The sequence below is a fragment of the Schistocerca nitens genome, chromosome 5, assembly GCF_023898315.1.
Source record: "Schistocerca nitens isolate TAMUIC-IGC-003100 chromosome 5, iqSchNite1.1, whole genome shotgun sequence".
NCBI classification, from domain to species: Eukaryota; Metazoa; Arthropoda; class Insecta; order Orthoptera; family Acrididae; genus Schistocerca; species Schistocerca nitens.
The window spans coordinates 121,975,799-122,119,977 of record NC_064618.1 but is presented as its reverse complement, the minus strand read 5'-3'; positions in this window follow the sequence as shown (position 1 = coordinate 122,119,977).

Below are 144,179 nucleotides of genomic sequence, written 5' to 3'. Positions count from 1 at the left end.
GGCCTTGACCTTAAGGGTCTCCACTTTTTTCGGCAGTATATTCAAGTTCAGTGAATTTAATTCTTTTATTGCGCCGCATTCGTTCCAACGCTCACTCACCCCTCTTTACATTCTGTACGCTATAATCTGTAACCCACCTTGCACGTGGAAGTGCATAGTTCTGAAACCGATATCTTTTTCATTCTATCCTGCTCCATTTACGAATTATGCATAAGCAAACTGTCAAAAAGCCAGTTCATGAGCTCTGTTTTCTCTGGTTTTCCCACTGTACTCATTTCGCGGAACATATTTGGGAGAAAGCAATGTGTTTTCTGTTTTCAGAAATTTGAACACTAAATCTGCCTGTCAAGCAAATCACTTGTCTTGTAAAGTTTACCACTATAGCTTCATGAGCATCAAGTAACAGTCTGACGCATACTAAACTAAACTGTGACAAAACTTATTGCCCCTCTTTGACTTTTCTATATACTCCTGTGGATATTATCCCAAAACATCGGCAGAATCAGCAACGATCAGCGGGCATGAGCAAGAAGAAGGCCATGAAAATGATGATCTGTCCATTGGCAAAATATTCCGGATTTGGCCCCACATTCGGGTCCCCAGGAGGTGCTGCCGAGTGGGCGGTGATCATGAGAAAGAGATGGAATAACCAATGAAAGGGTGACACTGTACGAGCCGGAGTGTGAAATGTCGGAAGTTTGAACGTCGTAGGAAAGCTAGGAAATCTGAAACGGGGAAATGCAAATGTTCAGTCCAGATATAGAGCAGATCAGTGCACTGAAATGGAAAGGATTGCGGGTCAGACGATCAAAGGGTAATATTAACAGTAACAAAGGATCGTATAACGGGAGTACGATTTGTTATGAATGGGAAAACATGAGAGAGAATGAGTTACTGTAAAGAAATCAGTGATCGGGTTTGTGTCACCATATGCGACAGCAAATCAAAGCGGACAACGATTGTTCAGGTGCAAATGACGACACCGAAAGCACAAGATGAAGAGATACAGAAAGTATATCAGAATACGGCTATTCATCATGTGAAGGGAAATAAAAATCTGATAATCATGAGGAATTAGCACGCGAATGTATGGAACGGAACAGGAGAAAGAGCTCCTGGAGAATGTAGGATAGGTCGCAGAAGTGAGAGAGGGGAAAGACAAGTTGAGTCCTGCAAGAAATTTCAGATGGTGCTAGCGAATACTCCGTTCAAGAGTCAGAAGACGAAAAGGTGCTCTAAGAAAAGAGCCAGAAACACGGGAAGATTCCACGGTCAGACACAGATTCGTAATTCAGGTATTGGATTGTAAGGCGTAAGGTTGCGCGATATTTCTGTAGCGGAGAATGATACGACGCTTTTGGAGATCGCTAATGGTGGGGAACTCCTGTAAAGAATGTCCCACTAGGCAATTCAATTGAAAAGGATTGGACATCGCTAAGAAGGGCAGTCGCAGATGTTAGACTGTCGGACATGGATACAAGGTAGGTGACTCCGAAGAAACCCTGGGTTACAGAAGAAATATTGTAACTGAGGAGGAAGTTCATAAATGTTCATGGAGAAACAGTAGAACAGCAATATAAATAATTTGATAATGGAATAAAGAGAAAGTGCACGGCAGCCAAGGCAAAATGGTGACAGGAAAAATCTGAAGGAGCCGTAAAAGAAATTACCGTCAGAAGGACTGACTCAGCATATAGAAAAGTCAAAATAACTTCCTTGTAATGAAAAGCAAGGATTCAACGGGAATTCCTTTGTTAGAAGCAGATAAAACAGCGAATAGGTGGAAAGAGCGCACTGAACGCCTATATTAGGGGGGACTGCTCTTCTGACTTGATAAAATACGGAAGTCGGTAATTGACACGTAAAAATTTCGGCATTAGAATCAGAATTTAAACCAGCTCTGGAAGACTTGAGATCAAATAAAGTAGATGGGATATAAAACATTCCCTCGTAATTTCTAAAATCATTGTGGGAAATGGCGACGAAACGACTATTCAGGTGAGTGTGTAGACTCCATGACACTGGCGATATACCATCAGACTTTCTGAAAAATGTCGTCCACGCATTGTCTAAGATAGGAAGGGCAAATGGATGCGAAAACTATCGCACAATCAAGTTAACATTGCGTGCATTCAAGCCGCTGACGTGGGTAATGTACTGAAGAACGGAAAAGAAAACTGAGGCTATATTAGATGACGATCTGTATGGCTATAAGAAAGGTACAGATAACAAAACGGCAGTTTTGACTTCGCGCTTTATATGAGAAGCAAGACAGAAGAAAAATCAGGATATGCCCATAGGATTTATGGAAGAAGCGTTCGAAGATGTGAAATGGTGAAAGTTCCGAGAATAATAGATGTAAGTTACAAGGAATTACGGGCTTGTATACAATATTCATAAGGACCAGGAGGGAGAAAAAGATAGGAAGACCATAAACAAAATACTCGGATACGAAAGGGTGTAAGGCAGGTATTCAGTATTTCGCTCCTACTGATCGATTTATACTTCGAAGAAGCAATGACGGAAGGTTCAAGAGTGCCATTAAAATTTAGGGCGAAGGGATAGCAGTGACGAAATTCGCTGATGACATCATTATTCTCAGTGAAAGCGAAGAAGAATTACAGGATCAGTTGAATCGAATGAATAATGATAACAGACTGTGGTTTGAGGATAAATGAAAATAAGACAACGAAATGACATGCAGCAAAAATGTGAATAGTGAGAAATTCAACATGAAACTGACGGTCACGAAGTAGGCGAAGTTAAGTAGTTCTGCATAAAATTCTGACTAGCACAGACAAAGGTGGTATTTCTATCCAAGAGCATTCTATTGGTATCAAACGTATGCTTTAATCTGAGTTAGTATTTTCTGATAATATATGTTTGGAACATGGCATCGTGTCGTAGTGAATCATGGACAGTGGGAAAACTGGAACAGAAGGCAATCGAATCGCTTGATATGTGATGGTACAGATGAACGATGTATATCAGATGGACTCAGTGTGTCTGACTCCGTGGGTGCTCTAATGTTCGCCGACCGCACGTCACCCGCTCCCCTACCCCTCCCCCCCCCCCCACCGTCAAAATTTTATTGTAGTAAGCAGTCTCTGACCTCTCCCCCCCCCATTCCTAATCGAAATGTTTCAGGTTCGCAGTACAAACACAACGTGGGCAACATAAATGAAACAGAATAGATGAAAAACAGAGTAAGTAGAGAAAACTGAAAGCTGTCAGTTCTGCTGTCGCGTTGGTACTTGCAAGTAAGGGGCTGCGGTTTTCCGTCCTCAGGGAACGTATAACAAGTGCTTAGCAGGATAATGATTTCAGCCGCCTGATTTGCGTCGATGGATATTCACTCACTCAGCGCCGGCCGAAGTGGCCGTGCGGTTAAAGGCGCTGCAGTCTGGAACCGCAAGACCGCTACGGTCGCAGGTTCGAATCCTGCCTCGGGCATGGATGTTTGTGATGTCCTTAGGTTAGTTAGGTTTAACTAGTTCTAAGTTCTAGGGGACTAATGACCTCAGCAGTTGAGTCCCATAGTGCTCAGAGCCATTTGAACCACTCACTCAGCAACGTTCTTAGTGGAGTAGTATGTTTTAGTTTATTTTTTATTGCGTAATACAGACTCAATATAATTGTTAACTGTCACCATTTATTTTGTTTATTTCTTTGTTGTAGTCAATTTTTGTAATGCATTAAGTCTTTGTTCGCTCATCAGTGAATAAAAGTGATTCGGCTGTGACATTTCCTGGCAGTGGTTGAGATGGCTCCGATCCAGCTGCTTTATCGAATGAAAAAATGAAAACTGGTCACATTGGTGGAGGCCGTTCTTTCAAAAGACTTCGGAAACACGGAGATAAGTGAATGCTGTATGACAAAAAGTGTGGCAAATTGTTTTACTCTGTGTGCGATTAAATGAGTTCCTTTTGCGAAGAAAACCAAAGTCAACGAAAATACGATAAAAGCATTCGATCACGTCGAGTTTTGTTTTGGAACAAAGATTAGAGGGGCGTACTTGTCATGAAAAGTTGTAATTATCATATGTCCTGCAATATTTAGTCTCAGAGGGTAAGGTGGGAAAATGAAAGTCTGCAAGAGCAGCTCTGTTGAGTGTTATCTACACTGCTTTGTGTCACAGTGCATCGGTTAGTAATGTCTCGTGTAGTTGAAAATGTAATTATAATGCATTGTTAGTGTTAGTTTTTGAACATAACTACAATTTGTCCTCTTGGCCGCGGTGTTTATAGTACAAATGGCTATCGGCAAATATGTCAGACGAAGTAAGTCGTGTTGTGGCTCACGATCTATGTAGTTTCAAAAAGGTTGTAATATGTTGACAATACTATTCGATAATTGTGGATGAAAATATTCATGTACGTCGACACGAGAAAGTCCACAATAAAAAGTGGAATATCAAATATTCATGGCATTTATACTTTTGGTTCTCATTCACCTAGTTTTTCCATACATGTCCTGTGTTTCATTTGTGACTTTTGGCTATTTTCCTTAGTTATAATGTAATCGTAAGCATTAATCTAGTTTAACTTCTTGTTCTTGAAACCGGTCGCCAATTTTAGTAACTCAATTTTAATAAGTATTATGTTTCAGTTAAAGTGATTTGTACAAAATTTACTGTCTTCAGAGTATTAGTAATGTTATTAGAGTATTAGTAATGTTACCAGCTACAAGCAACACCTGCTGTTATTGTATAATTTATCGTTAATTGTCAATTTTATTTGTAAAACGAGTCCCAACATTCGAAATGATGTGTCGGCAGCTGGGCCAACACCTTGTAGATAGAGGTGGCTTAATGCACGCTAGACTAACGCAGACGGGCGTGAAGTACTGGAACAGGATACGTAATTAATGCTATGAAGAAAAGTACGTAGCTGGTATAATACTTATCTTTTAATGAATCATTGTGGTACATCGCACAAAGGAGACTTTAATTACAATCACTGTAAGGCTAATGGCGCCTTGCTAGTTCGTGGCCATTAACTTAGCTGAAGGCTATTCTGTCTCTCGGCTAATGAGAGAGAAAGGCTTCGTACGTCTAGTCGCTAGCTCTGTCGTCCGTACAACTGGGCTGAGTTCGAGTCAGTCTCTCGAGACCTGCCTTGTGGTGGCGCTAGGTTTGCGATCACACAGTGGCGACACGCGGGTCCGACATGTACTACAGGACCGCGGCCGATTTAAGCTACCGCCTAGGACGTGTGGTGTCTGGCTGTGACACCACATTCCTCCCCCGCAAATCGGCGAACGGTCGTGAGATAAGGCTTCCGCCCGCCGTGGGGAGGACCCCATGTTGACGTATGCGATGAGGTGGGGAGCCTAACAACAGGCGAGGCTGTGCCACCCGCACCCGGCCATTCGGTCCGAGGGGAGCTAGGAAACGCCTGAAAACCTAGTCCAGGGTGCACGTCAACATGCGGTGTATGCGCCCGTAAAGAGACAGGAGGGGCCGAAGGGTCGACCTCCATGTGGTCGGAGAATCCGACGCGCGATGACGACATTTGGTCCGGAGCGGGCAAGAGTTCCATGGCGGAGGACAGCTGGTCACGGGAAGCGATCGGCGGCGCGTGACCCAGGGAGGCGCGTGGCGGCTGCAGCGAAGCGTCCACTGCGGGCGGCGCCGGAGGCGGCTGCGGCGGCTGCGGCGGCTGCGGCGGCGGCGCGACGCCATGAGGCATAATGGAAGGCAGCGTCGGTAACACCTGGGGATGAGGCGAGCCAGTAGATGGGTCCCCAGGGTGCTGACCTGACGGCGCCGTCGCTGGAAGCAGACGGGGAGCGGCAGAACCCGGGCGACGACAGAGGCGCAGCTGATTGAGATGCCGACGCACCTCACCAGAGGCCCCCAAAACCAAATACATCGCGCGGCCGAGGCAGCGAAGAATGCGCCCTGCGAGCCAACGCCGTGAACCATGATAGGTGCGATAGAAGACAACGTCGCCAGGAGCAAAAGCAGGAGTCTGCCGCTGCACAGGAACCTGATGCGGCGGATGCAGCAAAGACATCAAGGTTTGATGAGAACGACCATGGAGCAACTCAGCCGGCGAGCGACCATCGCGGGGCTGAGAGCGATACGAGGACAAAAGGTGCAATAATGCGTCCTCCCGAGAATGCGACTCTTTCAATTTCAACATCTGTGACTTGAAAGTGCGGACCAATCGTTCCGCGGCACCGTTTGACTGAGGCGAAAACGGCGCGGACGTCAGATGTTGAATACCATTGGCCTTGCAGAAGGACTGAAATTCTGCGGACATGAATTGTGGGCCATTGTCGGAAACAATAGTCTGTGGAAGACCTTCAATGCAAAAGATAGCAGACACGGCTTGGATTGTGGCAGAAGACGTCGTGGAAGACATCCGGACAACAAAAGGAAAATTACTGAAAGCATCGACCAGAACCAACCAACGAGCATTCCAGAATGGACCAGCAAAATCGATGTGCAAGCGTTGCCATGGGGAAGTGGCTTTCGGCCATGCAAAGAATTTCCGCGGCGGTGCGGATTGTTGTTCGGCACACGCCACGCAAGAGGAGCACATATTCGTAATCGCAGCATCGATTCCGAACCAAGTACAGTGCTGACGAGCAAGTTGTTTCGTATGCACTATACCCCAATGTCCGTGGTGAAGAAGCCGTAAGACAGAGGACTGTAACGAACGTGGGACCACGACTCGGGACTGATCATTATCAGAACGCAACAACAAAACACCACGTCGTACAAAAAGTCTCTCCTTGTGAGCAAAAAATCGGCGAACCAGCGGATCCTCGATCCGTGACTTGGACAAGGGCCATTGCGTAGCAACAAAACGCAAAACGGGAGCAAGGACAGGGTCAGCAGCTGTGGCTGTAGCGACACGACGAAAATCAATCGGAAACGATGCGACCACGTCATCGGTTTCCGCATCAATGAACATGCAAGCAAGTTCGGAAGAATCGAATGCTTTATCCGCAGCAACAGCCAAACGGGACAACGCATCAGCGTTTCCGTGCTGAGCAGTGGACCGATACAAGATATCGTAGCGGTACTGCGAGAGGAAAAGAGACCAGCGAATGAATTTCTGCGCCGTACGCGGAGGTACCGGCTTGTTCGGATGAAAAAGCGATGTCAAAGGTTTGTGGTCCGTGATGATGGTAAAGTGACGACCATACAAGAAATCATGAAACTCTGTAACACCAAACACGAGAGCTAAAGCCTCTTTCTCTATCTGTGAATAATTTCTTTGCGCAGATGAGAGCAATTTTGACGCAAAGGCAATAGGGCGATCATGCGATCCATCTTTGTGCGCAAGCACAGCACCGATCCCGAATTCCGATGCATCGACCATCAACAAAAGGGGTTTCTGGGGATCGAATGGCGTAAGGCAAGTATTGGAAAGTAACGCCGATTTCAACTTGCGAAAGGCGCGTTCGCATTCCGTCGTCCAGACGAACGGAACACCTTTACGGCGTAAGCGATGAAGCGGAGCTGAAATGGAAGAAGCATTGCGCAAAAATTTATGATAATAATTTATTTTACCCAGCACACTCTGCAGCTGTTTCAAGTTCTGCGGTGACGGCAAATCCTGTATGGCACGGAGGTGCTCGGGACTCGGATGTATTCCTTGGGCATTGAGGACATGGCCCAGGTAGGGTAAATCCCGAGCAAAAAACACACATTTGTCCTTCCTCAAGCGAAGACCATTTTGTCGCAAGACCTGAAATAACGTTCGGAGATTTTGCAAATGTTCGGCTTCTGTCTTTCCGGAGATCACAATATCGTCCAGATAGTTCGCAGCAGTTGGGACCGACGCACAAACAGTTTGTAAATATTGCTGAAACAATGCAGGTGCGGATGCACACCCCAAAGGAAGTCTTTTGAAGCGATACAAGCCAATATGCGTGTTTACCACCAAGACGCGCTGGGATTCTTCGTCCACCGGTATTTGCAAGTACGCATCTGCTAGGTCCAACTTTGAAAAATATGTTCCCGGGCACAGTTTGTCAAAAAGATCTTCCGGGCGGGGCAAAGGAAAAGTAGCAGTCACAAGTTGTGGATTCACAGTTGCCTTGAAGTCCACACAAAGCCTCAATTTTCCGGAAGGTTTTGGCAAAATTACTAAGGGAGAGGCCCAGAGAGAAGCCTGCACACGTTCAATTACACCTTGAGATTCTAAATCGAGCAATGTTCTTGCGACCTCATCACGCAATGCGTGGGGAACATTTTCGGTTGCGCGTTCTCTTTCAGTTCCAAATGTGCTGCATAGTTCTTAGCGCAACCAAGGCCCGGAGCAAAAATGTCTGCAAATTCTTCACATAGACTAGAAACACTGGCGGAAGGCACAGTCTGAATCACTGAGAGGACCTGATTTACTATAGACAAATTAAACAACTGAAATAAATCGAAACCAAACAAGTTCACTGCAGTAGAAGAACGAAGAACGTAGAATGACACAAGTTTTGTTTGTCCCTTGTATGTTACAAGAAGGCTGCACTGACCTAACACTGGTATTTTCTGGCCTGAGTAACTATTGAGCTGAACATTTGCGGCACGCAACGGAGGTTTGCCCAGTTGGTTGTACGTGTCGTGATTGAGCAATGAAATTGCAGCTCCGGTATCGAGCTGGAATGGTATCACTTTGCCTGCAAAGTCTAAGTCTACAAAAAGTTTATTGTCCTGCTGACGACAAAAGCGACTGTGTTGTGCAATGGGAACAGACACTGGGACAGAATCACGTGCGACGTGACGGGACTTCCGTCGACGGCGACGCACACTTGTTGTGGAATGAACACTGTCACCGGACGGGGTGGAATGAACTACATGAATATCCTTGGGCGAAGGTTCACCGGCCTGAGTTACCTTGGTTCGATACCGGCGCGAAGCAAAGGGCCTGGTATTGGTGTGAGTGTCTGATCTGAGCTTTTTCTGGCAAACACATTGGACATGTCCTTTCTTATGACAGTAAAAGCAAATAGCTTGGCGTGACGGGCAATTTTCACGCGAATGTCTAGTTGCACACCACGGGCATGATTTCACTGCATTAGCTTGCTTACGCGGCGCACGTGTTTGCGAGCTAGGCTGCCGCTGCGCTGACGGGCGCGAGGGCTGCCTAGCGTCCCGTGCAGCGGGCCCGGCGGGCCGGTTAATGTGACACACTGCCGGCGAAGTTGCAAATGATTCCTGAGCAAAGTCAAGTGTGTCTTGCCTATCCAATATGTCTATCACTTGTTGAAGGGAGGGATTAACTAGTTTCAAAATCTGTTCCCGTATGCGAACATCAGAAACGTTCTGTGCTATTGCATCACGCACCATAGTATCTGAATAAGGAAGTCCACATTCGCATTCAAACGCACACTCCCTAGTAAGTCCTTGCAATGTCGCAACCCACTCCCTATTAGTCTGACCGGCCGTACGTTTTGTACGAAAGAACGTATACCTTTTTGCAACGACATTTACTGTTTCCTTGAAATAGGCATCTAAAGCAGACAAAAGTTCTTCGTAGAACAGAGTTGCTACGTCGCGCCGGGGAAACAACTTCACTATCACTCGGTAGGCGGACACACCGACACAAGAAAGCAAAAACGGCTGCCACTCATTACCTTGAATTCTGTAGGCGGCTAGATGAAAGCTGAACTGGCGGGACTACTCCTTCCAGCACTCTTGGGTGGCGTCAAAGGGTCTGAATTGAGGTGCAACAGCATGTTGTGGCGGCGGTAGCGATGAAGCGGCGGCGGCCGCATCGGTGTGCAGCGCACGTTGACCCTGGACGAGCTGTCCAAGAGCATCCAATAACGCCTGCGTCTGCTGATTCTGCAAGCGATAAAATTCGGACAGTACATCTGGAGATTGAGGCGAAGCCATGACACAAAGAAATTAGGGCAAAGTAAAACACAAGAGCCGTTGTAGACTCGTCGCCATGTGATGTGCCGGCAGCTGGGCCAACACCTTGTAGATAGAGGTTGCTTAATGCATGCTAGACTAACGCAGACGGGCGTGAAGTACTGGAACAGGATACGTAATTAATGCTATGAAGAAAAGTACGTAGCTGGTATAATACTTATCTTTTAATGAATCATTGTGGTACATCGCACAAAGGAGACTTTAATTACAATCACTGTAAGGCTAATGGCGCCTTGCTAGTTCGTGGCCATTAACTTAGCTGAAGGCTATTCTGTCTCTCGGCTAATGAGAGAGAAAGGCTTCGTACGTCTAGTCGCTAGCTCTGTCGTCCGTACAACTGGGCTGAGTTCAAGTCAGTCTCTCGAGACCTGCCTTGTGGTGGCGCTAGGTTTGCGATCACACAGTGGCGACACGCGGGTCCGACATGTACTACAGGACCGCGGCCGATTTAAGCTACCACCTAGGACGTGTGGTGTCTGGCTGTGACACCACACGAAAAATATGGATAACGATCTTATACAATTATTCTCATGCTCACTATTGCCTACTACAAGCATTGAAGTGGCAGGTGTGGACCACTGGCGGCGTCAGTTACCGCTATGATTCACTAGCTGCTGCGCCTCCACAAGACGTCGTAATGTTTTCATCCCAGCCGAGACAGCTGTTTTTCTACATACTATCAGGAGTTCAACATTTGTAAGTTGCTACTATACTATACTTACGAAACTCTGATACCGCAGTTTCGAGTTCTTTGGCTTATCCAGATTATTTTTCAGGTTCAAATAATATACCTCTCAGTGATGACTCATAATTATCTAAGATTAATGATACAGCTTTGGATATCCATTTCGTTTGATATCACATGATAATGGCCTTTTACAACTTTGGGAAATAATATTGGTTTAAGGGATGAAAATAATCCAGTAATGTGAATACTTTCTGTCTCCTTCATAGTAGTCCTCTTAGTTTATTAACGACCTCTCCTTCCTACGTATTTTGCATTATATTAACCTGAAGATGCGATTTAATATCGAGAAACCAGTCACAGTTTGACCTCACAACAAATGAGAATTCACAGCTACAAGAAGACTCTTCAATTTTTCAGAAGACTTTACCACAACATTTTTAAAAATATTTTTGAAGTTTCGATTTGCTTTCGGTCTATCAGTGGTCATAATTTTTCTATTAATAAATTATTTTCTTACTACTATGGCCTGTTTGATGAACTTTGTGGCCATTCCATGAACCACTCCACTAGAACTCCCACCAACTAAAAAATCTGAAAATATAAAAAAGATATTCTGGAAGATTTAAATTAGAAATTCGATATCATGAAATTCTTGATCATTATTTTTAACCTTCTTCATCACTTTATATCTCAGTTTAATAACCAATCTTCAAAAAATTGAAAATCCTAACCATTAAGTAATTTCAAGTATCTGTTTGGCAAAATAATTTTCAATTTATTATAAGGCACCATGCAAATTTTTCACCATATGTAGTTTTGAAATATTTACAGCCATAAATGCAATATAAATTTTTTACTTCTAACTCAATATTTTTAAAAAAAATTTTAACTCATTTAATTACTGAGCTTCTTCCATAGATCCTCCATTTATGTAGATTCAAATTTTATTAAGATTAAAAGTTGTCACTCAAAATTCTGTGTTGAGGACCATGTGTAAAATTTTTTAATACCATACAAGCGTACGATTCCGAATTTTATCACTGAATCTGGGACATGGCTTTGTTGTTGTTTTCTCTGTACTTAATACATACATTCTCACACAACATGTTTATGACATAGCTAATGTGGACTCTATGAGTAAAAGGCAGTGTCCTGACTGACCATCTCATCATCACCCAGCCCAAACTGCTGAAGATAGAAACTTGAAGGTTGGAGACAATGTCGACATTATACTGTAGACGTCATTGTAGAAGACGTTTATCCAAATTTCAATAATAAAGGGGAGAAATAAGTGTTGAAGTTTTTTCCAGGAATGTCGCTATTAATGTAATTTTTAAGCTAGACCTTCGAAAATTGGTATTTGGTTTCTCAGTCGGAGATAAAGAAATACACATTTCAGCTTTTTCTTTAAATTTGACCCTATAGGGGTGAAATAGTGAGTGAAACCTTTTTTTGCGAATACATTATTGTTAAAGAACAATTTAAGCATTTTAAAGCTGTATTTATGAACACAGGTATTTGACTTACATGTTACAATTAAAAAAATATGTTTCTGTGTTCTCAGAAACTGAACCCCTAAAGGAGTGTAATAGGAGATGATATTTTTCATGAAAATATTTTATTATGAATGAATTTCTAATGCTATGTATATGAAAATTTAAATTTGGCTTATGACTTAGAAATTAAAAAAATGTGTATCAGTTCTTTGGAAATTCAACCCCTTGAGGGTGAAATCAGAGACGAAATTTTTCATGGAAATATTTTATCGTGCCAGCATTTTTTAACATAAATTTACAGAAATTTGTATTTGGTTTATGTGTTAAAAATAGAGCATATCCATCTGACTCTTCTTGGAAATTCAAACCCTAAGGGAGTGAAATAGGTGGTGAATAGTTTTATGAAAATATTTCATTGCAAAAGCATTTTTAAAGCTAAGTCTTGGAAAACTGGTATTTGGCTTATCGGTTGGAGATGAAAAATTATGTGTTTCAGTGATTTTGGAAATTCAGCCGCCAAGGAGGTGAAAGAGGGACAGACTGATTCACTGATTCATTATCACTGAGTCCAAACTGCTATGGATAGAAACTTGAGGCTTGGAGAGAGTGTGGGACCTATAGTATAGTTATCATTTAAGAAGGGACTGTCTGAAATGCCATTCCTAAGTGGGTGAAATAGATGATGAATAGGTTTTTGGAAGTATGTCGCTGTTAATGGAATTTGTGTCGCTATTAAGGGAATTTTGAAGCTAGAACTATGAAAGCTGGTTTTTACTTTCTCAATCAGAAAATAGATAATGCACGTTCCAGAATTTTTGTAAAGTCAACTACTAAGGGGGTAAAGTAGTGGGTGAATGTTTTTTGAAAATATATATCTGCTAAAGAACTACTAAATGATTTTTAAGTTTACATCTAAGACACATGATATTTGACATCACAGTTAGAAAAAAATACATGTTACAATGTTTCTGGGAATTCAGCATCTAAGAGTGTGCAGTAGGGGATAAATATTATCAATGAAATACTTTGTAACTTTAAAAAAATCTAAAATTATGAAAAAAGCTAAATTTATGAAAACTGGCATAACTCCTCCGTTAGATGTAAAGAAACGTTTTTATGGGGTCAATGTTGCTATATAAATATCCCCACAACAACGAAAAAAGCCATGATCAATAAAAACTTTCGACTTTCGCTACCAGAATCGTTTTTTGGTCAGAAGAACATGCAAAATATATCATGATTATATAGTCTTAGTGAATGTGAAAAACTTAGAAGCTGTTGCAATTTGTGGAAAACATCAAAATTAGTCTAAGGAAAAGAAATCTCTGTAGACCATATAGCATGTCAGCAAAGCATCAGTCACTAACCCAGTTTTAAACAAGATGGAAGGGTCTTATATTGACAACACTGTCTGATTGTGGACTCTCTTTAGAAATGCAGCATACGCTCCCAGATAATTATTTTGTGGACCTAAATTCTAAATTTACAGAGGAGAAACTTCATATCTTCCATTCTTCATAGAGATATTCTGTAATTTGGTGTGATCGACCAAGGAAGAGTCAACTGATTAGTTCTGCTTCCTGTCCAAAAAGAAACTGAACTGAAGTAAGGCATATCGAAATCTGCAGAATTTTAGTAATTTGCGATATCTAGTTCAAAACTGTTCTTTCCATTGAATTCCACTATCTCTATGGTTTGTGGTTATAATATTTGTATGGGACTCTTAAAGTTTTTTGGTCCTCCTTATGCTAGCTAGAGTGATTTTTCTGGTTCTTATCTAACCACAGGAACATGAATTTCTATTTATTCCACATATATTTGTCTTCCTTGGGAAGTGTTGTCACATGTTGAACACCAGCATCATTACAGTCAGACCATCAAAAAATGGCATTTCCAGCATTTCAGGCTCATTTAAAAATTACAGTTAAATCTACTTCTCAAAAATTTTTTTTGTAGTCTCTCAAAAATCCGCGAAATATTTCGAAACAATAATGTGTTTAATTTCTCTTATTTTTCGTCTTCCTGTCATTAAATATATGACTCTTCGTGGGTTATTCATTGAATGCCAATGAAGTCAATTGCCTAAGGACAGATGAAGAAATAAAACGATGTTACTTTCTAGATAGAATATTGTTTAGATTCTCTATAGTGAAAACCTCACAGAGCTTTGTCACATAGTTGTCAATCAATTTATTGTTGGATTTTCCGTCTTATGTTGGATAATCTGTACCACAATGTGCTGAATATTATTAGCAGGAAAAAATTAATTTGTTTTGACAATGTATTCTTATCCATTAACCACAACTAATGTATTGCTTTTCTCTGACTTTACAAATATGGACTGGTTATTTTTCAGTTTATTATTTATAGATTTTAGATATTTGTCATACTTTATTGTATATTGGAGCTAGGAATATAAGTTTCTCACTGAAAATGATCAGTAAGCTTTACAAATGTCAACTAAGTTAAAATTTTTATGAGTTGATTCAAGTTGAATAAATTGAAGCACATCGTTAACAACATTTTTTATTAGCATCAGTAGCTTGACCACTAAATTCAAGCACACCTCCAATATAATCTTTTACATCTATATATATATATAATTCAGTATTGCTCTCAATAATAACTGTATTTAAAATTTCATCTGAAACACTGTGAACATTAAGCTTTCAAAGATAATTTTTTTTCTAAACTGTTTAGACTATATTGACCTACAGAAATTTCTATTTTCATATAATTTCATATAATTTTTTCATATAATTTCTCTAACTTGAAAGTTTGTGTAGAAACCAAGTAGTCTAACATTATTAAAACTGAAATTTCCTAGCAGATTAAAACTCTGTGATGGACCGAGCCTTGAACTAAGGACCTTTGCCCTCTGTGGTCAAGTGCTCTATCAACTGAGCTACCCAAGCATGACTCACTCCCTGTCCTCACAGCTTTACTGCTGCCAGCACCTTATCTCCTACCTTCCAAACTTCACAGAAGCTCACCTGCAATCCTTGCAGAACCAGCACTCCTGGTAGAAAAGATATGTCAGAGACATGGCTTAGCTACAGCCTGGGGGATATATCCAGAACGAGTTCGAGTCTCGGTCTGGCACCTACTTCTAATCTGCCAGGAAGTTTCGTGTCAGTGAACCATCAACTCCAAAGTGAATATATCATTCATTACTATAACTGTCTCACAGGTAAAGACAATCTATTTTTGAAAAAAAAAGATTGTGTACCTCTCAACTGAAATTTTAACTTATCTAATATTAATAAGTATTTATAAAATTAAATCGAAATTGATAGGGATCCTAGGACAAATATTGCAAAAAATCTATCAAAAAATAAAGTTGTTGGTTTTCAACGAATTCTTTTTGATGTGTATTAATAGTACCAAGAGATTGTGGAAAAACAACATTAACCGCTGACAATTGTTTTAACTTGATAGTGGCTCAACTGGAACAAAATGATGCACTTTAAATTTATTAAAAATGATTGGATCGACCTAAATGTTCGGAGTTGATGAGAATATGTAAAAATATTGAAGGCAAAAATAATAAAAAAAGCTACTTTCTTTGAAAAGAATAATGAAATTTTACAACTGGATGAATATGAGGGTAAACCAATTCTTACGTTTGATGAGTTCATTCGTGACATCAGGGTGTAGTGAGAGAATAATTTACTAGTTGTAGTTAAAGGAAATAAACTGTTTTGATTTAGCTGTGACAAATTCAAAACGACAAAACAATTAATAAGGCTTATCTACATCTTTCAAATATTATTACACAAGATGATGCAAATTTAATTCACAGGTATCATAGTTTTTTTAGTGGCGATTTAAAATCAGAAGATTTTAAAGACAAACATAGTAAATGTTGGCATGAGGACCAGTTCTTTTTTTTTTAATAAACAAGACTAGGAAGCCTAAAAAAGAAAAGTTCAGATATAAATTAATAAATTTCTAAATTAATAAAAATTACTTCTATTAATGTTCTTATCTATAATAAATATTGACAAATTATGGCCAATATGTTGTTAAAAAAGCTATATGCAGTTAAAAAACAAAGGAAGAATGTAAAGAAAAATTTAAAAACTGGTAGACAAACCTAAAACACAGTATGAATCATATAAAAACTAGATCAATGTCTTATTGACACTCTGTAAGGAATAGGAGATAATGTCTTGAAAGTTGTTGAAGATGAGAGAGGATGAATTACAAATTCTGCCTTATCGACACCACCACCACTATTCTGATGAATCTGACAACGTACCACCCATGAAACACTACAGAAGTGCACAGGATCGCACTATGATAAGTGAATTACAAATATAAGCTGTGATGAAGGGTCATAAAGAGTTTAAAGATAGAAAAGCTCATGGGTGCAATTAAGATAAGGGAGGGTGATGTTATAATATCTATAAGTGAAAGAATACTGGAATATATCAACCATAGTGAAGAAGAGGTTTTAGGATTAATACCTGTTCGCTCATTTAAATTTGTAGGCAAGTTATGAGTAAAATTTAATGGAGATATATTAACAGTGAGTCATAGGATGTATGAAGGTACAAATGAGTTGATTAATCATTTACCTAAAACAGATCTGAAGATATAAATCCAAAAATTGATGCTGTTGATTTATCAAATTATGTAGATATTTTGTACCATTCATAAGCTTTATATGCAGAAAAGAATCCAAATTAAATAAAATGAAGTAGCGGTAAAAACAACATTGCTGCAGATTTAAACTCAAGTGTTGACGAGAAAACAGGTCAAGGTATTATAGAAAGTGTACAGCAAAACCACTTGACAATACCTGGTTAACTAGCACATGGTGATAAAGGTTGTTGTTGTTGTGGTCTTCATTCCTGAGACTGGTTTGATGCAGCTCTCCATGCTACTCTATCCTGTGCAAGCTTCTTCATCTCCCAGTACCTACTGCAACCTACATCCTACTGAATCTGCTTAGTGTATTCATCTCTTGGTCTCCCCCTACGATTTTTACCCTCCACGCTGCCCTCTAGTACTAAATTGGTGATCCCTTGATGCCTCAGAACATGTCCTACCAACCGATCCCTTCTTCTAGTCAAGTTGTGCCACAAACTCCTCTTCTCCCCAATCCTATTCAGTACCTCCTCATTAGTTATGTGATCTACCCATCTAATCTTCAGCATTCTTCTGTAGCACCACATTTCGAAAGCTTCTATTCTCTTCTTGTCCAAACTATTTACCGTCCATGTTTCGCTTCCATACATGGCTACACTCCATACAAATACTTTCAGAAATGACTTCCTGACACTTAAATCTATACTCAATGTTAACAAATTTCTCTTCTTCAGAAACGCTTTCCTTGCCATTGCCAGTCTACATTTTATATCCTCTCTACTTCGACCATCATCAGTTATTTTGCTCCCCAAACAGCAAAACTGCTTTACTACTTTAAGTGTCTCATTTCCTAATCTAATACCCTCAACATCACCCGACTTAATTCGACTACATTCCATTATCCTCGTATTGCTTTTGTTGATGTTCATCTTATATCCTCCCTTCAAGACACCATCCATTCCATTCAACTGCTCTTCCAAGTCCTTTGCTGTCTCTGACAGAATTAAAATGTCATCGGCAAACCTCAAAGTTTTTATTTCTTCTCCATGGATTTTAATACCTACTCCGAATTTTTCTTTTGTTTCCTTTACTGCTTGCTCAATATACAGATTGAATAACATCGGGGAGAGGCTAAAATCCTGTCTTACTCCCTTCCCAACCACTGCTTCCCTTTCATGTCCCTCGACTCTTATAACTGCCATCTGGTTTCTGTACAAATTGTAAATAGCCTTTCGCTCCCTGTATTTTACCCCTGCCACCTTTAGAATTTGAAAGAGAGTATTCCAGTCAACATTGTCAAAAGCTTTCTCTAAGTCCACAAATGCTAGAAACGTAGGTTTGCCTTTCCGTAATCTTTCTTCTAAGATAAGTCATAAGGTCAGTATTGCCTCACGTGTTCCAGTATTTCTACGGAATCCAAACTGATCTTCCCCGAGGTCGGCTTCTACTAGTTTTTCCATTCGTCTGTAAAGAATTCATGTTAGTATTTTGCAGCTGTGGCTTATTAAACTGATTGTTCGGTAATTCTCACATCTGTCAACACCTGCTTTCTTTGGGATTGGAATTATTATATTCTTCTTGAAGTCTGAGGGTATTTCGCCTGTTTCATACATCTTGCTCACCAGATGGTAGAGTTTTGTCAGGACTGGCTCTCCCAAGGCCGTCAGTAGCTCCAATGGAATGTTGTCTACTCCGGGGGCCTTGTTTCGACTCAGGTCTTTCAGTGCTTTGTCAAACTCTTCACACAGTATCGTATCTCCCATTTCATCTTCATCTACATCCTCTTCCATTTCCATAATATTGATAAAGGTATAAATTCATTAAATGGAGCTTGTAAAAAGCATCATATAGTATACACAGTTAATGAAGATTAACAATTTAGACATCAAGTCGATAAAGAACTTCAGTTAGCTACAAAAGAGAGAATGTATGCCAAATACACATTACTTGGCGTAAAATCAGCAGCAAGAACAGTTGGAGTAAAATGTATAGGAAACGAAAATTCACTGTAGATGTTGATGAAAACACGATGCATAAATATACTAATCATTCATTGTATAAAATGACTGTATAAATGATTAAGTCCTGCATTGATTATATTTTCCTTCCTGAAACCAAACAAGAGTTGGTTAAAATTAAACTAAATCATCATCAGTTCATATGATTAATAATTTTAAACTGATGCACAAAACGACAGACAGGTAAAATAACTGTTGGTAATCTACTCATAACACTAGGAATAGTTGTTGGAATATTATCATTACTATTATCTGCACTGTAATATTCACAACTATTTGTTCATAAGTTGGTGGAGCAGCTGATATGGCAAAAGCAGCAATGGGTAAGAAAAATGGTGATGCAGAATTAGAAGAACCAAAAGAAATAATTTAGCAATGGGGAAGAATATCCTCAACTGTTCAGTAAAATTTGATATAGAAAAAGTTGCTATGAAATTAAAAATTAAACACTTGTGTGGTTTATTCATGACTGATAAATTACCTAATAAACAAAATATATTTGTGGACTAGTTAATTTGGTTACATCTGATCATGTACATACACATTGGATGAGTTGTCATACGAATAATGATAAAAAATTTGTATTTCATTCATTTGCTGACAGTTTACGAAACCAACTAATTAACTACTTGGAAAAAATGAATTTTACTTCAGTACCGAGAGAAAAGATAATACTAATGTCATATATATGGTCATGTATGTATACTTGTTTTAAAGCTAGTGTCAGATATTATAGATTTAATAAAATTTTGACTCTAATAAATGGACATTTTTGGAGATATGGTGTAGCTAAAAGGCGGCATCAACAATGTAAAATTAAAGTTAGAAATAAAAATGTCCTATAGTGAATAACATCGGCACTCCGACATATCGTGTAGCCAAGCATCTTACTTCTCTGTTGAGTCGACAAGGAAGATACATTGATGGTACCTTCTTTGTTTGGCCTCGTGGTAGGGATAATTTGAATGTCTTTCTAGAACATCTGAACTTGATCCACCCAAACATTCGTTTTACGATGGAGGTGGACGAGGATGGTTGCCTTCCCTTTCTTGACGTGCTGGTTAGGAGGAAGGATGATGGATCATTGGGAAATGCAGTCTACAGGAAACGTACTCACACCGGCATGTACTTACAGGCTAATAGTTGTCACCATCCGGCTCAGCGTGAAGGGGTACTTCGTACCTTGGTACACAGGGCACCTGTCGTTTCTGATCCTGAGACTTTGCCAGCTGAGCTGTCCCATGTTGAAGTTACATTTCGTCAAAATGGTTATAGTGATAGACAGATTGAATGTGCGTTGTGCTATCGACCAACTGTACATAGGGTGATTGATGATAATTCTGTGTCAACACCTAAGTCTCCTGCCTTTTTGCCTTACGCAGGAAACACGTACAATAAGATCGATCGTATTTTACGGGAATACGATGTGAAATGTGTTTTTCGACCTCCATCTAAAATTAGAGCACTTTTTAGTTCCGTTAAGGATGATCTTGGACTGCATAAGGCGGATGTATATCGTATTCCTTGCAGCTGCGGCATGGCATATATTGTACAAACTAACAGGACTGTGGAGGACCGATGTACTGAGCATAAACGGCACACACGATTACAGCAGCCAAATAGATCTGCTACTGCCGAACATTGCTTGTATTCTGGTCACCCCATGTTATATAATAACACTGAGATATTTGCATGCACGTCCAGCTATTGGGACAGTGTTATTAGGGAGGCAGTTATGATTAAATTAGCGAGCAACCTCGTTAACAGTCAGGGAGGTTTCTGTTTAAATTTTGCTTGGAATGCAGCTCTCTCCCTTGTAAAAAAACAGAGGGACAGAGTCAATGCTAGCTCACCTGTGAATTCATAATCTCACTATCGATAGCTCTGACTTTGGTCATCTTTGGTGGCACTAGTGTTCAGTGTGTGTGTTATCTTTCCTGCTTCAGTCCGAGAACTGAGGTTTTAAATTTGCATGTACGCCACCTGTCCATTTCAGTTTGCCTTGAAAATGGGGGGGTGTTCTCCCACCGAAATATCGGTGTTCACTGAAAGTGTTACCTGGCTGAGTTCCCAGAAGTTATTTGAAATACATAATTGTAATCAATCAATAATGGTACAAAAATAAATTTGTTATTGTAAGATCAAAGGACAGAGTTAATAGCGCACCAATAGATAAATCATATTTCGTGAAGTAATTTAAAATTTAATAAATTTCTAATCAATGTAAATGGATAACAATTTCTGGTGTCTCAAGTGCAGAAAATTCACTGAAATCTATAATCCTTGTGGAGCAACAATTAAAAATAGAAGACAGAGGACTGAAGGAATTTGCACAATAAATAAAACTAAAAAAATAAATATGGTGACAGAAATTTGAAGATGATGGTCTGAATTTTCGTGAAGAAATTACTAACGAATAACATAAACCACTGAGAAAATTTTTTAAACAATTAGTGGATTTTCGTGTGGTATAGGTGCTGTGTGGCAAACTGATGTAATAGAAATGGATTCTGGGAACTTAATATCTAAAATAAATAAAGTACATAAATATTTTAGCTGTTATTGGTGTTTCTTCCAAAATTTGCGTGGGATATACCAGTTAAAGGTGAAATGACGTAAAAATGTGGCTGAAGTTTCTGATAGGATGTTTAAAGTATGAACATCAAGAAATGAGCAAACGGATAATGGAAAAGAATTCTTCAATAAAGATTTTAAAGAGCTCATTCTAAAATACATCAACCATAACTGAACTTTTTCAAAAATAAAAATATGTTTTGCGGAAAGTTTTAACAATACGCTCCAAGGAATAATGTGGAAGAGCTTTGACTTGCCGTGGAAATATACATGGATTGGTGTAATCTCAAAATTATTTGATGAATAGAATAACACACAACAATGAAGAATAAAAATTAAGCAGATAGAAATTAATGATAAAAATGATGAGTGTATTGTCATTGTATCTAATGATTAACGAAAATTTAAAATAAGAGATAAAGGGAGAATCAGTAAACTTCATGTAACTTTTGATAAAAGTACTTAGCTAATTGGTCAACATAAATTTTTGAAACTGGAAGTGTTATGATTCTGATCCAGTCAGAAAAGAGATAAACCAAATGTTAAATGGTTGGGTCTTGGTAATTCACATAACAGTTGGGTAGTTAAAATGCAATTTTTTATAAAAAATTTATATAAAAATTCAATTTGTTATTGAAAATTTTCAACTGTTGGGCACTGATTACAATATTAGATATGGTTATTGTTCAATAAAGAGAGTATATTTGGATACTGAAATAAAAGTTCATAAAAGTGATATAGGGTTTGAATTATTTAATAATTGTTAAATTAAAGGGCTCAATCAGATGATGGATTTAGTGAGTTTATCTTTTTAGGTGTATATAAACATTTTTGTGAATCTTATATTAAATAAGTAGTTGGATTTCTCTTTCATCGATGGTGATTAACTATATTACTAAGCAAGTCCTGTATGTAGCCATATATATTATTGCAATAATTGTGCCAGCAAATAATGTTTAAACTTTCTTTCATTCTGTGGTGCAATTTCATTTGGTTGGGATCATAACTATGTCATAACATTTCTTCAGTATTTGGCTGATTGCCCCTAATATTGTTCGGCTGTTCTTGTTGGTTTCTTCTTTGTGCTCTAGTGACATAACAGTTGTACTCACCGGTATTATCGAAAATTCTTAATAGAATGAAAGCCTGTCTTAAATTTTTATTGTTCAGGTACAACATGGAGTAACAGTACATCTGTTTCTCTGTTTCTTTTGTTTATTATCTCTAAAGCAATATTAAGAGTTTCACTCAGATTTTCTATTTGTTCCTCTTGTGCTTTGAATATTTCTTCATTATTTTTATTTACTTCATGTATTCAGTCTACAAAATAAATTTTGTTGTATTTGGTTTGTGAGGGAACGATAATTTCTTTATTTATCTTATATCCTCCATGTTCAGGAAACGATGGCAATATTTCTTTAGGTACCTAATCTTGGAATTAAAAAGTTAATTTCGTTTATGATTGTATAAATAATAAATATAAATCCAGTTAACTGCTAAAATTGGTACCTGGATATAAGATAAGCGATTTGTTACCCCCAAATCTTTATTACTTTCTATGTGTGTATTTTTCTCCAGTGTGATATAAGATTATTTTATTTGTATTTGTATTGCGTATTATTTCAGCTACATCTTCGACTTTAAACCAAGGATTACTATTTTCACCAATAATCTTACATGCAAGCTTATCATTGTATATTACATCATTGTTGATGAGGTCTACAATTGACTTCATTTACATAAAATAAAAATATGTCAGATATTTTGAGCCAAATTCTATGGGAGGTTCAGTCAAAATTTGATCATAAATACTTGGCGTATTCTCCACAAACTAAGACAGACTGTTGAAGCAAATATTGAACATTCCTTTAATTTTACACCAAAATAAATGTTAAGTATGCAGTGCACCAATTTACAGTCTGTACATTCATATTCTCTGATGTAAAATATTTCATCTTCTTTAGGTCTTCCACTATTACAACCAAATAATCTTCCTCAAATAAGATTTTTAGATAATACATCACCAACTATAAATATTTTTTCTTGGCTTACTGGATAGATGTGAGAATGTAATTAATTTGTTATTTCTTCATGTCTACCATACCACAAATTATATTTTTAAGTTGAACGTATTCTTCATCTTTTTTTAAAAAATTGTTGTTTATAACTCCCTCTAATGTGAAACGTAAATTTTACTGAGTGGTAATGATTCATGAAAGGAGTCATAATTTCACCCTGAACCCAGTTATTGTATGGCGATATGTGTGGAAAATTTCCTTTCAGAATTCAAAGTAACCTCAATGAACTCCATTTATTCCTCTTATTATTATTAATCATTTAATTAGTGCTTTCAATTAATAATTGTTATTGCTGATTCAAGGAAGTAGTTGTTTAGTATTCAGCCTATCTTAGAAAAGAGTTTACATCTTTGAAATGAATGACTAACCAAACAGAATTCACTAGACGACATTTATGTTCAAGGGAATATGCAAGGTAGAACAGGGATGTGCTGACACACATTGACTGTAAACAGTAACCGATGACTCTGCCGGTCGTCGAACTGTGTGCGGAATCTGTATTAATCTTAGTCTACATTAACTAAGGTCCAATTCTCCTGTCTATCGAAGTGGATTTGTTTAGAAGTCTTTAAATTAATGACCATATAGAACTTCCGTAGCCCAAAGAAATATCTCATATCCATGCTAAAATATTAAAAAATGTGAAACCATAATCTTTATGCTGTCAAGAAATAGGTTTATTAGCTTATTATTCTCGCATAAAATCAGAAAATGTCTTTCAATTAAAGATGACATCCTCGCAAACATGCCTTCTCTCTTAAGCCGTAATACATTTGTTCCTCTCACTAACATCAGAAACTAAACTATACCTTTTCACAACAGTTAACATTGAACCAAAGCTCTCTTAGTTCAAGTAATAGAGAGAGAATCAGCGATTATCCTTCTTTCTCACAGTCAGTTGCACACAAGTATGCTTCAAATAATATCTAGTTCAGCTACGTATCTTTCATTCCCAAGTGATGTGAAGTGCTACAATGTCCCTCCTGGGCGAAACTTTTCTCAATCAAACAATGGTCGTCCATGAAAGATTATTTTGGAAGGGACAATGCAGTTACTATATGATCTTAAGAGCAATAGCTTAGCTGGTGTGCTACAGGAGAACAAGGTAAGTCTATCATAAATTGCCTCTGTATGTTGAAGCAATTTATCTAGCCTGGGATATTCGCAAATTTTGCCACCACATTCGAGCTCCTGTCTCCACGAAAACCCAGAAAAACGTAGGGCACAACGTTTAGTTAACCCTGTCCACATTTCTAAGTTCTACAAAACTATCATAGAACTGTACAAAATTTAAATACATCAATTGTACAAAAAATAAGATGTGTTTTGAATTTAAGTGATTGAAATTAACTTGATAGCGGAATACTAATATTGAAAATTGAATGTTCATTTTGTGAATGCACAAACGAGAAACATTTTTCTTTTGCACAATATTTTTAGAGAAGAGACAGTGTGAGAGGTGGATTTTGGTGGTGGAGCTATCACTTTGACATCAAATGCATGAAAAGACTAGTACTGATCAAATACATATTGCCAGTAATAACTTTCTACTGAATAAATTTCACTGAAAACACATATGTTCATTGACACAGTCAGAAACATCTTCATCCTTAACTTTGAATAATTATCTTATTACTAATTACCCAACATTTCACACTGATAATTTCATCAGAGTCTCTCTTTCTTTCATGTGGTGTTTCATAAACTCCTACTCATAACAGCATTTTAGATGTTGGTGGGTGACCATCCACTTTACTTTCCCTGACCCTATGTACTATCATACATATGCACCAGGGTTTGGTACTTTGATAATTGTATATGAACCTGTACACAATCTTTACCACTTCCTGTACTTGTGGTTTAATAATAAAGACCCGGGGTATATCATCGATAAAACAATGTTTTGGATCTTGTTTCCTAATAGTCTCATTAAATTGTTGTTAGAATTCGCTTTTCTTATCCTTGCCTTTTCAGTAATGTTCAACTCCTCATTCTTTTCTAGCTTACTGAACATTAATTCAACTGGTGTAAATTCTCTTGTACTGTGAACTTGTTTACAATACTCTCGAATACATCAAAATAATCAATCCATCTTGACTGTTTTTCGGACAGTACGTCTGCAAGAAACAATTTAATTCTTTAGATATTCTCTCCACCGGACTCCCTTGTGAATTGTAGCACTAGGTAAGAACAAGTGTAGCTTATGCTCCTGACGATGCTCTCTCCTAGGTAAAACTTGTGAAGGTAGAAGCACTGTCAAATATCACTGCCTCCAGTTTCCCCACACTTGGAATGTATTCCTGTATTAGCTTTCTCACTATGGGTGAACTCGTTGTGGCCTTTACCAGGTACAGTTTCACTTACCTCCTGAATACATCTAGAGAACCAATGACATATTTGCAGCCATCCCTCGATTTCGGAAGAAGGCCACAAACATCAACTGAAACCAAAGAAAGTGGCCTGTCAGGTATAATCAGGTTCAACCACCATTTTTTACCTTGATGATCTTCCTTCAATCTTAGGCACAAATCACATGACCTTAATATAGTGGCTATTCTCCTTTTACCATTGGATATGTAGAAATATCGCCTAATCTTCGATGCACACGAAGAGGCACTGAAGTGGCTCCATGCTAAATGTGTGCACCACAACAGATGTTCTACTCTATCGTAGGGTATACATGCACACCTGTTTCTAGACTTTTCACACCCCCTGTGAAACAGTACTCCATCTACTAGCTTGAAATATTCTCCCAGATTGGCATCGCTTTTTTGTTCCAGCAGCCATTTGATCATACTCCAAAGCAGAACCTGCTCTTGTAGTCCTCTATGTTCTTATGTAAATATAAATAATACCATTGGCATGCTGCAACCTTTATTAACAAAATCTGAAGTTCATCTTCTGCTTTTCTTACATGCACATCCTCTTGTAAGCTTTCCAGCTTCCTTGATAATGCATCTGCAATCAGGTCATCTTTGCCACTGATATATTCAATGGCAAAATTCTACTCTTTAGAAACATTGTCCCACAACTCAACCTCGTGGGTAGCATCTTCCGTGCCTGTAGGAAACTTAATGCCTGATGATCACAGTATACTTTAGAGATTGGTATAGGTAACAGTGAAATTTTGTAAATCCCCATATTATTGCTAATGCTTCTGTTTCAGGAGGTGGTGTAACCTCTTTTGCAACTGCTTAAGATCCTACTAGCTAATAATATTGTATAGAATGTTATTTGCCCTTCAGTTTCCCTGACTTGGAATAGGCATGCACACAAACCCAAAATTTGATGCAGCTTTCTTTAATCCAAATTCTTCATTCATATGAGGATTATAAAGTAATTGTGCGTTTACCAAAGATTCTTTGATTTCCTCAAAGACTCGCTGACATTCTCTGGTCCACTGCCAATGTGCATTTATCCTCAGTAAATTCAAAAAATGTTCTATAAGGACTGGTCAGATACAAATCTGTGGAAAAATGATGCTAGGCCCATAAAACCTTTCACCTGTCTCTTTGTACATGGCGTTGGGAAATTCTTTATTGCACTGATCCTCTTCACATGGCTTAAAAATTTAATCCTTTTTAAATCGAAGTGATATTTCTGCAAGTTAGCTGTGATTCCTGATTCTATAAATTTCGTGTGTAATCTTTTCAGAGTTTTGATGTGCCCATCCCATGATCTTGTAGCAATCAAAACATCATCGACAAACCAAGTTAGGCTGCTTCTTGGTTCAGGTCCTAAGACATAATCTAAAGCTGCAATAAGGATTCCTGCAATTATGTTGAGTCCGAAAGGCAAAACTTTAAACTGATAACGTTGTCTGGCATAAATTAATATGGTGTACTTCCTCGAGTTTTAGTGCAGTTTTATTTGCCCATAAGAGGCATGCACTCACACTGGTATTATTATAGTATTGATTAAACATGCATCCAGTGAAACATGAACTTTTTCTACCACTTTGGGAATTACCAAAAGGGGGCTACAATATGGACTTGTGGAAGGTTTAATCAGATCCCACTTTAATATTACTTGTATCTCTTAATTTACAGCTGCTGCTAGCGTCCATGGGACAGGATATTAACTTTGGCAATATGTCTTGTGTGGTTTGATATCTAATTTACATAAACAGTCATTTATCACACTGGGTCTTTCATTAAATACATTGATAAATCTAGACGACAATCTGATCAGTTGAACTGTCTGCTCACCAGCTTGGGTGATTCGTTGATTTTTCGCTGTAAATGGTTAAATAGCTCATCCACGACTGTTACTTTTCCCTGTTCTGCACACATGCTCCAGCCATAATTTCTCAGCAGCTGTATGCAAGCTCCCTCCCAATACTTCCCAAGTATGTTTCCTATTTGCAAAAGTGGTATCCCGATATCTTGTGCTTCACTCTCTATTCGCAAAATATCATGTGCAAAATTTATGTTGGCGTATGATTCCCTAAAACAATCCAGCCCTAAGATTCAGTCAACAATTAAACACTCAGCAATTAGAAATGAGCTCTTATAGGTTCCATTCCCAAAATAAACAATTACAAGTGCTGCCTGTTAACGAGTTTGGACTTGGTTCAGAGATCAGCTATGAGTTTGCAATTACTAACTGGATATGCTGGTAACTTTGCTTCCTGGCTGAATCTGTCAAACCAATTGGGTGAAACTGCATTTATTGTTGCACCTGTGTCCAGAATGGTCTTTACTTCATTATTTTCAATTCTGACCTTAACTGCTGACATCAGAGACAGCCTCTGTAGAACTTTACACCTTGTCTGTTCTGAGAGTAATTAATTTCTACGTAATTGCCTGTTGTATCGTGGCATAGCCAAGTTACTATCACTGGATTTCCAATTCTTTTCGACCCTAACACTGGGGCTGGTGCAAGTCCTTAGGCGTTTTCCTGATTGGTGTTGGTAGTCCTGTTTATATCTTCACGCACATCTGTTGTTACAGGCATGTTCAGATGTCAGTCTATCGCATTCGCATTCAATGATACACTCATACTTGGTTCTGTACGTTTACTTGGCTATAGTTCCAGGTTTTATTTTCTCTGTTGTACCTTGCATAATATGGGTGATATCTACTGTTGGGTCTTCTGTTTCTGCTTCAGTTCAGCCTATAATTTGGCCTGTAACCTTATTGTCTTTGGTTATATCCATTCACAGTCATCTGTGGCTGCGCTCGCATCTCATTTGTTGCCTCAGTCTGCGCGCCGATCGTTTGTCGCAAACTGTTGACATTTTTGTTTGTTGTCTGTCCATTATTCTCTGCAAGCTTCTTATCATCCTCTTGGATCATATCATATATGTCAAATGTTGACAAAAATTATACAGTGTCATGTTCTGGAATTGTCATTAGCTTTTCTCTCGTGGCGATGGGCCATTTTTATTGTAATATCTGCAAGATATATTCTTCGCTCATTGGATTATCCCAGTATTTTGCTTTCTTCAGGTATTTTTCGAAATATTTACACAATTCTCCAGATGTCACTGTCAATGATTATGTGTTTTGTACCTCTTTCTTTAAACCTCTCTTGCGCACCCAACGACCAACATTTCGACATGAATGCTCGCTCAAGCTCTTCATACACAGTGCACGATTTTATGGCATCAAGAACCCACATTTTGCTTTATTCGTGCATATATCCTGTTACTGTTTCTTTCAGTAGTCGCTCCAATCTCTTTGTGACAAGTCAGTAAAACACCTTGGGAGGACATAAACAAATCACACATTCATTAATCTACACTCCTGGAAATGGAAAAAAGAACACATTGACACCGGTGTGTCAGACCCACCATACTTGCTCCGGACACTGCGAGAGGGCTGTACAAGCAATGATCACACGCACGGCACAGCAGACACACCAGGAACCGCGGTGTTGGCCGTCGAATGGCGCTAGCTGCGCAGCATTTGTGCACCGCCGCCGTCAGTGTCAGCCAGTTTGCCGTGGCATACGGAGCTCCATCGCAGTCTTTAACACTGGTAGCATGCCGCGTCAGCGTGGACGTGAACCGTATGTGCAGTTGACGGACTTTGAGCGAGGGCGTATAGTGGGCATGCGGGAGGCCGGGTGGACGTACCGCCGAATTGCTCAACACGTGGGGCGTGAGGTCTCCACAGTACATCGATGTTGTCGCCAGTGGTCGGCGGAAGGTGCACGTGCCCGTCGACCTGGGACCGGACCGCAGCGACGCACGGATGCACGCCAAGACCGTAGGATCCTACGCAGTGCCGTAGGGGACCGCACCGCCACTTCCCAGCAAATTAGGGACACTGTTGCTCCTGGGGTATCGGCGAGGACCATTCGCAACCGTCTCCATGAAGCTGGGCTACGGTCCCGCACACCGTTAGGCCGTCTTCCGCTCACGCCCCAACATCGTGCAGCCCGCCTCCAGTGGTGTCGCGACAGGCGTGAATGGAGGGACGAATGGAGACGTGTCGTCTCCAGCGATGAGAGTCGCTTCTGCCTTGGTGCCAATGATGGTCGTATGCGTGTTTGGCGCCGTGCAGGTGAGCGCCACAATCAGGACTGCATACGACCGAGGCACACAGGGCCAACACCCGGCATCATGGTGTGGGGAGCGATCTCCTACACTGGCCGTACACCACTGGTGATCGTCGAGGGGACACTGAATAGTGCACGGTACATCCAAACCGTCATCGAACCCATCGCTCTACCATTCCTAGACCGGGAAGGTAACTTGCTGTTCCAACAGGACAATGCACGTCCGCATGTATCCCGTGCCACCCAACGTGCTCTAGAAGGTGTAAGTCAACTACCCTGGCCAGCAAGATCTCCGGATCTGTCCCCCATTGAGCATGTTTGGGACTGGATGAAGCGTCGTCTCACGCGGTCTGCACGTCCAGCACGAACGCTGGTCCAACTGAGGCGCCAGGTGGAAATGGCATGGCAAGCCGTTCCACAGGACTACATCCAGCATCTCTACGATCGTCTCCATGGGAGAATAGCAGCCTGCATTGCTGCGAAAGGTGGATATACACTGTACTAGTGCCGACATTGTGCATGCTCTGTTGCCTGTGTCTATGTGCCTGTGGTTCTGTCAGTGTGATCATGTGATGTATCTGACCCCAGGAATGTGTCAATAAAGTTTCCCCTTCCTGGGACAATGAATTCACGGTGTTCTTATTTCAATTTCCAGGAGTGTATTATAATAGTAATACATACACAAATGACAAAAGTTAAACTAAGACACATATATTAATACATTTTCATTTAATCTGATTAGCCTTCAAGTTTAACTTTGTTGTGATTACTTCTTATCACTCAGTAAAAGGAATTTATCACAAATTAAAATTCAGTATTATTCAATTCTCATACCACTTATAGATGTCCTGCCATATAGGACTACATTGTAACTCCCACTCATCTGAAAGGTAAGTTGTTGAAATTTTACTGAGGTGTAATGAGTCACAAAAGGAGTCATTATTTCACCTCGATTTCATTGTATGAAGAGTGATGAATATTTCATTTCGAGACAAAAGTATCCTCAATGAACTGCTTTTATTCTTCTCATTATTATTAATCATTTAATTACTGCTATCAATTTATTATTACTGATTCAAGGAATTATTTCTTTAGTACTCATTCTCTCTGGGAAAAGTATTTACATCTCCGAAATGAATAAATAGCCTAACAGACCTCAGTAGATGACGTTTATGTTCAGAGGAACGTACATGGTAGAATAGAGGTCAGCTGCCACATACTGACTGTAAACAGTTCTGCCTCTGCCAGTTGTCGAATTGTTTGCTGAATCTGTAGGAATCGTAGTCTACGTTAACTATGGTCCAATTCTTCTTTCTGTGGAAGACTCTCCATCAAATTGGATTTGCTTAAAAGTCTTAAAAATAATGACCATATAGAGTTTGAGGGTAAGAGCTGCCACAGTCCAAAGTAATGTCTCGTACGCATGAACAAATATTTGAAAAAGTGAAACTAGAGAATGGAGAATAATTTACGCAATACAAACGTTGTTTACACTGCCAAGGAATTGGTTTATTGGCTTATTATTCTCACACAAAATCACAAAATGCCTTTCAATTAAAGATAGTGGCCGCACAACCATTCCTTCTCCCTTAAGCTGTAATCATTCAGCCCTACTCATTAAGGTCAGAAGCTAAACTATACCTTTTGCAATAGTTAATATTGAACTAAAGCTCTCTTAGTTCAGGGAATGGAGAGAGCACAGTGATAATGCTGATTTCTCACAGTCAGTTGTACATGAGCGTGCTTCACATAATATCTTGTTCGGTAAAGTCTCTTTTACTCTAGCATGACACAAACTTTTACATGCTGTACTTGAGGTTTTCTTTATGTCTCAATTTCATAAATTCTTTTAGTTTATATTTACCATACCTTCATATGGATGCTGAAACTTCACATGTAAATTTGGGAATAATTCGGCTTCTTTCTTTTTAGATAATAAAACGTAAGAATACAAACTATATTCATATGTAAATATACTTCTGTTTTTGCTGTATTTTGGAAGCACCTCTGAAGTGGGTCTGGAAATTTTCGCTAAGCTTATTTTGTCTTCTGGGTTGATATAATTTTATTTTTAAACTTTTGCAGTTCTCAAGTGGTTGACCATAAAGGTATATCTTTTAAATTTTTATGTGTGGAAAGCAATTTTGCACCAGTTAGAAAAGAGTCAGCTAAATCAGAAACTGTTTTACTGTAATGTAAGTGATTATCGTGTTTGTTTTTGCAATATTCAATAGGTTCCTACATTTGTTAGTGTTTTCTTCATTATTAAGTGATATAAACCATTTTAAAATTTTCCAATTTGTTTCTCAAGACTTTTCTACCTTTTGTTTCTTCAATAATATAATAAAGATTTTTTTTAAATTGATATCTATTGGGATTTTTGTTGCCAACTGTAACAACTTTATAGAGCTCAACTGTATTGATTTAAAGAGTAATTTCAATTAAACTAATAAAAATTATTCTAAACAAATGGAAGTGTCCAAGAAGTCTAAAAAAATTGAAATGGAGATGAAAACTGGCAATTTTCACTCACATAAATGTACAATGCATCGGAATTTTCATAAATATAAAAAATGTGTTAGCAAATACATACTGAAGAGCGAAAGAAACTGGTACAGCTGCCTAATATTGTTTAGAGCCTCTGTGAGAGTGGAGAAGTGCCACAACACGATGTGGCATGGACTTGACTAATGTCTGAAGTAGTGCTGTAGGGAAATGACACCATGAATCATGCAGGGCTGTTCATAAATCCGTAAACGTACGAGGGTATTGATGTCGTTTCTGAACAGCACGTAGCAAGGCATCCCAGACATGCTTAATAATGTTCTTGTCTCTGTAGTCTGGTGGCCGGCGTAAGTGTTTAGATTCAGAAGAGTGTTATTGGAGCATTGTCGTACCGGAATGGTCAAGTCCGTCGGAAAGCACAATGGACATGAATGGATGCGGATGATCAGAGACGAGGCTTACATATGTGTGTCATCTGTCAGACTCATATCTAGACATATCAGGGTTCCCATATCATTCCAATGGCACAAGGCCAACACCTTTACAGATCCTCCACCAGTTTGAACAGACATCTGCTGACATGCAGGGTTCATGGATTCATGAGGTAATTTCCATATCTACACGTCCACGTGCTTGATGCGGTTTGGGAAGAGACTCGTCTAACCAGGATACATGTTTCCAGTCATCAACAGTCCAATTTCGATGTTGACAGGCACAGGCGAGGCATAAAACTTTTTCTATTGCAGTCATCAAGAATACACGAGTGGGCCTTCATATCTGAAAGCCCATATCGATGATGTTTTGTTCAATGGTTTACACACTGACACTTGTTGATGGCCCACCATTGAAATCTGCAGCAGTTTGTGAAAGAGTTGCACTATCGTAACACTGAGCGATTGTCTTCAATCGTTGTTACGCCCATTCTTGCAGGATTTTGTACTGGGCACAGAGATGTTGGAGATTTGATGTTTCACAGAGTTCCTAGTATTCACAGTACACTTGTCAAATGGTCGTACAGGAAAATACCCACTTCATTGCTACCTTGGATATGCTGCATCTCATCACTCGTGCACCAACTATAGCAGCACATACAAACGATAAACTGCCAATGTAGCTGCTATTACCGATATAACTGTGGCACACTCTTGTCTTATATAGGCGTTGCCGACCATAGCGCCATATTCTGCCTCTTTACATATATCTGTATTTGAATAAGCATGTCTATACCAGTTACTCATTTGCTTCAAGGAAAAAAATAGGTGTAGTGCTTTCCAACTGTGAAAAATATGTCAACTCTAAATATTTTACAGATAATTTAAAAATAATTTCGAGCGATGAAGATTCTAAAATTTCACTATTGGCGAAAAATGATGGACAACAAATGCACTGTAATAAAATTGTTACTTATCAATAAATTAAAGATTTTGGTTGTCTGATTTAAATAATACATCAATTGATATTGTTCCAGTAGATGTAAGATTTTCTTCAGGATTACAATAAATAAAGATGGAAGTTAAATAAAATTAGTAGAAGTTCATATGTTTTAACGCTTTTCACTAATGTAATAAAAATTTTAACCTATAAATAGTGTTTGAAAATCGATCTTTCCTAGATGAAGTTTATGCCTAAGAAATTTGTAATCATTGTAGAAGAAATAATGTAAATAGATATAGCAGAGTAAAGAATGATGATTTGATTATTTTCATTAGATTAAATATTTGACCTATTCCTTCAAAGATTATCAATAATATGAGAGTAGCTGAGTTCAAATTTGCAGCTCTAAATCTTGCTAATAGAGGCTACTACAAATTAAAGGAATCAGAATTAATTATTTAAACTATGTTATCAGAATTTGCATTTCGTCCAAAAGAGTAAATCAAGTCTAAAATGTGGAGCTAATACAACATACTTTTACAAATTTGATGATGATGTTTTTTGGAAAAAGTCGACCACCAAGGGAATGAAAAGCAGTAAGACAAGGTCCTGTGTATCCATTTAGTAGTAAACTGTTTGAGCAAGAACATGAGGGCAAACCATCCAAGAAGGATTAATTTCATATTTAAGAAATAAACTCCAGATTTAATGAAAAATTTAAGGCTCATCTGTTGACTATAAAATTGTGGTTAGCGATGTAATGTTGGGAAACTCGATTAAGATAGTGAGAAAACATATTATGTAACAAAAGCATTCAAGTCTATGGTGCAATTAGCTAAAAAAGCAACTAATTTTTGTAAAGGATATAAGTTGAAAGTTACACCTGCAAATCCAAAAATGGATACCCAATTCCTTAGGCTATAAGGCATCAGATATTATTCGAGAATATGTCCAAGTTTAATGCAATAAATTGAGATATATATACTATCATTTGATGGAACTATAGATACAGTAGTTGCTTTATATAGTGGTAGACATATTAAAATAATAAATTTAGCAGATTATAAAAATGTGTATTACAAGAAGTAACAATATTGATTAGTTGTTTTGTCCTAGAGCAACAATAATGACAGTAACACATCACACAAATATCATCTTTGGAACAAGATAAACTACTGGTCAGATTAAGAAAATCAGAGTAGGACTTAAATACAAATTACAAAAAGAGTTAACCAACTTATTATGTAATCAGTTAGGAGAATATGGTGAAGAGGAACGATTTACTCTGTTAAAAAAATGTTGAGCAACTACTTGATATTCAGATAAATGTTGTATTTGCTGAGAATATCAATCCAGTTATCTATCATGGTCCTGCGAAAGCAATTAGGATATATTTGTATAAAAACACTGAACACAATACAGAAGAAAATAATACATCTGTAAAAATTGCTAATATGTGCTCTTACAATAAAGAATGCTGAATAACTGACCAAGATGTTTGTGATAGAGATTATAGATGTAGAGAATTTAGGCGCAATTTGTTGGACACCTTCAGAACATAGAGTGGCTTTAAACTATTTAAACACTGTAAACAAGCAGTAAAATTAAAAATAATAATGTTTTATGCAATAGAAACTGAAAAAAGGGTATTTTTATAGGACAGTTTAATGTTGAAGATATACTCACTGATTACCAACATTGTAGCAAATACAGTTGTTACATTAATGGAGACTTCAGCAATTATTATGTTTTCTAGTGCTAGTAAAGCCTTAAAATAGTCACAGGTAAAGAGTTTAAATGTTCTGAAAAAGGATTCCCAAAGAGAATTCCTCTCAGATAAATTGAAAATAGGTGTGGTTTGACTGTGAAGTGCAGCCAGAAACAAGTATACATTTCCGAATCTCATAAAAACTCGCTGTTTTAATAGGGCTACTCTTTATAAATTCAGTACAAATGATGAATTCCTTAGGTGTCAGATATCTGAAGAAAACAGGAATTATGCTTTTGTAGCTCAATATGCTAAAGGTTATTACTCACAATTCATTCTAAAGTATTGTGTTGCCAGTACTATATTCTCTGGAAGTAAACTGATGTTATTGAAGAAAAAACAATCACATTTAAAAATTACGGGTAACAGTAATCTTGGACCAGATTCTCTTAGTACCTTCCCAAAAACATTTAATTTGGAAGAAATGGAGTAACGTTACTTCCACAATTGTTCAATACACATGAAAATGGAAATTACATGGGATCTGTAGCCTTGAAATATTTCTCAAATCGCATACTCAAAAAATTGTGTTCAATATGCTGAAAAAGTTAACGATTATCATAATTCTGATGTAGATATATTGAGAAGAGGTTGTTTAGAGCTAAGGAAACAATACCTGGAGATAGCTAATATTGATCAATTCTCCTATTTAACAGTAGCTGAAGTGAAGAGAGAACAGCTACATTGCATAGAGAAAAAAAATTACAGTTAAGGATCTACAGCGAGATAAATAGTTTAAAGCATAATATTTGACAACCTCTTAATGGTGGCGTAGTAAATTTAGCTGGGGCAAGATCATACAATTTTGAAAAGAAATCAGTGTTTATCAATATAATCGTTGTATTTGGTATGGCTGCTAAAAGTGTTTTAAAAAGAAACAATTACGACAAAAATTAAGTTTTGATGGAAGCGATATATCAAAAGACTTTAACAAGAATTAGTGTGTATGAAATTCTGTATACATATTAGCAGGGATGTGGGAATGTGACTGGCTTAGCATAGCAGAATATAAAGTACTTAAGAAACTAAAACAGTTACTTGAAGTAGTCGCACCTTTAGATCTTAGAGATGCTTTTTATGGTGGCCATACAAATACCATAAATTTAAGAGGTAAAGCAATTGATGTTAACACAAACATAAGTTTTGATGATGTTTGTAGTCTTTATTGAACTGTGCACTATTATGGTTATTATCCTAACAAATATGAAACTAAAATACCCTAACCATGATATTATTCTAAAAATTGTATGGATTCACCAAATGTAAAGTATTAGCACAAAAAGGATTATGTCATAAAGTTTTGCCAGTATGATTACAGACCGATAAAAATGAAAAAAAGTCCCCTACTTTGTAAGCAACATGTACAGAAGAGAAAGTAAATAAGTGTAATTACAACTTTGATAAACGAAGTTTTATTGGAACTTTGGTAACTGATGAAGTTAAGAAGTCAGTGGAAAATGGATGCAAAATTTTAGATATCAATGAGGTGAGGGATTTTAAAAATTCACACTGTTTAAAAAATTTGTAAAAAGCTTTGTGAAAATAAGGTTAGAAACCAGTCCCCTCTATTTTTAAATTAAGAATATATATATATATATATATATATATATATATATATATATATATATATATATATATATATATATATACCAGGAAAACGAACTGTTGCTAAGGATTGTCCCAGTACGTTACAGTGTTACAAGAATTTCATAAAGTACTACAGGATCACTAGTTAGATAATATAGACATAAATTACATTAATGGTAATGTGGTGCAACCCCCCCCCCCAATTGCCTCACCGATACAGATATCTGTACTGTAGATGCAACCACAATGGAGGGGTATCTGTTGAGAGGCCAGGCAAATGTGTGGTTCCTGAAGAGGGCAGCAGCCTTTTCAGTAGTTGCAGGGGCAACAGTCTGGAGGATGGACTTACCAAAACGCCCTTGCTGTCGTGGAATGTCAGATCCCTTAAACTGGTGGGTAGGTTACAAAATTTATAAAGGGAAATGGATAGATTAAAGTTACATATAGTTGGAATAAGTGAAGTTCTGTATACAGGGTTATAAATACAAAATCAAATAGGGGTAATAAAGGAGTAGGTCTTATAATGAATAAAAAGTAGGAGTGTGGGTAAGCTACTACAAACAACATAGTGAATGCATAATTTTGGCCAAGACAGACATGAAGCCCATAAGTACCATAGTATTACAAGTTTATATCCAACTAACTCCGCAGATGACGAAGAGATAGATGAAATGTATGATGAGATAAAAGAAATCATTCAGATAGTACAAGGAGACTAAAATTTAGTAGTTAAGGGTGACTGGAATTCGATAGTAGGAAAAGAAAGGGAAGGAAACGTAGTAGGTGAATATGGAATGGGGGTAAGAAATGAAAGAGGAAGCCACCTGATAGAATTCTGCACAGAGCATAACTTAATCATAGCTATCACTTGGTTCAAGAATACATGAAGGAAGGTTGTATACTTGGAAGAGACCTGGAGATACTGGAAGGTTTCAGATAGATTATATAATAGTAAGACAGAGCTTTAGGAACCAGTTTATAAATTGTAAGGCATTTCCAGGGGCAGATGTGGACTCTGACCACAATGTATCGGTTATGAACTGTAGATTAAAACTGAAGAAACTGCAAAAAGGTGGAAACTTAAGGAGGTAGGACCTGGATAAACTGACAGAACCAGAGGTTGTAGAGAGTTTCCAGGAGAGCATTTGGGAACGATTGATAGGTATGAGGTAAAAAATACAGCAGAAGAAGAATGGGTAACTTTGAGGGATGAAATAGTGTAGGCAGCAGAGGATGAAGTAGGTAAAAAGACGAGGGCTAAAAGAAATCCTTGGTTAACAGAAGATACATTGAATTTAGTTGATGAAAGGAGAAAATATAGAAATGCAGTAAATGAAGCAGGCAAAAAGGAATACAAACGTGGAAAAAATGAGATTGACAGGAAGTGCAAAATGGCTAAGCAGGGATGGCTAGAGGACAAACGTAAGCATGTAGAGGCACATATCACTAGGGGTACGACAGATACTGCCTACAGGAAAATTAAAGAGACCTTTGGAGAAAAGAGAACCACCCGCATGAATATCAAGAGCTCAGATGGAAACCCAGTTCTAAGCAAAGAAGGGAAAGCAGAAAGGTGGAAGGAGTATATAGAGAGTCTATACAAGGTCTATGTACTTGAGGACAGTATAATGGAAATGGAAGAGGATGTAGATGGAGATGAAATGGGAGGTATGACACTGCGTGATGAGTTTGACACAGCACTGGAACACTTTAGTCTAAACAAAGCCCTGGGGGTAGACAACATTCCATTAGAACTACTGACAGCCTTGGGCGAGCCAGCCCTCACATAACTCTGCCATCTGGTGAGCAAGATGTATGCGAAATACCCTCAGACTCCTAGAAGAATATAATAATTCCAATCACAAAGAAAGCAGCTGCTGACAGATGTGAAAATTACCGAACTGTCAGTTTAATAAGATTTGTCCCTGACTCCAGAAGAGAGAAGTGTTGTTTATGCTAAATTTACTTAGGTTAAATGGGGTAAATAACAGCATGAAACCTTATTTTAACATTACTCTGTCAAAATCTACGAAGTTCAAGTACCAAATATGAGAAATTGGAAGTTCTGCTAAGTAATGACCTGCTTTAAATCCTAATTTTTGAAGACAACAGCTGCTTTTTCCAGGAAAATTTCAGCTTTGTTTGACTACAAGTATTTGTTAGAAAGAGCAATAAATGAAATGGTATAAAACCAAACCAGGTGAAATCCTATGGATAAGACTTCGAGTGACATGTGTGAACTAATGAAAAAACAATGTCTTATTGTATGTATATACAGATCACCAACAAGTAATTTCATTAGTTTTTAGATACTGTGTGACCTCTTTTACACAAACTGAGAATTTATGAAAATCACACCACTGTGCTAGGTGACTTCATTGTAAACCTGAGAACTGGACATACTAAAAATGATAAATTGCTGACCTAAGTAATGTTTTACAATCCACAACGAACAGCACATGAGGAACCGAGCATGGTTAGGACAATGAAACAACATCTGAGCAGATACTTACTGGCAAACATGTATATGGTTATGACACTAAAGTAATAAGCACTAGCTTTTCAGATCTCACGGCAATTACATCTGTGCTTAAAAATATCCTTTTTAATTACTGCAGAACTAATGACAACTATGTAACAATTAAAGTCGTTAATTAAAATAACAATAGGACATTGACATGCATGACTCACATAGTAACATACTCTATAATTCATTTTTCAGTATTTATAAATATTTCTGTAATGTATTATTCCCAGCGAAGAAATTGGAAGCTTAGATAAAGGCATATGTATGGATTACACCTGGCATAAGAAACTAATCAGAAATTCAAAAAAATTGGAGGAAAAATATCAGGAAATGATTCTACTATGAAACAAGGAAGTAACAAAATGAAGTAAGTATTCAAAATTATTAATGTATTAGTGTGGGCAGGAATATAGGAAGGCTCAATAGCTTCATCGTAAAAAGTGCAGGAAAACTGCTGAAGATAAGTACAAGTTGCTACTATATCAAATAATAATTTTGAAAATGTAATATAAAATTTAATCACAAACCAATGTAACACACAGGATGAGTTGAAAGTTTCACAAAATGAAGATAACATGCATCTGTTAAAAATAGAACAATTTTTCATTGTCTGTATTTACATATTACTACGCAATGTCCTTGACACATGGACGCTTGTCTGAAGGAGCAGACACTTCAGATCATTTATGGCTGTCTGGAACAGAAGATATATATTTGTAAATTTCAAATATGACTAGACTTCGGCTGTAAACGTATTGGTGACATATGAAAATTTGTGCCACACCAGGACTAAAACCAGGATTTCTCACTTATTATCTAGAAATGTAATTAAACTTTTTCGTATCTATGTTTGACAGTGTCTTTATGCTATTATCCGGTGTCCTTGAGACGTGCATGTATGTCTATGCGACATTAAATTCTGTAGGCTTGACGGTATCCCAAATAATTCCATTAAATGAAGTTCAAAAGCTCTCAGCTAAATATCATAATTTATCGATAAATATAGGAATATTCTCAACGAGCATAAGACATTGAATAGTAAAGATATCTCGCTTAAGGAATGGAAGTAATACATACTAAACTAGAGACCATTCTCATACTTCCAGATTTTTTCTAAAATAACAGAAGGTGTCTGGCTCAGTAGGCTACATTGATTTGCGAATGTGACTCCTCCTGCCGCAAACTCCCCATCCCTACGGCTACACTGCCTCTTGCACGTGGTTACTTTGCTGATGAACCATGGGGTTAAATAACTGGATGCATGAGACGACATATTTCGATTTCTGATAACAACAGCACTTTCCTGTGGTATATTTTTGCAGCTGCGACGACTCGTTGATGTCTTCCTGACCCTCATTTATGGAGACATCAGTCCAATGATGCTGGCTTTCACTGTTTCTTTCACGAGGAAAGATTATGGTTTAAACAACATTCAGGGATGACAGGAATAAACAAACGTGATTTTTCTTTAAATTAGAAAGGTCAACGTTTCAGAGTGACTGTTAGAACGGACCATCCCAACACAAAATGAATCTGTAGTAGCAGTAGTTTCATTCATCGGTACAAAATTTCCACAAGAAAGTAGGATGAGTCGTTGTATCACGTTTTAAGAATAAATAAGTAAAAACCATTTACACATACATTTACATAGAGCATTAGTTTCTTAAGAATGGGTCAGATACTTGGGCATGGACTTGCAGTTGGAACTACCAGGGAATTTGCAGTAGGTAATTTGGGAAAACCTCGGTAAAACTAAGTCAGGATGGTCGGATGGAGATTGGAGCGTCTCTTCTCCTGAATACAGGGCCAGTCTGTGTAAAAGAGCCTAAAGTCATTCCATCTATTCGATCTACCCTTAGTGTACAGTAATCTTTAGGGAACAAATCACGTAATGACGTTTCCACTCTGAAGTGGAGTATGCACTGATTTGAAACTTGCTGGTAGATTACAACTGTGTACCATACGGAAACTCGATCTTGGGATCTTTAGCTTTCCCGGGCATATGGTCTAAAGATTAAGCCACCGAAGCACTACTCACAGTCCGACATTCCTCCAGTATCTCGTCTCCTATCTTTCAAACTTCACAGACACTCTCCTGTGAACCTTGCGGGACTAACAGTCTTGCAAGTAACGATATTTCGGACACACGACTTAACACAGTCTCGGGGGATGTTTCCAGAACGAAATTTGCACTCAGAAGCGGAGTGTGTGCCGGTATGAAACTTCTTGGCAGGTTAAAAGTTTGGAAGGTAGGAGATGAGGTACTGGCAGAAGTCATTTAGTATGTAAAAGACTAATGCTCGCCCTTCTTTCAGGACTCGCTGCCAGTCACCACACACAGTATGCATATATAATTTGATAATGTAACAGCACACATGCTATCAACTGACAGAAGGGCCTCAGCGACGATCTTTCGTTTCCACATGGGTCTGTAACTTTCCATTTGCTTCTCTGAAAAACTAAGTCAGTATCCCTCTCCCGGATATGTTGAAGCCAGAAAGAGGATAAGGGGTGAGTATTATAGCTTGCCGTCGTTTGGGAGTAAGGTTTTAAAGAGAATATTAAAAATTAAATAAAACATTATAGTAGGAAAGTATTGAGTGAAACGATAGAGATGTCTTATTATCATCATTTACTTTCGTTACATTTATTACCAAATCCTTACTCTGTGTTAGTCCAGGTAGTCTTTGCTGTGTTCAATACATTATTAAACAGGTACTTTTTATCTGTCTTTTTAAATAAATGTTTTTGATTAACATCTTAAATCTCTGTGGGAAAACTGGAGCACAATTTTATTCCACGGTAAAAATTGTTGTTTCGATCTTTACGTCTATATTTTTTTGGTAAGTGTGAGTTCAGTTTATTTATTGTTCCACGGCCATGGACAGAGTCTTCTGTATAGTAATCACCAATGTTATTTTTGATGTGCATAACTGACCATTAACTGTACTCATATTGAGTAGTTCACATCCACAGTGTTGTGAAAAGCTGTTCTCAATGATTCCGATTTATAATGTTGGTTACAGTGCTTTCTGTATTTTAAAAGCATTGCTCACATTTTACAAATTAGGTCTCCAGCAAACGAATGCGTTGCTAATATTCGAGTGCACATATGAACAGCAAGGAATTAAAAGACACAGGCAGTGACAAGACTACATGTGCACACCATGCTGGTGGCAATGTGTTTGCAACTATCTTGATGTATTCACACCACATAAGTTGAGGATAAGTTAGCCCGCAATTCTAGGGAGTTATTTGTTTTGGTATATTAGTGCATGGTGGTTCTTGTATCCATAAACGTATCCTAACGTGGTGACAAATTTAACTAAAATGTATTAGCTCATTGCCAGTTGGAAAACATCATATGCTTACCATGTGCCGAATAGCGGGGAAAGGGCAGAGTTCCTGCGCGGCCTGGAGGAGAACCACACGCATTAATGTTTGGAACAGTGGAAGGAACAATGCAGACGTGTAACGAGTGTGGACCCATTGGGCTCCTCTTCAAAGATACCCACCGCTATTGAACATCCTTGGTAACGATATAAATTTGTAGCATAATTTGTGTTTCTTTTGTGAAGGCCTCGTATGGATTTTCAAGTGGATAGCCAGATCACGCCTGTATAAATCATGCCTCCTCTGGCTCTGAATTCACAAATTTTGCTGAAACTTATCACAGTTTAAGAACAGAGTTCAGGATAGAAAAAGACTCATCTACTAACACTGAACAAGTACTTAGCAATGCGAACAGGCTCCTTTTGCGTAGCAATAGTGCATGTACTTTGCATTATTAATTAATTACATAATTAATATGTTGATGTTTAGCCTGTTTCTTTAATTCCGAATCTGTTTCATTATCGTGAACAATGTACGCACGTAAATATTAGCTGTGTGTGAGTTAAGAATTTTAAAATTTCTCGTTCAGAGTGTGTACAAGTAACTAAAAGTGATTTCAAAAATGGTTCAAATGGCTCTGAGCACTATGGGACTTTACATCTGAAGTCATCAGTCCCCTAGAACTTAGAACTACTTAAACCTAACTAACCTAAGGACATCACAGACATCCATCTCCGAAGCAGGATTCGAACCTGCGACCGTAGCGGTCGCAGGGCTCCACACTGAAGCGCCTAGAACCTCTCGTCCCCACCGGCCGGCAGAAGTTATTTCCTTTTATATCTCACCCAAAACAACAGTAATAGATAAGCGAAAGTTTACGACGTGCAAAGTGGTACATTTAAGAGAATAAATCACTGAGAGGCAAAATAAAAGAGATAAAAATTAACAGGAATCGAAGAAAACGTGGGGGTACTGACCGGATCTATGGCTTTCCGTTATAGTATTTCTGCGACTCCACAATGAAAAAGACTTTTTTTAAAATTTAAAGCTTGGTGGCGAGCAATGTACAGGTAGAGAGAAAAAAATTACAGAAACAAACAAAAATAAGATACGAAGCTTCAGCTGGAGTGATTTTAACGACTTTTTTACCAGGCGATGAATCATGAAAGATAGCTTGTGTTTTGGCGAAAAGTAATTAAATACGAGATATGTACTGTATGTATTTCAGTAAACGACAGATTGTATCCAGTTGCATCATTTGCGGTATCTACACAGTGAAGAAAGTGATACAAAACTCGCACAGCCTGTACCTAAATAGAAATTGTAAAGCTATATGAATTGACATACTTGAACAAGTTATTGATACTGGACAACTAGAATGTCACAGGAATGTATCAGTGTATGACCCAAATATTACTTTTTCACGAATGTACTGTTAAAAAGAGACAGATAATATTTACTTGTCGTATCGACAGTGTGTCACTTCACATATTTCTGGTTAAAAATATACGTCGGGAACATAAAGAAAACTGCTAATATAGGGATACGCAGCCACTGTTGGAGTATCAACTGTGATGGAGAAGAGTAAAACGTTATAATAAACTCTATATGCTACCATTGTTTCGTGTAAACTTTTTTGTGGCTGTTATATAGTGGTTAGCTATTTTGGCGTTGTTGTTAGTCAAACCGTTATCGACCTATATATATATATATATATATATATATATATATATATATATATATATACGTATATATATATATAACATTTATTTTGCCATTAAAATTCATCATTAATATTGGTTTTACTGATATTTCTGGTTATGAATTATTCTCTTCCTTCGAATTCACCGAAGTAATATATACCACTATTTGTTATACGCAGGCAGTAGATAATAATGGAAACCTTATGCGTGATTTTAAGTGTCTTAAAGCCACTCAACAATGACGTGAATATCGAAAGGCTCTATAGAGTGCGCCTTCTCATCGGTTCATACACTGTAACAGAGTGCGATTGCATGTGCTAAGAGATTTTCATGTTTTCTCTTCCGTTCTAACTGGAATACTGTGGAAATAAATACGTTTCGTCACGGAGCTTTGTATGCCAGTGTTTATCGTTGTTAGTCAGCTGTCCAAGTGTGCACTTGATTTTCTGTGATGTACAATATGATAGTTTGTTGAAAATAGGAACCCAAATGTATTTACTGAATATGATTTTTTCTTCTTTTTCGAGTTGATCCTCTATGGACTGTGTGGTAACAACCAACTTCATTTTAGTGTCTAGGTCTTGCTCTTGTTCCAGCTTTGACTTCCTGCCAGTATCTTCTGCGTCCACCAAGAAGTGCCTGTTTATGCCCTTCGGAAAAAAGATCCTCTCCGTCTTTTGGTATTTGTTCACCAATCTTCTAAATTGGTTCGTGTCAGGAATTTCTCTCTCTGAGATACCAATCTGCATAAGACATTTTTTACATTCTTCGAACCATCTCGGCCTTGTTTTCTTAGAATGGAAGAAACCTCATATTCTTGTCTTGGTCAGTCACCGTCCATCCTCATGAGATGACCGTAAAATAACAATCGTCTCTTCATAATGGATGGTGTGATAAGTTCTGTCTTGCTGCACAAGTCCTCATTTGCTCTCATTCGCCATTGTCCATCAACCCATTTATTACGTAGGTTTTTCCTTAATATCCTACGCTCTCCCTTTACCAGACACTCTTCTTGGGCAGTTGATATGCCTGGTCTAACTTCCTCAACCTGACACTGATTGCTTCTTCTTCTAATCCATTCTCCTAGACGACTTCACCGAGATACCTGAAATTCTTAACTCGTCAGATTTTTCCCAGATTTCCATTCAGGTCCATGACAGATGTTCGTCATATTTTTGAATTTTTTGATCACATCCACGTTCAACTACAACAATTATGGTTTAATTGTTAACAAGGGCACACTGTTATATATTCGAAAATTTTTTGGTATTTTGACATAGTCACCCGCCTGGTCATATACATCAGAGAGAACTTTGTTTGAATCATTTGTTGCCGCTGGTATGAATCATTGCTGACGCAAAGTAAGACTGAAGAGTAAGTGATGGACGATAGTCTCGCTCACAGAGAGCACAATGTGTGTTGTTCAGCTGCAGTGCCTGCCATGATCCTACAATTTATTTCTGTGACTGAAATTTGTATTTTACAAGAAGAAACTGGATTGTTTATAAACTTTAAAAATTCTATGTGTATGTGTATCTCAATAGTGTTAGGCACAAAGCGAAACAATGTCTAGTTGTATCTTTATTAGCACAGATTTGCAGCTTTACCAAACTGACATTGGTATGCACACAATCTAAGTCTCTAGCTGAGAAACTTTTACCTTGATGTGTGCCCTCTCGAACTACATCTCGTCATCACTGGTTATTAGTAGTATAAGATAACTGTGTGCATAGACGTCTTTGATCTTATGACTCAGATCAATTAACTTGACTATATTTCTAGGAACCAAAAATTTTTCTACAATTTGTTACCATCTATACATGCTCAATGGCTCTCAGCACTATACGACTTAACTTCTGAGGTCATCAGTCGCCTAGAACTTAGAACTAATTAAACCTAACTAACCTAAGGACATGACACACATCTATGCCCGAGGCAGGTTTCGAACCTGCGACCGTAGCGGTCGCTTGGTTCCAGACTGTAGCGTCTAGAACCGCACGGCCACTCCGGCCGGCATTTATACATGCGTCCAATACGATAAATTAATTGTGAAACCTCTACTCCTACCCGAATAAGTAGCCTGTCGCAGTCACACATTCCAAGTGTTTGTATATATTGGGTGAGGCGCCGAAGACTTTCGCATCAACTTAATTTAACTTGTTAAAGACATCTCTAATCTGTTTCGCCTGGACGTCCAGTGACAAGGGGCTCACGAAACAATGACACAATGTATTCTCACAATTTCGTTAATAACTGAGATACTGGCATCAGCCTAGTATAATTTTTTAAATGGAAGTGTCATTATTTTTGTCACCAGAATAACAGATATCAATGAGACTGATGCAATGATTTAACTCCTTTGAAGATCTAACAATAAATCACATATGGAATTTTCTGCTGTTGTTAGGACCGTTTAATGCCACGTCACCTTAAGTTTACACTACTCTCCAAGAAAACCTGCTCCGCCGACGGAAGCGTCTATTGTGGAGACAAAAGATACATAGTGAATTACGTGTTGCCCTTCATAAGAGATCACTGAGATACAGTCAGTGCGCTGTTCACATACAACAGGTTTGTCATGAAGTGTGGTGCAATTCATGTGTTGCTTGTTGAAAACGTACATATAGTCAAATCGACAGCAGTACATGAACTATTTCCAGAAGTACAACCCCAATTACTAATGAACTGTTGGTGGATGTGGCGATTGTCCACGAAATACGTCAAAATCAGCAGAGCTGTACACAGGTTGGCCCTGTCCAGATTGTCCCACTTTCATTAAAACCACTTGAAGAATTTACGAGACCGGAAGTCTTGTCCTCAAAAACACGTGTACGAAAGAAGACTGGTACCAACGAAGCTATTGCTACTGCAATAAACTGCCATTTCGTTGTTGTCCAGAACGTAAAGAAATATGAGATACTACACACTGTTGACCTCACACGGACTGTATCTACGTCCAGTCTCGAGACATCTAGAATGTCAGGCATACCACTAAAATGTGGAGATATTATTGACTACAGACTAAAACATCGATGCCACAAATTGATAAATAAGACATTGGATCCACAACAAAAAATTAATATATGCCTATGGAATGAGAAACAAAACAGAAAAATAGACAAATGTACAATTGTGCAGTTTCATACGATTTTCACCTCCACACTTGCCACAGGTAATGCATACTATCAAATTTGTTCATTGCTTCCGTAATTTTTCCCGTCTTTTTTGATACCTAGATTATAAACAAAATACAGATTCGTTTTACTGACTGTTGTTCGAATCAGTTTAGAAAATTTCTCTTTTATGTTGGAGGTGTAACTTCGTATACACAAACCAGACGACCATGGCTACTCCTGCTAGGTTTCCTGGAGACATAGGAGATAGGCTAAGATTCGTCACTTACTTATCAAGTCAGTAGCTCAGTTAACTTAGCGGAGAAAGGAAGAGATAAGACACAGCATCTGAAGCAAAATTTCAATTGGTTTCGGAATTAACTAGCACTTTGAACTAAGTGGACAAGGCAGTGCTGCAGTAGACATTATCCCATGAACATAATCGTAGCTGAAGCAGATACCTTGCAATGTGAAAGATGAGACTAGAGGTAAGTTACGCATGAAAGTACCTTTTTTGAATCAAAAATTTTTACTTTAGTTACTCAATGTGATATCTTAAGTAGGAACTAATCACGACATTTCAGCTGGATTTGCAGGATGACTCAGTCCCACATCCGTAAGTCTCTATTATGACAACTCAGTTGCCAAATAGAAAAGATTTTTAGTTGACGATGTTTTGCATTGTTTGGAGATATAGACATAAATGGACCGGCATTTGCTTTACCGCAACTGGATGGACCTACAGTTTTAGCTCATATATTGCATACCGACTACAACAGGTTTTGGTGTGCAACTGGCTTTTAGAGAAAATATATATGACACCAACTGAGCAACATGAAATATGATGTTACAGGAGAATGTTGAAGATCAGATGGATTATTGAAGTTATAAATGACGACCTCCTGCAGTGGGTTAGGGAGCCAAAGCACGCAACTTGGGAAACACAAATAATCAACGAGATAAAATGACTGTATACCTATAAAGGCATGAGTTGACTGCTGTTGAAGAGCTGGTGTAAGGAAAGCACCTCAGGGGCAACCGTCCTGTGTAATGCATATCATCCATGATCTGAGGTACTGAAATGCAGAGTCATTTTGACACCCTAAATGAACAGAGGAATGTGTCAGACCAACTTCAGTGTTGGCGACCTGAACAATAAGAAATAGCATCCTTTTGTGAACCGTCAGTTACGTAAATAAATGAATGAATTGTTTTTGTTAATATGACTGTAGCTTATCAATTCCATCAAACGGTCTTGTTTCGACAGATGACTGAATCTGTATATGTGTTTAACAAATTACAGCAAAAACCAGTGTAGCATTGTTTTGCTCATCTGGACGCTGTAATTTGGGTTTTCACTGCTTTTTTTTGAGCTACACCAGGAAAAAGTTGTGTATGTTCCATGAAAAACACTTATCCAGAGTAGTAACACATCTTATAGTGATCAGCCCTAAGAGAGGAACAGACATCCACATTACAGGTGCACGGAGTGTGAAAATATACCCACGACTCATACGTAACATTCCTAATAACTTTTGAGGTTACTGCTAGAGAACATCAATTACGTTAATATAAATAAGAAAGAACATCCTAAATATTAAACTAATTACACAGTCATTCTACGGGTGACTGAATTCTTGGTAGTCAATTAGTTACGCAGTTCGATAATGTTCCTCGGCTCTTATCTTACGAGCTGAACTCAATCAAGTAATGGAGAAAGTGTCTGTTGATGTCATTTATGAGACACAGGAGAAAATGTTTATCGATTAAGCGACACCATTGTGGTTGATCAAGTGGCATCAGTTTGATATCGTCAGCTGCATTGTGTGTACAGCATGACACAGGTAACTAAGAAATGAAGTATTTTTATATAATTCTTTAGCCTCTTAGAAATCTTTAGAGGTAGTAATCATCCGACGTTCGATTAATTTCTTCTGGTAAGTTTACTAATGATTTGCAATCCGCAAAAAGCTACTGCAATTGTGACAATCTGGTAAGCTGTACACAATTTCAGATATCCTTTAAATTACTGACTCTCTCAGTCGTAATTAAGTTTATGATGATAGAATTGTAAATTACACTCACATACGAAATTTACGAAGTATAAAATACGAAATTAAAAAGTATTGCATAGTACACAACATTTAATATCTCTTCAACATCATCCCGTTTACATAGATTTTGCATGTGCCATATACAACGAAAAAAATGGTACTACAGAACAAAAAAGTCATCAACTGCGTATGTGTATCACACCGGGAATACTGCACAACACAGTAAATGTCGACGATATGCGGTGTGGACTTTGTTTGGAAAGAAACTTGTTCCATTCTCTCACGGTACTTAGTGTTGACAATATTAATGGTCATTTTCCCGCTGAAGTTTGCATTCAGTACTGTTTGGATATGTTTCGTGCTTCTTTCGCCTAAGGACTGTTGCAATACTCTGTGTTCTATGTTGTGCGTTTTATGTTACAAGCTTCTTCACGTTTTAGAAGACATTTTCAGGGAAACGAGGGTGATTGCGATAACAAACCGAAAAGAAAAATCATAATTACGTTATTACTCTGTAAGGAGGCTCCGGAGATCGTGGGTCACTTGCACGAAAATACTAAGAAGATATCCCTGAACAGACACTGAAGGTTATTCGGTGTATTCCCGTTTCAGGCCGTATATAAGTTACCTTTTCAGTGCCCACTTTTAAACTCTGTGGCTGGTCTTCTGCTTGTGTCACCGGCGTGTATATTTGAGTTACTGTTGTAAGCGTCGATTTGCTGTCGATTCTGATGAGAATAATCATACCTCTAAATTGTTCGAAGTAACTCACTTCCTGCCACACATTCGCATTCATAAAGAATCCTACTGTCCTTATACCATTTTCTGCTGCCGCTGATACTATCTGATATTCGTTCAACCGCAAACTGATATCTTCTTTCCATTTCACTTAAGTAACTCCATCTCTACCCACATCGAGCGTTCACAATGTGCAGATTTTCTAGTTTCTCTAGCACATACAGAATTCTGATATTTCACACTGCAAGACGAAGAACGTTCAAAAATTGGTTCAAATGGCTCTGAGCACTATGCGACTTAACTTCTGAGGTCATCAGTCGCCTAGAACTTAGAACTAATTAAACCTAACTAACCTAAGGACATCACACACATCGATGCCCGAGGCAGGATTCGAACCTGCGACCGTAGCGGTCGCTCGGCTCCAGACTGTAGCGCCTAGAAGCGCACGGCCACTCCGGTCGGCGACGAAGAACGTTACCCTTGCTTTGGTTATTAAGGCTTCTTCTCGCAGTGACCTCCCATTTGTCAGATTCCACCTGGAGTTCCGAATGCGGTCCAATTCGGAATTTTTTGGAAATGCACTAATCATCTCGTTATAAATAGCTGGCCACATTGTCTGTGGGTACGCATTATATCTCTTTAATGCTGTAGTTTCCAAATCACTGCATATTCATACCGTTGAACATCATTGGTTATTAGGCCCTTTGGGGGCATGTCTCACAACGAGTCTCCTCCACCCAATTTGGCAAAGCTTTTGGCACAACAAAGGGTGCCTCATTAAGTCTGTAGCCACATTTCGCCATTGATTCTGGTACTTTTAGTTCAGCACTGGCGTGGAGTGAAGTGTGGATCAAGAGTATTTTTTATTAGTAGCCGAAGATGTTACACCTAGACCACAGGACATCCTTGCGTTTACACGATCTCTCTAATCTCGTCAACCTCTAATATTGCATCTAGTAAAGAGCGAGTTGCAATATGAATGTGGGAAGAATCACTTCGATGAGTCTAAGTTATATGGTTTCCCAAAGTTTCATTGAAAAGGCGAGGCACTGTAATCCATACGAAGTCAGACGATGGCAGCCAAATGCATTCGACAATCTGGATATGTAGCCTTTAATCGTTGTGGTGTAGCACTCGTCCACAACAGTGTTATTCCGTTAATGAGAAACGAAGTGAAAGATTCACGCATTGAGGAATTTGCATGCTTAGGGTACAAGCTCCACTGTAACAGCATGTAGTCAGATAATCCTGAGCGACAAGCATCTGTCTCTAGAGCTAGCTTCGCTGAACGCTTGCTGTCTTTAGAACGATTGTAACGTGAGTATGAAATCGACAATAACTTTCTTTTCTGTAGGAAATAGAGAACGTAGCAACAGCATTTTATACAAAAATGAATGTAGATGGAACCACACTACAGTGTAGTAAGGTGAGAGACTGAAATCCAATGACCCTACACTGGGAGCTGAAGTATAATAGATTTAAGATAACGAAGACTGAAAACATTTAAATTCGTCACAGTCTTTCACAAACCATCTGCACAAAAATAGATTGTAGACCGATCTGACTGTGCATGGACATAGCTGTGTAATTGGGCAAATGTAGGCTCGTAAGTTGAATTAACCACTTTGTGTCACCACATTACAAAGTCGGTGTTACGTGCACCCATGGGTATCTGGTGTGCTGTCGGAATGACGTATTGATTTTCCGCTTTATCTCTCTTGGTGTCGCTTGTCCTTTAGTTGACAGCTGTTAGCTTTTATCTTTATTTATCACAGCTTTGGAGGTGACACTCTGAGCATCGTAACTAGTTCCACATGCCGTCCTATCTGTACAAACGCTCCCCAGGTGAAACAGCTGCTATTTTCCTCACCAGCCGCTGATACCCTGTGGCTCACAACACACTCGTGGTTTCTATTGTCTACAGTAACTAATCCGCAGAGGCGTTGTCAAAGATATATTCCACAGTCTAGGTCAGACAAGGGGAATACAGTTGGATTCTTAAAGATTCAGGCATCTGATCAGAGAATTGATAATGAGGACGTCACAGAGTGACAGTAGACATCGGTATGTAAGCACTGATGAAACTCACTCTGTAAACAAACTAAGAAATGGGTAGACATGCCTTCAGAAACAAAGTCAGAATGCTTTGTGTCTAACAACAAACGTCTCCTTTGATTCTTCTCAGAATCCTCTGACTCATCTCCGACTCTCCAGCCAAGAGATTGCAAGACAGCTGCAACCGAACAGAATACGAGGCTGTCCCTGCTCAGCAGTTTAGTTCATTTTCCCCACTCTGTCCTTCAGGGTGCTGAATTTCCTGCCGCGTCGTCTTCGTCATTGGTGGACTCAATTTGCAATGTCATGTAATGTACGATCGATGCATATTGGGTAATCATCGCTCAGTTTTAAAAAGATACAACATATTGAGTTCTGCACGTCTACAGGTACTACACCAACAATAAGTGTAACACAGGGTGACGAAATTATAAATAGCGAGAAAACTTCAAAATTCTCAGGTTTCCATACTGATGACAATTTCAAAGTCTTACGCTATGGACAACACACACACCCGTGCCCAAGGGAGGACTCGAACCTCCGACGGGGGGAGCAGCGCGGACTGTGACAAGGCGCCTCCCACCACGTGACTTCCCCGCGCGGCCCTCAAGAGTTCAAAATGCGTGGTCAGTAGACTGCTCATCACATTCTACAGGTCTTGGTAATTCTTCCTCACTGTTACAGACGACAGCAACCCCATCAGAAAATTGGAGCATTGATGTCCTTTCACCTTGCATACTAATCCCATGTCTCAATCTTTCTTTTATTTCTTTCGTTGACACTTCACTATAAAGTTTGAACAGTGCGGGACATTAACTATACCACTGCCTTAACCCTTTTCAATTCAGATACGTCTCTTATGGATTTCTATTATCAATGCATGTTACTGGTCGTTCCATAGAGATTATATGTGTTGTTTTGAGAAGTTCAGATAGTGTACCCCACTTCATAGTGCCCAAATTTTGCTTGCGTTACGTAAATGACCAGGTAAGCAAAATCTGAAGTTACAGCTGTCAGACGTGTTCTGCTTTACTTGTCGCAATTTCTTGGCGTTGCTAGCTTAGGAACTTAGTAATAATCTTTCGAAAGCTAGGAGGGTTGTCTGCAGATTCCACACACTAAGTTAGGTGATCTTTTGACTGCCACTTCCTCCAATGATTTTATACATACCAAACGAATGTCATGCATAATTTCTGACTTGTTTGATCGCAAATCTTTTAAATTTATGTGTAACTCTGTCTTCTGAAACACAGCAAAGAATTAATTTCCCTTCTAGAGATCGTCAGTATGCTCTTCCCATTTATCCGGTCTTTTATACGCAGTTAACACTGGAGTTCTTCCTACGCTTTTAATGTTGACACCTTTACGTTTAATTTTACCGGAACTTATTATGCCATTAACTTATTTGCACTTCTTGCTCACTACATGTTTAAGTGACTAATACTTCTGTACACCTATCATTCCCCCACATTGTTCTCTTACCCACATTTTCAATATGTATCTTGTATCTTTATTTGTATTTCCAATTGCTAGTACAATCCGTTTTAGGTATCTTGTGGCAGCAAATGGCTCTAAGCACTATAGGACTTAACATCGGAGGTCATCAGTCCCCTGGACTTAGAACTACTTAAATCTAACTAACCTAAGGACATCACACACATCCATGCCTGAGGCAGGATTCAAAACTGCGACTGCTGCAGTAGCGCCGTTCCGGACTGAAGTGCCTAGCCGCTCGGTCAGCGTCTTGTGGCAGCATGCGCTTCCGCTTCAATGGCAGTTCCTCACGAAATAAACTAAACTACCAACTATGTTATTCAGTTTCGCAGTGCAGTAGCTACAGCTTCAGACAACACTGATCAACTTCAGGTATCTTACTTCTGTGTATGTTCAATCTTACTGACGATTCTCTTAAATTTCTGCCATGTGTATTGTGGAGCGACGGGATATGTGTTGGGGTGATGGGGCGGGGGGTGGGAATCGCTAGAAAGCCTCAGGATCAACTGCCAACGAAACTGACATGCTGACTGCAAAGACATTGGTTCACATGAAGTCGAACAGAGTAATTCCAACTCTGTAGAAACGTATCCTTAACCTTATGGTAAAAAGAAAATTGTTTAAAATGTTTTTCTTTGAATTATAAATTACTTCACCGAGCGAGGTGGCGCAGTGGTTAGCATTCGGGAGGACGACGGTTCAATCCCGCCTCCAGCCATCCTGATTTAGGTTTTCCGTGATTTCCCTAAATCGTTTCAAACAAATGCCGGGATGGTTCCTTTGAAAGGGCACTGCCGGTTTCCTTCCCCATCCTTCCCTAACCCGACCTTGTGCTCCGTCTCTAATGACCTCGACGGGACGTTAAAAAACACCTACCTAACCTAACCTATAAACTACTTTCTTAAAGAACAAAATAAAAGCTTCTTGTTGGACATATGCCGTTCTGAAATGTGTATGTGTGTGTGTGTGTGTGTGTGTGTGTGGAGGGAGGGGGGAGGGGGGGGCGGGTGGGTGGATGTGTGTGTGTTTGTGAGTACACGGTGATCTCAAGTAGATGTCAAACAATGTTTCATTGATCATGAAGGTTGAATGTATAAATTTGAGATAACAGACCCTGATCCAGAGGCAACCGTTTCCCAAGTTGTAGACGAAAACCGTTCAGATTCGCGTGACAGTGACTTGCTGCTTAGATTTTAGGGATAACAGTTCCAATGAACCAACGAGCCCTTAGGTGTAGAGGTTGGGATGACGACTCAGTTAGTGCTTTAGTAGACTGCTGTCTGTTTTCACGAGTTGAGGCACTGACTATGATCAGCTCTAACCAAACGGAATTGTACCTGGTGACTGAACTTGCTGACGTATTTTCGTGTGTGGGTAAGCAAGTGAAAGTACCAGAGAAGTGGAAAGGTTGTACAGGAGCCAAATCCCGCATAGAAGACACAGCCTCAGTCCGCGTTTCCAAGACTGTAGGGCTGCAAGGGTATATGAAATGGAACGAGCATATATGAAGTGTAGTAGGTAGGTGACTGCAATATATTTGGAGAATTTTAGGAACAGGTGGTTCATCTGTAAAGCAGACCGTATACACGACACTAGAGCGACACGTTCTTGAGTACTTACAATGTTCTTTTTTAGTTGAATAAATAAATAGAAACTTTCATATGTTCAGAATATAAAATCATTTAAAAGAAATTTCCACCATGGTATATACTATTTTGTTTTGCTTTTTTTCCAAAATTCTTCAGATCGTGCCATTTAGGCTACTGGTTTCTTAAATTGCAACAAGGGTGCCGAAATCGCACTCATTTCTACCATTATGCGAGTTTTTAATTGACACCTTGTTTTTCAAGGTAGGGATATGCTCCTTAGTAATTAGTTATGTGTTTCTCTGATTATGGTGCACAACAAAGCTTTACACGTACTCAAAATACTGCATTATTGTTATTCAAAGCAAGGAAATTCATTTACATTGCTCAGGCGCAGTGTTCAGCTTACGCACAAAGCTCACATGGAGAAGTCATTTCATGCTTTAAAATACCAGCACAGATTTCATGAGCCCATTTTCTGCAAATTGTGCATTGAAACAGCTCCTCCACCACACTTTTCTCACAAATGAAGCAAAGCTAGTCATCTGCTGCAATTTCAACCAAAGTTTTTCAAGACACGATGAAGGTGAACAGGTCATATGTTCTTTGCTATTGTGCTTCCTCATGTTTCCTCCTGTTGATCTCTCAAGACCATCAGTTGATTTCAACACTTTCTCTGAAATTCGAAGAGACTTTTTGTCACAAATCTCTTGTAGTGTATTCTTGTAAGTGCTTGAAGTCAACAGTGCAGCCTTCTGAGCACCTTTCTTTATTCATTTTCCTTGTTTGGTAACCAGTTTTGACAAAGGACGTAGTTCATAGACACTCACAACATGAGACGAAATTTTTCCTTTTCTGACCAAAGCCTGAAACGTCTGGTTACCAGTTTTCAGGGCGGAAGACTACACTACACCCTACCTAACCCAAGCATTTTGTTCTTGGTCTTGAACACATTGTTTATTATCTGTCTTACCCTACAGCTTACCACATTTTCCTCAGAATTTCGAACAAAGTGCACCATTTGACATTGTCGAACACTTTCTCCACGTCGACAGATCCTATGAACTTGTGTCAAATTTTCTTTAGTCTTGCTCCCATTACCAACAGCAACGTCCTAATTGCCTCTCTGGTGCCTTTACCTTTCTTAAAGCCAAATTGATCGTCATGTAACACATCCTCAATTTTCTTTTCCATTCTTCTGTATATTGTTCTTGTCATAGACACAGATGCATGAGCTGTTCAGCTGATTGCGCGATACGTCTCGCACTTCTCAGTCCTTGCTATATTCAGAACGGTTTTGATGACGTTTTTCTGAAAGTCAGATGGTATATCGCCAAACTTACATACTCTGCACACCAACGTGAAGACCGTTTAGTTGCTACACCCCCAATGATTTTAGAAACCCTGATGGAATGTTATCTATTCCCTCTGCTTCATTCGGTCTTAAGTCTTCCAAACTTCTTTTTAATTCCAATTCTAATTCTGGATCCACTATCCGTTTCCAATCGACTCCTGTTCCTTCGTTTAACACGTCTCCCCCCTCCTATAGCCCCTCAATGTACTCTTTCCATCAGTAACGTTCTTTTATAAGGGATTTGTGTTTTTGTTTGCCAAAGAATATGCTGTGCGCAATGTTTGTGTCACGCAAATTTACCGTGTTATGTGCTTTTGAGCAGATGGTGTGCTTAATCAGTTTTACTGCAACCGAAAAAAAATTAAACAACTTAATCTGGAAAACCAGTATGCAATGCCTGTAATGAAATCAATCCCTTTGAAATTTACTCATTCTCGCGACCACCGAGTTCTAGGGCCTTGTGCAATAAACTGATAAAATTCCTTATACAAATATACAATGAAATAAATTTTCCTTAGCTCTTGGGTCTCAGCGGACGTAATTCTGTTCTCTCCCCAGTAGGCATAGAAAATATTCAATCTTGCCACAAGTAAGTGCAATGCCGGTAGCAAAATATCTTCATACATATAACAACATTGCAAATGTTCAGCGATAATTGTGGATACTGGCTCAGCGGTGTGCAATGCTGCCCGAAATGAAGCTGTTACAAGCATTAATACTTTTCTGATTCTGGCACATTAATATTTTATCTCACTCTGATTGAAAAATGATTTCTTTAAAAAATATTAATTGGATTTAAATAAACACAACATGGAAGAGGATGAGGCACTGATAAGGGGGTATGCTACGACCGAAGGCTTTAGTTTGAAAATCGTATTCATAATAAGGTTTCACCTTCACAAAATCTGATATGGAACATTTTACATTAACTTCAAAATCAGTGAACTTCTCAACTGTTCTTTAATTCTGACTTTCTGTCGTAGTTAAAAGTACTTGGACTGTTACATGACTAAAGATCTGGCATCATTTGACAAAATAGATTCCTAAATTTAACTTCCCTGTATCAGGTTCATATTATACACAAAATATTACAAATCGGGTACACATAATAAAGCTATACATCAAAGCTGGTGGAAGATACTTGGTTCCTACATTCAAGGGTCGGTACTGTTCGAATTAGCAAAACCCACATTGCGTTGCTACATACTTAAAACTAAATATACAAAACACCATTCCCTTACAAATATGTTCCGGTTGCTTTACCTCTGAATTACAGTATCATTCGTCACTTCATTTTATAAAAACTGTATTATGCTGCGTCCATAGACCAACTACTAAATTCTCACAGGTAGCCACTAGCTTTAAGTCTTATATCCTACCTACAACAGAATGCAATCGCAATTGATACTGCACTCCGCGCACCGCTACTTACAATCTATTCTGCCACTCAGGCAACATCTTTGGTTCAGTGGTGTCTAAATACAATGTCTTCTACATATGATCATCGTTTCAGGTCTTTTTCAATAATTATATTACAAAATCGGGCTACACATACAAGTGGGTCCCTCACACACCTATCCACTATCTCCTATGCATTTAACAAATGGTTCAAATGGCTCTGAGCGCTATGGGACTTAACTTCTAAGGTCACCAGTCCCTTATAACTTAGAACTACTTAAACCTAACTAACCTAAGGACATCAGACACATCCATGCCCGAGGCAGGATTCGAACCTGCGACCGTAGCGGTCGCGCGGTTCCGGACTGAAGCGCCTAGAACCGCTCGGCCTGCATTTAACAGTCGAATTCCCATTGCACACTTAATGTTACCTAACTTTCTTTTAACTTCACTGAAAAAAGGATAGGCAGAGAATGTTACGATTATATGAAGGCATTGAGGAGTATTCAGCGAGAATTTTGTACCTCACGATCAGGATTTGGATGATGGACACCTTAATTTGAGCACTGCGTGAGGATAAGACAGAAAATGGGTATATTTTCACATATAACTTTCGACTCGCTCGTTCTCGACCAGTTCCCTTATCTCAAATTGATACATTTAACGTTCTCCATCATCCCAGACAGTTCACGGAATAGTCCCATATGGCCATAAAGCTGCATTTCGTTTTGGAATACATTATTATTTTGTTAGGCGCGGAAGTGTACGGTGTGCACATTTGTAACTAAAAATTAATTTCTTTTTCCCCTTGCAGATGATATCATCCAACGAATCCATCATCCCCTTGGTGTCAGAAATCACTAGGAAACTTTTGTTGGCCATCAGACCGTTCCACCTGACATGCAAGTTATTAGGTCTGATGCCATTCACAGTTGATATTGAAACCGGAGAAGTGAAACGACGAAAATCGGATTTGGTTACTGTGACAATTGCCAGCATATCGCAGCTGATTTCCGCGTGCATTTTAGTGCATTTCTGCTGCAGATTGTTGCGTACATACTCTGTAGTAGAGATTGTCTCACTTTGCAGCGTGCTGAGTTTGTTGTTAATGACCTTCGTTTCGATATCATCATATGTCTTCTACAATGCTGAAAAATATGAGAAAATTCTTAAGCTGATAATGTCGTGTGATAAAGCTCTGACGACTCGTATCACTCCCGCAAATACTTGTGAAGGAAAGGTAGTAAACGTACAACTGGTTTTACTATTTTTTTATGTTTTTTCACTGTACGTATTTCTGTCCATAAATAGTAAAGAGGAGGATTACAGGAAGGGTCTACCGTTTATTACAGGCAGCTATCTTGTGACCGCTTTATCCCTTATAAGGTTTGCAGATCTACAATTAGTGATTAGGTACAGAGTTTCTCTTCTGAATGTTTGCATTCAAGATCTAAGAAACAATGTGGTTGCAGCATATTGTACTAACGTTCCTGGCAACAGCCCACCTGTGAACAGAGAGAATTTACAATTTCGCCGTGCAGAGCCCCAGTGCATAACAACATACGTGCGATCTCTCAGACGAGCATATGCAAATCTTCGTGAAATATCAGAGCTGGTAACCGCCACTCACGAGGTTTTCCTAACATTATGCTTCATGGCAGTTACGCTGCTTGCTATACTCCAAATTTACTTCCACGCAACAAAATTATCGTACCTAGGTTCGGGTAATGCCAATACATGGCTAGGGAAGGTTAGTTCATTTCTCAGCCTAGCTCAGATGACAGTTTTCGTCGTCCCGGCTCACTGTGTGGAGACAGAAGCGAGGCGCACGCAGAGGCTGTGTTCGCAGCTGCTGGTGGAAGGGCGGCGTGTGGGCGGCGCCGCCCACCGCGAGCTGCGGCTGCTGGCTCGGCAGGTGTCCTCTGGACGCCCCGTTGCCAACCTGCTGGGTGCGCTCACCGTGCGACTGGGCCTCGTGGGTGCCTTCATCTCCATGGTGACCACCTACAGCACATTGCTTCTCACCTTCTGGCCCTCAGGTACAGTGACATTCTATTCCACGATGTAGTTAAGTTTGAAATTTTCGTTCTCTGACATCTGAAGACACTGAAAGGATGGCAGCACTGTTGATTTCAGCCCGGCGAAGCAGGATTCGGAGGTAGCAATTGCGTACACGTAAGTTTTGTTACAACTAGAGCACTGACAGATTCCGTGAGTGTACTAAGGAGCTTGAAAAACCAAAACAGAACAAATGTGTGTTTCCTACGACTACAGATATTATTAAAGAATCCGTTATAAATGTGCGTGTGGGGGTAGTAACAAATTTCTTGTGGATTCCAGGGCACAGTAGCCTCTTTTATAACTAAATAGTAGACAGCTTAGGTGAAATCCTAAACTAGAGATTTCCGTATCAAGAAATGCTCAGTCAATGACAATATGAGAAACCACTGTCAGGGTTAATGGGATTCGATCAAGGTCAAAAACATCATACAGAATGAAATAACCTTGTTCCCTTGGTTTACTTATAGGAATAGGAGCAGATGTGTCATAACAACGATTACGCGTGTGTGCTTAAATCATGGCATATCCCCAGCCCACCTGTTCCGAATAGAACTGAAGGAATCCCCATTTTGTGATTTATGTAATTAAGAAGGAGACGTGACTCATCTACTGTTCTCGTGTACCAGATGCAAGACACAACAAAAATCCTTCATCAACAAATTTGCTAATGCAAACACTCCTCTTCCAGCTTCGGCTGTAGTGTTGTTGTCAACCCAAAAGAGTGATGTTAAACCACTTAAAAATATGTGACCTAACTATCTCGACAAGCCGTGTTGGTGACGTGCAGATTTTCGTTAGTTTATGTTTCCTTTATTTATTATTGTGGTATAATCACTTTTGAGCTGGTTATAGTGGTGACATGTATAAATTATTATTCGTACCTTAAATATTTTTATAAACAGCTATTCACGGAGCGTACAGTAGGACAGCGATTATAAAAGGTACTCATAAATGTGATGGATAGCTGTATGGAGACGCAAAATGCATGTTAAAGAAATAACATGTCGCAAATTGGAGTGCCCATATGGATCATGATCAGGAGCAGGACGTACAATATATTTTAAGATTTAGGTTACTTTGAGGTGTTCCGACCCTGTAATTAACACAGTACCATAATATTCGTTAGATATGTTTACCATTTAGGCAACAAAGACCACAAAGCATGATAAAAACATAGAGAATATACAAACATAGATAGAAGTTTTTGACTTAAAACTGAGTCGTTCATAATTAATTTTTAAAGAAGTGGATGAGCTGTCACCTTTGCTATTCAAATGCGGCTGGGTAAAGACAGTGTGTGGAGAAAATCCGATACGAAAAACATCATATAGAAACAACAGAAGATAACATCTACGGTGCTGGCCAACCAAAGCGCAGCACCAAGAAGGACCAGAGATATTGTAACCACAGTACAAAGATCACATGATTGAAATTACACAACCATGAGAAGAGGGGGAGACGATGCCATTGCTGGCTATAACCACTGCTAGACACCTTAGAGGCTTCAGCATTGACTCACAGACACTCTGGATGTGTTGCTGGGGTATGGTGCTGTCACATGTTGCCAAATTTGAAATAGTCTACCTGCAGGTTGTGTGTCCGGAACCAATATTTCTGCAAGCATCGACGAAATGTTTTCAATAGGCGATAGATCAGGAGAACAGGAAGCCAAGACAGCAAAGCAATCCGATGGGCGACGAAAAAGTTTTGAACATCGCGTACCACGTGTAGTTTCGCCTTATCCTGTTAGAATGTGGCAGTCAGCAAGCTCCGAAGGTATGTGAGGACAACAGGGTACAACACTTCAGAGATGTAGCGCTGGATGATTAGCGTACTGGTAGTGCATACTAGGGAGGGCCGGGGGGGTGCGGGAGTAGAATCAAATACGACACCAAACCATAATTCCAAGTGCAGGACTAGTATGGCAACAGTTCAACAGTCTCTCACCGCAGTGTCTGTAGACTCTAATCAGACCATAGTGGTGGAGCAGGCAGAATCGGAATTTGTCGGTGGAAACTATGTCGTGACGTTCGGTTGTCCATGTGGTACCGTCATTGCTTACACCATGTTGCCAGCCCCAACGCAACCATAGTTCACATGCCGTACAGCCGCTGCCAGCCAATGTTAGCGCAGACGCAATGCTGTCAAGTTAGACAGCGCAGGCGCAGCCCATGCACGTAACCCCCTCCGCAAAACACAGCAACGCCGAGCCGGCGTACCCACGTCAATTAGCTATTCGACGATACCACACCAATCACGTTGTGCGACGTCGCAGTAGGCTCATCGACGGCGGGCATATTCCAATCGTGCTCGGCCTTTATAACCACACGCAGCGCCTCACTCCAGCAGTCTTGCCTGGACTTTGCTATGGCTGATGCCACGACGCCATACCATTCGGACCATCATTGTCAGGATTTCAACCGCACTCTGGAACTGGACTACCCAACCCGTGTCATCCACGGACTCTGCTGATAGCCGTCTCAGGGGCTGCTCTAGATCATTCATTAGTTTATAGTATTATTGTCTTTCGAATTTTCTCTTGTTGTGGAATAAACTCGTCGTGTACTCATGCATGCTGTAATATACTTTTCCTCCTTCATGGACACGACACGCAATGGCGGCAGAGGTTGATTAGTTTTCTGCTCTGCTGGTACGTCTTTACTTTCTGTGGCTGTGTCTGATCACCTCCAACTGGATATCTTGGTGTGTTTCGTTTTCTTTCTTTTGAGGCTAGGGATTCCAGAGCGGACGACATTTAGAGTTAAGGTTTTTCCTTGGGAGAGGATTTTTGTTTTCTCTTGAGCTTGTCTTACTTGTCGCTAATTTCTTTTTTTTTTTTTTTCTTCGCCATGGCAGCCATCTATCAAAAGGAACCTGTGTCATTCTTAGCAATGACATCTGCAATTTGCTCAGCTGATGAACAAGATGTCATTGCTGCTAGAGTACCAACAGCTTCTTCCGCAAGTCCTGCTTCAACGCATCGTCCACACGGTTGACAACAGCATCAGACACCGTTCGGTCAACATTCCGCAAGTTTGATACTGCAGTAGAGAAATGGGACGAATACAAACTGCAGCTGTTTCAACCCTTTGTGGTCTACATCATTTTCGGTGATGTCCAACGCTCATATTTCTTTTTCTGTGTTGGCAAGGTCATCTCGCGTATTTGCATTAAGCTTTACCCGTTACTCAGGCTGAATCTGTTCCTGTACCGGTAGTCATTGCCACTCTCGGTGAGTATTTAGACTCACAGGTGTTGATCGCCGCCGCTCGCTATAAGTTCTATTGAACTAAGCGCAAACCTACCCAGTCCTATCAGTAGTAGATCGCGGTATGACCGACACCTGCAAATGTCCTTTGGTAAGTCTTGCCAACGGCCTTGCCGCAGTGGTGAACACCGGTGTCGGGCTGGGCTAGCACTTGAATGGGTGACCACCCGATCTGCCGAGCGCTGTTGGCAAGCGGGCTGCACCCAGCCCTTGTCAGTCCAACTGAGGAACTATTTGATTGAGAAGTAGCGGCTCCGGTCTCGTAAACTGACATACGGCGGGGAGAGCGGTGTCCTGACCACATGCCCCTCCGTATCCGCATCCAGTGACGCCTGTGGGTGACACTGAGGCTGGTCGGTACGGTTGGGCCTTCCAAGGCCTGTTCGGACTGTGAGAGAGATTTGGTAAGAGTTACGTGGACGCCATGTTGCGGGACGCTATTTTTCAGAATGCTACTGATTCCCGATTGCAGGCAGAGTTCCTCTGACTGTCGAACCTTTCGCCCTACTATGTCATTCGTATAATCGCGGTACAGGAAATGTTTGACACCGCAGAGCTGGAAATGTCACCTCCTGCTGGTCTTTCCCACATGGAATGTCTGCTTCTTCTGGGCACCGTAAACCATCTACGTCATGTCTGCGGTAGTCCCGCAGCGGCGGAAAATTGCTATACTGCCCTCAGTCCTACATCTCTCGTGAAAAGGATGCCTGTCGTTTCTCTCGAGCCAAACGTTTGTTTTGGAAAAAGGTTGGGCACATACAAGTCGTTTGCTCAAAGAAATTGCGGGGCCTGTCCGTCCCCATGGCCTCCCATTGTTATGAGGCAATGAATATCCATCAATCTGATGTCAACAGTGTGGAACTCCTGACCCATTCGGTTTCTGACGACTCTTTCCCGGTTCCTACCTCAAGTCCACTAGGCAGGACTCGTCTTAGGTTGTCGGTCGGCCCCAGCATCCCTCTGTGGGTGTATGTGAGCCAAAAAAGATGTTCATTCAGCTGCGTATTCAGTATCAGATTGTACAATTCCAGCTGGATACTCTGGCTTCTGTGACCTTGACCAACAGGTCCACGCTCGAAAAGCTCAGCTCTCCATAGCTCGAATCTCCGGCACAGGCTATTACCAGGTACAACAGCGATCGCATTGCGATCCTAGGCACTTCCACAGATGTAGTGCCACTGTACATCTAAGGCAATTCCCGTCACAGTGCTTTATTCTTACAACGGTTCTAACAGTTTTGGCATTAATGACCTCGACACCTTCAGACTCCAAATCGCTGATTAACGATTAACTCCCTCGTCTCCTAAGACAGCTTCATGAATCTCTGTGACAAATGGTTTCAAATGGCTCTGAGCACTATGGGACTTAACTTCTGAGGTCATCAGTCCCCTACAACTTAGAACTACTTAAACCTAACTAACCTAAGAACATCATACAAATCCATGCCCGAAGCAGGATTCGAACCTGCGACCGTAGCGGTCGGGCGGTTCCAGACTAGAACCGCTCGGCCACTACGGCCGGCAATCTCTGTGACAGATACCGTCCGATTCATGAGAACTCTCTAGGTATGTCAAAAGACTTTTTCACCCACATTGCTTTGAAAGATACCCCCCACCTGCGAATTTTCAATGCACGAGATATTCCTCCACTCCATTTGCGAGGATGCTGCGACAGAGTTGAGACACATGAGGACGTGGGGGTTATCACACCCTTCTCCACAAGTCAGTAGGCGTCATTCCTCGTCATAATCTGAAAAACCAAGGGGCAAATGCAACTTTCCACAGATTTTATGTCCACAGTTAATGCATTGTCTTTCACAGATGCGTATCTTTCTCTTGCCCTGAACAGTTAATGGACAAATTACAAGGGGGCGTTTTCTCCTCTAAAATCGATCTTAAGGACTCCCATCTACAATTCCCACTGAATGAGGAGACGGAATCCTTCCCCATCAACAACGCTCATATCAGGCTGTTTCAATATCAGTGTCTCCCCTTTGGCAGTATTTCTGCCCCAGCCATCTTCCAACGGTTCTTGGAGCAACTAACGTCGAAGGTTCCTTCCTGCTGCAATTATCTGGACGACATCGTCATCTCGAGCAGTACTCCAGATGAGCACCTCCGAAACCTGGACTGCATTTTTAAAACCCTCACCGATGCAAAACCCTGGTGCAATCGGATGAAATGCGGATTTTTTTGCACCCAAACCTAACACATCGGTAACGCCATGGACTTCCATGGTGTTTGCCCCTGTGCCAAACACTTGGTGGCTATTTGGAGGCTCCCTTCCCCGAAAAATCTCACTGAACTTCAGGCAGTTCTTGGCAATATATCATATTATCTTCGCTTCATAGCTAATGCAGCTCAGATTGTGGCACAGTTAAATCCTCTCTGGCAGAAAAATGTCATTTTTGTATGGTCGCTTGAGCAAGAAACTGCTTTTCAGAAGTTGGAGCTTTTGCGCTGTCTAGACAGACACAAGGTTGGCCAGATGAAATAACTGATGAGAGGCTTGTGGTCTGTGAGCAGAACAAAACCTCCGGCCGTGAAGTTACTGATGAACCTTGGATACGCCATAGAGAATTTCCAATATCTCCTTCTCAAGTTGACTGTATTTTATCTCAGCTTTGTTAAGAAATTCTGATGCACAAGCAGTCGGGTAGTCCACAAGGCTGATCTTGTGGGACAACACTGCCGTAGTGCTGTATGACGAAGATTCCACTGCAAGGACCACAGTTTTCTGATGTTTAAAACGGACTAGACATCTGTCGTTAAGCAAGACTGCCATCCCACCAGCGGTTTCGACATCTGCTGCAACGCACATGGATCTGGACACACCTATGCTAACGTGGCAGTGCTTGCACACAGAATGGCAGGAGGCGCACTCCTGTTTTGCTTCCAGTTTTTCCCTGGACCCATTCAATGTGGGCCAGTGAACTCAACACCCACCTCCCGGTCTGACCTCTCCTGGTCAGATCTCCATATCTTTGCCACGGTCCCGCATTGTACTACACCACAATGAAGCATTTGAGAGGCGGGCCGGGGCAAGAGTGTGGTTCATCAATGCCTAGACCATGGCGCCAGCCACCACGTAGCTACAGGTCACATGTCACATGTCAGACAGCCTATGGCCAGCTGTTCTTAGCACAGGCACAGTGCAGGCACGTCTCACGCACATAGCTGCCTCCACGGTAACATAACAACACCCAGCTGGCGTAACCATGTTGAACAGTTACACTAGGCTACTGCCAAGCCACAGCAGACCCACCGACGGCGACCATATTCCTACTCCCCCTCGGATTTTACAATCACATACAGCCCCTTATTCCAGCGGTCTCCTCTTGGACTTCGCTACCGCTGATACTACGATGCTGTGCCGTTCGGATCGACATAATCAGGATTTCAACCCTCGTCTGGAACTGGACTAACCAAGTGATTCTGCTTCACAGCACTCCGACATTAGCATCATCAATGGACTGTGTTACAGCCATCCCAGTGGCTGCTCTAGATCAATCATTGTTGTATAGTACTACTGTATTTCTGCTTTTACCTTGTTGTGGAGTAAAACTGCTGTGCAGTCACACCTGCTGTTATTTGTTGTTAACAATTCATGGAGACCGTGTCCATCGTTCATGACACAATTGCCGCCTCAATCGCATATGGTGTTGAATATGCGGTAATCGGAGTAACGGATGCTTGCGGACACTCCATTCTGCTGTGAACGAGATCGTATGGTACGCGTGGACACTCTTTCTTGCTTAACAGACCGAATTAGTTTTGATATGGTTCGTGATGTGGCAGAGCAGTTCATTATTGCCATATGTACAATGTGTTTGTCATCACGTGTAGTGATGTAACGAGGTGGGTGCAATCGGTCCCGTTGGTCCGTCGCTCCCTCCTGTATCCAGTGGTTACAGATCCGCATCACAGTTGCTTGCTTCTAGCTCACTAATCACCGAATTCTCTGAAGGATAATACGCCATACCTGAAGGCGTCTATTCTTTCTCGGTCGAGACACGGAACGTGCTCGAGAGACGCTCACTGTTTTGCACGAGGCATACTGAAGCTTCTTACGCAAAACAAGACCAAGAACGAAGAATTGCAGTGCGTCCAATTGGGCGTCTATTCCCTTTTTATAAAGTGCTTACAGGTGGATCTAATAGCGCCCGTGATGTGCGTCTGCGCTGAAATGCTAATCATGCTCATCCCTCGTCGCCCCAAACGCATACTTCAAACTTCACCTTGGTGCTTCCTTCAGCGTGCTGCATTTTCAGTGGTCAGTAATGTGGGTGAACTGCCTATCAGTTGCAGATGGCATTGTCTTCATACCAAACACAGCAATAAATATCAAAATCCAGATAGAAACCGGTCGGGGTGGCCGAGCGGTTCTAGGCGCTACAGGCTGGAACCACGCGACCGCTACGGTCGCAGGTTCTAATCCTGCCTCGGGCATGGATGTGCGTGATGTCCTTCGGTTAGTTAGGTTTAAGTAGTTCTAAGTTCTAGGGGACTGATGACCTCAGCAGTTAAGTCCCATAGTGCTCAGAGCCATTTGAACCATTTGAACCAGATAGAAAGCCTAATTCTGCAAGCTGGTAAAATTGTTTTACATACTGCTTTCCCAAAAGGGATAATTTATGAGAAACGTTAGTAATTTTGGAAGGAAGTTGCTGGGAAATCAAAATCAAATCAAGACAGTGCACTCATTCAAGTATTGGGGTGAGTGTCTAAGCACAAACAACAGTGCGTAGGACAATCTCGATTAAAGACTAATAAAACGAAAACTGCCATACCAGACCACCAGAAAAAGAAGAACTTCGCAATGAAATATTCTAATAAAGTAGTGAGAGCTGATGCTCTGCATGGCACCGAAACGCTAAAGGTGGTATGGAAATTTTAAAAAATCTGTTTCACAAAATCATGATTTCGGTTTTATAGTCATTCTCAACTACACGTCGAAATTTTAAAATACATACATCAAAAAAAGTTTTGCATAACCCCGGTTACCAGAACACCTGAAGATAGACGTTGACTGCGGGTATTGCTTCACAGACACAACCCTTTGACTGTTCACAGATGTTACTAAACCCGCACAAAGATGTAAACAACCAAGCATCAGCAGCGCCTATTAGACGGAGGGGGTCCGACAGACTATCAGTTCCAGTCATTCCACCAGGAAGAAAGTACACGGCTCGTGTTGTCTGTAGTTCAACCATGACTAGACGGTCAATACCGCTGTTCGATCGCGTCCGCATTGTTACATTGTGCCAAGAAGGGCTCTGAACAAGGGAAGTGTCCAGGCGTCTCGGAGTGAACCAAAGCGATGTTGTTCGGACATAGATGAAATACAGAGAGAGAAAGGAACTGTCGACGACATGCCTCACTCAGGCCGCCGAAGGGCTACTACTGCAATGGATGACCCCTACCTCCGGATTATGGCTCAGAGGAACTCTGACAGCAACGTCACTATGTTCAATAATGCTTTTCGTGCAGCCACAGGACGTCGTGTTACGACTCAGACTGTGCGAAATAGGCTGCATGATGCGCAACTTCATTCCCGTCGTCCATGACGAGGTCCATCTTTGCAACCACGACACCACGCAACGTGATACAGATGAGCTCAACAACATGCCGAATGTACCGCTCAGGATTGGCATCACATTCTCTTCACCTGTGTTTGTCTAATATGCCTTCAACCGGACAATAATCGGAGACGTGTTAGAAGGCAACCCGGTCCGGTTGAATGCCCTGGACACACTGTCCAGCGAATGCAGCAAGGTGGAGATTCCCTGCTGTTTTGGGCGGCATTATGCGGGGCTGACGTACGCCGCTGGTGATCATGGAGGCACCGTAGCCGGCCGCTGTGGACGAGCGGTTCTAGCCACTTCAGTCCGGAAATACGCGGCTGCTACGGTCGCAGGTTCGAATCCTGCCTCGGCCATCGATGTGTGTGGTGTCCTTAGGTTAGTTGGGTTTAAGTAGTTCGAAGTCTAGGGGAATGGTGACCTCAGATGTTAAGTCCCATAGTGCTTAGAGTCATTTGAACCATTTTGAGGCACCGTAACGGGTGTACGATACGTGAGTGTCATCCACCGACCGATAGTGCAACAATATCGGCAGCGTATTAGCGAGGCATTCGTCTTCATGGACGATAATTCGCACCCCCATCGTGCATATCTTGTAAATTACTTCCTTCAGGATAACAACATCGCTCGACTAGAGTGGCCAGTATGTTCTCCAAACACGGACCCTATCGACAATGCCTGGGATAGGTTGATAAGGGCTGTTTACGGACGACATGACCCACCAACCACTCTGAGGGATCTACGCCGAATCGCCCTTGAGGAGTGGGACAATCTGAACCAACAGTGCGTTGATGAACATGTGGATAGTGTGCCACGACGAACAGAGGCATGCGTCAATGCAAGAGGACGTGCTACTGAGTATTGGAGTTACCGGTGTGTACCGCAATCTGGACTACCACCTCTGAAGGTCTCGCTGTATGGTGGCATCATGCAATTGTTATTTTCATGAGAAATAAAAAGGGCAGAAATAATGTTTATGTTGATGTCTATTCCAATTTTCTGTACAGGTTCCGGCTGCCTCGGAACAGCGGTGATGCAAAACTTTTTTTGATGTGTGTATATCTGACATGTCTGTGACATGTTCTGTTCTTATAGACCAGATGTTGAATTAAATATCGAAGATGAGTATTATGGCAGACGCTGTGCACAGAGGAACTCCTTAGTTCACAGTATGGCGTCTTTAACAGCCAATATATTCCTGCGAGCTTCATTCGTAACTTCTAGTCGACTTGTGGAAAGGTATCGTTAACTAAATTACGAATAAAGACAAAAAACTGAGGATACTTGGTCCAGTGGGAACAGAAACAAAATACAACTGGCCATGACCTAAGTCTATGAACGTGTATAGAACATAATACAATGCACGAAATAAGAATATCGTTCTTTGGACATTTTCATAGAAAGAATAACGACAGACTGGCAAAGAAAATCATGAAACTGAAAAGACCACTAGCATCTTTTACACAGATACTGAATTATCTAAAACAAGTATACGTAACACACGTAAAAGGAATTTTTTTAGGAGCAGAATTCAGAGAGTTTTTTTCATGGACGAACCAGAAAGAATAAGAAAACAGTCTCACAACACCGAATCTTCAGGAGTAAAAATCATTATGAAGCCAATGTGGGCGAAGAGAAAGGAGAGGTCCTAGAATGGAAATATTGACTTATGCACAATGAAAAGAGGCAGTTCCAATAAACACACATATAAATAAATAGAAAAGAACAAATTATTTTACAACTATGTTGACCTGTAATACACATACATATGTGATTTGAGTGTTTATGGTATATGGAAGCATCATTTTGTATAACGAACGGGGTGGTAGTACCAATTGTTTACGTCTTTACCACTTTTTTATTATAAAACGGGAAAATAATTCTGATTTTGTTGCTACGTGGCACTACTTTTGTATGCATCAACGCCCTCTGATGACTTACATTTTCTTCAGGGTTATCCAGTCGTAAGAATGTTCATGCTGTGACTTTCTACTGTTCAATTTTGACAATACTTGTAGTCCCATACCCTTGGATAATTTTTGTGTAGTTACATTTTCTGTAATTTACTATATGTATCTCGTTTGCAAACAATCAGAGGATGGGTGCTACCAGAAACGCGTCAATGAGGTCGCTGGCTTATAAGCTGGTGGCTTCTTATTTAGTGACTATACAACAACTATTCAGTACTATTTATCAGTGGGTGGCACCATAAAATTGTCGGATGAAACTTCGCCAAAGATAAACATCTGCAAAATGCCTGAGATTGCTATTAACACACACCGCTAAGACGTTAATGCACAATTTGAATAGCAATGGTCCCGTTACATTACCTAGGTGAAGGCTAGATATTACTTCTGTCACTATGGATTACACTGATCTTAAAGTGTTGCATTTTTCGTGTCACGGAGTTGTCAATCCAGACGCCAGAAGTTAGGTACTCCACATGAACGACTTCCTGTAATAAGTACCCTACGGACACTCAATCTAAAGCTCTTCTAAGTCTACACGTATCGCAATCGCATCCAGATCCGTCGTAAGTAGGATAACGCTTATGTAGAGAAACAATTGGGTTTCGCATGGTCCATGTTTTTAGTATGTAGGTTAGTCTCCTCTGAGAAGACAATTTTATGCTGGGTAGGTTGAGGAAAGGACAAATATCATCTGTGATGATGATAGCCTGGAATTATGTTGTGGTAAGGAGAGGAAGAAACGACACTGGAGATCGTGGAAAGGGGAAGACCAATGGAAGAGAGAGAGAACTGAGTATCTTCTGTATACATCTCGATCTCTGGATTGTTAATAATAAGCACCATCAACGAAGATCGAAGTATATATATTGACAGAAATCAAATGGACTTTGTGATAATTAATCAAAGATTCAAAACAGTGTTAAGATGGCAGAAAGCTTTCCAGGTGCAGACGGCGATACAGGCCGTATTTTACGCACATAAGATATTAGAACAACATTAAAACATGTTAAGGAATGACAACGAAAAAATGGAATGTAGGAAAAATTGAAGAATGAGAACATTAAGAAGGAGTACAATCACTACGTCGAAATAAACTGGAACATCTAAGGAGAAGTGCAGAAATTAATAAAGAGTGGAATACCACTATAAATACGATGTTGGAAATATTAGAGCTGGAAACAGGCGAGGCGGAAAAAACAAGGTCTAAGAATAGTTCCTAACAGAAACTACATCAGATAAAACAGGTAAACACAGGAGATGGAAAAACGGAAATTCGGCAGGAGGCAGAAGAAGGACAGAAAACTGAAGAATTCAGTCAGAAAGGTAACTGAGGAGGCTAGAGAGAAATCAGTGAGGAGATAATGAGCAGATACATAAATGGAAATCTCAAAGAAATGTACAGAACAATGAAATCCGTAATAAGAAGAGAAGAAAGAAAATAAGCAATCATTGAATGTTATATATTCATGGGAAGACGACAATAGCCACAGTAGAGTACAAGTGAGTTTGGATGGATTAAACAGTGCACATGATGGATTGTACGGTGCACAAATGGACAACACCAGACAAGTTTTGGAAAATGCACGGGATCTCAATGAAGAAGACTGAAATGGGTTGGGTTGTTTTTGGGGAAGGAGACCAGACAGCGAGGTCATCGGTCTCAGCGGATTAAGGAAGGACGGAGACGGAAGTCGGCCGTGCCCTTTCAAAGGAACCATCCCGGCATTTGCCTGGAGCGATTTAGGGAAAGCATGGAAAACCTAAATCAGGATGGTCGGAAGCGAGATTGAACCGTCGTCCTCCCGAATGCGAGTCCAGTGTGCTAGCCACTGCGCCACCTCTCTGAAATGGGAATTGGAGAAAGCAGTTCAGGAGCTCTGGAGAGTTAATCATTGGGCTGTTATAGAATTCGATCTGAGGCACCGCAAGTCAGAAGTCCGAATTCAATAACCAGATTCACTGAGGTACTAAACATAATTTATGATTGGAAACCGGCTTCAATATCTCCCTTAGAACATTGTAGTACCTTTACCTAAAACGTTCAACGCAATAAAATGCAAAGACTATAGACCAATTAATTTTATCAGTCATGTTACAAATGCTGTAACAAGAGTATTACAAAGGACAACTGAAACCAAAATACTGGGAAATAACAGTCGGCCTCAGAAGGTGTAAAAGAACAGGAGACGTCATAGTTTGTCTGAGTATGAGAGAAATGAACAGGGAGGTGTATATTTGTTTTATCGATAGAGGGATGCTTTCATAAACTGGCGTATACTGCTGAAAATTTTAGATGTTGGTACAGACTTGGAAGTTAGAAGGTTACTAAGAAAGATGTTAACGAAGCAAAATACGACCGAATAGGGAGTGAGGAGATAGATGACATGTCAAATAGGAGGGATGTAATGCAATGATTGTCACTGTCACCGAACATGTTCAACATATATGGAGAAGTGCTGATAGATTAGGCTATAAAAGACGAAAGAGGCATTGTCACTGGTAGAGAAAGGATAAAGTCTGCAAAATACAAGGGAGCATGGAATAAGGATAAATATAGAATAGACAAAAATGATGAGAATATGTAATAAGGAATCTCCACTTGACGTATTCTTAGATGGAAAAAAGAGAGATCAAACAAAATGCTTTGTGTATCAGGAAAGTTCAACGAAATGGAACCGAAGCTGTATAGAAGAAGTAGAGAGGAGGATATCTGTGACAAAGACAGCATTCGAAAAAGTGAAGCAGTTGTTAACATCTAAAAATATTCCTCGATTAAAACAACAGTTTAGGTAGCAGAAATATTTTATTACAGACCGGTTTCGGCTTGATGTAGAAGTCATCTTCAGAAAATAAGCACCGCCTGATTGCTGCTGGCGGTTTCTCAGGTGCTGACGTGGCAACACGAGCGTGTTATTATCACCAAATCGTAGTTGCTTCTCTGGACCACGCTGTCCAAATTTATAAAAGGATTTCTCTGAAGCTGACGGAACAATTTACTGAATTTGATTCTTGAGTTGCTCCCGGCGTATTTGATAATCAAAATATCCACGGGTGTACTGCCGGCCGGCAGTGTCCAATGGGCACACTATTTCGGCGATCATACATGTCGCCATCATCAGGTGAAATGACGGACTGAGCTCCTGTGAACGTGCCGGTACGGAGATCCGTACGCTGTGGCTGCTCAGGGGCAACTGAATGTTACGTATGGAGTGTAGTGTTATACATCAGTGACTAGTGGATAGTTAAAAGGAAGAAAGATGTTCAGAATGTTTTGGAATGTGACTGTGGAGAAGAATGCTTAAGGTGAAATGGACTGACAGACTTAAGAATGAGGTTCAGAACGGTTCAATTGGCTCTCAGCACTGTGGGACTTACATCTGAGGTCATCAGTCGCCTCGAACTTATAACTACTTAAACCTAACTAACCTAAGGACATCACACACATTCATGCCCGAGGCAGGATTCGAACCTGCGACCGTAGCAGTCTCGCAGTTCCGGACTGAAGCGCCTAGACCCGCACGGCCACCGCGGCCGGCTAAGAATGAGGAAGTAATGAAGAAAATACGGTAGAAAGAAGATTATTGTAAGTGATCAGAAAGAGGAAATCATCTTGGCTGTGTGTATACTGCAACAAAGAATTAATGAGGGAAAAGTGGAATGAATGAGAAGAAGAGGTAAGAAGAGAATTGGAGTAATGGATGACATTGGGAAAGGGAGAACTTACAAACAATGAAGGAAGATGCTCAGAATAGGACACAATCGAGAATCTCCAGTTAAAACCTGTCAAAGACAGATACATTAAAGCAGAGGAATATCATTACCCGTTAATGGAGAGTATAATCCCAAGTTCTATTGGGAAAAGAGATGAGTGAAATAGTACAATAGTTATGTGCATCAGGACCACTTTTACCTTTAGTCTCGTGAGAACTTTCGTATTTCCCATTACAGGGAACACTTTTGTTCTTAAGAGATTTTAATATAAATTCCGGTCGAGATTAGAGCTAAATCTCCAGAAAATTTTATATAAAACATGCTGGAGATGGCTTCAGCCCGGTGTATTGTTTAGCCCACTTGCAGCAGCAGTTCGCCGACTCAGTACGCCGCCAATCTCCTGGCGTAGCTACTCCAGTTCCACAGCAACCACAGACACAACCACTTTGGGCAGTGGGTAATGGTAACAGCTAAAAGAGAAAACAAAGAGATATCTTACTACTTACCACGTAGTGGAACTGACATCTGCATTTAGTGTCGAACACGTGCCATGGTTGTGCATGTAAGACGAGTCCGTCCATTCAAAAGCATATCTCAATCAGTGTCTCAGTTACAGGAGCGAAAGGGGGAAGGGAAGTGGTAAAGTGGAGAGATGCTGAAGCTTCAAGATACTCCGGTGGTTGTTCAGATGTATCCAACCCTATAAGTTCATTAGCTCACAAGGCCTTTTGAGCTAATTGAGAATTTACTCTCCCTAAACGAACACAGAGGGTTTCATTTATGAAACAGGTTAACGTGTGAGAGTAAGAAGACATATTGCTGTAATTAAAGTATGGCTTCCGGTAGTAAGTTGGAGGAATTTTATGTTGAGATTATTATTCACGAGGAATGTGTAATGTTGTGATCTGTGTAGTGGAAACCTAGCGCGTTTGATTTAGTCTAGTAGAAAAACAACTATATTATTGATATTTTGATTAGTGAGTGAAGTGCGTACCTGTCATAGCAACTGATTTCTGTTGTAATTGTGCAGGTATAACAGGAAGTTGGCTGCCATGGAGTGAAACTGTATGTGTATCAGCCTTCGGCTTTTGGACTAAAGTGTACATATTCTTTCCTGAAATGCATGTTTACTTCGTCAGTTTTGACATTTTAGACGATGGAACGGTCTGAGGAAGTCCGATGCACTGCTCTCCACTTCGGCGTTGCTGCATACCAGGCCGAAGGAAACACGGTCTGTCCCACAAAGCTAAAATGGACAGTCCAAGGTTCGAGTGAACTCAACCTGTTTCGCGCCGAGAACTCTGCGTATGAGTGTCTTAGGAGCTCGGGAAAGTGTCTGCTAGTGAAACTGATTTCTTACAAAAGGTAGGACAGCACTGGCACTTTTCCAAAGGAGACCCGTCTGTACCTGTTACGACCAAGATCGCTTAAGTAGCACACAACGATTAGAGGTGCAGGGGAAATGGTTGCTGACCAACGAAACCCGGTGCGACATTTCTCCACCTGCCTTCCGACTACCTGCCACCATCAGTGTAACCAAAACTCGGAACACTCTTCGAAATTCTGCCCCAATAATACCTAACCTATCTAATGTTAAGCATTACAAGCTTGGGTGCAACCATCTCGTGAGTACACGCGTTCGAGCTGGTGGTATCCTGGACTGCTGACGAACTGTCAGTATATACGGCCCCAGAGAACCTTCAAGCACGCAATAATCGCGTTGCGTCGCTGGCCGTCAAAACAGGCAGCACTGCTTACAACACACGTAGTTTCGAAGTGAGACTCATGGAATTAATGTATTTTTCGGCTCACAATGAAGTCTAGACAGATCCATATTTATTAGTGGAAAAACGTCAGACGCAGTCATGGAAGGTTGGCGTACCGAGTCCGTTATTATAACTGCTCTTGTGGTAGTAAAATGGTGAAGATTAATAATTCAGTGTTCGCGTATTTAAGTACCTCATGGACCCAATGCCCTCAAAATATTGAGGAATGCCTAGGTACGCTTTCAGCCAAAGACACAAAATTCGTAACAGCCCTACACTAAATGACAGACCAGTTATTGGTCTGTCAGAATTTCCGTGTCTTAGTGGAATATTGTTTCGTCTGAGTTTACGAAAAAATACAATACCGAACATAAGCGTCAACCCATTGCGTGAATAACTACGAAATCAGTCGCTATGTGATGTTAGTGACAGTATCCATTGCGGCCATAAATATAGTGTTGCCCATATCCCACTTTTATCTTCCTTCGATCAGCGGCTCCATGCTAATGATATCGGGACAGGTGAAGAAATATCTTGCCCTTGAAGAACTGAAGCTAGGAAGCGCAGTTCAGACACTGAGTCCAGTGTCTGAACTTACAAAAAGTGAAAAATTGTAAATTCCCTAAATATGTAGAGTTAAACGAAAAGTATAGGTAGGCAGCATCCAAATTTGAGTGTCTGATCGAGACTTGTGTTTTGACTGGGAGTATGAAAAGTATATTAGAACCTCTATTACAACAAACTTATTAAATCAAGAATTCGGAATGCAAAATTCTTCTTCGACGAATTGAACAGTGAAGCGCCACAGGGCTAAATAGATGAGCTTTGCTGCGTTAACTGATACGTGAGCACGTGGCTGGCCACCAACTGGTTGCCACCCCAGCTCTGCCATAGCCGGGATCTCTTTCGGTATGCGGCCAGATGTGGTTTTGGCACTTCCAGCACAACAACAGACACGCGTTTGCAAGTACTGGACATCTTGCCAGGTAGATCAACAAAAACATCGGTAGAACATCGAGGTGACTACCATTGTCATGTCAGCATCCACTATGAGGCCGTCAATGTTCTCCTGCTTCTCGATGGGACCCACAGCCAGGTGGTCAGGCCACAGTCGTGATGGATTCGAACCACAGTCCTCCCACACCCGAGACACCGGGGTCCATCAGCACCAGCTGCCACTCTCCAGCTGCCTGTCCAGGTCTTGACCCCAGGCAACACCGCCGACAACTGCTCTGCATGCATGTTGTCTAACTCAGCTCAGCGTCAAGAGAGCTCCAGACCAAGGCAGCTTGAAATAAACTGCAAGCAAGGTCGCTGTAGAATTGTGTGTAACGTCTATGCCTTAATATATTAACAAAATTTCTTCGGATATGACACTTTCATAGGATTTATCGACTTTAATAAAATGTTCGGCATTGTCAAATGCTTCAAGATGTTCGGCATAATGAGAAAAATAAGGGTAAATCGCAGGGAAAGGCAGGTAATATACAATATACACAAGAGTCTAGAGGGAAGAATGAACGTGAAAAAAAACCTGCTCGGGTTGAAAAGAGTTTAAGGCAGGGATCCAGTCCTTCGCCTCTACTGTCCAATGTACACATCGATGAAGCAATGGTGAAAGAAAAGTTCAAGAGTGAAATTTAAAATTCAACGTGAAAAGATATTAAGGATTAAGATTCGCTGATGACATTCCTATCCTGAATCAAAGAAGAATTACAGAATTTGCTGATGAAATGAATAATCTAATGAGAACAGAATATGGACTGAGAGTAAATCGATGAAGGATGGAAGCAATGAAAATGAGAACAGCAAGAAATTTAACATCAGGATTGGTGATCACGAGGTAGATGAAGTTAGCGAATTCATCTACTTATGCAGGGAAATAACCCAAGACGTTTGGAGCAATGAAGGCATAAAAAGAAGACTAGTACTGGCATAAAGGGCATTCCTGGCCAGGAAGAGTCTAGTAGTATCAAACAAACGCCTCAATTTGAGGAAGAAATTTCTGTGAATGTATATTTGGGGTACTGCATTATATGGTAGTGACACGTGGACCGTGGGAAAACAGGAAAAGAAGAGAATCGAAGCACTTGAAATGTACTGCTACAGAAGAATGTCAAAAACTACGTGAACTGATAAGGTAGGGACTGATGAGGTTCTCCTCAGAATACGCGACCGAACGAATATATGGATAACACTGGCAAGAAGAAGGGACAAGACTGTAAGACATCTGTTAAAGATACCACAGAATAACTTACATGGTACTAGAAGGAGCTGTGAAGAGTAAAAACTGTAGGGGAAAACAGAGGTTGGAACACATTCAGTAAATAAATTAGGACATAGTTTGCAAGTATTAGTCTGAGATGAAGAGATTAGCATAGGAAAGGAATTTGCTCCGGACGGCATCAAATCAGTCAGAAGGATGATAACTAAAAAAAAGATGGATGGTGACTTGAGGTATTATGAGGTTACAGTTGTCGTCTAAGCATTCATCCATTGTTCTTCTGGTAGCCATGTGTGTTTCAGCTAAAATCTCTCCATCTTGACTCAGTATTTGCTTTGTGCCTATTGTGCAGTGGCATCATTTCTTAAGAAACGTCCTGATATTACTTGCGATCAAAAAGCGTGACTTGCTGGCTAAGTATGTACTGAACTACGACTCCAAAACTTAGAGACTCTACACCTCATGGGTCGTGGGACTATTTCTTTCTCTCTTTCCTTCTTTCACTTCTGACAGTAATTGGGTGCTATGAAAAATGTAAAGCTGCTACGTGTTTCGGAGTTCACGTTGAACTGCAGGGTTCCTATAGCTGGCTAGGTAAGTTCAAATGTCGTAGGTAGACGAGGCAACGCATAAGACGACCAATAAATAAGTATGTTATTCCAACAGCTATGGGCTGATATAAGCAGCATTTTGACCTATAAAAAGTTGATACTTCATGTGTTAGGTACATATTATGTTATCATAGGTTCATCAGTCTCCACTCGGAGTTCATTGTCAGTTTATTTACATTTTCTAACATGAGTAAGGTAATCTCATCCATTCCTATTTTACTAAACATGTGAACTTCGTAACTCTTTGTACGTCCCTACTACCCAAACCTGAGAGAATTTTCTTCAATGAAACTTATTTATAGTATTACCATTACTTTAATTTTTTATTATTCTGAGGCATACCTCGGATTTGTGCTAATTCTCCCTTCACAAGAGTGAAGAAGAGATAGAGAATTTAAACGAAAATACAGATCTCGGACTCTTTCGTCTACTCACGTCCAACACACCTCCATTTGTGCTTCTGATTGTTCTCCAATTAACAGCATCAGACTATTTAACGCCTAAATTAAAAGAAAATACTTGTTATGTTGAACGATCATATCGTTGTCTGCGGTTGGTCCTACGGACCCACAGCGGCCGGCCACGGTGGCCGAGCGGTTCTAGGCGCTTCAGTCGGGAACTGCGCGACTGCTACGCTCGCAGGTTTAATCCTGCCTCGGGCATGGATGTGTGTGATGTCCTTAGATTAGTTAGGTTTAATTAGTTCTAAGTTCTAGGGGACTGATGACCTCAGATGTTAAGTCCCATAGTGCTCAGAGCCATTCGATTTGACTCACTGCGAGGGAAATCGAAAGGCTATCAAACCTATAGTACTGCTTTTCTTTAATGTTATGGTTTGTCATATCGTAATTTTCGGATTGTTACATGGTCATACTTAAAAAAAAAAGATAAGGAAAGCGTTCACCTAACAACTGTGAAACGTTTTAGGTGATCATTTACAACCAACAGTACATGAGCTCTTCACAGCACCTTTGAAGACTCTAGCCCAACTGAAAATACGTAAATATATTATTGTCTGTACGAAATAAAATGTCTGATCTGACCTCCACGATATCCTCACATGAGGTATTGTGATCATCCTGCAAATGACCATTATTTTTCTCCACCATCTCTCAATAAATCATATTAAGCAGTAATATTTGCAACCATTCAAAGATTGTACAAAGTGATGTTCAGATATTTTCGGGCCATATGGTACTAGATATGTTTTAGAGTAATATATTACGTCCCTATTACTGAATTCAGACCCTGCGCATCGATGCTTGCCTTTGTTTAATGGAACATAAGTGGGACACATGAATATCACTCAAGAACTCACTTTGTCTTAAATATAAGAAGATGAAATCTTTTTCATTTTGCTTCAATTATACAACAGTTTATGTCTGTACCACAGAATATTTACGTCAGTTTTCTCTTGCAGATACGGCAGACAACCCTGAATCGTAGAAGAAACCTGAGACACCTTACCTGTATAAGAAGAACATCTGAAGCTGCACGTCATTTCAGCAATTTTTCATATACACCAAGCGGACATCAGAATGGAGTACGTTTAAATCGACATAACACTGCTGTGCGACACAGCATGAATCCCTCAACTCTGTTAGTAGAAAAACGCCGTATTACCTTTTACGTCAGCAAAATAATCTAATTTTAAAATCCAAAAGGATACTTTAAGTTATAGACGGTCTTGGAAGAGCAACAAACTATGTTGAATTTATCACAAATGAAGTATTCCCTGAGGTAATTAATTAAACAAAAATCAGAGAAATACCTGAAACTTACGTATATGTAATACAAAGCATTGTAACATAAAACTCAATAAAAACGGACGAGAAGCTTACATTCAAACACCACAAAATTTTATGAAAACATCTTGGTTAAATTCTGACGAAATGAATGAGCCCAGTACATGCACAGTTTCCTTTACGGAAAAAAAAGCTTGAGGAACTCTTACAAGAGAGTAAAATGGTTCAAAAGGCTCTGAGCATTATGGGACTTAACTTCTGAGGTCATCAGTCCCCTAGAACTTAGAACTACACTCCTGGAAATTGAAATAAGAACACCGTGAATTCATTGTCCCAGGAAGGGGAAACTTTATTGACACATTCCTGGGGTCAGATACATCACATGATCACACTGACAGAACCACAGGCACATAGACACAGGCAACAGAGCATGCACAATGTCGGCACTAGTACAGTGTATATCCACCTTTCGCAGCAATGCAGGCTGCTATTCTCCCATGGAGACGATCGTAGAGATGCTGGATGTAGTCCTGTGGAACGGCTTGCCATGCCATTTCCACCTGGCACCTCAGTTGGACCAGCGTTCGTGCTGGACGTGCAGACCGCGTGAGACGACGCTTCATCCAGTCCCAAACATGCTCAATGGGGGACAGATCCGGAGATCTTGCTGGCCAGGGTAGTTGACTTACACCTTCTAGAGCACGTTGGGTGGCACGGGATACATGCGGACGTGCATTGTCCTGTTGGAACAGCAAGTTCCCTTGCCGGTCTAGGAATGGTAGAACGATGGGTTCGATGACGGTTTGGATGTACCGTGCACTATTCAGTGTCCCCTCGACGATCACCAGTGGTGTACGGCCAGTGTAGGAGATCGCTCCCCACACCATGATGCCGGGTGTTGGCCCTGTGTGCCTCGGTCGTATGCAGTCCTGATTGTGGCGCTCACCTGCACGGCGCCAAACACGCATACGACCATCATTGGCACCAAGGCAGAAGCGACTCTCGTCGCTGAAGACGACACGTCTCCATTCGTCCCTCCATTCACGCCTGTCGCGACACCACTGGAGGCGGGCTGCACGATGTTGGGGCGTTAGCGGAAGACGGCCTAACGGTGTGCGGGACCGTAGCCCAGCTTCATGGAGACGGTTGCGAATGGTCCTCGCCGATACCCTAGGAGCAACAGTGTCCCAAATTTGCTGGGAAGTGGCGGTGCGGTCCCCTACGGCACTGCGTAGGATCCTACGGTCCTGGCGTGCATCCGTGCGTCGCTGCGGTCCGGTCCCAGGTCGACGGGCACGTGCACCTTCCGCCGACCACTGGCGACAACATCGATGTACTGTGGAGACCTCACGCCCCACGTGTTGAGCAATTCGGCGGTACGTCCACCCGGCCTCCCGCATGCCCACTATACGCCCTCGCTCAAAGTCCGTCAACTGCACATACGGTTCACGTCCACGCTGTCGCGGCATGCTACCAGTGTTAAAGACTGCGATGGAGCTCCGTATGCCACGGCAAACTGGCTGACACTGACGGCGGCGGTGCACAAATGCTGCGCAGCTAGCGCCATTCGACGGCCAACACCGCGGTTCCTGGTGTGTCCGCTGTGCCGTGCGTGTGATCATTGCTTGTACAGCCCTCTCGCAGTGTCCGGAGCAAGTATGGTGGGTCTGACACACCGGTGTCAATGTGTTCTTTTTTCCATTTCCAGGAGTGTACTTAAACCTAACTAACCTAAGGACATCACACACAGCCATGCCCGGGGCGGGAACCGTAGCGGTCTCGCGGTTCCAGACTGTAGCGCCTAGAACCGCTCAGCCACTCCGGCCGGAGCAGAGAGTATCTGCTGAAGTACTGAATAGGGTATTCCTACCTTGGAATCCTGTATAAAGCTTTTCTGAAGGTCTAGAAGTTGCCTGAAGTCTTGTACGTTCTACGCACCAATTTGATGGTCACTACCTGCCCTTCGATAGGTCATTTTATCCATCGCTGCTGCCGTATTTGACTGCAAGTCTTCCAGAGCTCTGTTGAACTCTGACTTTTGTGGTGTATCCACTATGTCTTCCACATCGACTATAATTACTTTTAACATACGTTCATATTTACAGTCCGTAGGCCATCTTAAGGCATGCGGTGGTGGGTACTTTGTGCACCACTACAGTTTCCCCCTTCTCCTTTTCCAGTCGCGAATGATTCGCGGGGAGAACGTTTGTTCGTTAAGTTTCCGTGTGCGCTGGAATCTATCTCATTTTACTTTCATAGCCATTTTGCGAGATATACGTAGTAGGAAGCAATAAATTGGTTGACTCTTCCTTGGCCACGCCCGTGATAATTTTGCGCTTAATAATCAACTTCTAACGAAACTTTTGCTCTTCTTAGGATATTCACCACTTCCTCTATGAATTCTATATGGCACGGATTCCAGACATACGAACGATATTCAGGTATTGGTCGAACGAGGGTTTCGTATGCTACCTCCTTTGTGGTTGGACTGCCTATCCTGACGAGTTTCCCAAGGAACAGTGGTCTGGCATCTTCCTTAATTGGCTACTTCCTTACTTACGGTTAGTTTTGTGTTCCGTACGCTTACTCCAAGACTTTTAGTGGAGGTTCCGGTTTCTAGACAAATAGAGATCTTCCCCTAATAGAAGCCTTCAGTAACTTTCTGCACCTATCACTCCTCCAATCAACGTTTAACAATGGAAACCCTTCCTTTCTCTTAATATTAATGCCTTTGCTTTCCATTTCAGCGAAGTTTGAGTTGCCTTTTCTGAAATGTTAAACTGCGCTTCCGTCGCCCGTATCCTTTTCGATCTTTCACATTTTTCCAGCGGAAATTTTACTTTAACTTCCCTGAACTTTCTTTTTATTTCATTTCTCTGTAATTTATGTTACTGCCTGTCGTCGACTTTTCTTTCTTTCTTCTTCCTCATCTAATGTCTAATGTCGTATTTACTATCGTGGTATAAACAGGGTGAATTTTTTAACCGTGTACAAACTCTAGGGATTTATCTATGAGACGATACTGAAGAAAAAAGTCTAATGAACTTACGTTTGGAAATGCATTGTTTCCACGCTAGAGACCGTTTATTCAGCCGTACTTTGTTACAGAGACTGCGACAAGCACTGTAGCGTGCAGCCACTGAATCCGAACAGTGTCAAAGGCAGTATGAATACGCTGATCCAGTTTCTGCACAGTTGGAATGGGTTCTGAATACGTCATACTAGTGAAATGGCTCCATAGCCGGTAATCGCACTGGTTGAGACCCGGTGAACGACCAGGCCATGCAAATGGACCCCCCGTTCAATCCATCGACCAGGGAAGACACGACTGAGATACGTCCGGACGTTAACGGCAAAGACAGCTGAAACAATATCAAGTAGCAGTCACATAATCCTTTGAATCATGAATGACACTTCTTCCAACAGTCGCGGCAAACTCACCTGCAAGAAACGCCGATAGTTCCGACCTGTTAGGCGACGTGGAAGGAATACTGGTCCCCCAACACAAAGTCGCCAATTATCCCGGCCCTCACATTGCGGCTGACCAGTGCTGATAATTTGCTGTCACCAAAACGTGGGGTTTCAGCATACTACGCGACAGATGACATTTGAGAAAGTCGAGGATATCATCCCACGTAAAGGTGGCCTTATCTGTGAATAGGATGGGTTCCAAAAATACCGGAATCGTGTTGTCTGGTGAACAAAATAGTGACAAACGGCTCCCGATGTGGAAAATTTGTAACTAATATGCCATGCACACGCTGTATGTAATAAGGGTAGTAACAAATGTAGTTGACAATGTTCCACACGGTCATCCGGTTTACCCTGTACTGGCGGGCCAACCGGCTGGTACTGACACATCGGTCGCCTTCCGCAGTGTTATTCACATTTTCTTCCAAGTCTGGTGTCCGAACATTTCGGGACATCTTTCAAGATTTCCTGCTTCCCTGTCTCAGAAAAACGGTGAATTAATGTTGCAAACATTGAATGCTGTTCCTGACGGCGGGGATAGGTCTCCTGATACAACCTTGCTGCCTACAGCCAGTTGCCATTTGCCTTTCATTAAGTAAACACCATGTCGGACAGTTCTCGATTCGAATACAGAACCAATGTGTACAACGCTGTATCACATCCACTACAAGGTGAGTCAGCAAGAGAAGTGAAGCGGACACGGCATCACCAGTTACTATGGCAGGGCAGTACCACCCTCCAGAAGGAAATGATGCACACTGTAACTGTGGCAGCATGGTACAGCGCGTATTACGCCGCAATACATGTAACAAAGTATGATTGAATAGATTGTCTGTAGAATAGAAACCATAGGTTTCCGGACATAAGTTGATTTGACACTTTTGTTCCCTATCCTCTCATCGATCGATCTCTAGAGTTCGTACACGGTGGAAAAAATCACCCTTTATGTAGCCTCAGAGAACTTGAGATCCACATCATCTTGCCTTACATCACTGTCCCCTTGTTTCCACATTGATTCTTCCCACGATTCTCTTAAAATTAGACTACATTCATCACTCAGTATCTGAGATAAGAATTCTGTCTCAACGTGATATAATACAACTAGTATCTTCCTGGTGACCAGGACTTTTTTCAATACACCTCACACCCTTATGTTTCTTGAGCACTGCATTCCATGTTGAAATTTTCTAAACAACACAAGGAATCCTTTTCCTATCTCATTCTACAATAACTATTACTTATTTTCATTCTCCCACTAAAGGTTTCCAGTTCCTCAAGATTATTAGACTTTATGTCGTTTTACAGACTGAGTTCACATTTACTTTCTCAGTCTCTTCAACTGCTACTTATGACAACCGTACATTTAGTTGAACAATTGTTGTGTGTGATGGTTATCTGTCACACTGATGAGAATACTCCTATCACCAGGACCTTTCACAGTGACTAACTCTCTGTCCTGTCTTACTATGTGACGTTGTCCACACTTCGTATGTGCACAGTGAGTGGACTAACGTGTGCAAACTTAGCTTACCACTTAGTGCGCAAATGGACAAAATGTCAGAACTGTCTTCTCAAGCCCATGGTGTTAAACAGACATTCTATATAAATATGAAGCTGGGCCTGTAAGTCAGCTAATATCATGTACGGATCATAACAAAAATCATTAGAAATGCTGCTGTCACTTAGCTAGAATTCATGAATTAATAATAGTAAAAGTTTGAGGTCTATTATAAAAAGACAAAACAGCTATTCCCTTTTTTATTCTGCATATAATTTATCAATTGTGCTTTCAGGGGTCAAGTGGTACACAACAATCATGTTCAAATACATTCAACATTGAATACCAAAATATTTAGCTCTTGGACATGATGAATTGACGATTATTAAAATCGTTATATCTACATACGAAAATTTTTTTATTACATGAAGGAATGATTAAAATCTTCATTAGCTCATTTACATCTATGATGTTGTGGCTGGTCAGTGCACTGAGTTGGTGGAGAGTACTTTTTGAACCAATGAAAAAAACTCTCCTGTATTCAATGTGAGGGTACGTTAGTATCCTAGCTTTTGATGTTCAGTTGTCAAATTGTATGCAAGTTGAGTTCAGCAAAATGTCGACTCAAGATAAACTGTGGCCTAATGCACAATGGTACTTTACCAGGTGGGATCTGCTACGGCATTGTCTCCGAATTCAATCGGAAATACTTATTCCCTACTCTGGCTTTGACTGAATTCACTCAACCTCAACTTTCCTGCATCCTGTAGAACATTAATTTTTCCCTAGTAGAAATAATGGCTATTACACACACGCTAAGGGTTGGAGCAATGTGCACAATTTCTTTACCGGAAAAAATTCCTGTAGGAATAATTAACTACCTCTTCGCTATTTGTCACCATGATACATGAAGCGTTTTGTGGACACTTCATTGGAAGCAAAGCTCTCGATGCCTTTCCTACTTTCCACAGACTTGTGTGGTCCATCATGAGATGATGAGAGAGATATCTAGAAATTTTGGTTCTCAAAATGGTTTTATATAGTGGGGATCTCCCCACTGTGTTCCGTCTGCGTCGCCCACTATGGCTGCAGCCAATTGCAATCTTGTTAGAGGAGAATTTTATTTTTTTTGCCGGGTTGCAGCCAAGTCCTGTTAAAGATGTCCTGCCACTTACCTTCAGTCCCAGCCATATTTACATTAAAAGGAATAATGTATTGTTCTGGCCTTATCCCGCTCTGTGCTGAAGCTCGCCGTTCTCTTGTTAAGTGGTGTTTTCCGATGCCATTAACCACCTGCTCGAATGGTCTCCAAGATGTGTTTCACTTTAACTAATTTATTCATCCATTCATCCATATTGGTAGATATTGTTTTGTTAGTTTTTGGTACATGAGATTACTGCAGTTGGCCTCTGTTGATATAATATATGTATTATTTTCTGAGGGTCTCATACTGCATTGTACAGTCATTATGGATGAAGCTCATGTAAGGTCTGTAAAATCTGGTTGTCTTACACATGTCATCCCTTCTGAATTCATTTTGTGCTGCTGTGATCAATGGTTAAGGCATTGTTCATTGCAGTGCAAAATCATAAAATTAGTTAATTTTAATCATGGTCCATCTACTTGTCTATCTTGTACTAGATAATGTCGATTCAAAATTCTATTTTGATTTGAAATGTATTGCTTTATATGGCATTTTTCTATTTATATGATTAATATGTGGGTTTGCAGCGCCTTATAGCACATATTTGACTAATCTTACAACATTTTTCTCTAGTACTTGTGATTAAGTTCTATTAAAATGGTTCATCCATCATTTAGAATCTTTCTTTACAATAACTTCAGGCATTCCACAATTCTCTAACATTCATGATATTGATGATAAATATACATCAACATTGAATTGTCATCAGTTTAAAATAGGTAATGTTTTTGCATAACAAACTTTATATTCATTCACATTATTTATCATGAAAACACGTTTCCAAAATATCTACAATAGACAAATTCTTATTAACATATATTTAGAATGAATGGACATGTACAAATTTACCCATGAAATACCAAATATAGAATATGGTACATTTATGAATATACTTTAACAATCTAAAAATTGAATTACAGAATAGAAATGAAAAATATGAAGTACAAATTCTCAGTGCTACAGGTGCGACTGAATATTTACAGGCATCTCCACTCCTAGCTCAAGTGATTATCTTTTGCCCTCTTTATAATATTTCAATGGGTCCATCAGATGCATCACTTTCTTTCTTAATGATCTTCACACTTTAAACTTTGGGCTTGATTTGCTTCCCAATGCTACTGTCAATCAGTGGTGGTTGATGCTGCTAGTCGTTTGCAGATTCTGTGCGATGTTGATGAAAATTATCGACATTTACAGTTCTGAATGTTTGATCATGAATATCGTTAGATGGTCAGTTCCATGTTGTTTGTTTTGACGACAAACTGCTCGTCTAAGGCAATGTCATGATGTGGCAACATAGGTGGCATCTTCCTTTATTGGCATTGTTACCATCAAGGTTGATGAGTATCACCCCTCAGTTGCAGTTTGATGTCCCCATTATGCGTACTCTGTTTGATGGTTTGACTGCCTTTGGTTGGTTTGATAGAATGAAATAACTGCCATGGTTTTGATGAATATTGCTTTCTGTTGATTCTGCCAAATCTCATACTGGTTTAAGGTATAGTGTTTAGAAAAGAATCTTGCTGTCTTCTGCCATCATTTTGGGACCCTACTTCTCTTCATTTCTTGCTGTGTCTTCATGTCTTCTTTCTAGGAACTTGCAACTTCTCGGGCTTTGGGGTAGGATATGTTATTCAGTGAAAATTATATGGAAGGATTACCTGTAGTGTTGTTATGTGATATGGCCAAGTCTGAATAGATAATTTCGGAAGTGACATTTCTGTGGTCAGTTATTAGCTTCTCCATCTGGTATTAAGAGAAATATTCCGAGCTTTTTTTCCAGGTGGCTGTACTACGGAGTTGTTACTGACAGTTTGCTACTGTTAGTCGCTACTCTCTAAGGAGGTCGTTTCACCTTCCTTGCAGATGTACATCCTCGCTGTTGCTGGGCTTTCCCTGTCCTCTCGCTATTGAGGTGAAGCATGGGATAATATTATTCAAAATACAATGGGCTTGGTCTCTACACTAATGTGAAGTGTTAGTCAGTAAATTCCTTACTTTTGTCTCCTGTTTGTCGCCAATGCCATATTGTGCAATCGTACAAACTCTCACACTCAGACCATAGCCTCCCATCCATCTTCCGCATCTGTTGTCAGCTTCTCTTCCTTCCCCAGACAATGGTGTGTGTGCTCTGTTCCACCTGGTTGACATGACTTTTTGTTTAGTAATACTACTTACTAGTTTCTTTATCTAAATTTAGAATGAGTTATACATTGAATATTTACATGAATAATACAATGAATATTTAAATAGTTTCTTCAGTACTTTAAAGAAAAATTATCATATACACCTTAAGGTACTTTATTTTATAACGGTTCCTTTACTTCTTGAATGGGCATGGATTGACGATACATAGGTTAGTTAATTAGTACATCATGCCTTTAGTTTCCTTTTATTTTTTTCTGACTTACTTTAACGATTTAAATGATTAGTATTATTATACCTAAATCTGAATATTTATATGTTTGTAGCTCACCCTGTCTGCCTCCTGAGATCTGCTGCTACCTAAAACACATCTACATTCTTTTGACGTATCATCTGTGTTACATTTATATTATAATTTTCATGGCTAATCACGATGGGTCCCTTATAATTGGGATTAAATTTATGACAAACCTGTTTTCCTTTATTAGATAATGAGTTCTAACAGGAACCAACTGTCCAACAGTCAATACCTGTGTGGATGCACATCTGTCTCTCAGAGCTTCCATTTTTCAGCTGTCTGTTCGATGTTTTCAAGTGCTAATTTTATTATCTGCTGGTGAGATGATCTTCTGGATGGGGGAAACTGTACTACTTCTCTTACTCTATCCACAGGTCTTTTATCTTTTAGCACTGTGACTGGTGGTAACCGTTTAGTATTGTGTGGCATTTCGTTAATAAGTGATATAAATTGGCATCCCATTTGGTATGTCATGAACTACAGTACACATGACACCATGTCCCAATATCCTTCATCGTTCTTTCTGCACAGTTGGCGCTTGGTTTGTACCGGAATATGAAGATGGGTTTAGCTTTACGTCTTTCTAAAGTTGCCAACCAAGGCTTAGATCAACACTACTGGCCATTAAAATTGCTGCACCAAGAAGAAATGCAGATGATAAACGGGTATTCATTGGACAATTATATTATACTACAAGTGACATGTGATTAAATTTTCACGAAATTTGGTCCACAGATCCCGAGAAATCGGCACCCAGAACAACCACCTCTGACCGTAATAACGGCCTTGATACGCCTGGGCATCGAGTCAAACAGAGCTTGGATGGCGTGTACAGGTAAAGCTGCGCATGCAGCTTCAACACGATACCACAGTTTATTAAGAGTAGTGACTGGCGTATTGTGACAAGCCAGGGCAGCAGTCGAACATTTTCTGTATCCAGAAAGGCCCATACAGGACCTGCAAAATGCGGTCGTGCATTATCCTGCTGAAATGTATAAATGTACGGTTTTGCAGGGATCGAATGAAGGGTAGAGCCACGGGTCGTAACACATCTGAAATGTAACGTCCACTGTTCAAAGTGCCATCAATGCGAACAAGAGGTGACCGAGACGTGTAACCAATGGCACGCCGGGTGATACACCAGTATGGCGATGACGAATACACACTTCCAATGTGCATTCACCGCGATGTCGCCAAACACGGATGCGACCATCATGATGCTGTAAACAGAACCTGGATTCATCCGAGAAAATGACGTTTTGCCATTCGTGCACCTGGGTTCGTCGTTGTGTACACCATTGCAGGTGCTCCTCTCTGTGATGCAGCGTCACGGGTAACCACAGCCATGGTCTCCGAGCTAATGGTCCATTCTGCTGCGAACGTCGTCGAACTGTTCGTGCAGGTGGTTGTTGTCTTGCAAACGTCCCCATCTGTTGGCTCAGGGATCGAGATGTGGCAGCACGATCCGTTACAGCCATGTGGATAAGATGCCTGTCATCTCGACTGCTAGTGATACGAGGCCATTGGGATCCAGAACGGCGTTCCGTATTACCCTCCTGAACCCACCGATTCGATATTCTGTTAACAGTCATTGGATCTCGACCAACGCGACCAGCAATATTGCGACACGATAAACCGCAATCGCGATAGGCTACAATCCGACCTTTATCAAAGTCGGAAACGTGATGGTAAGCATTTCTCCTCCTTACACGAGGCATCACAACAACGTTTCACCAGGCAACGCTGGTCAACTGCTGTTTGTGTATGAGAAATCGGTTGGAAACTTTCATGTCAGCACGTTGTAGGTGTCGCCTGCGGCGCCAACCTCGTGTGAATGCTTTGCAAATCTAATGATTTGCATGTCATAGCATCTTCTTCCTGTCGGTTAAATTTCGCGTTTGTAGCACTTCATCTTCGTGGTGTAGTGTGTATTGGAGCCCATTATCTGAAGTCATCTTTTCTATATGCCCTACTTGTTTGAAGAAATCACGTTGTAGTGCCTTACTGATCGTAACACCAGTTTCACGTTTCAAAGGGGTCAGCCGCGTGGGATTAGCCGAGCGATCTAGGGCACTGCAGTCGTGGACTGTGCAGCTGGTCCCGGTGGAGGTTTGAGTCCTCCCTCGGGAATGGGTGTGTGTGTTTGTCCTTAGGATAATTTAGGTTAAGTAGTGTGTAAGCGTAGGAAGTAAGTCCCATAAGACAAAAAAATAAATAAATAAAAAGTGGGTCACAGTGACACACATTGATATTAACTCTAAAGCTACAAAAATAAAAGTGTTCTCATTCCTTGTCCTTGGTAATCGTCCCATCAAATGCTAGATGTTTTAGTTTTTTCTGTATTATTGGTGATAATGGTGATCTGGTCTGAAAAGTAACGTGTTTGGCTCGGTCGCAATCCCTACATTTTTTGAGTACTTGCCGAATACTTCTTTCCATGTTGGGGAAATGTGTGGTCTCTTTAAGTTTCATAAAACATTTCTTTGCCCCAAAGTGCCCTTTACTTAAGTGAGTGTACCGTATATACTTATTCACGAGTTCATCAGGAACACATACTTAAACTTGTTCAGGGTCTCGTCTGTGGAACAGCACATCATTCTTCAGCAAATAATGCTAATGAATATCGACCGATTTCTTGTATTTCCACTTACGTATGACCCTTAACACCTCTGGATCTTTGTTCTGTTCGTTTGAAATGTTTGAGAAAGCTGTTGTTACGTAATTTTCAAAAGGCACTCCTCTTATATAATATACACCAATTTGGTTTTTCATCTACACCAAACTTCACGTTACTTGGGGTTGTACCATGTGGACACCGGGAAAAATTCTGCTAAGGTGTTTACTGGTCTTGGGATATGTTTTACACAGAAACTCTTGCAAGATTAAAATCCACCTCTCTAGCCTACCATGTGACAACTTCGCTGTGAGTAAAAACTCAAGAGCCTTATGATATGTGTATACAATAGTTTTCCTCCCAAATAGAAAATATCTAACCTTTTGGAAACTACAGACTACCGCTAAAGCTTCCAGCTCTATAATGGAATAATTTCTGAACTGTTTGGTAACACTTGTCTCCCAAATGAAATGATTTTATGCGTTATTCCTCCATTTCGTTCATAGTGTTGAAATAATACTATGCCCAATACAGTCTTGGCACTGTCCGTTGCCATACAAAAGTCTTACGTAATATCTTGGTGTGACAGTATCGGTGCTTCCACTAACGTCTTTTTCAACTTCTGAAATTCTTGTTCTGCAGTATCATTCCATATTCATGGAGTGTTTTTACCAGTTAAATGTGCATAATCGGGGTGTAGCTAGAGTATCTTTAGAGATCAACCTTTTAAAAAGTATTACTTGCCCCAGGAAGCCTCTGAGCGTCTTCCCAGTATATGGTGTTACGAAATCTTTTACTGCCTTTAGCTTTTCTGGGTTCGGTTTTATACTCTGTGCAGATATGACATGTCCTAGGAAGTCTTTGTGATGTGTTTCAAATTTGATACCAAACTGGCACTTGCTGAAAATCATTTTGTTCAAAAGGTGAAAACAGTAGGTAATAAATTTGTAGAAAATGAATCATTAAGTAACAACAAAACAATCGCCCTAGAAAGTAGTGTTTATGTTCTGTGCCAAAAACTTGAATAATTGTCCAGTGTTGTAGTTAACAAAATCTTGTTAACAATATTGGTACCATGTTTTGCAACATTCCAGTATACAGCTTTTCAGGTCAACGTAGTTTACATTCTGTTAATTTTTTGCAGCATTGCAGAGATAATTTTGCGTCTAACATGACTGATATTATGAAAATCAAGTTTCTTAAGAGGTTTCTAGGAGGTGGAGCATTAAGCTGGGCTAGTCAGTGTACTAAATAGTGACACAACCTGTGCACATTTTGAGAATGAATTTTGAGATGGATTTTGGTCAGGGACTGTATAAGCTCGAAGAAAAAGTGAATTTCTCAGTGGACCAAATTACAGGTAAGGTTGTGTTAGCATGAAGCTGTTTTGCAAAGATCAACTTAAAAAATTAGCTCATTTGAGCAAACCTTTCAATGAACTCACCCAGGTTGGTGCTTTGAAAAGGAGGTTAGCAACTGATGTACAATGGGACTTAGTCTATTGACCAGATGGAACGATAGACTAGTTTTAAGATATATAGATAAATTAGATAGAATTTTGAAAAGAATAAACAAATATAACCTCAACATTTTCAAAATTGGCTCAGTAGTAAACACAACAGGGATGAACATAGTAACCAAAATGGTATCAACTCTCATCAGATGAAATGTTATATGTTAGATCGTAAAATAATAAATGGTCATAAAACTGGCTATTGTGTGATAAATGTACTAACCGATCTGGGATCTTAAGAAATGAGGTATTGCCAAGTTGAGGACTCAAAACTCAAAAATCCACTACCATACAGCTCTACGAAACTGTATAGATGTCAACATATATCAACACTTAATGTAATTATGATGATGATTATGAACTTCTGAAAAAGATGAGTACTGATAAACAATTATTTGTACTTTATTATTGAACGGTATGTTTCAAAGATGATTTAGCATATGAAAGTAACTTGTTCGCTATGCGTTGTTAGAGGTAAATCTTTCTCTTTTGGTAGTTAGTAGCATGAATTTTAAGTATGAGGATGGATTACATGAGAATGCAGGCTTTCTCAGTTAATATCGATGACAAAATGTTCTCGGGTTAAGAGCTAAGTCAGTGCATTGTTCTCCAGCAACGTTTCAGTATGTTACTTGCTTGCCATCTTGAGGCGAAGTGGTGGGTTCACGTCTTGTCTGGATCTTTATAACCGCTGGACAATGGGCTTCTCTGCAACCTCGGCGCCGGTAGGGCCAATCAGGAGCCAGCGGAATTGGCGCAGTGGCGCGTTGTGGTGGGGAGCCACAGGCGCTGGCTCCTATTGCCTAGTCGCAGTACGGCCTGTTTATTCCATCTGCTGCCACTGATCTGCCTCCATCGGTGCGCTCTCGTCTTGTTCTTGATAATGTTGTGTTCCACAAGGTGCTGAGTCAGAAGCCACTACCCCAATTGACCTAGTTATCACTGACCCGTATCTCTACTACCTCTTTAGTAATAGAGTCCCAGAAACCTTTAGCACTACACAGTCTCTTAGTTTCTTCAAACTGAAACGTGTGTTCTTCAGTGAGATTGTGCTCCGCTACTGCGGATTTTTCTTTTTGTCTGAGGCGGATTTTCTCACCTGTTCAGATTTGTTGTGTTACGCAGCACTGCATTCTGTCCAATATATTGTCTCCGACATTTGCAGGAAATACTATAGATCTGTGCTGTTCTTAGACCCAAGTTGTCCTTCATTGAGCCCAGCATATTTCTGATTTTTGCTAGAGGACAGAAGATGGTTTTTGTCTTGTTCTTCTCCAGTATCCTGGCAATCTTGGCCATGGGCGGCCCTGGGTACGGGAAGAACGCCAAACAATCGTTGTTCTCTTTTTCCTGAAGGTCCTCATTCTTCTTCTTCTTGCTCATCTTCAAGTCTATTCTGCATTTCAGTGTATTCATTCTTCTGGAAGGTTTTCTTCAGGTGCTGAATCTCAGTACATAAACTGTCCTTGTGGCGTATGTCATGAGCTCTGCGGACGAGGGCAGTGAGCACGGATTTCTATTGTGCTTGGTGATGGCAGCTGTTTGCGTTAAGGTACAGGTCCATGCGTGTTTTATTTCGGCAGACTGAGGGTCTCAGTGTGCAGATTGTGTGTCCCAGTGTGCCGTCCGTTTTCTTCTTTATTGGGATATCGAGGAAGGGTAGGCACCTATTTAATTCTAATTCCATTGTGAACTTGATGTTATCGTTTATGCTGTTCAGATGGTTGAGAAATTCAGTTAGAGTGTCCTCGTCATGCTACCAGACCGCGAAAGTGTCGTCCACGTACCGATAAAAGCCCTTGGTTTTAAGGCATGCGGTTTCCAAGGCGATATCCTCGAAGCATTCCATGTACAGATTCGCGATACATGATGCCAGTGGGGATCCCTAGCGACTTGGTCCACCTGCTGGTAAAATTTGCCCCCACACTGGAAATACGGGGTCATGAGTGCATGGCGGAATAATTCCACAGTGTCTTCGTCGAAATGATTCTCCAGTTGTTTCAAGGAGTCCTCCAACAGTACCCTTGTGAAGAGGGATGTTATGTCAAAGCTGACTATAATATCATTTTTGTCAAGACGCCACTTCTTGAGTGTCTTAACAAATTCTGTGGAACTCTTGATGTTCTGGGAACATTAACACACAAGAGACTTGAGTAGTTGTGCCAGATATTTGGCTATACTGTAGGTAGGGCGATTGATTGTGTCTACTATCAGGCATAGTGGTACCTTCCTCTTGTGTATCCAGGAGAGGCCAAATAACTATGGTGGAACTGGAGCTCTGGGGTGAAGCCTTTTTATCAGGTCCTGTTTCATATCTGAGTTGATGAGAAGACCGATGGTCCTTCTAGTGACAGCTGTTGTAGGTCCTTCTCCACTTGTCTCTAGGCCTGATCCTGCAGCAGGAATTAATCTTTTTCCAGTAGCATTACCGGAGCTCAGCGCGTTTAAATTTGAAGAAACCTAGAGACTGTGTAGAGCAAAAGGTTTCTGGGACTCTTATTACTAAAGAGGCGGTGAAGATATGGGTCAGTGATAACCTGGTCAGTCGGGATAATGGCTTCCAACTCAGCATCGCATGGTAAAAATTACCAAGGATAAGACGAGAGTGCACTGATGGATGCAGGTTGGTTGCAGTAGATTGAATAATTAGGCCTGACCGAGACGAGACGCCAGGACCCAGCTGCTGCGGCTCCCCTTCCCCTCCCCTCCCCCCCCCCCCCCCACCGCCACACGGCACCGCGCCGATTCCGCTCGCGCCTGGTTGGCGTCACTGGCGCAGAGGATGCAGAGAAGCCCCTGGTCCAGCAGCTATAAATATCTGGATGGGACGTGAACCCAACACTTAACCTGAAGATGCCAAGTAAGAAATTTGCTGAAACGTTGCTGAAGAACAACACATTGACTCCATTGTCAACCCAAGAAGATTTTTCATATGATGAAGTACATGTTATATGTCTTGAGTTAGCATGGTAATTGATGTTGATTTGTATTGTCTAGTGAAATGACTGAAAATTTTTCTGTTCAGCAACAGAAAGTCCACCAGTGTTCATATTATTTAACAAAATGAAGGTGAGCATCATTTAGACCAGTATATAAAGTTGTATTTCAGCGTGGACTACGAGTCTACAACTTTCAACACTGAAAGACAATTAGAATATGAGCTTTATGACAACTGTTTATAGAAATTCTACTGTTGCTACTCTCTCTGCAATCTGTCACTATCTCAGCTTACTAAATGGTGTGAAATTATGACCAGCAGCCTAAATTATTAACTTACTTCAAAATTAATAGAGCTGCAAGAGGCTGGCGATAGCCAGAATGTGCACATAAGCAGGACTAAAGATATTTCAGAGGTTTCAGGCAGTGCTCTTGCTCGGAGCTAACTAAAATAAAACAAACAAACAAACACATTGTAGATTACTTTGTACAGCCACTGGAGAAAGTGCCCATTTATTTAGATTAGATAATGCAATTGTTTGCATGTGTGTGTGTGTGTGTGTGTGTGTGTGTGTGTGTGTGTGTGTGTGAGGGGGTGTTGTGTGTGTGTGAGGGGGTGTTGTGTGTGTGTGTGAGGGAGCATTGTGTGTGTGTGTGTGTGTGTGTGTGTGTGTGTGTGTGTGAGTATGTGTGTGAGTGTGTGTGTGTGTGCCATGATTTGGTTTCCACTAATGTATGTATATCAATCACTCAAAAGACCACTATAAGTTTAATATCTCTTAATTTGCTGAACAGTGATATGACCTAATACACTGTTTCATATCCTGGCATGAACTTTTGGTTTGTGAAAATGTTTATAATTATATTAACGATTTATTTTGTAAAAATAATTCAATTGGACAGAAACAAAATCCACCCACCAAGCGACAGCAGAACATACACATAACTGAAGGATGTAGTTAGACAAGCTTGGATATAGTGCCTCCTTCTTCAGGCAGAATGATTTAAGGGGAAGGAAGAAGAATAAAAAAAAAAGACTGGAGAGATCGAAGAAAAGGGATAGATTTTGGGAAAGCTATCCAGAACTGTGGGTCAGGGGAGACTTAGCACCTAGGATGGAAAAGAAAGGCTGATTGTTGGGGACTGCATCAGATGAGGTTAGAAACCTGAGAGCTTAAAGATGGAAGACTTGGTAATTTACAAGACAGAGTTTACTGCTTCAACATCTTGCAGGAGTTAATATGGGTGAAAAGCTAAGTACATTGTATGTAAAAGAGGTGGGAGAGGGCAGTGAAAAATAGACTTGTAAGACAATGAAAGACAAAGAAAACGGAGTGTAGAAAAGAGTAGTTACTGTGAAGAAGTGCTGAAATGGAAGAAATTAAGTTAAGGCCAGGTGGGTGGTGTGAATGAAGGACATGTTGCAGTGCTAGTTCCAACATGCAGAGCCTTGAGAAACTGATATTCAGGGGAAGAACCCAGAAGGCGTCTGTCACGAAACAGGTGACCATGTCATGACTGTCATGTTGTAGAGCATGATTGGCAACATAATATTGCATGTTACCAGTATATACCCTCTGCCAGTGCCCATTCACCCTAGCTGAGAAGCTGGTAGTAGATGTTTAACGTTTTGTATGTTACCTTCGTATCATAAAAGGTTTCTGGTATTTTAATTTCTAATCTTCAGATATTTAATGTTTTCTGCATTCAACGAGCCGTATTTTTGGGTTCACGTGACGGAACAGTGATGTTTCCGTGATGTCACGGATCTTGTGTTGCGATTGATTGATAAGAGCAACCTGAGCAACGAATATAGAAGTTTATAGAACATGTGTGCCATATTTTCACTTGTATATTACAAAAATATGCGTTTTAACTGATATAGCATGCACAACCACTCAGCTGCATTCTACCTTACTCTGCCAGAGTTCCATGGTTACCCTTGCTTGGAATTACACTGTTTTTGTTCTCGATTCATGTTTACATCGTATCTGGGTGCACAATGCTCCTTCAACTTCATCGTAACCATATTGGTTCCAAAATTTTAGCTGACAAATTGTACACTCAATTTTTCTTCTGTTCTTTGTGAACTTGTGGCAAACTGCTGTTATTTGAAATAAAATAAATTTCATTATACTCACAAGAAGCAAATGGCCAATAATGCACACATCCCACATTCAGCATGCGAGGAAACTACACTAATTGGACATTCTTTGCGCCCTTTCTCCTCTAATCAATCAGAAATCCTTGTTATGTGGCGTTCCTTACATTATTGTATTCTAGTGCACTGTGGTGAGACATTTTCAAACTTATTTCAGTGGTGGATAGAATTGCCAATAGCAGAAACTGAAAATCTCTCTAAAACACTACCAAAACAATCATATTAAACATTGACTAAAGACACAACAAACGATAATACAGATATACAGAGGCAGTAAACAGGTGATAGACTTCTGTTTATTGGAAGAATGTTGGAGAAGTGCAATCAATCCAGAAAGAAGATTGCTCATAAATCACTCATGTGACTGGTTCTAGAACATTGATCAAAGATGTAGGACCTATACCAGACATGATTAACAGGGGATATTGACTGTATACATGAAAAGTGTAGCACAAATGGTCACAGCTTTGTTAAATCCTTGGAAGTGTGTCACAAAGATACCAAAGGAACTGAACTGGAAGACTCTTGAAGATAGAAGTAAACTATCTAAAGAAAGCCATTAACAAAGATTCAAGAACTGGTTTTAAATTATTAGTCTAGGAGCATATCATGTATTGCTCACATAGGGATCGTGAGAATAAGATTAGAATAATTATAGCATGTACAAAGGCATACAAACAATTGTTATTCTAAAGCTCCACACACGATTTGAACAGGGAGAGACTCTAAAAACTGGTACAATGGGATATGTTCTCTTCCATGCACATCATGGTGGTTTGCAGACTATAGATGTAGATGTAGGTTTGAGTACAGTAAGCAGGTTCAGCTGCATGAGTTATAGTAGTGACACAAAGACGAAGAAGCTTGCACATGATAGACTAGCATGGAGAGATACATCAAACCCATTTTCACACTGGAGTCCACAATATGGGCAGTGTACTACTTGTGTGAAGTTTGAAAGTAATGGGTTCAGTGCATGGTTAGTTGAAACATTCAAGACGCCGAGAAGGTGTGCTCTCATAGCAGAAAAGATGGTGCACTGCATCCAAAGATCTGTATCCTTGTCGATGCCCTGACGTTTTGATGTTTTCAACTTGGTGCCACATTCTGACCCAGGCTCATATGATGAGGGAGTCAGAAATCACCAACAAGGGATTCATCAAAGCATTTTTATTCACTTGAGACAATAACACACTGAACAAGCTTGTGAAAGCCCACAGACCGAAGTAAAGCAAGAATATTGGTCAAAGAGCAGCGGCAGCTCTTAATTAAAGGCTCTGAGACATGGCCAACCCAAAACATACATTAAAATAAATTTGTCATTGATGTATTACAGAATTTAAATTTTAATAACCCATTTCGAATATATCCAACAGGGATTTAAATAATGCTGGTAAATATTTCTACAATTGTTGATATATGATGTCTCATGATGTTTATAAATCGTGTAGAAGCTAGTCTTAAGGATGTGCCTTGAAACTCCCAGTAGCTCTATGTAGCAGAGGTTGAGGGTGTGAATTCATTGGAGTATAGGTTTTTGGGTGTTTCAGTCTAAGGGTGTCCTAACAACCTGCACATAATTTTCATGTTCCACTGCGTACATGAAAATGGATGCAACATAACTGGTGAAACTTCACATTGAGGAGGTAATTTTGTTCAAGATACCTCCCTGTGTTTGAGCTCAGAATATGTTCTGAGATACTACAACATATCGATGTCAAACATATTGGATGGTAGTTTCGTGGATCACTACTACTACCCTTCTTGTACACAGGTGTGACCTTTTCCCCAATAACTGAGTATAGTATTTTGTTTGAGGGATCTATGGCAAATTATAGTTAGAAGAGGGTCTAGCTCAACATCAAGTTTGGTACAAAATCTGATAGGTATTTCATCTGAGCTTGGAGCTTCTCAACACTAGTACTTACTTCAGTCATCTTTCCAGTGGAGTGAGGATTAAATTGTGGCAATTGTCCTTGGATTTCTTTTGTGAAGGAACATACGAAATGGAAGTGTTGGTTAAATTTCAACCAAGTAACAAAAAAAATCACAGGGGACTGAATATCTGTTTCATCAAATTTCTTTTCATGCTGGATTCAGTGGATAAATCCAATTTACTAACCAAAAATTTTTCATATTATCTGGCATTTGAGTTTAGAAAAAAAAATCGATATTTCTTCAAACTCATATCTGGGGACTGTTGGTTATCATGTAATGTATTCACAAAAATATTTTGAGCCAAAAATTTCTAAAATTGATGGAGGATGAGAATTATTTCATTTTAACCAATCCAAACTTTTTTAGAGAAGTTGATGTGAAGTGACCCATTTGACGATATGTAATGATGGGTAAAAAGCTATAAAAATTCTGTATTTATAGTACATGACAAGGATTTAGCATAGAATAAAATTACTATGACATAATGCAATGTTTGGCCCAGTATGAAAGAAAAATTAATAAATGACGATTTTCTACTTTTGAAAATTGTGTTCTTCATTTTCAGTTTACAAATTACATCACACAGTTCCATTTCCACTGCATCTGCATGTGTGGTCATCAGCCATGGGTATAGCTCATGCATGGAAGAAAAGTGACTGTCTTCTGGTGGCCAGGTATCGTGTTGTCATCCATCGCCTAGCTTCTGCATTGCGATATACTTGGGAGCCTGTACACTGCAGGGTGTTACCTCTATAGTGTACGTATGTATTGTTGTATGAATAAAGTTATGTAAACCAACTGGACTGTGAACTGACTGCTAGCCCTAAGAACCTCACACTCCACTGCTACCCATCCTGCAACAGAAAGCTTTATAACTTAGTCCTCCATAAACTTAAATCTGATTGTCTCGAAATTGCAAGAAAATGTGAATTATAGTTACACTTTTTTATTTACATTGATTTCAGATGTACATGTAAACTAGCCACATAAGTACAGACATTTATGGCTGTTTGTGCAGACTATGCACTATATGGACTTATTCATATGTAATTAATGTGTCAATTAAATCTCTGCACTGTATCTATCTATCTACTGATAGAAAACTAGTTCAACTTTTCCAAAAAATCTAAATTGTCACAATAAAAAATGCTACTCCTCCATCAAATTTAAACATCTGTTGCTCATACTTTCTCTGTGAATACATTCCATGACAACCAACAACCTCACAAAGGGTTTGCAAAAACAAATTTTTTCAAACCCAAAGATGAAATAATATGAAACAAAATTGTTTACAAACTGGATTTACCCACTGAGAGCAGCAAGCCAAGATATGTTATGAAATAAATTTTCAGGCTTGTTCACTTTTTTTACAACCGGGTTGCAGTTTCACCAATACCTCTGATTAATGGGAAGTGCATCAGGAAGAGTCTGAAGACTGTTAATGAAGTAAAACATCACGCAATGGCAGCATCTGCCCCCATCAGAGAAAAATAAATCACTAACTGTATCAGAGCTGTGAAAAATGGCAAAGCTGTTGGGTAGACTATTTACAGGAAGAATTGCTGGAAACCTTTGCAAAAGATATACCAACTGGCTATGCCAAATGTTCGACAATTGCCTGGAATCTTTCAACACTCCAAAGCTTTGTAGATAAGCTGATGTGATTCTGAGGAAGTCTGAAAAATCACCAGATGAACTGAAAAATTTTTGGCCCATATCTTTACTCTCCAATGTATGCAACCATTAAAATGAATTTTTCTAACCCAGCTCACTTCATTCTTAGAAGATTAGCTCCTTAAGGGACAAACCAGCTTCCAACTTGGTGAATGTTGCACAGGATAGGTGTTGAGTTTTACCCAGCATACTGAGGATGACTTTGAGAAAGATCCTGGCACTGGTGTTTTTTTGTTGACCTCAGTGCAGCCAATGACACTGTTAACTTATGGAAAATTTTCTCAGAGGTGCACAATACAATCAAAGATGATGATGTTATGAAATCACTGCATAGTTACATACCAACAGAAGATTCTATCTTAGTTTTCAAAACACCAAAAAACCAGTAGCACAAAGCAAAGAATGCTTTTCCCCAAAGAAGCATTCTCCTTCTTCCTCATGAATATGAAGATTAGAATTTTTTGAATGAATAAATTTTTCTAAGTTTTTAAAAGTATATTGAACAATAATAATTTCTACTGTTTGTCCATCAGTATAAACTTTATAATTTTATGATGTACTATTTGGAGTTACAAAAGCTGAATAAAAATACACTGGTGAAACACTTTTACATGTTTCTCTTGATAGAACAGTTAATGACTTTTTCTGGAAAGAAGAATTATCATTAATTTGAAATAATCTACTCATTTATGTTAGTAAAATTATGAAAACAAATGATGGATTGGATACCAAAAAATAAGAGTTCCAGAAAAGAAATTAAAAAACAAACATGGTAAACTTTTGCAAAATTTTTTTGAGTGTGCAATTGAAGAACCAAGTGGCTGTGGAAAAACAACATTACGGATTGATAACTAAATTTTAGCACCTGAATGGCTAAACTGGAAAAAAATTATAACTTGCATGTTTATTCTAAAAGTTTATATCAACCAAAACATCAAGAATTTATAGAAAGATCTGAAAAATAAAACATAAAATTAGTGAAAAATTGTTGTTTATATTGAAAATAATGATGAAATTATTCCGTTACATGAATCTGAAGACAATTCAATTGTAGTTTTTGATGATTTCATTATTGAAAATCAAGAAATAGTTTAGAGAATATTTTACTAGAGGATACATAAAGCAGTACTTCCTTTTTATTTAAGTTAAACTTATTCAAAAATACCAAAACAATTAGATGGGGATTATTTTAATTTCTTAAATAATTTGTGACAAGATAATATATATTTAAAACTTATTTATCAGGTATTTGTTGGTGGTCATTAAAATTAATTTAAAGAAATGTGCAGTGAATGTTGGCATAAACATAAATTTAGTTGTATTGCGATGTATATGACAAGAAAAATCACTGAACATTAATACACAGAAAAGATTAAGAATTTATTAAATGTTGACTGTAAACATTGAACATAGACCTTGAACATATGTGCTGATTGTATTTGACATTAAATGTAAAGTAAAAGAAGTCAGTAATGTATTTTTATTCATACTAACTGTTTACACAATATGAAACAGAAATTGTTAAAGAAGGTAACGAAAGAGAAAAGAAAGATCGATTAAAGAAATAAAACAACAAAGAACAGATTATGAGAAATTTAAAACAGAATATCAATCAGTTATTGAGTAAATAGGAAAAGTTAACCAAGGAACTAAAGGATTAGGGGAAGAAGCTTGAAAAGCAACTGAAGAAAATAGAGAACTTGCAAAACAATTTGTTCTTTACAGATGACATTTAGGATAATTTAATGATATTGTGTCAATTAATTAAAGTGACACTAATAAAATAGATTGTACATTAAGTGAATGAAAAAAGAACAATTAGATACAGAATTAAGAAAAATAAAGAAAATGAGTGAAAAAAATGTTAAAGAGTTAAAGTAAATGCAAGAATATTTAAATTTGCTAATTATTGTAAAGATAATATTTTTGGATTTAGATCTGTCAGACAATTTAAATATGCTGGATTTATGAGTACAATTGAATGGTTATAAATTAAAAAAATTGTGAAAACGAATATGAAGGAACAGATGGATTAATTATCTCTGAATTAGAAAACAAATAACTATGGATTTTCAGGAACAGGATGTGATTCTCTTCATTCACAATATAATGTAAGTATTTTATTAGACTGAAATGCTGTATATAATTAAAGCAATTAAAAAACATATAAAATAAAGTATAATAAATAAATGTAATAATTTGGTGAAAACAATTGCTGAAGAATATTTTCGTAATTTTCCAGAAATAAATCTTTATGACTTTTTTTGAAACTGCTGATGTAGGTTTCATAACAAAATATTCAGCAAAACCAATCTAATATGCCTGGATGGATAATGATCATTAATAATTTGATAGGTTAACAGTAATTTATGGTGAAGAAGTAGCTGGAAATAAAAGGTATCACAATAAAAAAGTTAGAATATCACAACTTATAACAAACAAATATATTAATTCTATTATTAATGGTCCAAAAGGAATTCGTTACTTAATCAGGGTTTGAAATAAGATATCTCCTACATTTTCGAAAACTGGTAATTATGGAAAAGTTTCAGTTAACACTTTAATTAACAAATTACCATTTCAAAGGCGTTTTCATAGTTACCTAGAACAGAGTCAACCTTAGAGTAAAGATTATCCAGAAAAGATAATATATTAAATGAAGATTGTAAAGAAATATGATATTTTAATTAGAGGTAATAAAGAATTAGAAACAGATGTTAAGAAGGTAAATAACTTCAATTGCTTACAAAAGAAAGAATGTATGATTATTATTCTTCATTAGAAGAAAAATTGCTATTATTGCAGTTAGATGTATAATGTATGGAAAAGTCAAGTTAAAAATGGATATACATGTTGTTAAAATCGAATGGTTTATAAAAATTATTTATTATTTTGTAAACTATACAAATGAATAATTTTTCAGATGATTATAATTTGTTACCCAGTGGGAAAATTAAGTGATAATCGGTTAAAATTAAACTTATAAATGAATAACAAAATATTATTAACGAATTGAAACTGGAGTTCAAAAAAATAGATAGAGAAATAATTGGTGGAAGTTTACTTGTTTCATTAGATATTGCTGTTGTGAAAAATACTGTTGATGTCATACAAAAAAGAAAATAACAAAACATTGACGTGGATTATCACCATTTATCATGCTGCATTACCTTATTTAGCAATTATTGAGTGTCTTGGTCGTAGTTCTGTGGCGAATGAAAGTGAAATTTCAATAAGAAATGTGGTGATAAACAATTAGAAGAACAAAAACGACATTATGTAGCAATGGAAACAAAGGAAAGGAGTAAAAGTAACTTCAAACAAATAATCGTAATATTCAATGATCCTTTAACTAATTTTGACATTGAAAAATTACTTACAGATATAGAAATTTATAATTTTCATGGTGTTTTTACTAGTGATGATTTATCTAAAGAACCAAAAAATGTAAAAAGTGCTTTAGTAAATTTAGATAGTCCTGATCACAGTGGTACTCACTGGAAATGTTATTAAGAAAATAAAGCTATAATATTAGTTTCTGGTTCATATTGAGGAAACATACCAAATAACTACTAAACTATATGGACGAAATAATCTCTACTATAATACGGAAAGAAAGCAAAAATTTGGTAAAGTAATTTGTGGTCGATTGTGTTTATTTGTTTAGAAATTATAATGTTTCAATTCTAATTTTAACGGTATTTCACATTTAATACATGTGAAATTGTTTGGATATAAACTTAATAATATAATTCAATCGTCAGAACAAAAGGTAACAATTATATAATTTAAAAATGAAAAATATTCATTTGTCAGTAGACAAAATATTAAAATGTTGTCAATCATTAGATCCAAAAATGAAGAATTATTATTTATCACTAGACTCGAACATACTTACTATAATTAAACAACTTCAAAAAGAATTAAACAACATTTTAAGGTACAGCTGGGAACATTAGTTTTAAGGGTAGAATAATTGCAAATGTAAATGCACCAGTATATGCAAAAGATGTGGTGAACAAATATTATTTACAGGAGGACTTATCAAACTTTGCTACAGAGCGGAATATACAAGTATTTTAAGACATTTGAATAATTATATATGGATAAACAAGAGCTCAGTAGGTACATAAGAAAAAAGAAATTTAAGGATATTAATTAAGAAATAGATTTATTTGAATGCTTAAACAATTAAAAAACGTATCTAAGAATGTATATATAATCCACATCCTGATCTTACTTTAACGATTCGATGCAACCAAAGAAATGCACAGTTTCGATGAATATGTTAAAATTCCTAAAAAGTTGAATTTGTAGGTAAAAGCAAAAACAGAGAATCAACATTTAATGATATTAACATATCTATGAGTGTTGTTGCCAAACTTAAGAAAGTTCTAATAGTCAATCACAATAATAGTTCACAAATGAAATTTTATAACTGTTGCAATAAAACATTCTGTTGAAACTGATACAGCTGATCTAAAGATAATTACATTTGGTGAAATAATTTAACTATTTTTAATTATATACGAATGGTGAATGACACTTACATTTACTATCTGAAGTGCAAAATGTTTACTGAAACAAATAATTTTCACAAAATTATCAAGTTAATAGAAAACAAAGAACTGAGGGAATTTGTTCTATGTATAAAACTAAATATATTATTCAAAACAAATTTATTGATTATGACCTAAATATTTGTGAACAAATTGTTTGTGAATTACATAAACAAAGTAGAAAAAAATTTAAAAGATAAATCTAATTTCATTTGGAATATATGATTTACGGCAATCTGATTTCATCTAAATGCATTCTGGTAATATGAAAGAAGTTTAAAAAACAAATGAACAATATAAATGTTTATTAACTATTACAGATGTATTTTCAGCACTTGTATTGGCTACTGCAGTTAAAGATACAACTAGTATACATATAGTTGCCTCTTTCGAAAAAATGTTCATCACTAGAAAACAAAAACGTTTACAAATAGACAGTTTTAATGAATTTTAAAACAAAGAATATCATTAATTGTCAAAACATTTAATCGTTATCCTACTAATCAACATTTGTTGAACGATTTAATATAACATAGAAAAAAATGTCGAATTCATTTGCTCTTCAAGGAAATTATAAATGGCCTGATACAGTTTCTACAGTAATTGATGAATATACTAATGCAAAACATGCAACTATAAACCTGGTACTGAGAGACATGACTGAAGAAACTGAAAAGATCTTATTGAAAAGTGTTTATGTAACATACTTACTAGATACTTAACCTAAAAATAGAATTGGTAATAAGATAAGAATAAGTATATTTGAAAATATTTTTTGAAAAATGATTTGCAGCTAGATGGGTAACAGAAATTTGGGAAATTTATGTGTTTCATTCAATTTCAACTCGATCTAAATTGAAAGCTATAAGTGGTGAACAAATAAAAGGAAATTATTATGAGCAAGAAGTAACGAAAACAAATTTCCTTGATGTTTACCTATTTGAAAAATTTTAAATAAGAAAGGTAATGTAACATATGTTAAATGGTTCGGGTCTGATAATTTACACAATAGTTGGGTAAATAGAAGTAATGAACAATTTTCAAATGTTAAATAACAATTATATATAAACAAGAAGATAGTGAATGTCATTTTAAACATGTTTTGTATTGAATATGACTTCAATATACTTATGATTTTATTAAAAGGTCGTTATTTAGATTATTTAAATAAACATTAAGGAAACGATTTAATGTGAAAATCATTTGATGATTTTAATTTTAGTTTCTGTAATCAAGTCATTTTAATGAATTTTATTTAATAGATTTACATAAATTTTTTATGAATGTTAATAAAACTTAAATATGAAAAAAGTACTTGGAATTTAGTTTGATATGTAAAGAAATGTTTCCTGGATTACTTACATCTTCACTCAATAGTTCTCGTGAATACTCATTCAAAGTATAGCAATAAATTTGGTGCAAACAATTCTACAGCTACATAATTAATTCTTACTAATTCCTCACAAGTGGAATGTCTATTTCTGATATCTATTTCATTTTGTTGCTTTTTAAATTGTGTTGAAGTACCATAATGAATATAATTCAATGTTAAATTTTGATCACTTAATTGACAACAAAATGTAGTAATAATGAATTTATTTAATCATTTATTTATTTTATTATCCAAACTACATCATGAATTATTTGTTTGAAATCTTCAGCACTTTCATCATTGAATTTATTTAAATATCCCAAGTCAGTTATTTTCTGTTACATCTTTTATTCAATATTTCATCTAACAGGTGGTAAACTTATTCCTAAACCAACTATTGAAAATTTACTGCAAAAGGCATTTTGGATTTCATAACTAAAATATGTAAGCCATTTTCATTAACAATTATTGTATGTGAATGAATAGTTTTAAATTGCATGATTTCAGTGCTATTGAAATTTTAATTTTCATTTGTTGTACACAATGTTAGTTATGCATGTTCATTAATTACATTCCTTGGACGATAATATCCTAAAATAGCAGGAACTTGATTTGCATTAGGTTATTATAGCTCTGCAAATTTTTTTATTGTTGGGAAATAAAAAATAAAATGAATGAAGTAAAATGGTTTTTACATGAAGAAAAAGTAATTCATAAGGAAATTAAAATTACAAAATAGAATAGTACTACGAAATCAAGTTTTAATGATTTTAAAAGAAACAAACGAAAAGAACATTTTCATAATTGGCATATTAAAACACTTATTGGTGAAAAATGTGAAAAGCAAACTAAAAAAAAATCTTCTGAATATATTCACTAATGTGATCACTGAGAAGATGAGAAATTAACGATAAAATATTGAAATATAAGCAAAGAAAGAAAATCTGTATCTCTTTCTGGAAACTGTTGGTTTAATTTTATGCGAGAAGATATAAAGAGTTAGAATACCTTGAAAAAATTAGTAAGAGATTGATTTATTATTTAGATTTGTTTAATCTTCTGTGGATCTGTTTGAATCTCATGAGAAATCATTACCATTAACTTTCCTTTTATTGATTTTTAATTTATAATGACCGTATATTGAAATATTAATTGAATTTTGAAATACATGTTTATTACCACCAGACAATAAACTAATATTATTACATTCAACTCTATGTAAATAATGAATAAATGATATAATAGATTCATTTTTCTGTATTGTTTAATTTTGTCAGTTAAACATTTTTTGTAATCACTGTGAGTATTTTCGTTTTTCACAAGATTTCGAAAATTCAGTACATTTTTTTCCTTCTTAATCACCAATCTCATAAGCATACATTTTCGATTTTAGGCGAATGTGTTGTAACATCATTTTTGAACCAATTTCATTTTTCAATTTTGCAAAGTCCATAAATATTAACTTTTGGAGAGTCACTTGTATGAGAGTAGTCAATCATTGATTTCATATCTTTATTGAAATCTTAAGTTCTTATATTGTAAATGAAGAAATCGGTATCCATATAACATAAATCTATATTTTCCTCATACTTTCCTTTAATAAAATTGACATTTTTATTTTCGAAGTATCTAGAAAACTCAATCCAAAATAAATTGTTTCATTGAACATAACTTTTATTTTCTTCATGTGAAATGCAGTTGAATTTTCTGAAAAAAACAGAAGAATGTTCATAATTTGGTTCTGAAATATAATTCCTATGTTTTATAAATATTCTTATATATTCCATCAAACACTGAATTTTTCATCTATCGACAGGGGATCTCAAGTTGATTCCGTATTTCTATATTTCTGGAAAGGTTTGGACACCATTCCTCACAAGCGACTTCTAATCAAGCTGCGGGCCTATGGGGTATTGTCTCAGTTGTGCCACTGGATTTGTGATTTCCTGTCAGGGAGGTTGCAGTTCGTAGTAATAGATGGCAAGTCATCGAGTAAAACTGAAGTGATATCAGATGTTCCCCAGGGAAGCGTCCTGCGACCTCTGCTGTACCCGATCCATATAAATAACCTGGGTGACAACGTGAGCAGTTCTCTTAGGTTGTTCGCAGATGATGCCGTAATTTACCGTCTAGCAAGGTCATCTGAAGACCAGTATCAGATGCAAAGCGATTTAGAAAAGATTGCTGTTTGGTGTGGCAGGTGCGAGTTGACGCTAAATAATGAAAAGTGTAAGGTGATCCACATGAGTTCCAAAAGAAATCCGTTGGAGTTCGATTACTCGATAAATAGTACAATTCTCAAGGTTGTCATTTCAACTAAGTACCTGGGTGTTAAAATTACGAACAACTTCAGTTGGAAAGACCACATAGAAAATAATGTGGGGAAGGCGAGCCCAGGTTGCATTTCATTTGAGGACACTTAGAAGAGATCTATTTACGAAACTTCAGTCACAAACTTTCTCTTCCGAAAGCGAAAATATTTTTTTGAACCAACCTACATAAGTAGGAATGGTCATCAAAATAAAGTAAGAGAAATCAGAGCTCAAACAGAAAGGTTTAGGTGTTCGTTTTTCTGTGCGCTGTTTGGGAGTGGAATTGTAGAGAGATAGTATGATTGTGATTCGATGAACCCTCTGCCAAGTACATAAATGTGAATTGCAGAGTAATCATGTAGATGTAGATGTAGATTGAAGAAATCATTTTGAAAATCGTATGCTGCGTTTTTCCTCATTTCTGCACTAAAATCAACACGTTTTTCAACTACTCTGATTGTTCAAATGGCAGGATTATATAAAATTACTTTACTTTTAATCAAGGTTTAAATACTGTTTAAGGTATCTATAATGTAAATATATATTTCTTTGTTATTTAATATGGTTAACAATTTATTTCCTCCTTCAGGTGCTGAAGCGAACTCTGTAGGTAAGTCATGTAACTTTCTGGTATTCTAAATCAACTTTTAAATATATCCATATTTCTAATCATATGGCATTTTAAGTTTTTTCGTCATAATCAAAACAAACCTGGTTGAACCAAACAGAATGCTTTAAATGGTAATAATCGAGTCATTGTCGAACCATATAAATTATTTGCATCTAAATATGCATGATAATATGATTGCTTTGTTGGCTTTAATATTTTTATATATTTGTTACTTGATTTTGTAATAACTTTAATACTTTGAGACAATCCACCTTGAATCGTTTTGTAGGAAACAACATCATATCATAATGAAGTAATCAATTTAATTTAAGGTTTGTCATTTTTAATGCAGAATCCAAAGATTATCCTGGTGCAGTAAAAAGCAACATGTATAGTACCAAGATGGATCTGCTAAATTTAAAACACATTTTTTACATATTTTTTGTATATTCATCTATATTTATAATATTGATCAGAAATATTATCTATATTAATTCGTGAATAAAGACATTTTTTGGTTAATTTTGTTACTTGTAATTTTACTTCAGGATCGATATATTCATTCTTTTGTAAGACTGGAAGATACTTAAATCATTGTTTTAATGCATCCAAAAGTGTTAATATTATTGCATTTTATAAATATATACTAAAATAAGTATATGTACGTTCATTGCTAATTCTTTGTTAAAAAAATGAATTTCACTATTTGGAAAAATTATGATTATAAACTGACTCAAATTTAGGAAATCTGGTAATTAAGTTTGCATTCTTTATGTGCAATAATATGTGCAATAAAGATTTTCCTTTTATCTTCCACTTTCTTTTCCAAAATATATATTCTATTTTACAAATAAGACATGTCTTAAAATGTTTAAAAAAATTATACATTCAATTGTCGGTATATTGGAATATTTCGTTGATATATTCTAGAAATTTCTCTTGATTCTTCTCTTAACATTTCAATGAAGTTTTTGCTGAATCTTTGAAAGTGTAAGTAACTGGACTTTTATATTCACCATAAAATTTAACATAATAAGTACATAAACTGCTAAATGTTTTTCATATTAGTTAATGTAAGATTTATAGGATTTCGTTCATATGTTTTAATATCTTGTAACAAACATTCAAACACACATACACTGCAAAAGGAACTCTTAATGAATTGTCATAATTTTAAAATAAATTTTTTTACCTTCTTCTGTCAAATCCATTTAAACTTATATATGTTCTTTACAATCGTTTTCATGAAAATCTGATTTTTCTTTAAAATGAAAATAAGTTAAACTTTTATCACAAAGGTAAATTCACACATAGTGTTCATTTCTTTGTAAACTAACTAATCTACATGGATTATATATCATATAATAATGTGAATTATTTTCATATTTAATTTAAAGATTTTGTAATATCTGTAAACCGAACAAAAAAATTAAATTTTTTCAAAAATAATCCAATATTATAATAGTTATTAACCCTTTCTTCGTGATCCCTTGCTCAATATATAGATGATGTTATTGAAAATTTGAAACATATTTGAGCTTTGTTTTTTACAGTAATGACAGTTTTTTATATTTAACTATTTTTGGTAAATCGATATAAGGAGAACAAAAATTGGATGATGTGTATTAACACTTAATTCTTAACTATCTATACAAAATAAGAACAAACTACATTTTTTTGTGTTTCCTCCATTTCAGTTAATTGATTATAAATATTAAATTTGAAAATAGTCTTTTAAATCAGTTGTTCGTAATAAAACTATATTGGTTGTTTTAACATGAAATTCTTGTAACTCTTCTACTGTTTTAAAATTACAATGAAATTTCTTGTTAACTTAATTGCTTTGCTTTGCATTAAAAATATCTTAATTTGGTGATTTTTTCTCTTAAATTTCAGTAAAAAAATGGTGGTTCAATAATACGATCATTATTGTTAATTTTATAAGTTATTATTCTTCATTTAAAAGTAGAAAATTTTCTATAAATTTAGTTTAATGGATCTGAAAAAATATTCACCTTTCTAAGCTGATAAATGTGATACCTGTTATATTTTTATGATATTTTTTTGGTTTAAATTCTTCTATTTTTCTACTACAAGTTTTTGGAAAACTTGTCATTAACGATATTAATAATATTATTCTCATTATAGTTATTATTAATTTTGTTCTCAAATCTATTGATAAGGTTGGATAATTGTTTTTAATTAATGTCTGAAATTTTTTAAAATATTTTGTTTTACATATTTTAGGAAAATCATGTCAAGATTTATTTACTCAGATCATAAACATTTATACTTTTAGCTATGAGAACAATTATGGACTTCTGTAAGTTTGGAGTAATTCTTTGTTTTTTGTTTTACAGTTTTGCTGAAGTTGTTGTAAGGTTTTTTTTATTTACTTCATTATCGTCCATCTACATCCACATGGTCATGATTACTGTGATAGTCACAATAAAGTGCGTGGCAGAGTTTTCAATGAACCACCTTCAAGCTCTCTCTCTACCATTCCACTCTCAAATGGCACACGGGAAAAACGTGCACTTAAATTTTTCTGTGTGAGAACTGATTTCTCTTATCTTTTCGTCATGATTATTTCTCTCTAAGTAGGTGGGTGCCAACATAATGTTTTCACAACTGGAGGAGAAAACTTGTTTTTGAAAGTTCATCAGAAAATTCCATTGCAACGAAAAACGCCTTTGTTTTAATGATTGCCACGTATCATGTCGGTGGCACTATCTCCCCTATTTCGCGATATTACAAAATGAGCCGCCCTGCTTTGTACTTTTTCGATGACATCTTTCAGTCCCATATGATGCAGATCCCACACTTCACAGCAATACTCCAGAATAGGGCGGACAAGAGTGGAGTAAGCAGTTTCTTTAGTAGAGCTGTTGCACCTTCTAAGAGAGTAGAGCCTTTGGACCTTTTAAGTGTTCTGCCAATGAATCGAAGTCTTTGCTTTTCTCTACCAACAACATTAACTATCTGATCGTTCTAATTTAGGTTATTTGTAATTGTAATCCCTAAGTATTTAATTGAATTTCCAGCTCTCAGATGTGTGTGACTTATCACGTAATCGAAATTTTGTGAATTTCTTTTAGTACTCATGTGAATAACCTCACCCTTCTCTTTATTCAGGGTCAGTTGCCACTTTTTATGCCATACAGATTTCTTATCTAAATCATTTTGCAATTCATATTGGTCATCTGATGACTTTACAAAATGCTAAATAGCAGCATCATCTGCAAACAATCTAAGACAGCTACTAAGATTGTCTCCTATAATGTTAATATAGAATAGGACAGTAGGGGGCGTATAACACTTCCTTGGGGAGCTACATCTACATATATACTCCGCAAGTCACCCAACGGTGTGTGGCAGAGGTCACTTTACGTGCCACTGTCATTACCTCCCTTTCCTGATCCAGTCGCTTATGGTTCGCGGGAAGAACGCCTACCGGAAAGCCTCCGTGCGCCCTCGAATATCTCTAATTTTACATTCGTGATCTCCTCAGGAGGTATAAGTAGGGGGAAGCAATATATTCGATACCTCATCCAGAAACACACCCTCTCGAGACCTGGACAGCAAGCTACACCGCGACGCAGAGCACCTTTCTTGCAGAGTCTGCCACTTGAGTTTGCTAAACATCTCCGTAACGCTGTCATGCTTACCAAATAACCCTGTGACGAAACGCGCCACTCTTCTTTGGATCTTCTCTATCTCCTCCGTCAACCTGACCTGGTAGGGATCCCACACTGATGAGCAATACTCAAGTATACGTCGAACAATTGTTTTGTAAGCCACCTCCTTTGTTGATGGACTACATTTTCTAAGGACTCTCAAAACGAATCTCAACCTGGTACCCGCCTTACCAACAATTAATTTTATGAGTATTCCACTTCAAATCGTTCCGCAAGCATACTCCCAGATATTTTACAGAAGTAACTGCTACCAGTGTTTGTTCCGCTATCATATAATCATACAATAAAGGATCCTTCTTTCTATGTATTCGCAATACATTACATTTGTCTATGTTAAGGGTCAGTTGCCACTCCCTGCACCAAGTGCTTATCCGCTGCAGATCTTCCTGCATTTCGCTGCAGTTTTCTAATGCTGCAACTTCTCTGTATACTACAGCATCATCTGCGAAAAGCCGCATGGAACTACCGACACTATCTACTAGGTCATTAATATATAATGTGAAAAGAAATGGTCCCATAACACTCCCCTGTGGCACGCCAGGGGTTACCTTAACGTCTGTGGACGTCTCTCCATTGAGAACAACATGCTGTGTTCTGTTTGCTAAAAATACTTCAATCCAGCCACACGGGTGGTCTGATATTCCGTAGGCTCTTACTTTGTTTATCAGGCGACAGTGCGGAACTGTATCGAAAGCCTTCTGGAAGTCAAGGAAAATAGCATCTACCTGGGAGCCTGTATCTAATATTTTCTGGGTCTCATGAACAAATGAAGTGAGTTGGGTCTCACACGATCGCTGTTCCCGGAATCCATGTTGATTCCTAGAGAGTAGATTCTGGGTTTCCAGAAACGACATGATACGTGAGCAAAAAACATGTTCTACAATTCTACAACAGATCGACGTCAGAGTTGTAGGTCTATAGTTTTGCGCTTTTCTTCGACTACCCTTCTTGAAGACTGGGACTACCTGTGCTCTTTTCCAATCATTTGGAACCTTCCGTTCCTCTAGAGACTTGCGGTACAAGGCTGTTAGAAGGGTCGCAGGCTGTTTCGCGCACTCTGTGTAGAATCGAATGGGTATCTCGTCAGGTCCAGTGGACTTTCCTCTGTTGAGTGATTCCAGCTGCTTTTCTATTCCTTGGACACTTGTTTCGATATCAGCCATTTTTTCGTTTGTGCGAGGATTTAGAGAAGGAACTGCAGTTCGGTCTTCCTCTGTGAAACAGCTTTGGAAAACGGTGTTTAGTATTTCAGCTTTACGCGTGTCATCCTCTGTTTCAATGCCATCATCATCCCGGATTGTCTGGATATGCTGTTACGAGCCAGTTACTGATTTAACGTAAGACCAGAACTTCCTAGGATTTTCGGATATTACTTCTGTTTCACTCATTGACTTTCCATCTATTACTACAAACTGTGACCTTTCTGACAGGAAATCACGAATCCAGTCACACAGCTGAGGCGATATTCCACAGGCACACAGTTTGGTTAGAAGATGCTTGTGAGGAACTGTATCGAAAGCCTTCCGGAAATCTAAAAATGTGGAATCAAATTGACATCCCCTGCCTACATCGCTTATTACTTCATGAATATAAACAGCTAATAGTGCTTCGCAAGAACGATATTTTCTGAATCCATGCTGAATATGTGTCAATAAATCGTTTTCCTCGAGGGACTTCATAATGTTTGAATGCAGTACGTGTTCCAAAACCGTAGTGCAAATCAACGTTTGTGATATGGGCTTGTAATTCAAATGAATTACTCCTACTTCCCTTTTTGGGTACTGGCGTGACTTGAGCAATTTTCCATTCTTCAGGTATGGATCTTTCGTTGAGCGAGCAGTTGTATATAATTCCTAAATATGGAGCTATTGTATCTGATATGAACCTGACTGGTATACAATCTGGTCCAGAAGCCTTGTCCCTAGTAAGTGATTTAAGCTGCTTTGCGACACCAAGGATATCTACTATGTTTCTCATCTTGGCAGTTGTTCTTGATTGGAATTCAGGAATAATTACTTTGTCCTCTTTGAAGGAGTCTTGCATCTTGGCATTGGTGTGCTTTATGTATGACCAGAATCTCTTTGGGTTTTCTGCCAGATTTCGAGACAAAAATTATTAAAAGCATTTCGCACTATACTTCGAACTTCCGTAAAACTTTGCCGGCCTTGGGGATTTAGCGTTCTTTTAAATTTGGCATGCTGTTTTCGCTGCTTCTGCAACAGCGATATGACCAGTTTTGTGTGCTATGTGGGATCAGTACCATAACTTATTAATTTATGTGCTATATGTCGCTCAATTGCTGGCGATACTATCCCTCTGAACTGCTCAGTTTTTTGTTACGTTTTTCTTCTTTTAGAGGAGTTAAACTATGCACAATCGTCAGAGTCTCAACTACCACGAATTTATTTCCGATGCTAGACAAGAAAGGGTTGCCTGTTACACCGTCTTCGTCGCATCAGAGTCCCTCTCTTCCATCATCATAGCCGTTTCCGTCTTTGTCGTCACTCCGACCAGCGGCCACTAAGAAGTTGTGTCATTTGGAATCAGGTGACCCCCCTTTCCTGAACTAGGCTTGGGACTTGTTATGCCGTTGATGTATATTCTCACCAAGGAAAGTCTATTACAATCAAACATCGGCCTTACTTTGAGTAAAACACTTCTAAGAATGAAACTTCATGCAGATTAAAATTGTGTGCCAGACCGAGACTCGAACTCGGGACCTTTGCCTTTCGCGGACAAGTGCTCTACCAACTGAGCTACCCAAGCACGACTCACGCCCTGTCCTCACAGCTATACTTCCGCCAGTACCTCGTCTCCTACCTTCCAAACTTTACAGAAGCTCTCCTGCGGAAGTAAAACCGTGAGAACGGCAGCGTCAGTCGTGTTTGGGCAGCTCAGTTGGTAGAGTACTTGCCTGCAAAAGGTAAAGGTCCCGAGTTCGAGTCTCGGTCTGGCACACAGTTTTAATCTGCAAGGAAGTTTGATATCAGCACACACTCCGCTGCAGAGTGAATATCTCATTCTACTTCTAAGAATGTCTGTAGCGCTGCATTATATTGTAGTGAACCATGGCATGTGGTAAACCAGAAGAGGAAAGGATGAAAGCATTTGAGATGTTGATATTAGGTGGACTGATTAGAAATGCAGATATCCTCCGCAGATTTGATAAGGAAAATTTTAAAAGCAATCTTGAGAAGTAGGGATAGATGGTGGAATATGTGTTAAAGACATCGAGGAATAACTTGCAAGGTACTGGAGGGAGATGTAGAGGATAAAAGCTGTAGAAGAAGACAGACACTGGAATATATCCAACAAATAATTAAGGACGTCTTCGAGCGGGCCCAGGAAAAGCAATGAAATTTTGCGCTTGAGAACTCCATGGTTTTGTTCAGTTGTAAAATCCCCAAAACTTGACGTGCCTAATTCGGATCTCCAGGAGGGGCGGGGGGTCAGGACTAAGAGAAGTCTTTAGATCAACGTCATAGAGAAAATTACACCTGAGCTTGTAGAAAAGATTGCAACATGATATGACTAATTCAAACGGGAAAATTTGCCATGAGAATTGGAAACGAGCGCAAATTACCTGGATATTCTTCGTCTTGGTATGAATCACTGGAGAGAAACTGACATTTCGTAAGCCAGGGAAGGATCACTGTGTAATTTTCAGGGAGAAGTGAGTAAAACAGAAACGATTTTGCAGTATCATTCCTAGAAATCCAAGTAACTGTTTTACCACCTATAAACCAGTTCATTAGAGAATCATCTCTATTGCACTGAATGCTTCTTCATGTAAACTCAACATCATGTCGATCTATGCTCCATCTACTGTAGTATCGGTCAAGGAGGTACAAGAGTTCTATGAATAACTGGAGCAAGTCTTTAGTAACATCCGTAACTAAGAACAGCCAATAATCCGAGGAGGTTTCAGTGTTGATGGTAGTACCCAAGACATGCACTTACAATCTGTGGTTGCAGCTGATAATCCGAGTGAGAGAAACGGATGAGGCACGTACTTATTATATTACTGTGTAAGAAAGGACGTGTATATCTGTAACACTATTTTCCAGCATCATCAAAGACGACTAAACCTGGATATCAACTGGTGATAGATTTAGACACCAGAATGATTTAAGCGTGGGGCGAAGATTTTGGTCTTGGACTGTGAGACCATTCCTGGAGCTGACTATGGAAGTGAGCACAATCTGCTGCCCATGAAATTGCAGATTAAGCTCAACTTCACGCAGAAGACCATAGAAGGACATTTACGACTCGCAAACAAGGAACAGATTTGGCAAACATGAAAGACAAAACATCAGCGTGCTCTTAGCCAGCAGCGATGGTGAACTTATCGAAATACTAACAAAATTAAGGAAAATTAGTCTATCATATGGATGAGACATCAAATCAGCAAGTCGAAACTCATGACAATTGATCGATGTGCATGGATCCAACTCACTAGTCGATTAAGGAAAATCGAAGTCTAGCATTCTTCCATTTACCTTTGGTTAAACATCTGCGACAGGGGAAGCTGTAAAGATGGGATCAGAAGACGGACCACGCTGAGCGATTGAATTTGAAGAACTCACCTAAAGGTGAGAGAACAGAGTAATAACGAATGGCACAAAGCTCTGGCTTGTTGACACACTCATGTTTTTCGTGTACTGTTATGCCTGTAAAACATGACTGTTAAGGCGAGGGACAAGTAGTGTACTGATGTATTTCAGCTTTAATGATAGCGCTGAATGCTGTGCATAATAGGGATCGAAAGGAGAAGAAATGTGTCCACTATTGAGAAATTCAGTATTTCTATGTGCTTTTCTTCTCGTGCCAGCCAAACGTTTCTCCAGTTCTTTGGTCACATTGTGAGGAGATACTGAGGAAATCTAGAGAAAGTATTCATGGACGAAAAGATTGAAGGCAAGAGACCGAGGATACACGAAATCAAGAAGGCCTCTGGCCCACCTCTTCCCAGGGCTCCAAGAGTTGCTGGTAACCGTCTGGGACCCAAACAGTTAATTCATAGGGTCACTGTGCTCAGCAGTGAGTATCGACCTGTGATGAATTGACGACATAGGGTGGAAGTGCTACCCTAAGAAGAAGAGGTTGGCACAAGAGAGCACTTCATGTCAGTTACCATCACGCCAGTCTCGAGACTGAAAGCCCATGCGAGAAAATAGTACCAAGTCAATTTACATAGTATTAGCAGAGTTTATTTCCTTATTAGTTCATCCATGTATGGAGGATACTGCTCCAGCGATTAAATTAAAGAAAAGTAGTTCCAGCTGCTTAATTAGAACTTTATTACCTCCTCATAACCGTTTTCAGCCTTTGTATTAGACCATTATAAAGGGTAACTGAATATTATGCTGTAGGGAAGCAACGTTGCTTCACTGTGACACAACTTTCACTTACACGTGATAGTGGCCTAACACGAGGGCGCGCTGTAACGCAATGCCTCCCGATGTCTTACGTGGAAACTACATATCACAAACGTTATCAACATTCTACATCTTTATTTTTCATGTCTACATATTTATTTCTAGACATAGAAAGCCTGACGACGAACACATTTCTCTCAACAAGACACCATTATATCGATACCGTCACTGTAGAAGGTTTATCTTTCTGGCGGAGCACATCGTCATCTCGGCTTGGACCGCTTCGTCGGTATCAAACTGAAGTTCTCAAAGGTGTTCTGTACGTTTTGGAAAGATGAAAATCTGATGGAGCCAAGTAGGCGCTGCATGAAGTATGATCGATGGCTGCGAACCAATGGCCCATGATTGTTGAAGACGTTGCAACTCTCTTCTGTTGCCTGGCATCTTTTTGATGATGAGATAGTGTCCTATGTGTGAAATATCTCCTCGAATTTGAAACTCGATTACAGCAAGGTGTTTCTCACGCACTGTCATACTTACGTTACACACCGCCATGTTACACTCTGGAATTCTGAGTCCTCTAGCGGCAAAGAGCTGCAAATACATATAAACGAAGAATAAAGATGTAGAATGTTAACAGAGTAAGTTTTATTTAGAAAAGCCTTACGAGTTTTCGAATAAGAAATTTAGAGGCACTATTTCTCAGCATGCCCTGGTAGAAAGTCCGAAAATCAACGTGTGGACTTAATCAAGTTCTGATTAAGTAAATTGAGTGACTTGTCGTTCATTTATTTCCTTAGTCTGCAGCCCAGCGTTCGCCGTAGTTTTTCTACGAAATATCAATATCTGCTTAGTATAAAATAAGGATACTGCGATTTATCATATGTTATCTGAAAGCACAAATATTTAAACTTCATGACTTGGTTAGTCACTGTTCTCTAAAATTCATATAGGGTGTCTGTTATAACCGTTTCCAATATAGGTAATGTCCCCTTATTCATTACCTTAGCATATACTTAGCAAAGAGTTGGGTAATCTTAAGCTCTAATATTGGAACATTGACTGCTTTCACTTTTCTTAAACCAGGACATATGGTAGTTTCCTTTCATTAGCCAGTATATAGTAAACATTTATTTATAAAATTTAGTAGTCTATGGATAGAAGCGTCAGAAGCATTAATAACATACATGTACCTGAGGTTGAGATATTTCTCGGTTGTTAGATCCATTAGTTACCTTTGGAAATTCACCTTTTGTAGTATTATAAATAGAGTTTGTTGCTGGAGTCACTACGGGTGTTATCCCTACACAGATTACTAATAAGTTTTTTTTAAGTTGTCTATCTATTTCGATTATAAAATTAGGAATTCGTGGTATCATATTTGACAGATTTCTACTGTGTCGCACTGCAGTGCCATGCAGGTATGAGGAATTTAGGATTCTCGTGTCTGCTTCGTTTGTACAAAAAATGGTTGAAATGGCGTACATGTCCACATGATGTTCTGGTACAGGTTGCGTACTTCTCAGGCTTCTACCTTTTAGCGAGATCTGTGGTACCTGCAAGAGAATATTGAGGTAAATATTCTATCGAATAAATAAGTAATATTTTATAAATTGAAGTCAAATGAAAACTAGTAGATCCACCTATATTTAGGACAAAATGAGTTTCTGGGGGGTGTTAATACATGAATTTACACTACAGGGCTTTAAAATTGCTACACCACGAAGATGAAGTGCTACAGACGCGAAATTGAACCGACAGGAAGAAGATGCTGCGATATGCAAATGATTAGCTTTTCAGAGCATTCACACAAGTTTGGCGCCGGTGGCGACACCTACAACGTGCTGACATGAGGAAAGTTTCCAACCGATTTCTCATACACAAACAGCACTTGATCGGCGTTGCCTGGTGAAACGTTGCTGTGATGTCTCGTGTAAGGAGGAGAAATGCGTACCATCACGTTTCCGACTTTGTTACAGATCGGATTGTAGGCTATCGCGATTGCGGTTTATCGTGTCGCAACATTGCTGCTCGCGTTGGTCAAGATCCAATGACTGTTAGCAGAATATGGAATCGGTGGGTTCAGGAGGGTAATACGGAACGCCGTGCTGGATCTCAACGGCCTCGTATCACTAGCAGTCGAGATGACAGGCATCTTATCCGCATGGCTGTAACGGATCGTGCAGCCACGTCTCGATCACTAAGTCAACAAATGGGGACGTTTGCAAGACAACAACCATCTGCACGAACAGTTCGACGAAGTTTCCAGCAGCATGGACTATTAGCTCGGAGACCATGGCTGCGGTTACCCTTGACGCTGAATCAAAGGCAGGAGCGCCTGCGATGGTGTACTCAACGACGAACCTGGGTGCACAAATGGCAAAACGTCATTTTTTCGGATGAATCCAGGTTCTGTTTACAGCACCATGATGGTCGCATCCTTGTTTAGCGACATCGCGGTGAACTCACATTCGAAGCGTGTATTCGTCATCGCCATACTGGCCTATCACCCGGCGTGATGGTATGGGGTGGCATTGGTTACACGTTTCGGTCACCTCTTGTTCGCATTGACGGCACTTTGAACAGTGGACGTTACATTTGAGATACGTTACGACCAGTGGCTCTACCCTTATTCGACCCCTGCGAAACGCTACATTTCAGCAGGATAATGCACGACCGCATGTTGCAGGTCCTGTACGGGCCTTTCTGGATACAGAAAATGTTCGACTGTTGCCCTGGTCAGCACATTCTCGAAATCTCTCACCAATTGAAAACGTCTGGTAAATGTTGGCCGAGCAACTGGCTCGTCACAATAAGCCACTCACTACTCTTGATGAGCTGTGGTATCGTGTTGAAGCTGCATGGGCAGCTGTACCTGTACACGCCATCCAAGCTCTGTTTGACTCAATGCCCAGGCGTATAAAGGCCGTTATTGCGACCAGAGGTGGTTGTTCTGGGTACTGATTTCTCCGGATCTATGCACCCAAATCGCGTGAAAATGTAATCACATGTCACTTTTACAGGGTGTTTAAAAAATGACCGGTATATTTGAATCGGTAATACAAACTAAACGAGCAGCGATAGAAATACACCGTTTGTTGCAATATGCTTGGGACAACAGTACATTGTCAGGCAGACAAACTTTCGAAATTACAGTAGTTACAATTGTCAACAACAGATGGCGCTGCGGTCTGGGAAACTCTATAGTACGATATTTTCCACATATCCACCATGCGTAGCAATAATACGGCGTAGTCTCTGAATGAAATTACCCGAAACCTTTGACAACGTGTCTCGCGGAATGGCTTCACATGCAGATGAGATGTACTGATTCAGCTGTTCAATTGTTTCTGGATTCTGGCGGTACTCCTGGTCTTTCAAGTGTCCCCACAGAAAGAAGTCACAGGGGTTCATGTCTGGCGAATAGGGAGGCCAATACACCCCGCCTCCTGTATGTTTCGGATAGCCCAAAGCAATCACACGATCATCGAAATATTCATTCAGGAAATTAAAGACGTCGGCCGTGCGATGTGGCCGGGCACCATCTTGCATAAACCACGAGGTGTTCGCAGTGTCGTCTAAGGCAGTTTGTACCGCCACAAATTCACGAAGAATGTCCAGATAGCGTGATGCAGTAATCGTTTCGGATCTGAAAAATGGGCCAATGATTCCTTTGGAAGAAATGGCGGCCCAGACCAGTACTTTTTGAGGATGCAGGGACGATGGGACTGCAACATGGGGCTTTTCGGTTCCCCATATGCGCCAGTTCTGTTTATTGACGAAGCCGTCCAGGTAAAAATAAGCTTCGTCAGTAAACCAAATGCTGCCCACATGCATATCACCGTCATCAATCCTGTGCACTATATCGTTAGCGAATGTCTCTCGTGCAGCAATGGTAGCGGCGCTGAGGGGTTGCCGCGTTTGAATTTTGTATGGATAGAGGTGTAAACTCTGGCGCATGAGACGATACGTGGACGTTGGCGTCATTTGGACCGCAGCTGCAACACGGCGAACGGAAACCCGAGGCCGCTTTTGGATCACCTGCTGCACTAGCTGCGCGTTGCCCTCTGTGGTTGCCGTACGCGGTCGCCCTACCTTTCCAGCATGTTCATCCGTCACGTTCTCAGTCCGTTGAAATTTTGCAAACAGATCCTTTATTGTATCGCTTTTCGGTCCTTTGGTTACATTAAACCTCCGTTGAAAACTTCGTCTTGTTGCAACAACACTGTGTTCTAGGCGGTGGAATTCCAACACCAGAAAAATCCTCTGTTCTAAGGAATAAACCATGTTGTCCACAGCACACTTGCACGTTGTGAACAGCACACGCTTACAGCAGAAAGACGACGTACAGAATGGCGCACCCACAGACTGCGTTGTCTTCTATATCTTTCACATCACTTGCAGCGCCATCTGTTGTTGAAAATTGTAACTACTGTAATTTCGAAAGTTTGTCCGCCTGAAAATGTACTGTTGTCCCAAGCATATTGCAACAAACGGTGTATTTCTATCGCTGCTCGTTTAGTTTTTATTGCCGTTTCAAATATACCGGTCATTTTTGAAACACCCTGTAGGATAATATATATGCAGTTATCATCTGCATGTCTTCTTGGTGTAGCAATTTTAATGGCCAGTAGTGTATCACTGATGTTCCTTTAAGGGAAAGCAAAGTTTGAAAAACAGTTCTATTTATCACTCGCAGGCTATTTAGTGATCTTTGGATAGAGTTCGGCTGGCCTTGGTCCCAGACTGTCAGCCGATGCGGCGGGTGGCGGGCGGAGAAAAGGCAGCGCGCGGTAGTCAGCCGACTGCGGCCTCAGTCTCGGCGTGTGGGCTGTTAAGACGCCAAAAACGCCGCAGGGAGGAGAGACGGCCTTCTGGTTCTGCCTTTCCTTCCAGGACTTCTCGCCATCGCCTGTGACTAATTCCAGTTCCTGAATCTGGAGAGCACTTGTCTGATGCTAGCATGTTTATGTGCAAAAGAGGACGTCCTGTACTCTTTGAAGGGTCCAATAAGCCAGTGGTTGAGACAGTGTTACGAGAGAGCTACATTTGTAGTGAAAAAGTTGTATGATCGTGACCGTTAGGCTGCTTGCAGCCCCTGTGTAAGTCTGTTATTCCAGTGTTAAGATTCGTAGCCTGTATTAACATTAGGCAACGAAGTTATTTTCTGGCTTGTGGTGTGAATTTTTCCATCACCTGTGGCTCTAATTCTAAAGATTGCTAATATCTGAAATGGCTGTCCGTAAGAACTACTATACCGATTTAATTGTCATTTCCTTTGAGCTGAATTGGCCATTATTCAACATACAAACTTGTTCAACCTGTAATTAACAAATTATTATTTTAGAAGTATAGTCTGATATAGTTCATTTCTATCTGTCGGCCTGTGTCTCTCCCCAGTTAACAGGCAAGCGTTTTCTGCAGTTTTTCGCTGTCCTGGTAGGCCACGGGCCTAGCGGTATGGCACTGGCGGATGTGGTTCCTGTGTTTGAAACGGTCGAGCGATCGCATGTCGGTCTAATTGCTCTGGTTCGGAGCTGTACCTGACAATTTTATAGAATGCTGTGTCTCATTCCTTAAACATATTTGACTTTATTTGTGTAGCTGTTAACTTTGTCATTTGATAACGTATTTAACATTGGCAAGGTAACGCTCCGTTCAACAGCTGATTTCAAAACAACCAGTGTTAGGTTTTATACGCCTGGGGATAAATGTGATGTGAGAGTTGCATGAAATGAGTGAATCGACTTGTAACCAAGTTTTAATTTTATAATTCCGTATTAGACACTTTGCAAATTAATTACTTTTGCCATATTTTAGGACAAGTCTTTCATTTCAGCTCAAACGTCATAAAAACTTCATAACTTCATACCTTTTATACTAACTTCAGGAACTTCCAGAGGTACCCAGGAATACATGAAATGGCATTGGAGATAAGGAAGCAGAATTTTATAAAAATATATGTCAGTCATCCTCAGGATGTTCCTCACAACTTCTCCAAATATCGTCACTTTTTCCGACTTATTCTTGATTTTACTGTGCTACATTAATATTAATGACAATTATGAGTAGTGTTTTTGTAAATGGAGAGTACGTTTCGTCTGTTTGTGACTAGGTGCAATAGGTTAATTTCTATTATTGTTGTACTGTTCTTTTTCCTTCACAGCAGATACACGAGGTGTGAAGTAGATTGTAGTTTCTGATGTTGCGTTTCTTTTTAAGTCTCCTTATAATTTATCAGTAGAGATATTTCGGCGATCTAATACGTAATTATTCTTTATGTATCCATATCTGACAAAAATCAACTCTGCCATTCTCTCGAAGTAAAAAGTGTGTTATGATAGTATACATTTCACAGCAATAACATAAAAATAGTGTTCTCGTGATCGAATATCGCTAAGCAGGCAGTCACTGTACCTTTGGGCCAGACAGTGAGGAACAACGTAGTGTAGGTAGCCACTACAGAGACGAAAGCAGCGACGAGGCTCAGCTGCACGGACAGTACCCCTAGCAGGTTGACCACGGGGCGTCCAGAGAACACCTGCCGCGCCAGCAGCCGCAGCTCGCGGTGGGCGGCGCCGCCCACACGCCGCCCTTCAAGCAGCAGCTCCGAGCATAGCCTCAGCGTGCGTTTTGATTCAGTCTCTGCCAAGTGAGCAGGAATTATCACTACAGCAAGTGCGATTAAATTTAAAGTTAGTCTCAGAAAGGAATGCCTGGGATGAATACGGATCACACCTAGAACCAGTCCATTTGTTGCAATGAAGTAAATCTGCATTATAGTAGCCAGGGACATTTCTGTGAAGAAAACTATGAGAAACCTCTCATGCAGAGAGGAGATCACCACTGATAGTTCACAGAGATTCGAATATGCCCGTCTAAGCGCGCGCACGTCGGACGGATTGTTGATAAGTTTCTCAGGTTGAAGCGCGCGTCTCCTTGACGAAGCACTGTTTGCAGCACGCATCTCCCTTCTCATCTCAAATATGCCAGCATTCAGGAGCGAGACCCTGTGCCTGATCACCAGCAGAAGGTTTGCAAACCTTAAAAGCGTCAGTATGGTTGCCACTGCACTGATCACAGTGAGTATTCCTGCTATTCTTATATGCATATCAAACTGAGCACCAAATATGTTACGCAACATTGTATAAAAATAACAGAATAAATAAAGCAATTGCAGATTCACCAACTTTCCCGCCAGTGTACCCAGTTGCCCAGCATGCTTCATGAGAATTCTGTCACATGACGTAATCAGCTGAAGAATTTTTTCGTACTGTTTCCTCCCACACAGTATATCAGAGGCGACCGAAATCATGGCCATAAATGAATAATTCGAAGCGGCTACAACAAATACAGCAGTTATTGCCGGATAACTGTGTATGGAACGACAATAGATGTATGGAACGGCGCAGCCAGAAATCAGCTGTGCCATACTGGCAAAGGCCACTACGATGGAGTCCCATCTCGATGTCTTCAGTGATGCTGCCGTCGCGTCAACCGTGAATGGCATCAGACCAACTAACTTACATATAACGTGGAACGGTTTGCTGACCAAAAGCAGTTGCTTCGTAATTGATGGAACTAGAGTGTTGGACTCATCTGCTGTTGCCATCTGTAAAAGGAAACACCCAGCTCAGTACAGATGAAGCATATAGAGAAATAAAAGTCGCTCGCCCCGTCTATAGCTAATACTTATATGCAACCTCACCTACCATTGTATGTAGTTATATTTCTCGTTCAATCGTCCATTTAAATTTTCAGTTTCCACGATCAGTAACTATTTTTCTCAAATGTGCCGTGTCTTGCTACAGTACGGATAAAATATGAAACATATCAGTAAAGCATTCCTTCAGATCACTGATTTGAATTGCTTTGTGATGACGAACTGAGCACGTTTGTTTAAAAACAGGTCGCAGCTCGGATCTGAAAATAGCACATGAAGAAGTAGGTGGTGTTTAGGAACTTACATAGATTGAACTTTATGGGTATGTTTTCCACTTTTTCTGTCCATTTATTTTCCATTCATTCGTCTAAGTAGTTTACTGCAAAGATTAAAATGCGGTATGCCTGCAGCAGTCAAGCCTGTGGACCTAGCAAGAAAAGATGAAGAACATTAATTTCTTTTATGTTTGTAAAAACTACTATCGGATGTTTCGTCGATCTTGTACTGTCTCTTTTTTCCCGCCCATGATAGAGAGAGGATGTGAATTTCTGTATAGTTCACTAATAATGAGAAATACATTAATTGTTGTAGTACGAAGTCAACTTCTTTACTACACTCATGCTCATAAATCAAGGATAATTCTGATGTATGGTGAAACAACGCTCTGATGGGCGGTTTGCGGGTTTAAATCACCTCGGGGTATCACCATGCCGTGCATTTGAGGTATGGTCGTCGCACGGTGGCGCTGGCAGAGATATGTTGATACACGTCTGAGCACGGTGAAGCGAGTAAGTGTTCTGATGTTTTCAGACGTGCTAATGGTGACTGTGTGTTGAAAATGGCTGAACGAACACATATTAATGATGTTATGAGGGGTAGAATACTAGGCCGACTGAAGGCTGGTCAAACACAGCAGTTCGTAGCACGGGCCGTCCGTGTGCCACAAAGTGTGATCTCAAGATTAGTGCTCGCAGACGGCCACGGAGTACTGCAAGTAGCCTTGCTCGGGACCTTACCACAGCCACTGGAACAGTTCATACACACAGTCTACAGACGACTGAACAGACATGGTGTATTCGCCCAGAGACCTGCAAGGTGCATTCCACTGACCCCTGGTCCAGCAGAGCCCATAAAACCTGGTGTCAAGAACACAGTACATGGTCATTGGAACAATGGTCCCAAGTTGTGTTCACGGACGAGACCAGGTATAGTCTGAACAGTGATTTTCACCGGGTTTTCATCTGGCGTGAACCAGGAACCAGATACCAACACCTCAATGTCGTTGAAAGGGACCTGTATGGATGGACCTGTATGGTGTGGGGTGGGATTATGATTGGTCTTTGACAGAGGAAATGTAACAGATCATTTTGCACCTGTACGTCCGCCTTTTCAGGGGTGCAGTGGGTCCCACCTGATGGCTGATAACACACTGCCCCACCGAGCTGCCATCGTGAAGGAGTAACTTGAAACAGAATATATCAGGCGAATGGAGTGGCCTGCCTGTTCTCCAGACCTGAACCCCATCGAGCACATCTGGGATGCTCTCGGTCGACGTATCGCTGAAAGTCTTCTAACCCCTAGGACGCTCCAGGAGCTCCAACAGGCACTGGTGCAAGAATGGGAGGCTCTACCACAGCAGCTGCTCGACTACCTGATCCAGAATATGCCAACCCGTTGTGCGGCCTGTGTACTTGTGCATGGTGATCTTATCCCATATCTATGTCGGGGTTCATGCGCAGAAAACAGTGGCGTTTTGTAGCGCATGTGTTTCGGGACAGTTTTCTCAACTTATCACCAATACCGTGGACTTACAGATCTGTGTCGTATGTGTTCCCCATGCGTCTAAGGTATTAGCGCCGGTATTGTGTAGTGCCACGCTGTGTGGCACCACATTCTGCGCCGGCCGCGGTGGTCTAGCGGTTCTAGGCGCTCAGTCCGGAGCCGCGCGGCTGCTACGGTCGCAGGTTCGAATCCTGCCTCGGGCATGGATGTGTGTGATGTCCTTAGGTTAGTTAGGTTTAAGTAGTTCTAAGTTCTAGGGGACTGATGACCACAGATGTTAAGTCCCATAGTGCTCAGAGCCATTTTTTGAACCACATTCTGCAACTATCCTCAATTTATGAGCATGAGTGTAGTTCCTTATCTCACGTGATCTACCCATCTACGTTATCGGTATCTCTAATCAAGAAATTTATGCAGAGCAAGCTGGACACGTAACATTGCCTTCAGAGAAGAACAGGAGGAAAATAACTTCAAGAGCCGAAGAACTATCATTTCATAATCCAGCGTTATAGACAAGGGGATACGTTGGCCCCTCATAAAACGTCCATCGTCGACTAAGTAGAAGGACTCGACCTTGGGGGAGGGAAAGCTTCATTCCCCATTCACCTTTTATTAGAGACAAAGTTTTATTCATGCAAACAATTAATACAAGAAACAATTATAGTGAAAACAATTTGCCAAACGAATGGTTACCAGATGTCTAAACGGGCACATCTTTGCCCTTGATACAATATTTCTGAAATAGATTAATTCGGTAAAAGCAACAAACTAGGATTAAATAGCAACTCTCTCAACAGCTTGCCGTTACGGTGATTATTGTACCACGAATAACAGTAGAACGACTAGGATCAATCGTTACAGGTCAAACGGCAGAAGCCAAATTACTTAATGCAAATTTGGTGGATTTATAGCAATGCGATTACAGTAAAATGCTCTCGATGCTAAGTATATACAGGACTAGAATGAAGACAAATTGAACAGTGACAAAATTGACTTAAAAACAATAAATGATACGCTTGGAAAATGCATTCATACGTCAATAAATAGAATAAGCAACTTTAAATATAAAAAACCTAAATATGAAACAAAATTTAGCTAACGCCTGAAAAAAAAAACATGCAGTAGTTACATATACAGAAATTCTTTTTGAATTTGTGAACCTAGGACCGATACACGACACGTATAAATATGTCTGAAATCCAGGTGAAAGCCAGGTACAGACATGAACGCCGTACACAGCAGGTAGCATGGACAACGGCCAGTTGTCCCGCTCGTCCACCAACTGTCGGCCCGACCAATAGTCCAAGGTACACAAGTCTCAGGCCCACTTCGTCTAACATATAATCCGTCAAACAGAATTAACTTTAGAACAGGCAACAGGCTGTACTTGGAGCATAAACATAACGTTAGATCTACGAAATAAGAAAGACACGCAAGGCCCGAAGTCGCGGCCAAATCTACAGCCCAATCTCAGAGACATAGCAAATCGTAAGAAATTATGATCCAGTAAGTCGAGCGTTCCAGTACGATAACGAATACGCTACAACTTAAACTACTTAAATAAATAACCCTACCCTTATGAACTCAAAGCAGCTCACTTAGAACAATACTAGATAAAACAATACTGTACTAGCATAAAAACACGTTAAAGAAATTTTCACTGCCTCCAAGCAGTAATGAGTTCACACTCAAACCCCAAGTATATAAAATAAGCAATTCAAATCAAGATTACCTTAAGGAAAGGCATAAAATGATTAACTGACCTTAAAATAATTACACGTTTTTGGTGGACCCACACACTGGTGCACAGAACTGTTCGATGACACAGAGTTCTTTCTGAAACAGACCAAACAGTAAGATTAAGAAATAATACACGATAAGCCCCACGGTTTAAACGGTAAACTGTAATATCGGTGCAATCAGACGCCAACATGACTTACTACAGTCAGAATGACACAACAAATTTCGTAGCGGCGAACCACAAGATAAATTGTACATGGAGTTTCGTGATCGAGAATCTGTCTCGGGTTAATCACACTTGCAACACAAGGGCAGAAAATATGTCTTCAACAAATGACGTAAATACAATGGTATCACCTTATTGCGTCAGTTGAATTCCATGTCCAACAGCATCACAAAGGTAGGTCACAAGTCATAACCCCCAACAATATGTATCGGCTAGCGACGACCAAACTTCTTCGCTACGCTGTTGTATAACTATTTTTACGGCCGGATTAGGGGCGAATTCTGTGTTTGATTTAAAGTGGGTTATTGTTCTTTCTACTTTGAGACAACCAAAACGCGGCAATATAACCAGCGCCGACCCGAATGGACGTTTTCATTGCGACAGTATTGCCTCTCGTATCCACTACCAACCACACGCTGTTACTAACTGCCCCTCACTCCGCACGTTCGTTAGGTCCATCATCTCTCCCCGTGCGCGCCATCTCTCGACAGCATGACGAACGCCGAAAGGGTACGACGCTTGTTGGAGAATAGATAGGACGAAAGCCGGCACTGCTCAACTATATGTTACAGATTTTTATTACACACTAAGCCTGACAGTCTGAAGTGCGCGTCGCTGTGCGTAAAATAGCTGAGACACACGCTCCAGAGTGAACTGACTATTGTTGCGCCTCTTGTGCGGCGCCAGCAAATTCACATCGTAATTATTTTTATTAAAATTATTAATTAATCAGTAGAACTGGCGCTGTTCCAAGACGGTGCTAGATAGAGTAGACAGGTGTAATAATTAAATGATTTAAAACATGGTTGGTAACCTTATACTGTACTAATCGTTTTCTATTTGCTTTGTCTTATGATTAGACATACGCGAGGTAAAATCAAGGGCAAACATTACATGGTAAGCATAAATTACTGATGATTAATCTGAGGAATTGTACCAACAACTTCTAAGAAGATTGTCTATAAGGTAGAAAGAACTCCAACTTACAGGTCGCATGACTGCGCTCGGCAATGCCTCGATCAGACGTCATGTCAATACTTTATCCTGTCTAGTCATAAATTTGAACCATTTTTTGAACAATAGAGATTCGCGCTAACATTGATGAATTTACACATCCACGTATTTAAAGTAAAAAGATATGTGCATAACAAGAAAAATGGTATGTTAGTTAGCCGTAGGACGCCTACGTTCTTTGTTTATAACTTATTATTAAGTTTCTTTTCCAGGTAACGATACAAGGACACGATCTGGTAAAGGCAGGAAGGAGAATTTAAGTAGTTGGCACAAAACAAAAACAGGCCACACAACAATATAAGTAATTATGTGTATATAAATATGTGTATCACTCTGACAGTGGGAATGACGGTGTGTATATGAAGAGGTTACACTACATACAGCTGAATGTTGTTAAGTAAAGTTTAGGGCTTGTACTACCTGTGCAAAAAGGGGTAACACATATTAAAGAGGACAAGTTACTTATGTGAGGGTAAAATATGAGTATTCATGATGCATTTACACGGGATCACAACTTATCTGAACGTCCTTCTACAATATTTTGTCGGCACAGCCTCCTTAGTGACATATTTAACAAAACATTGGTATCCTGGAGGTATCGATATAAGTTAGGCACAGAGAATTACACTCCCTACACGTATTTTCAAAGGAGTAATATTGATAACGTATATGATACTTGACTGTCAGACTTATGCAAATATTTCAGCAAACACTACGTAAATAGTTTCACAGAGATACAAGTGTACACAAAGATTCGATGGTGTGTAGTCGGTGGATTCCAGCAGCAGATAAAAAATGCCTCTTTCCGTTCCCTGTCACCATTCCGTGTAGACCATTAGACTCATATCTTGTAGACTTGAGAGAGGCGGGGCTAAGCGAAGCTATCTTTGTTTCTGTTGGTGAATGTGTAACAAAGATTTCTTCTCTCTCGTTAGCAATCTGCATTAAGAGGCGCGTGGGGCAAACGATGTGTAAGGATATTGCTTTCGCATATCATCTAACGCTGTATACAGTATGTGTAGTGTCCTGTCAAACCAGAAATTGAAAACACAATTTTAATTTTTATTCTATGTAAGGTATTAATACTGCATGAACGCAAAGATTAAGAGAGTTACATGCTCATGTGAAATCTGTAAGAAACAAGCAGCCTTTGAATGGTCAGAGAAAATTCAAGAGTTTTATATTTAAAATAACTTAAGATGTTGTTTTATGCTTCCTAATGGCGAAAATGTAACCATAAAGGACATACCGTGGTATTTAAATGTTTTGTGCACAATTTGTAGATGTTGTAAGGAGCCTAGATACGAATATGTATAAAATCTACCATACATGTAGCCGACGTGTCAGAAACACATAGGTTAAATCAAATGATGCTGAACAGTAACGTTTATTTTGTAGATGTTGAGTGAAACGATATGTGTATTGACTAAAACAATGTCAAGAGGAATTATTCAATTGTCAAACGCTTGGTGTGTGCTGCAAAAAGGTTACATTTACGTGTTTTCTAGTGAGTGACAGTGAGGATGCTTACAATGAGCCAAAAGTTTTCGGTTCGTCTGTAGCGGCGAGGGACGCTACACTTTGCTTCAAGGGACCATTTGAGGTGACAACGTTTATGGACTTAACTGACAGTTGGTGAGTTCTCGACGTGATGCTGAATGCATGGGATCGCCTTGGATACTAAAACATGTGACGCACGCCTGGTTCCAGTACCAAAGATCGGAAATGACGCGCCTTTCCGTTGTAGCATCGGTAGCTCTCAGTGAAGCACTTGTCTATACTTACCATCCTAGGGAGCAGATCTGCAAAGATTTTGACTACATGAAATTCGTCATTACCTAAAAACTGTGAGAACTATCTCTATCGCCTAGCCATGTTTCACCAACGGACTTGGGAGTTTCCCGCGCAACAAACATTGCTAAAGTGTGTGAGCGTAGTTCTGAAAGAGACGTGTGGCGGTTACTCCGCAATAATGGACCAATGGACTCTAAATCTGTACGTGCCCTTTGTCGCGGCATGGACCTGGAAAATTAAACTTTCAGAGTATGTTAATAAAACAGTGAAATAAGAGAGATGGGGTAAATATTAAAACATGGGGGGTAAACATTAAAATAAAAGTATTTTAAAGCCTCGGTCTGGCAAAAGATATATTGTAACTGAAAATAAATTTAAAATGTTATTATCGTACGTAGAAACGGCACCGCTATTGTATTGGATATAGCGGTGCCTGTATCATTCTGATGATGCGAAGTTCCTTTGGACATGCATGCATGTCCAAAAGAAGAGACATAGTGGCAAACAAAACCGTTACGAAACACGTCAAACGAATTCGCAATTACGAATAAGGACTACAGTCAGCTGTAGAATGGAATGACGGCAGTGAAAATTTGTGCCGGAGCGGGGCTCGAACCCGGATTTACTGCTTATTGCGAGCGGTCGGCTTACCATTTTTTTTAAATTTCATTTTGTTCGGTATTGTTCGTTGCGTTTGATCTGGGCGGGCGTCACAAGACATCCGTTCAAGTTGATCGTTGATTCCTTTACTCTGTTTTTTTTTTTCTTTTCTTTTTTTTTTTTTTTTATTACAGAGGGCGCGCAGCCCTCTGACCGAACACGCTGAGCTACTGTGCCGGCTAGCATTTGGCAATCCGTACACGACTGACAGCCGGCGACTTCAAAGTCTGACCGGCACGGAAATATACATAATGGATCTACCAGTTCAGGTCGTAGACGCATGGTTGACGACATATGGAAGTTGGGTCTTCCCGTGAGTCATGCTCGAATAGCCATATGGCATTGTCGTCATTCCATTCTACAGCTGATGGTGGTCGTTATCCGCAATTGAGTATTCATTTGATGAATCACACCTGCAGCTCATTTTCCCATTGTGTAACAAGTGGAAGACCCAGGTTCAAGTCCTGGCTGTGGCACAAATTTTAATTTTCCTTTCTTCAGTTTCTGTCATTATTGATGATAAAGTTGAGACTCATATGTCTCAAGGAAAATGTGATTACATCAGATCAGTACAACCCATTATGATGGCCTGGATGACGAGTGTTCATCAGGGACAAGAGCATCGTCAGGAGTACCACAGATAAGTGTGATAAGTCTGCTATTGTTTCTACGTACATAAATGTACTAACGGACAGGGTGAACAGAAATTTGCAGCTTTTTCCTGATGACGCTATGGCCTACGGGAAGGTGCTGTCGCTGAGTGACTGCAGGAGGATACCAGATTGAGTGTGAGATAATGCGGATGAGCAGGAAGAACAAAGATATGATGTTTGGATACAGCATAAGTAGTCCCCTGCTTGACTCAGTCATGTAGATTAAATATATGGGCCTAACGTTGCAGAGCACTATAGAACGGAATGAGCATCTGGGGATTGTGGTAGAAAGGGCGAATGGTAGATTTCCGTTTATTGGGGGAACTTTGGTAAAGTGTGGTCCATCTGTGATAGAGACCGGATATAGGAAGCTAGTACGACCTATTCTAGAGTACTGCTCGAGTACTTGGAGTCCGTAACAGGTCGGATCAAAAGAAGAGGAAGCAGTTCAGAGGTGGGGTGCTAGATTTGTTACCGATAGGTTCGAACAACACACAAGTATTACGGACGTGCTTTGGGTACACAAATGGGAGTCCCTGGAGGAAAGTCGACTTTCTTTTCGAAAAACAGTATTAAGAAAATTTAGGGATCCAGCATCTGAAGCTAACTGCGGACCGGTTCTATTGCCACCGACAGTTTGCGTAATAAGCACGAAGATGAGACACGAGAAATTAGCACTCATAAGGAGACATAAACTGTTGTTTTTCCTTCAATGTATTTGCAAGTGGAACAGAAAAAGGGAATGACTTAGTGATACCGGGTGCCCTCCACCACACACCGTACTGTAGCTTGCAGAGTATCTACATAATTGTATATGTAGAAAGTGAGTACTGTTGCCTAAACGTAATGTAAATGATACACAGCATTATTTAATTTGCTGCCACGTATTCCACTTAATATTTATGTTCTTTCTAGCGTGACATATACAGGGTGTTACAAAAAGGTGCGGCCAAACTTTCAGGAAACATTCCTCACACACAAAGAAAGAAAATATGTTATGTGGACATGTGTCCGGAAACGCTTATTTTCCATGATAGAGCTCATTTTATTACTTCTCTTCAAACCACATTAATCATGGAATGGAAACACACAGCAACAGAATGTACCAGCGTGACTTGAAACACTTTGTTACAGGAAATGTTCAAAATGTCCTCCGTTAGCGAGGATGCATACAGGTACATCCACCCTCCGTCACATGGAATCCATGATGCGCTGATGCAGCCCTGGAGAATGACGTATTGTATCACACCCGTCCACAATACGAGCTCGAAGAGTCTCTACATTTGGTACCGGGGTTGCGTAGTTAAGAGCTTTCAAATGCTCCCATAAATGAAAGTCAAGATGGTTGAGGTCAGGAGAGCGTGGAGGCCATGGAATTGTTCCGCCTCTACCAATCCATCGGTCACCGAATCTGTTGTTGAGAAGCGTACGAACACTTCGACTGAAATGTGCAGGAGCTCCATCGTGCATGAACCACATGTTGTGTCGTACTTGTAAAGGCACATGTTCTAGCAGCACATGTAGAGTATCTCGTATGAAATCATGATAACGTGCTCCATTGAGCGTAGGTGGAAGAACATGGGGCCCAATGAAGACATCACCAACAATGCCTGCCCAAACGTTCACAGAAATTCTGTGTTGATGACGTGATTGCACAATAGCGTGCGGATTCTCGTCAGCCCACACATGTTGACTGTAAGAATTTACAATTTGATCACGTTGGAATGAAACCTCATCCGTAAAGAGAACATTTGCACTGAAATGAGGATTGACACATTGGTGGATGAACCATTCGCAGAAGTGTACCCGTGGAGGCCAATTAGCTGCTGATATTGCCTGCACACGCTGTACATGGTACGGAAACAACTGGTTCTCCCGTAGCACTCTCCATACAGTGACGCGGTGAAAGTTACCTTGTACAGCAGTAACTTCTCTGACGCTGACATTAGGGTTATCGTCAACTGCACGAAGAATTGCCTCGTCCATTGCAGGTGTCCTCGTCGTTCTAGGTCTTCCCCAGTCGCGAGTCATAGGCTGGGATGTTCCGTGCTCCCTAAGACGCCGATCAATTGCTTCGAACGTCTTCCTGTCTAGACACCTTCGTTCTGGAAATCTGTCTCGATACAAACGTACCGCGCCACGGCTATTTCCCCGTGCTAATCCATACATCAAATGGGCGTCTGCCAACTCCCTATTTGTAAACATTGCACTGACTTCAAAACCACGTTCGTGATGAACACTAACCTGTTGATGCTACGTACTGATGTGTTTGATGCTAGTACTGTAGAGCAATGAGTCACATGTCAACACAAGCACCGAAGACAACATTACCTTCCTTCAATTGGGCCAACTGGCGGTGAATCGAGGAAGTACAGTACATACTGACGAGAATAAAATGAGCTCTAACATGGAAAGTAAGCGTTTCCGGACACATGTCCAGTTAACATCTTTTCTTTATTTGTGGCGAGGAATGTTTCCTGAAAGTTTGGCCGTGCCTTTTTGTAACACCCTGTATGTCACACCCTCTTTTGTTTAACTTATTAATTACTTGTTTGCGTTGTGTATGGTGGAGTGTTATGCATGAGCAGACGCGTCCACAATCTCTGACTGATGTGGCACCGCAGTTACGCTTGATTCACTAATTACCGCCAGGAGAGCTGGTGGTTGTAACTACACACATCAAAAAATGTTTTGCATCAGCCCAGTTCCCAGAACTCGTGATGATAGTCGTTGACTGTGGATACTGTGTCACAGACACAGTCCCTTTGACTGTTCAGAGTTGTCACTAAACCCGGCCAAAGACAACCATGCATGAGCAACACCTATTAGACGGAGGGGTCCGAGGATTTTTGAGGACAGCTTAGAACACACATCAAGATAATAGCTACAACATCTCAGATAATTAATATGAGAGTCACCAGTGGAAGTAGATGTTAACGTTGGATGTGGGTAACAGTTATAAGTTCGCAATTTTCCTTTTACGCAAGACTTAGAAACAGTAACAATTCCACTCAGTCGTAAAATCTGGGTGAGAATTGATGATAAATAAATGTTTTTTGTGGAACGACAACTTTGTTCTATCCTTTGGTTGTCACATTAATGTTAAGAATGTTAAGTCTCAGAATGATCGAATGAATATGTTGTACAAAATATACGATCATAAGAAAAAATAAGAGGCGAGATTACTTTCCATTTTTAAGGCGAGCAATTGATTTTGGTGATTGTGAGTCAGAGCGATAGGCCATTTTACTTGGAACTTCCTGTAGAAGTCACCTCTAACCTGTTATACTGTTGTTTCCATTAGGGATAGTAGTTACTGTAACTTGTGAACTTCACATATCAATGAGTTAAAACTCAAAAATTTTATTTATAATCATAGTACCTGATCCCGCAGAGTAAATAGCAAGTAGTAACATTTTCTTCCGATGAGCGCAAAGAGGGTTGTGGACTTGCAGACTGGAAGTTATGTCAGTCTGTTCTCCATCACATTCTGGCCGACTGCATAAATAGTATTCATGGTTCTGTAGACGCTGATGGCAGATGGAAAGCAAGCACAGACAAAGTAAGAGTCTTTCTATAATGAAATAACGAGGTAACGACAATATGTTTATTACACATCGCCCCACATATGGTGTATCGGTGAGGAAAACTCAGCTGTGAAAGTGATCGGTACAAAACAGTGAATTCGGTAGGCACTAACAAGATACCACAGTGAAATACGCCAAAGTAGTGGGAGAACAGTATTAATGTTTGCTCGTGAGTGTGGAACCTAAATTGTGAATGTTAGCCATAGTAGTCTTGAACGTGACGGAAGGAGATAAGAAGGCGACACTACATCGCGGTTACCACCGGCGCTGAGGTTGGGAGAAGATGGTGCATCAAATGGTCCAAATGGCTCTGAGCACTTTGGGACTTAACATGTGAGGTCATCAGGCCCCTAGACTTAGAACTACTTAAACTGAACTAACCTAAGGACATCACACACATCCATGCCCGAGGCAGGATTAGAACTTTCGACCGTAGCAACAGCGCGGTTCCGGACTGAAGCGCCTAGAACCGCTCGGCGACAGCGACGGTGTATGACCGCGGAGCTGCGTAGACCTGACTTGCACGTTATCTGAAAGCTACTGAGCGATCTCACCGGCGCCCAGGCCCATCTTGAGTTACTTCAGTAGGCGATACCCGTCGCCATCTTTACAGCCTTAGCCGCTGCTGCTGCCTGCATTACATTGCAACGCGTAGCGTCAGGTATGCTGGTACACCGCTCGTCCATCGCTCGTCGAGGTCCAGCAATCAAGAATATTTTAAGTATTTGTGAACTTCTTCTAACAGGCTTTTAGAAATGGAATCAACTGTTAAGTATGACGTGAAAGTTAAGATGAAAGCAATATCTGTCGAAGATCCCTCCGAATTAGAAATTGGAAATAACAAGGATGGATCCGTCGAAGTGATAAATTCCAAATCTGAAGGCTATTTGTCAAAAGTAGAATCGGAGGTGAGTTTTAGTTTTACTGCGAAGTTATAACCAGTTACTAGTGATGATGTAACTGAACCTGAATTACAAGCAGAAAAAGTAGAATTACTACAGTTAGCAGATAATGAAACTGAGTTCAGTATTTCTGAAACCCAGCCAAGTCAGGGAATGCAAGAATCTCCTTTAATACAGGTTGAAATGTCAAGTAACAAGGTAGAGGCATCACACTGGGTGCAATTACTGTTTACGAAACCTGAAACGCACAATAAACAACTGAACAATGAGATGCAATCAGTAGTAAAGTGTTAAATAGTAATAATGAATTAAGGATGAAATTAATTCAAAACTGAAGAGCTAAAGTTATAAAACTGATTCTAACCACCATGATCTGAAAGTCAAACAAAGGTAAAAGGTAACTCAATTGCGTAGTATTTTCAAAGGATGGATGGATGGAGAGGTTCGTATGGGCGCAGGACAGCAAGGTCTTCAGTGCCCGTGCAGGAACAGGTTGAGACGGGCCTCAAGAAAATACCAAAACTGGAAGATAAAACAGAACGTGAAACACAGGTAACAAAGGTTGGAAAGCTATAACCTTACCCACACCTAGGCCTGGGACGAAGCATTGCGTCAGTAGTAAGACATGAATGGCACAGGAACAAAGTGGTAGAAGGAGCTCAAACAATATAGCAGATGGAAGTGACTGGCTGACCGCAAGGAAAAAAAGTGTAAAAAGGGAGGAGCCGGTCACTCTGCAGTACACTAAGTCCTACAGTCTAAAAGTTTAGGCCAGAGTCCAGACACATCGCAAAATTTTAAAACCCAAATTACAGTCGTCTCATCATCAGCTACAATAAAGGGCAGTTCCCCTCCAATTTTTGCTTCTGCTCTTGCATCACAGTATAAAATGCACTACGTTAAAATGTGTCGGACAGAGATGTGCACACCACAAGCATCACAAAACAGGGGATCCTCCAGTCGTAAGAGAGGACAGTACCCAATCCGAAGACGCGTGAGGATCATTTCATCGCGCCTAAGCAACAGGCTGGTGGAACGCCACGGCCGAGTTGTTGACCTCACCAACCGCAACTTTTTGGCCGTCACCGCCAGCCATTCTTCCTCCCATAACTGCATGCACTTCCTGTGGGGTGCAGAAACGACCGCCTGCAAGGGAATAGGTCTCTGTGCCACATCAAAATCGAAATTGTTGAAATTCGTTAAAATTTCAAAGACGCAGATGTTCTTATGGAAGGGAGGATGCTAGAAAGCACAGGCACTGAATCCAAACATTGCTCTCCTCGGTTTGAGGAAGTAACTAATAAAGTAAATACTTGTCAGAAGGATGCTAAGAAAGTAAAATCTGAGTGTTTGAAGTTATGTGCGGATACAGATTTTCTGACAGAGTGGAAGCAGTAGAATTACAAGTAGAAGAACTGAATACTAGTATTACTAACATAGAAGATAGAGTAACCTCTGGCAGCTCTTGTAATACTACTGCACGGCATGTTGCTTCAGTTGACGCAGCTTTTATCGGATGTCGTAAATTCTTAAGTTTTCATTCAGATAAACAAATTGACCCGTCAGAGTTCTGGAACGATTCTGAGGATGTTTCACCAAATGAATAGTTATAACGTGAGAAAATTTCTGTCATAAGAAGTCATTTCTCAGAGATATTTTACGATGGTCATCTGACGTAATGATTAGATGTAAAACTGTTTCTGTACTTAAGACACCGTTTCTTAATGAGTACTGGTCAGACAACAAACAAACGATGTTTTCAGATAATTTTAGAGCTATAAAAGTTTACGATTGGAAGTGAATCAGTTAAACAGTTCTCTAGCAAGTGGGTTTCACTGCTGTCACATCTGACACAAAGATAAATCCGAAAACGATGATCATGGGACGAGTGGGTAAGCTGCCTTCGTATTGGCATAAAAGAATGATTTCTGCACCTATAAATAATGTGGATAGGTTCATTGAGTACCTGGAGCGAGTGGAAAGAATAGCTACTCTTAAGAAGCAAGTACAGAATAATAAAAGATCTTTTAATAGTCATACAAACAACCGAAATAATAACAGTGGACACCTGAGTGTTAGAACTATGGGCGTTCTGAAAACACGATATAAACAACGTACCATTGAGATCAGATGGAAAGTAGAATGCTACCCTATGTAATTCTGAATCGAATGAACACAACAGATGCCGTGTGGGGAACTACGAGGAAACTGGCCCTCACCAAACGGAAGCAGTGACACAGCCAGTAACAAAACGCAGATCTCACACAGTCATAAAACGCAGACCGATAACAGGAATGATGAAATAGTCGGTACCAGTAATGTGCTAAACCACTCTCATCATCTTTCTGACGGGATTTTGAACACATTAGAAAAGTGAGACAAGAAGGGAAAAGAAAACGCTACAGATAACGGGGAAGAGCAATTCAAACGGTTTGAACAAATTAAGGAAGCAGATGAAGACTTACATCTTCGTTAATGATAGCACTCTGAAAGTTAAAGATTCTGTATAGGAAGTAGAGTCAGTTTTGCAAGATTTTGAGGAGAAGGGAGTTGTTAATGAAGGAGGTAGTAATAATAATGGTGATGTCAGAGAATTCAGTAGCTATACTGACTTGCCGCAAACTGTAAAAGCAAATGACAGTGTTATAGACAGCAATGTTGGGCAGGGATGCAGTTGCTTTTAATCAAATGTTTAACGTTATTAATTCTGGAGTGATTACGGAGCCATTCGTTATAAATTGTGCGGGTAGTAATAACGAAGCATGGGAACTGCCTATTAGAGTAATGACGAATAAAGAACACGTACAAGAAGATACTAAATTCGGGAATAAGGTGCAAGATGCAAATCCGAAAGAGAACTATATCCTGGAAGAGACAAGGACGTTTATGCACATTTATCAAGCACAATTCAGGATAGCAGATAAGCCTCATACAAACACATGCCGATTGGAATACTGGAAAGTCAGAAAGACCAAGGCCTACGAAACGTAGTAGATCTGAAGCCTTTCAAAATTGACAGTAGTTAGATTCTGTAGGGAGTCTGCCACTCTTAGGTGGATACACAGTTTCGCGTACTGCTAGGTACCAGATGGATGAAACTTTATTTCACTTTCAAGTTTCATTCTCTGTCTATAGTAAGTAAGGAATATATGCTTTCACGCTGTGCATATGCAACTAGTTTATGAAATATTCCACAAAGTAATAAGGATTCCCGAAAATGACTGTACCTAAATGGTGACTTATAAGGGAATGTGAGAGGTAGTTTGCTACAGTAAATTATAAATGTTAAAATAATACTTAGTAACTTAGGAGCATTAATAATAGAGTAATAATGGATCAAGTAAATAATAATAAATAATATCCACAAAGAGGATTAGTAACAACAAAATACAGATACGCTGCGTTAACAGAAG